The 144,179-nt window shown below is 38.9% G+C and overlaps 3 protein-coding genes across 3 annotated transcripts; 2 read left to right on the top strand and 1 right to left on the bottom strand.

Moving 5' to 3' along the window:
• Positions 1 to 29,050: 29,050 nt before the first annotated feature.
• LOC134529937 (EZH inhibitory protein-like) lies at positions 29,051 to 83,795 on the bottom strand. Its single transcript, XM_063364485.1, has 7 exons — positions 83,787 to 83,795; positions 76,042 to 76,863; positions 66,633 to 66,708; positions 65,436 to 65,601; positions 63,843 to 63,989; positions 62,152 to 62,173; positions 29,051 to 29,128 (listed from the first exon to the last, which is right to left on the bottom strand). The coding sequence occupies exons 1-7, from the start codon at positions 83,793 to 83,795 to the stop codon at positions 29,051 to 29,053; spliced, it is 1,320 nt and encodes a 439-aa protein (XP_063220555.1).
• Positions 83,796 to 105,094: 21,299 nt separating this feature from the next.
• LOC134529930 (solute carrier organic anion transporter family member 74D-like) lies at positions 105,095 to 111,372 on the top strand. Its single transcript, XM_063364483.1, has 3 exons — positions 105,095 to 105,284; positions 109,990 to 110,223; positions 110,849 to 111,372. The coding sequence occupies exons 1-3, from the start codon at positions 105,095 to 105,097 to the stop codon at positions 111,130 to 111,132; spliced, it is 708 nt and encodes a 235-aa protein (XP_063220553.1). The 3' UTR covers positions 111,133 to 111,372.
• Positions 111,373 to 119,678: 8,306 nt separating this feature from the next.
• LOC134529929 (solute carrier organic anion transporter family member 1C1-like) lies at positions 119,679 to 130,787 on the top strand. Its single transcript, XM_063364482.1, has 5 exons — positions 119,679 to 119,884; positions 120,260 to 120,499; positions 122,635 to 122,799; positions 124,695 to 124,890; positions 130,625 to 130,787. The coding sequence occupies exons 1-5, from the start codon at positions 119,764 to 119,766 to the stop codon at positions 130,785 to 130,787; spliced, it is 885 nt and encodes a 294-aa protein (XP_063220552.1). The 5' UTR covers positions 119,679 to 119,763.
• The last annotated feature ends 13,392 nt before the right edge of the window (positions 130,788 to 144,179 follow it).

Raw genomic sequence — 144,179 nt, 5'->3', positions numbered from 1 at the left:
TGGCTTCTGGGGTCTAGCCTCGTTGAAGGCAAAAATTTCATCGACGTTTCCGTTCGACCTTGAAGTCGCCATCATCAGGGCTACTGAGTTTCTTGGAAGTTTAAATACTTTCGCCTGCCCACAGCTGCTGCCAATCAGGAAGCACTCCCCTCTCATGCGAGAGTATTTAAACGTCGGAGAGTTTCCAAGAACCACAGATGGCCTTGAAGATGGTGACTGCAAGGCCGACCGAAACGTCGCATAAATCTTCTCCTTCGACGCGGCTAGAACCCAGAAGCAAAGCAACGCAACCTCTTCGCACGAGCCTAAAAATTAACCACCGACGGTAAAATACATGCGATTTGAAATCACGAGACAAAAAAATAAAGCGGTATAAAAATGTAGGAAACAACATGAATCATCGAAATCAAATGTTATCGAAAAAAAATGTAGGGGCATGCAGATTTCGCGAAAAGATTTCGAGACTAGATGAACGTTAAAACACCAGAGCATCGTCTGTGTTTCGTGATTGGGAGAGTTTCTCTCAGGTACATATCGATTGTAACAACACCAATCACAGTGATTCAGCGCGGAAGTAAACGCGTCCTGAGTGGCTCGGTCAAATAAGGCAACGACTTCTCTTGCAGACGGCAGACAATCACAGGGAAGAAACCACAGGTGCGGGTATACCTTGTTGCAATCGAATAAGTGTTCAGATCTTTTCGCGAAAAATGCCTGCCCCTACGGTATTACGGAAGTGAGGATGGAAGTGATTTCGCCATCTCAGGCCCAGTAACACTAGGACCGATGCATTACAATTCCGTACAGTAGGTTTCATTGACGACCACTCTGGCGCACAGAAACCTCGGTGGTGTATCGCTAGAGTCACTGGCCTCCTGGCAAAGCGATCCGAGTTCGAACCCCGGCGGCGGAAAACCATATCACCTCGCGATTGGAAAACTTGGCGGACTTTTCTGTGAGCGACTGGGTTTTCGCACACTACTCCAGTTTTCCACCACACGTGCATTCCGTCTGAATCTCTCTCTCTCTCTCTCTCTCTCTCTCTCTCTCTCTCTCTCTCTCTAATGCCAACGATGTCGAACCGACGGAAAACCAGATTCGATCTTTTCGGCTCATCGCTGGCGACATTGCTCCGACAATGTGGGGCAGAGTGATTGCACAGCGACGTCACTTGTTTGCGGACAATAGAGTGACCTGAAGCGAACCTCGAATCACTCACGTCCACCACTTCTTCGGAGACCAAGCTACTAGTCCACTCTTACTGTCAGAGCGGGTAATCATTGAACACTCTTGCCACGACGCATGCCTTTGAGGATTGCTTTTACTTAAATCCATGAGCTTAGTTGCTTTAAATCCACAGGATGTGTATGGAAGGCACCAAACGAAGGCTATGGTAATTTTAAGGCCAGCAATGCAGTTCAAAATTGTTTTTGCAACAAATAAAATAGAGCTCTAACACTGGCCAAAAAAAACTAAAATGTATCTCAAAACGGTTATTTTAGTAAAAAAAAAATATATATATATATATATATATATATATATACACACAATAAAAGATTCCATTCTACACAAATAAAACATTATTTGTAAATTGACGTATTTGCTGTGAATCTGATTCAACAAATTTCTAAGCAAAAAATATATATGCCCTTAAGATGGGGTCTTACACACCGCGTTTATTTTTTATTTTCTCGTCATTACTAATAGTTAAGGGCTATTTCTCTCAATCTAACACCATACTTTTTGTTTTGTCACATACAGATAATTAACTAATGTTGTACAATGGATGTGAAAATATCGTGCAGGTTTTTGTAACTGTTATAACATGCGCGACCTTTTTAACAGCAAAAAAACACACGTCAGTAAATACATGTTGAAAGTATTTGTAACCCAACAACAAATGCAAGAGCCAGGGGGGGGGAAGGTGCTAAATTCACATAAACAGCCCTCGGCTGACAGCAGTGACGAGAACACTATCCCACGTTAAGGCCCCTGCCTACCCGGGCACACACACGGCGCGCAGAGCTTCAGGAAAAACAACGTGATTTCAAAACTGCACAAGATATCCGAGTGGGGTCTGCTCACGAAAAGCATTTAAGAATTCGCTGAGAGCCGGAAAGTACATTTGATTTTGGATTAAGTTTTTAAACTGTATTTTCAGAAGAGTTAAAATGGCTAAAACGCATGTTTTCAGAGTAATTTTAGGCGTAAAACAACCCGTACATATTATTGAAAGCACTTAAGGGACCTGCATTACACCTTTATCTACATTTCTCGGCCATATATTGTTACGGTCACCGCTCAAGTTTCACAGTTGTCCTGTGACGACGAGAAGACTGCGCGCCAGTCCAGAGGAGACACCGCGCTAGAAGCACCAGCGAGCGTCGCGCTTATCATCCCGCCTCGCCGACACACATACACCCCTGACGAGGCGGACCCTTCAGGCCGCGCAACTTAACGTGTGTTGCGTCTCGCAGACGGAACGTAAGAGCGCGTGGCGAGAGCGGCGCTCTTGCGCTTGTGTCTTACGTCGGCTACGTGTGCCACGTATCATCCGGAGCCTTCCGGCGCCTCTTACGTCGGCGGAGACCTTCACGCGCGCTGCAGCAAGTCACGAAGTGAACCACGTAGCTGCGCCCGTCCCACCAAAACAGGTCAGGTTCTTACACCCGGCGAGCACGTGGGAAGTGAAAACACTCTCAAGAACACAAAAATATATCTGCACCTACTCCTACATTACACTTACCGACAAGAAAAGGAATCCCGGAACCCAAGTATGCTGGTAAGTGCTTGAAAAGTTCATAACTAAAAAAAGGGGGTTGTGTGTAAAGTCGGTTTACGAACGATAATTTTACGTGATAACTAGGAACACCTGTATTTCGCGAATTCATTTCGTTGCAAGGTATGTCACAAAACACTGTAGCTTTTTCTTAGAGTAATGGCGAATCGTGTGCGTGCAGCAGTACGGTATCCACATTCCCATTGGCCCCGTCAAGTGCGGGAAAACACCTCTCGCCGACCACAGCCAATAACTACAAGAAAAAAACTATGGTGTTTTGCGATGTACCTAGACACGAAATGGATTCGCGAAATACAGGTGTCCCTAGTGATAACGTCATGTAGGGGCATGCATATTTCGCGAATAGATTTCGAGACTAGCTGAAAGTCAAAACAATGTAGAATCGTCTGTGTTCCGTGATTGGGTGAGTTTCTTTCAGGTACATGTCGATTGTAACAACACCAATCACATGAAGTCAGTGCGGAAGTAAACGCGTCCTGAGTGGCTCGGTAAAACAAGGCGACGACTTCTCTCGCAGGCGGCCGCCAATCACAAGGAAGAAACCACTGGTGCGGGTAAACCTTGTTGCAGTCTAGTAGACGTTCAGGTTTTTTCGCGAGAAATACTTGCCCCTAGTCATAAGAAAACATTGATGAAAAATTGCATACTTTTTAATTTTCAAATATTATCTACAGTTTTTGCAAATTCAATTTAGATAAATAGTTTAAAAATAATCACGAACAATTCGTTCAAAAGCCCGGCTTAACCTGTTTGATATTATAGAAGATTTTCTCGCACGGTGGTTTGCCGGTTCTTGCACGCTCGGCTCAGGCGGAACGTGACAAATTTTCGTGAGTGCAGCCGGCGTTCATCGATTTATAAGACGCTATCACGTCAAAAATAAACACCAGCGAAAACAATAACGTAAATCACAGACTTCTTAATGTCTAGAAACAATCTGTATTGGATTGTAAACCGTTATTTCTATTAGATGGGCGTAGTCCGAGATCCCCTATTTGAGTTTTTTTTTTTAACTTCTTTACTGGAATTTGTCTTTAAATGTCTTCGAGACTAGGTGAATCTTCGAACACGCTCGAACGATATTCTTAATTATCTTTCGTTTTAGTTTCAGTGCAAATTCGGATATCTGGATGCATTAAAATGGAGATAGCCGAAACAAAATATTTTAATTCTTTGTGATATGGATGTTAACTTAAAAAATCAGAAACAACAATCACAAATTTTCAATATTCTTAATACATTATACATACATAATTTTCAAACTATCGATGTAAAAGACTTTCATTTTTAATGCAGTAATGTTGCAGAAATAACATAGTATATTTAATACTACAAATAATTATGTCAAAATAAATAATTAATTATAATCAATCATATTCAGTTTATTAAAATTCAATTTACAATTTCACAAAAGTTTCCCTTTATTCAGGTACTCAACTTATTTTATCACCTTTTGTTAGAAGAACAATTATATCAATTTAATTTTCTGGTATCAATAAGAGATTGTTTCCAACATGTCGCAATTTTCTCAAAGGCGATATATTGATAACCGGATGATTATTTTACATTTAAAACGCAAATCTGTGCCAGCCAACTCGTTTTTTTTTTTTGTTTTGAGGTTCTAACAAAAGCTCCGCTATCTCGAATTCATTTCTAGAGCAGAATTCCAAGGTCATGACGTCAAACGAATTCTAGAGCTATTTAAACAGCCTCGTCTGTGGAAAGCCACAAAATAAAAAAAGAATGTTTCAAAGAATCTTTTCTCAGAGAAACAAACAAAAAAATCTCAGAAAATGTCTCCACGGAACGCAATGACCAGGGCTGTAAACAATATATCGATTGGATTGGATATGTATGAACAGATCATAAATTTACTTATTCCCCTTTTGCATGAAACAACTCTACGGAGCACTTATTTTTTTTTTTTTTAATGTTTATGAACTGTAGCTATTATTCTTGAATAAAACTAAAACTAAAATGTATCATTCTATCGCTGGATAAGTAAACTTGTGATGAGATTTAACTTATATTTATTTAGAAGGCAAGCGTCTTCTCCAGCTGGGGACAGGACCACTCCCAAGGTCGTCTGGCTAACAACCTCAAAGGTGACTAGGGTGCTGGAAAACTGTTTATTGTTCTATGTCATCGAGAGAAGCGGCGCATGGTGCTGCAGAGGAAGAGCCGAACCACGGCGCCGCAACAGCCCGTCGAGTAGGGACATAAGTTGAGCGACGTCATTGCAAGCGAAAACAGCCGCAACGTAACCTTCGCAGCGGGTGCCCGGAAAACTACGACACTGACGTATGATCAGTCCCTTAACTAAAAACAAAGACAGACGATTCATAGGCTAGTAGGGATATTATTTTCACGCAAGAAAAGAGAGGGTTACCAAAGTAATACATAACATTGTTGCTATCTTGCATATGGCACTAAAGAATAATTTTTACTCCCTTTGTTTGTCACTCTGTTGTTATTTTAAAATGTTAAATCGTCCGAGATTAATTATTCACTCTTGGATGAATTTAGTTAAGCCACGTAGCGGGCATATGAGTTTTGCTAAATAAAAATGATAACTACTCATCTTCAAGTAATTAATGTTATATATTAAAATATAAAGATTAAAAAAATTTGGCTCTCCCAACGGATAGGGTATGAACAAGCATTCTCGTTCATAGTTAAATTATTAACCACCCACTCCTTAACTTCCTTCCTCCATGGATCTTACGATTGCAAAAATAGGAAACACCAATGTTTTGCCTACTCTGCGAGCAGAATCAACTCCACGAGTTGAAAAAACTCTGCTGATGCCTGATTTGTTCGCTGGGCAGCCACTGTCTGGAAACTTCCAGAAACTTCCAGAACCGCAAGCAATAGGGCCGGAGTCTCTGTATAGAACCCCTAGTTATCGACTGCATCATTACTCCAATAAAAAATTGGTTGTCTGTAAAGTCGGTTTACGGACGATAGTTTAACGTGACGTCATAACAAAACATTGATGAAATGATTGATCCAGCGATGCTAACCGCACGGTCACGAGGCCATATTGGAAACAATTGTTTCAGATGTTTATATATATATTTATAAAAATTTTGTTTTGTGTTTTGGAAGTTTTAAAAACGTATGTAATCCGCCATGTTTATTTCTTATAGAGGTAGGCGGGAAATTAATAACCGTACCGATTGTACTGAAATTCTGTGGACGATAGTTAAATTACATAATATTAATAATTCAAACGAAGAAAATATGATTGAAAAGTCAAATCGATGGTTGTTCCAATCGAGTGGAAGAGAGATGCCACGCATGCGTACAATGACCATAAGAGGACACATCCGTAGTGGGACATCCGTATAGTGGGGCAATGTGCGTTACGGGACACTTTTTCGTGCGTGCAGCCGGCGTTCATCGATTTATTAAACGTTGTCACGTCAAAAATGCGGTACAATTAATCCGTTCCAGATAACTTGTTATTCGTGGAAACTTCATTGAACTACGACTTCCCTGTTGTGTGTTACGTTGTTGATGGTTGAAAAGGCACGTGAAATAAAGAAGAGCAGTTTTGTTGCGGAATTAGAAGGTTTTTCAATGTTTTGTTAATACACCAAGATGATTCACTGTGAGTTATTGTTTATAAGTACAAGGTGCTAGTTAATTTAGGAACATCGCTGGATAATTGTTAACTGGTAGTTACTTTTCATTAATTAAAAGTTCACATTTCCAATGTTGTAGCAGCTGACCTTTAAGTCTATGCCTCACACGCCATGTAAAAATTTTCAATTTTTCTTCATTACTTTTTTTTTCAAGGCAGTTACCAACATTTGAACTTAATACTTCCCTTGAATGTTTTGTTCTGCCACTGAAATATTTCAACATATATACACTTAGTATAATATCATGGGTGAAAAAGGCCGCTCATGTGATGATAATTACATACGAGGATTTGCGCGCCATTTTACTTACATGATATTACACTCATTGAATACCTGTTTAAAATATTTGAGGCAGGAAAACTAATGCAAAGGAGGCATTGAGCTGATATTTGAGAAAAAGCATTTAAATAAAAGTAATGACGGAACGAAAACGAAAAAAAAAAAATCAGCATGGCATCTAAGGCCGTACCCTAAAGCGCAGTTGATTGAGGTGCTGCACGGGTTGCGAGTGTATCTGGGTTCGAATCCTTGGTAATGCGTGTGCTTTTAAACGAAACATCATGTTAAACTTATTTTTAAGCTACTCCTGGCTAGCCTAATGGCATAAAAACCGAAGTGTTTGTAAGTTCGATGAAATAAAAGCAGTGTAACTGGGTAGTCTGTGCATGTCTAATTTCGCAGTAAATAGCCACCGGCGAAAACGTTAAATCACTTTAAAAAATTACTCATTCCAACAAGAGAGTCGAATCCAATAAATAAAATGAGTCGGTCACACGGAAAACAAAAGTATATATTTACTGATTTCTGGCCGCAACAAAAAATATTTTCGTGGGTGTGTGGATACTTACATAGCCGATGTGTTGCGTTGAGAAATAGATTTTTTCTAAGGAATTTTAAAAAAAAACTTATTTATTCGTAATAGCATTATTTCGTGGTCACAAAAAGAAACGCAAAAGAAACGCAGTTAATATTTAGGAGAATGAATACCAGGCTGCAGGGTTCTCGTTAGTGCGCAGAACAATTAAACAAACTCTTAATTATTAACACACCCAATCAGAAGGTATTCCTTTATTTATTCTATTATTCTACAACTAAATATATTTGTCACAGGTTAACCCGTGATATTTATTATCACTTGCCTGTTTATTCGTTATACCTCTGGCATAAAATTAACAACTTTGCGCCGAATATTAATTCAACATATCCCAATACATCTATAAGGAGCAGGACACAATGCAGAATGTGTATGTCGCAATACAGGCGTTGCTTAGTTGTGAGAGATTGTGACAACCTTTGTATGATTGCAATCATCAAAGAGAATGAGAGGCACTACACCTACACCTGAGAGAGACAAAAAAAGCGAATACCTGAGCTCACATTGAACTAGTGCCGAATAGAACAATGGATTTTTCTTTAATCACATTAAGTAGACACCTACGTCAGAAGCGATGTATTGTCCTTCAAAACCACATTCGTGATAAAACATTACATTCCCTGTAAGATAACAGTCCTCAATCCCACGTCGTATAAGACTGAGCTAAAACTCATCAATACAGACTGGAAAAATTCGCGCTTTGGATTACCTCTAGGATAGACTCCACAATCCCCTACACACTCAGGCAAATGCCACCTGCTCATTGGCTATTGACTCGTGACACCTGTCAAATGGGACGCTTGTGTTACGATACTTTTTTGGTTGAAGGTTTTCATTGGCTCAAAGTCCTTCAGATAAACTGTGAGCCAATCAGAGAAGCAATATTAAGGTACAGTTGTTTGGATTATAGCATATCGTGAAATGAATCCGCGAATTTTTCCGGTCTCTACTCATCAATAATGTTAATATATATTCATGCAGTGGGAAATGCATGGTTTGAATGGATAGCCATATTAGTTAAGTCCATGTCTATTTATTCCCTAATACTCAAACAAATTATTCTGTCACAAACATATAATATCGGTCTACAAAAGTATTATAACCTGATTCTTGCTCGTCTCTTGGTGGTACGCGTCCACACAACATGGTCCCGGAACACTTGTGTTCCACTACTCACACGAAAGACGACGTCCGAGGCCTCCCTTGTATGGCCGGTCGACAGGACTGCCTCTGGCACACACGTGTAGTGGGCGCTACGGCAGGGGAAGCCGTCATTTCACAGACGAGAGAGCCACACCAGAAGTTCCCCGAAGTTCATGCTCGCTCTTTTTTCCCGTTATATCTCATTGTATAAACCGGTGTGGCATTAAATTTTGAGGTCGATTAGGATAGGTTAGCTATATTATAAATACTTTAAAACGTTGTGGATGGTTGGTTATATTAGGTAAGTATAGCTACATTAAAAATACTGTTAAATCATTTTATGGTTGCTTAACAAATAACTTTTTAATATGTAGCTATCCAGGTCTAGGAAACCGTTTACATGATTTCACAGTATCTTTAATGTAGATATCCTAACTAAATCAACAGTCCACAATGTTTTAAAGTATTTATAAAGTAGCTAACCTAACCTAATCGACCATTAGTTATCATGAGTTGTCCAAAATAAACATTCACGGAATATGGGGCGTATCGAGAATATTTGTGGAAAACAAAGACTTCCTAGGTTTTATACGGTATGAAAAATATACAAATCCACGAAGTACGTTTCTTCAATTAGGTATTTTCCTCTAAAAACAATTACAAATAAATACCGTTGCCTTGTTTATGGTCTTTCCTTTTATCAACACCGCCACATTTTATTTACAATGAACAAAAAAAAACCGAAGATGCACGATCGGGCGTTTGGCTCTCTCGTCTATGAAAAGAAGGCTTCCCCTACGGGAGTATCTAGTAGCGCTCCTATCGCCAGGCGCCAAGAGGTCGTTGACACGTCATAACGACGCCCGGAAGCTACAAGAGACGTCCGGCGACGCAGTGGCAACTCGCCTTGACAGGTGACGGGGTCAGCCGCATCCCAGCCCTGGCGCTTATTCTCGCAACCGCACAGACCAAGTCTGGATCCTATTGGAAAAAAAAGCTTAAAACATCTATAATGCGTATGGCTTATAGCTAGGGACCGGAAAAATTCGCGGGTTCAATGACCTCCAGGATGAACTCCATAGTTCTACGTACACTCGGTCAAATGTCACCCACTCATTGGCTGCTGTCTTGTGAGACGTCCCATCGTAGCAGCCAGTGATTCGATAAAGCTTTGGTCGGGTGTTTCTCATTGGCCCAGAGTCATCCAGGTGAGTTGTGAGCCAATAGCAGAGGCAGCACTGAGGTATAACTATTTGTATTTTAGCCTATCGCGAAATGAATTCGCGAATTTTTCCGGTCTCTACTTATGGGACTACGGCTTGATGACTTGATAGGATAGCTTGTTGACTTGCCAATCGTGAGGATTAGAATATTTTCGGGGGTGTACGCTGCTCGTTGACTATGTTCAGGAGGTTGGCGGCCATTTTAGATGACTCCACCTTCGCCATCTTGCAATCCATTATTTTGAAAATCTGTAATTATTAGCTAGAAATTCAAAAAAAAAAATTGTAAAAATCTTAAAAAAAATCGCTTATTAATATAATTATTAATTCGATTGATATCTGTCCTTTTTTCGATATTTAAATGCTGCAAAAAAAGGTAATTTAAGATAAAAATATATTTATTCAATAAAATAATGCAAACAATCCTAATAACTCTTCTTAAATTCATCATCCACCAGCCGTCAGTAAGCTTCTGGTACCATCTTGGCCGCCATCTTGGAAATTCGTAATTATTAACATAGAAAATTGGGAAAATTCCCAAACTCATCAAAAAAAATCAAATGTTAAAATATTGATTAATTTGATCGATATCCGCCCTTGTTTGGATGCTAAATTGATGCAAAAAAAGATAATTCAAAATTACTATAAAAAAATTGACAGGTTCAAAAATAAAACAAAATTACAAATAAAATTTTACTGTGTAATTTCTACAGGAACAACAAAATAAACAAGCATGGGCGGGTTGGATAAAAAAATCAATTAATTAAAAACTGGACATCGGAAACAATCTTGACTTAATGGTGGGGAACGAGAGCTATTGTCGCCCTTATAGCGTGAATGCACCACGAGCACCACGAACCACGCCGGCCTAAAGGCATGTGCTCTACAATGTGCTCCGCGCCTAACTCCCTATCGCAGGGACGATCACTGTAGCTCTCCTAGTGAAAGGGCCCCCCAGATGTTTCCAACACGGATGCATAGAGGCAGGCATTTTTCGCGAAAAGATCGGAACACTTATTAGTAGGGACACCTGTTTTTCGCGATTTCATTCCATGTCAAGGTATTTCACAAAACACTGTATCTTTTTCAAAGAGCCATGGCAAATTGCGAGGGTGCAGCAGTACGGTGACCACATTCTCATTGGCCCCGTCAAGAGCGGGACGACACCTCTCACCGACCTCAGCCAATAACCACAGGAGAAAAGCTACAGCATTTTGTGAAATACCTTGACACGAAATGTATTCGCGAAATACAGGTGTCACTACTTATTAGACTGCAACAAGGCATACCCGCACCAGCGGTTCCTTCCTTGTGATTGGCGGTCGTCTGCGAGAGAGGTCGTCGCCTTGTTTCACCGAGCCGCTCAGGACGCGTTTACTTCCGCACTGGATCATCGTGATCGGTGTTGTTACAATCGATATGTACCTGGGAGAAATTCAACCGATATCACGAAACACAGATGGTGAAACAGTGTCTTTAAACTTTCAGCTAGTCTCGGAATCTTTTCGCGAAATATGCGTGCCCTTACGGATGCATAAGAACAAGGCGTCTCGCGACCTCGCACACGGTACACACGCCGCCGAGGCTGAAACGCGTGCAGCCTTCGATAACATCCCCCCCCCCTCCTCAAACCCGACCAGGGGCAGTGACGCGCGCTCTCCGGCGCGTAAACGCGAGTAAAGTGATTTAATGGGAGCGCGTCGCTTGTCAACACGTCGCGAGTTAAGTATCCTCTAGCTCGGTCCTCGGAGGATCGCTGCGAGCAGGCGGCAGGCGCGACGTGCCCACGACAAGCCACGCGCTCTCTCCACGCCCAGAGCGTCATCTTACAACCTCCCCGTTCACATTCAGGCCTTCCGATGGTTCCATTCGACCAGTTATATCCTCTACACACTCGGGCAAATGCCAACTGCTCATTGGCTGCTGACTTGTGAGTCGTCTCGACTGGGTGGCCTGTGATTCGACACTTCTACGAGTGAGGGTCTCTAATTGACCCTCAGTCCTCCAGATTAACAGTGAACCAATGGCAGAAGCAGCACTAAGGTATAATTATTTGAATTGTAACATGTCACGAATTGAATCCGCGAATTTTTCCGGTCTCTAGTGATTGTAGCCTCGTGCACAGGAGCTTGGAAATTGACGATACGTAGAGACCGGAAAAATTCGCGAATTCATTTCGCGATAGGCTAAAATACAAATAGTTATACCTCAGTGCCGTCTCTGCTATTGGCTCACAACTCACCTGGATTACTCTGGGCCAATGAGAAACACCCAACCAAAGCTTTATCGAATCACAGTCTGCTACGTTGGGACGTCTCACAAGACAGCAGCCAATGAGTGGGTGACATTTGACCGAGTGTACGTAGAACTATGGAGTTCATCCTGCAGGTCATTGAACCCGCGAATTTTTCCGGTCCCTAGCGATACGTTGTCGTGAGTGACGAGCTGCGGTCGAACTCCCGCCTGTGGCTGGTCGTTGGTGTTTGAGAACTCCACTACGAGACACACAGGCGGGGGAACATGTCATTGCTAATGCCGAAACTAAGTCGTCAACATGGCTGACCCACATGGTGCAGCAATAACTTATATATATTCCAATTCGTGAAAATGGGGGGACGCAACAATCGTATTAGTGTGCCAAAATGTTTATTAGTAGAGTCCCGGAAATTTCGCGGATTCCTCTGGCCTCAGGATAGAATTCAAAGTTATAGGTGTGCTCGACCCATGTTTACTTTCCCATTGGTTAATTTCTTAGCGAGAACATTTTTATCCTTGTTATTTGGCACTACCTGATTCGCTTACTTCTCTCCTAGCTGGACATCGTTGGCTCACGGTCGTAGAGGGGCGTGTCCAGCTAACTGCGATCCAATCATGAACAAAGTGCGACAGTGTGGAGGTTTGCATCCTAGCTTGTGACTAAATGAATGCGCGAAAATTCCGTGGCTCTATTTATTAGCAAAACTATTCTAGAATACAAATTTGAAACTTACATGGTCATCGCAAGGAGTAAAAACAACTTAATGTTAAAACTATCTTCAAATTATGAAGACATCGCTGCTGAAGTGTGCACTGCAACATTTCATTAATTGATGTACCACGCATAGAGCTTCACACGGATAGACACAGCTGCTCTCGTCGGTTCGAGAAGCGATGCCACAGTACTTGAGCAGCGACGCCGGCCTCCACGGGAGATCCGCGACGAGTTCCCAGAGTTCCGAGAGTTCAGAGAGTTCCGTGAGCGAAGGGAAGTGCGACATCGGCGAAGAGAGTGAGAAACCTCCCCCTCCCCCTCCCCCCCCCCCCAGAGAGTGGCGCGACGCGGAGCGACGGGATCGAGAGAGTGCGACTGAGTGGCGCGAGACTGTGAGTGTGGACAGGCGCGAGGTGAGGGGCGAACCACTGTAGAGCCCAGCTCCAGTGAGGAGTGTGTACTGTGGAACTGGACAGACATTGAGTGACTTGAAAATAAACATGTTTATATGCCAGTAATTTGTGATGGGAAATAATCAAGGCAATTATCTATTACAAATGTAAATTTTAGTAATTAATAAAACTGTGAAAAAACCTAATAATAATACTATGTTAAAATGCCTAGCAATTCAGGTTGAAATCCCACTCGGATCCGTTTTTTTAAAATAATAAATAAAAAGGGACTCCAGTATTTGTTATTATGATGATTTATTTATTAAACCATTATTACATTATAAGTATATAATAAAATAATTCAATGCGACTAAAATACAAAAAAAAAAAAACATAATAAATCTACAATCTCAACGCTCGGTATTCGATCCTAATTTCTAAAGCTTGGCAGTCTTATACGCTATAAGCAACGCTACGCAACCCATTTACACCTAAGCATTTTAGTAAGTTCATATAAGGTAGTCGTAAACCACGCCTCTACAAATGACAATGCATTCTGTCGAATATTTAAGGGAGAAGGGATAAAAGGTCACGATCACATGGAAAATTATTATGTACGCAGTTGGCAATTATATAAATGTTGGATTCTATCTTACTGGCTATAATATATATATATATATATATATATATACTGATTTTATTTTCTTGTTTTATTTTTCGGAAGATTATTGTAAACATTTATTTTGAAATTAAGAAAATAGAAATTCTTGATTTCTATTTTATCGGGCGAGCGCTTCAGAAGATTTAATACTGATTTTCTCAGCTCTCTATACCTCGATTTCTATAAATATCAGTATGATGTCAGCATGATATAATTTGTCCTTACATCATTTTTTGGTCACAACAGATGTCAGTGGTATGTCAAAATTCATTACCTAGCTATGACTTACCAGTGATGTCAGACCTAGGTCATGTATTCACGTGGTCAATTTAACTTCACTCACTGCTACTACAGCATGCCGGTGACGCGAACAGACAAGATTTTACCCATCCAAAAAAAGAGTCCGACACGCACACGATACAGTCGAGTATATACAATGTATTAGTGTGTATATGCGTATACATGTACACAGGCCGCTGCGATTCGCCAGTCTGGCGCAACACGTCACTAGCATGTCGGTGACGCGAACCCATGATTTTTGCCCCTACCGAAAATCTCTTAAACGCGGCTGAAGAAGTTTTCACTTCCAAAATACCTTAAAACCATGCGATTAATACATTTCAGAAAAATTCCTCAATCGATTCTTGTGTCTGTTCAGCTCAGAGGTCACTGACCTCTTTAGCGTAGCTGGCTGCTCGCCGACCCTCAGCGCGACAGCTCTGGGTTCGAGACCCGGTTAAAGCATAGGTTGTAGATTAATAGTTGTCCATACTGGTAACAGGTCTCCAAATTAAGTTACTATCAGAAAGTCCCCAAGAAGTCATAAAGGGAGGAATGGTTGGCTTGTTGGTGGATTAAATCCACCAACATGCAAAACGTTTATTTGAAAATATTGATTAAATACTTCTTTAGAATCTTGATGTCCTCACTTTCGAAACCTTTTACTAATAATACATTTATGTATACTTTTATACAATTTATTTATGTATTTTGTACACTATAATTTAAGAAAATTAGATTATTACTTTTAACTTGTTTAAACAATTGTTATAATTACTTTTAAAAAGTAATCAGTCCGTTTGTTTGGTTATTTTTCAATAGGGAGGTAAAAATAAACTTTATTTTTTACTTATAACAAAAATATATCTAAATCTAAAGTTTATTCCAAACATGATAAAATTTTGCATGCTTGGCTTTAAAATCATCTGGAATGTCACAGCATTCCAACTATTTCGAAGGAAAAAAAAAACTTATCCATTCCTATTTCCCACCCCTTAAAGTGGAATTGTGGTACTTCTTGATGAACGTTTACTCACTTGACATTCAAAAGAAGACGAAAAATACTATTTAATTTTTTTATAAATAATATACCCGTCCTTCATACCCCAGTAATTTAAATTTTAGAAAAATAATTCTATTTTTGTATTTGAATTACACTCTTAAAAAAAGTATCTCTTTACACTGAGTAAAGCCCGGGAAATACCGGGATATATATGTATGTATATGTATATATAGAACTTTTTATTCGTTATGCTGTAAACTATTTTTCTCTTAAAAATGTTATCTAAACAATATTTTATATTCTTGTGACTGTTAATTTAAATTAGTTTATTGTATTAAATCAAAATGTGTATTACTTCCAACGCTCCTACATAAATACGCGCAAAATATTTTCTATTGTCTCAACCTACTGGGATATCCCAGACTAGTTGTAAAATTATATTTGTAAATTATTATTTGTTTAGTGTCCAAACTCTGTACTTAGTAGTTAGGTTAACTAACTGCCGACTCAACTGTTTTAGGTTCGATTCCTGACCAAGTTTGAGATTGTTGGAAACAGTCCATGGACTTAGTGTTGTGTTACAACCCCATCTCACACAGGATAATGCAAAGACAAACCTCTTGATGATTGCGCGACTTATTTTATTATTCAGTGCTGAAAACTGCATTGTTTCAAAAGCCTTTGTTCTCCTGCAAAATGCAGTCAATGTCGCACGAACGTTATGCTGTTTAGCGTTACACACACAGAAGCGTAAATGGCCACATAACACGTTTATAAAGACGATAAGTCAGGATAATGTCTGTTCTACGGATGAATGAATGATAGCATTGTACCGGGCAGTACGGCGAAGTTACGGGCAAGAAATTTTGAAGTGACATCATCTCACCCCAGGAAGGAATTTGTGGATAATTTTGTTTGTAAATGGCTGAAAACCACAAAATTTGCAACTATTTAATATTTTTTTTTTTTACTTTCTGTAGTTTACGTCTGTATGAATTACAGAACTCTTGACCTGTGAAGCTGATCATGCTGAAAAAAGAAACAGTTCTGTGTCATAAATGTAAATAATTTAGTTGTTGACTTCACCATACAAAAACAGCACGTGTTTACAATGGAGACAGGAAACTAACAGCCTAATTCAACATTTCCCCTATAAAGGCAACGGAGTAAAAATATATAACTTATAATTTATTTGAAATCTTTATAAGTATTCGTCAACAAATTGCTAAACATTTTCTTCTACAGTCTACCATATTTGGCTATCAAGAAAACTTAATTTTAGTGATAAAATAATACGATAAGATAAAAAAATTGTAGTTTATTGAGGGACTAAAGAGCAGTTGGTTGCACATACTGTTGACGCCAGTGAATGTTGCTAGGGTACACCCCACGCGCTAGCTTCACACTAGTAGATTTGCGGAGTCAACACTGAACAACTTACTTCCCAATATAACTGCCAAGAAATGTGTGAACTTGGACGCAGGCTGCTGGCTGTTGAAGTTATAAAACTTAATTTTCTCTGAAGATGCTCACTGCAACTGTTTACCAACTATCATAATTTTTGATTTGGCACACCAGTACGTATGTATGATATGTCACCTAATTTTTTTAAGAAAGTGACTAGATGTGGATTTATTTTCATACACGTGGGTCCGCCATTTTACTGGGTAAATTTCGTTGCATGGTGCACGCATATCGTTAAAATTCACTCTCATCATTTTTCCATAACGCGCCAACGGTAACATAACTTCAAAAAGTCTAGTGGGCCGAATTCAACCTGTATTTAACCTATATGCGATGCCATTTTGGTATGTGATGTGTAGAGACCGGAAAAATTCGCGAATTCATTTCTCTATAGGCTAAAATACAAATAGTTATACCTCAGTGCCGCCTCTGCTATTGGCTCACAACTCACCTGGATGACTCTAGGCCAATGAGAAACACCTGACCAAAGCTTTATCGAATCACATGCTGCTACGATGGGACGTCTCACAAGACAGCAGCCAATGAGTGGGTGACATTTGACCGAGTGTACGTAGAACTATGGGGTTCATCCTAAAGGTCATTGAAACTGCGAATTTTTCCGGTCCCTAGTGATTTGACATAACTACAAGAATCTGAGCATTGTATTAGTCAAATTAAGAGCTTTCGTTTCAAACAGTTGAAATTATGATACGTTTAACTTGCTTGTCAGCCGAGTAGTGATGTCCTTTTTTTGTGACGGGCGGAGCAAGTTCCTTGGGCCGTGGGCTGGCCGTGACTAGTCTATACATCATCATTACTCTATGGGATACAGCGAGTGGCCATGAATGCGTCACTACACCGATAATACCTGATGCCAATTTTTATGCCGGTGTAAAATTCGTCACTCGTTACTGGACGTACCACACGCGCATTCCACCATAGACGTGCTCTTGTGTGCCGATAGTTAATTAATCTTATACACGAAAGTTTTAAGATTTCCTTGGATTCTGTTAAAAAAAGCCAATAATTGGGACTGTCAACAGAAGTGTAAACTCAAAACTTTGTTTTTAAATGTGTAATATGACATCATTTCTACGTCAAATGTACATAAGTAAATGATTTTGGTATTATATCAGTACGATGTCAGCATGATATCATTTATCCTTACATCATTTTTTAGTCACAAAAGATGTCAGTGGAATGTCAAAATTACGTATAATTTCATTACCTGGCTATGACTTACCAGTGATGTCAGACCTATGTCATGTATTCACGCGGTCAAATTGCATGTCGGTGATGCGAACTCACAAGATTTTACACATCCAAAAAAAAAAGAGTCCAACACGCACATGATACAGTCGAGTATATACAATGCATTAGTGTATATATGCGTATACATGTACACAGGCCGCTGCGATTCGCTAGTCTGGCGCAACACGTCACTAGCATGTCGGTGACGCGAACCCGTAAGTTGTGCCCCTACCAAAAATCGCTCAACGCGGCTAATGAATTTTTCACTTCAAAAAAGTATCTTGACGTATACTTAACTTCTAAAATAGTACGAAACGAAATTATGTATAATTTTTTGTCCATTTTTCGTTGTTTGGTAAAGGCCTATCGTTTGGAATGTTCAACTGATTTTGTTGCAACCGTTCACCACACTCGAGTTCTGAAAGACGACAGAATGGACAGCTGCTGCATCGGCGCCAATGTCCACGTAGAACTGTTCCGTTATGAAGCCCGCCGTGAGTATCGCACGCTTTCGCGCGCATTGTGTGGAGTTGCTGGTCTTCTGGCGCGCAGCCGCGCGGACGGTGAAGGTTTCACCGGACGGGCATTCACTCTCTCTTTCCAGCGCACGATACCTGCTATTAGCACTCTCCCTGTTCCAGGCTGCTTTATTGCCAGGTATGCCCAAACAGCACGACCGTGTTACACAACTTTATTATAAAGTAATACATTTAATATGTTCAACCTTTTATTTTTTAAAGAAAAAAAATGTAATGACAATTTCGGAAATACATTGTTAGAGATACGAAAAATTCGCGGGTTCATTTCGTGTTTTGCTAAAATTCAAATAATTATACCATAGTGTTACTTCTGCAATTTGTTTACTGTTAATATGGAGGACTGAGGGCCAATTAGAGACGCTCCACTCATAGAAGTGTCGAATCACAGGCCACCCAGTCGAGACGACTCACAAGTCAGCAGCCAATGAACAGTTGGCATTTTCCCGAGTGTCTAGAGGATATTGGAGTCTATCCTGGAGGTCATTGAACCCGCGAATTTTTCCGGTCTCTATACATTGTCATCTTGTTGTGTTTTATCAAAATCATATTCCGATAATATTCAATTATTACTTCTGAGGAAACGTAACTGAAACACGCCAACTTGGTTTCAATCCTTTTTGTCGTAATCATTTCTGTGTGTCATTAAGTTTTAACCATTTTGGCTGTGTTTGGACATATGACACAGTTAATGGAACGCCTTGTTAATAATTGTGAAAGGCTACTAGATTCTCCTGTGAAATAATAATTAGTGTTCAATATTTATACGTTTCCTTCAGAATGTATAGAACATTTATAATAATATCGAAAGAATTTGTTTTATGGTCTTTTAAAAATCAAAAAATAACATTGAACATATACAAAAAGATGATTTAATAAAATTTATTGGACATACGCCATTGCAGTTTTATACTGTTTTAATGGGAAAAATTCATAAATGCAAAATAAGAAATAAAAATTACAACATAAACCCACAAAAACAAGCCTAAATCAGCTGATGTCAAACAGACAAACCCAACGATGAAACTAAACATGTAGTATGGACAACACAAAGACGACAGTACAGAGCAACACATTCAATCTTAATATATAGACAGCGCAAAAATTCCGCGGCATACAACTGTTTTGTCACAGGAAGGCTGCTGTGTTCATCGGTGTTGTCGTCGTTGTTTTGTCCACAGTAAATGTTTATCTTCATCGTTGTGTTCGTATATTTGCTGCGTTGTCCAGGTTTTGTTGTCCGTCTGCATTTACTGTTATTGTTGAAATTGTCTCGTCGTTGTTAGTCCCCTGTGTTCGTCTGTGCTGTCATAATTTTTTTCGTGACTAAATTCCTTCAACGGAATCCGTGTGCTGCCTGTTATTTAAGCCTGAATGTGTTCTTCTGTGCTGTGGTCGTTGTTTTTTACATAATACCTGATTAAGATCATCGTTTGGTTTATCTGTTTGACATCAGCTGATTTATGCTTGTTTTCTATGGGGTTGTATTTAATTTTGACTTATTATTTTGCGTTTATGAATTTTTCACATGACAAACAGTGCAAAACTGCAAATGGCTTATGTTAAAGAAATTGTATTGAATCATAATTACACATTGCACGCATCATTCAAAGAACGTGACAAGGTTAATGGAATGCCTTGTTATTAATTGTGAACTACTGCTAGATTTTCCTTTGAAATTATAATTGGTTGTTAAAATTTATACTTTTTTCCAGACTATAAACAACTAAAATAATAATATAAAGAGACAATATCTTATGGTATTAAAAAAATAATATTAAACAAAACAATCCTGTCTTTGCACCCCTTCCCACCCACCCATGAAAAAGGCACCCGGGTCTGGAACGGGACGTTAAGCAACAATGAGTTGTTATTGAAAGCTAATGAGGGGTGCTGTGGTTTTCCGGGAGGACAACAGCAGACATGTAGGCGGTCGCTAATGCGCTCATAAATTTTAGCTGCGCTCAAACCACCGATGGTCTGGGCATCATGACTAGAGCCACGGAATTTTCGCGCATTCATTTAGTCGTAAGCTAGAATGCAAACCATCACACTCTCGCACTGTGTTCATGATTGGCACGCAGTTACTTGGACACGCCCCTCTACGACCGTGAGCCAACGATGTCCAGCTAAGAGAGAAGTAAGCGAATCAGCTAGTGCCAAATAACAAGGATAAAAATTGTCTCGCTAAGAAATCAACCAATGGGAAAGTAAACATGGGTCGAGCACACCTATAACTTTGAATTCTATCCTGAGGCCAGAGTAATCCGCGAAATTTCCGGAACTCTAATCATGACGTATGAAAATGGCATCTTGGTTAAAAAAAAAAAGGGTTGTCTGTAAAGTCGGTATACGGACGATAATTTTACGTGATAACGTCATAAGAAAACATTGATGAAAAATTGCATACTTTTTAATTTTCAAATATTATTTACAGTTTTTGCAAATTCAATTTAAATAATTTGTTTAAATATAATCAAGAACAATTAGTTAAAAAGCCCGCCTTAACTTGTCTGATATTATAGAAGATTTTCTCGCACGGTGGTTGGCCGGTTCTTGCACGCTCGACTCAGGAGGAACGTGACAATGAGTCATGCTTTTTCGTGCGTGCAGCCGGTGTTCATCGATTTGTAAGACGTTATCACGTCAAAACCAACCACCATTGAGTTCGCTGGTTGTAAAGATGAGGTTATATTTTAGAAGTAAATATCATAACAATGTATTTTTGAAATGAAACTTCTTTGCTGAAGGGGGATTCAAAATTCTCGAGCGTTACGAAAATTCCGATCGCACGAGGGGAACAGTCAGGTACGTGGTGGGGGAACCGATAGGCGAGGATTCGGCAGGGGAGAGGCAGAAATGAAGAATCATTCTTAAACACTTACACTCTTTCACACTTGCACACTCGCATGAGTGCACGCTCGCAAACTTGCATACTAGCGTAATAGCATCATTTAGCGCTCGAATACTTGTATAGGGCCTACAAATATATATTTTTGACATGATAACGCCTTATAAATTAATGAACGCCGGCTTCACGCACGAAAAAGTGTCACGTTCCGCCTGAGCGCGAGCGCGCAAGAACCGGCCAACCACCGTGCGAGAAAATCTTCTATAGGTAATATCAAACGGGTTAAGGCGGGCTTTTTAACTAATTGTTCGTGATTATATGCAAACAATTTATTTAAATTAAATTTGCAAAAACTGTAAAGAAATATTTGAAAATTAAAAAGTATGCAATTTTTCATCAATGTTAACTTATGACGTTATCACGTTAAATTATCGTCCGTAAACCGACTTTACAGACAACCCCCGTTGTTTTTTTTTTTACCTGCGACCTCAGCCAAAGAGAATCATGCTTCCTGTACCTAATAATATTTGTAATAAGCAAGAAGTTTAACTTCTGTCGCACGTGGACCCCACGCACACACTTGTGTTCCTCGCGAATGACAGTTATTAGTAGAGACCGGAAAAATTCGCGAATTCATTTCGCGATAGGCTAAAATTCAAATAGTTATACTCTCAGTGCCACCTCTGCTATTGGCTCACAACTCACCTGGATGACTCTGGGCCAATGCGAAAAACCCAACCACCAAAGCTGTATTGAATCACAGGCTGCTACGTTGGGACGTCTCGCAAGACAGCAACCAATGTGTGGGTGGCATTTGACCGAGTGTACGTAGAACTATGGAGTTCATCCTGCAAGTTATTGATAGAGACCCGTGAATTTCGCGGATTCATTTCGTGTTATGCTAAAATTCAAATAATTATACCTTAGCGCTGCTTATACCTCTGGTTCACTGTTAATCTGGAGGACTGAGGGCCAATTAGAGACCCTCACTCATAGAAGTGTCGAATCACAGGCCACCCAGTCGAGACGACTCACAAGTCAACAGCCAATGAACAGTTGGCATTTGCCCGAGTGTGTAGAGGATATTGGAGTCTATCCGGGAAGTCATTGAATCCGCGAAATTCACGGGTCTTTAGTCATTGAACTCGCGAATTTTTCCGGTCCCTATATATTAGTTATAGTTAGAGTCACGATTATATGGTAATGCGCGATAAAACGAAATAACACCGAAAACCGCTTGAAAACACGAAATAAAACGAAATTGTGCGAAATCCGCGATATGTCACGAAATATCGTCTATCCTGATTATTTACGTTTTTTTTTTTTTCCATTCTGTAAGGACAATTCACTATCTTCAGCACAATCAAATATTTCTGACAGTAACTAGCAGCCATATGTATTATATGCGACGGTGATTTATTATAGATTTTAAAATGAATTCTCGGAATTAACGTAATATTTTCTTTAAACGGTAATCTTGTGTGCCATAATAATGTAAGATGTTGATAACTATGATACAATGGCCGCCGTTCACTTTCTGTAAATAAAAAAATAACAAACGTCCAAAATATGATTATCTAAGATTACGTTTTTAATCATTAAAATATTACACACTAAAGCGCATTGCTTTTACTGTTTATTTAAAATAAAGTACGTAGGGTACGAAAATAAAATTAATCCTGCTTAACGTAACGATTGTAAATAATAAATAGTACATGTTTATGTCGGTATTAATTTTCACGTGCGTATGTTGGTACTCGGTATGCGTTTGTATTCGCATCTATTCTCCATTGTTTTGATCTTTCCAGCACGGCAAGTTTTTGCGTATTAAGAGGTTAAATTCTTTCTATGTGATTAAAAATTTTTGATAATGCCTAAAACGAAGGTTTTTTGCCAGTGACCGATCGAAAGAATTTTCCAGCGAAGGATTTTATTTCAGTGATAAAATTTTAATGTGCAAATTCTGTAACTGCAGGCTAGACTACGAGAGACGCGATACGCTTGTGAAACATGTCGCGAGTGAGAAACATAAGCGTTTGATGTTAAGCGTTAAACGACATCCTTGTCTAAGAGTCTTTAATGCCATTAATTTGCTGTTCAACCCAAGAAATGTGAGTAGGGTTAGCATAGAAGATGCAAACCTACAGAAGTCTCTGCATAACTTGCCTTCTGTTTCCCATCTTCCCATTGATACATTCATACATGGCTATGTTGCTTTCAAAAAAATAATTGAGGATGAACTTTCATTGCCAGAAACAAGCCAAATTGATGTTGCAAAGGTACTTTGCTCCCTTAAAGGGGACTACAGTGAATTTGCTCAAGCCAGTTTAAGGGCAATCTGGTTCCCAACATCAAATGTTGATGCAGAACGTTCATTTTCCAGGTACTCACTGGTAGTTACTAACAGAAGACAACGTCTCACTCCAGAAAATGCGGAAAATTTAACTATGATAGCATTTCAATAAAACAGTCTTAATAGTTACTTTGGAAGTGCTTAATTTTGTAGTGTATGTGATTGTAATTAAGTCGTGAAATTTTTAGTAGTTATTTAAAAGTTTGAATTTATGAATTTGCAAATGAACTTAATTATCTATGAATTTGCAAATGAACTTAATTATCTATGAATTTGCAAATGAACTTAATTGTTATTAGATCATGAGGTTTTAGTGTTTACTAATATTTGTTTTAATAAATTTGCATGTCGTACAGAAAAGCAAGAAAATTTTGCCGTGGGTATTTTTTAGCAAAAAAATAAAACCGTATAACACCGAAATCTTTATTTCTTTACACCGAAATTTGTCTTAAAATAACACCACAAAATCTTGACTCTAGTTATAGTTATAGTTCTCTGTGGTGTACGAGAGAAGAGTGTGGTGTCAGGCTGCGAGCTCACCGTCACCGCCGGCTCCGGCGCTGCTCGACGCTGGACGGCCCATCGCCGACTGGCGACCCCAGCTCCCTGCAAGCCCCCACCAGCCCCCCTCCAAGCCCCCTCCCTCTCCCCCTCCCTATCCGACCCCCCAAACTAGCTTCCCAGGACACCGCTGCTTCTGGCTTTCCTTCCGCTCCACCGTGCGTTCAAGTCTCCCGCGCCGCTGTCAGCTCGGCGCTGCAGTCCAGCGAACAAGGAGGGAAATAAACAAGTGCAACTCTTACAGTGGAAACTGAAACCATGTTTCACGCGACATGTGTCGCTATCTGTCGGGCGGGCCCATAACTACCAGCAAATAAGAAATCGGAATAGAGGTTCTCATACAAAGTTTGTTTTAGTTAATACGTTTTTTTTTAATATATTAAGTTATCTCCTTGGCGGTGCAAAACTAATTTAATCGATGCGAAAATACTTCATTTTGTTTTGTAATAAACCGTCATGAAATAAATAAAGGAGTAGGAGGTGCAAATACCCATTGTATTACACACCACAAAATTAGTGGCTACCTAAATAGAGTGAATTTTCACTGGTTTCTTTGCCTGATAATAGCTTATACATTACTTCTCCTAATAAATTAATGTAGATATGTCAGCAAATATATTACGAAAACTACTATCTAGCGGGCGGGCCCATAACTACTTCCAAAATCTAGGTCTCAGTCTCGCTAATTAGAGTTTCTCCCCCATGGACTAGCCTGCGCTTACGTGTGTCATTACAGCTGGGAAGACTGCTTTGAAAGAATATCTATTTCACTAAAAAAATTTGTATGGTTCAGTTATCAAGTGAATTTGAATATATTAAAAATATAGAATCCATCAAATTAATGCTATAAAAATGTGTTTTTGAAGTGAAAACTTCTTCAGCCGCGTTGAGCGATTTTTGGTAGGGGCAAAACTTATGGGCTCGCGTCACCGACATGCTAGTGACGTGTTGCGCCAGACTGGCGAATCGCACCGGCCTTTGTACATGTATACGCATATACACACTAATACATTGTATATACTCGACTGTATCATGTGCGTGTTGGACTCTTTTTTGGATGTGTAAAATCTTGTGAGTTCGCATCACCGACATGCTGTGGTAGCAGTAAGTGAAGTTAATTTGACCACGTGAATACATGACCTAGGTCTGACATCACTGGTAAGTCATAGCTAGGCAATGAATTTTAACGTAATTTTTACATACCACTGACATCTGTTGTGACTAAAAAATGATGTAAGGATAAATTATATCATACTGACATCGTACTGATATAATACCAAAATCATTTTCTTACGTACATTTGACGTAGAAATGATGTCATAGTACACATTTAAAAACAAAGTTTTAAGTTTTCACTTCTGTTGACAGTCCCCATGACTGGCATTTTTTATCGCAAAACTGGAACAACCATTATTAATAGTTTTTTTTACAGGTTTTTGGCGAACTTAGCAAATTGTGTGATGGCTAAATAGAAAATTAAAGAAAATTTAAATATCCACAGTGAAGGCGGGATTGTGGAAATTAACAGTGTTAATTTGACATGAGATTTAGAAACTTTGAGGGATATCAGTATAAATAGAAACGATGGGACTGTGGAAAAAAATAAGGGCATTAGTAATGTGCGAGTGTATGTGAACAGCGCAAAAAAAAATGATACCAGACATGGGAATTTCATTTCAGTCTGTACCTGGAGGAACAAATATAACTAAACCCCTTCTCAGAAGTGACTTTCATCCCTTCGACTTTAGAACATGCGGTATTTGTTGTGGGGAGACATTTGATAATGAAGCTTACAAGAAGCACCCACACGGCACCCCAAAAATATGCCAAACGGTAACTGTCCCACAAATTTCAAGTGTTCGGGATATGCATGCAAAACGTTGCGACATTTGGTAGAAAATATTTGTAAATCGAGTTGATAGCAACATTTACCTGTTTGCGGCCGTTGCGCTTTATCAAAGACTATGTTTCGAAAAGTCAGAAGTGATGTCCTTGACCTTCGTCATATTCAACTTTCTAACCCCACCTCAATGGAAACCTGTCTTCGCTTCACGGCTGAAGAATGCAGGAAGCGGCAACAAAATTGTATTGTGACTTTTGATCAGCCGCTTTTCGTTGAAGTCATCGATATACTGACTCAGGCGGACAAAACTGATGAATTGTGCAAGGTAACCGTGAGTTTAGCTGAATTTAATCTGTTCATGAATTACATGAGTGCTGTGAGAAAAATCATGGGTGGCAGTGGTATGAAAGAAGAAATGTGGAGTGAGGTATTTGCCAAAAATCTCTTATCAACATGCTTATGCAAGAGCACTTAGAGCTCATTCACTTTCTCAGGCCGCTATCACGCGTTTGATTTTTGAGAGTGGTGAGATACTTTGGAACTCTCAGAGGAATTTACGACGAGGTGATAAACTTTTCTCCCTCCGAATAATCTTTTCTATCATACGTCAAAACCTTTAAAACACCTAGACAAAAGAAGCTGCACAGCTAAATTATGGCTGCACTGTTTCAAGCCCATTTCTGTCCATGACTTTCAAGTGCATGACTTCGTAAGAGCGGAAAGAACAGGAAACTTTCTCTCTTATCTGTCCAATGCATGTTAGTTCACCTTCATTCAGCTGGGCATATTCCTTGCGCTAAATCTGCCCATCTCTACCTCCTGAATACGTATAAGCGTAAGACTACTTTTTCGGATCAAGAGTTTGAACATTTCTTCAGTCAGGATTATTTACAGTTCAGTGATCTGATAAGTTTTGGTGCGATGTTTGGACAGACATGACCATACAGCCACTCCTAATGGGATCTATGATGAATCATCTTTGAGAATAAAAAAAGGTTTTGAAGTTCCTTAGTAAATAATTTAAGAAAGCAGATCTGTCTGTTTTCCAGGCCCATAGTGAAGCGGATGTTTTGGTTGTTGAAACGGCAAAAACATAAGCGCAGACAGGAAAATCCGCCGTTGTATATGGCGTCGACTCTGATGTACACATTGCTGCAATGATGCAACCCCAGTGTACCATGTACATTTTAGTTCTGGAACATTCTGCCACCGTTAGAAAAGTTTACTGCAACAGAGATTTGCACGAAGCGCTTTGGTAATATGACTGAACATCTACTTTTCATTCACAAAGTTATGGGATGCAGCACAACCTCTGCTTTGTACAGAATAGGTCCAAATTTAGGCTTCAACAAGCAAACAAACACTTCGTCTTGTCTCTCGATGGCCAATGTTTTGGGGCGAGAGGAGAATTTCGGCGCGGACCCCGCAGATTGTTTTGTCTCTGCGGCAGGCGGACCGAGGGGTCATGCGGTGTTATGCACGCGCGTGATTGGTCGGTCATTAAGGTGGTTATTGTTGGTGCTCGGTTAGTTAAGGTCACGTGACACCGATTGCCGTGTAGTTATCTCTGCCAGTGACTGCCTTTATCTCAAGGGAAGCCTTCTATTCACAGACGAGAGAGCCACACCTGTAGTTCCCCGAAGTTCATGCTCGCTTTTTGACGTGACGTCTAATAAATCGATGAACGCCGGCTGCACGCACGAAAGTGTCCCGTTACGCACATTGTTCCGTTACGCTGTGTTCCGTTACGCTCCTTGTCCCGTTACGCTGTGTCCCGTTACGTTCATTGTACGCTTGCGCCGCATCTATCTCTCTTCCACTCGATTGGCCTATGCGTCCGAGGAGAAGAAAGACAGCGGCAGCTCACAACTTATGTACATCTACACGTGAACTGTTTCGTCGACTGTTTATAAAGTGAAGTGAAAAGTTAATGTGGTTTTCATTGCTTATTACAACAACAATTTCGCCAATAAAGGTTAATTATTCTTGCGTTTTAAAAATCTGATTACTAGTATAATTTCAAGTATTTATTCTTTTATTATTAAAATAAAAATGATTCAATTTTACTCAATAAAGTATGCAATCATTTCATCAATGTTTTGTTATGACGTTGTCACGTTAAACTATCGTCCGTAAACCGACTTTACAGACAAACATTTTGTTTTTGTTTACATGATTTCACAGTATCTTTAATGTAGCTATCCTAACCAAATCAACCGTCCACCATGTATTAAAGTATTTATAATGTAGCTAACCTAACCTAATTGACCATTAGTTATCATGAGTTACAATGAACCAAAAAAAAAAACCGAAGATATAAGATCGGGCGTTTGGCTCTCTGGTCTGTGAAAAGAGGGCTTCCCATATTTCAATCTTGTTTGCTGTGTGTAGGCTACACCTAGTGCGATGTCGGGTGCAAATTAGGAGAACAGGTTCGCGTCTTTAAATCAGTGACTATGGAACATGTTTGCAGAGATCTGTTTTTGCAATGTCCACAAACACCACCTTCGCCCACCGGAGCTACTTTTATTCTCAACTTTTAACACAACATTATGCTAGAACAAAACCTTGTTTAAAAAAAAAGGGGGGGGGGGGTTTGTCTGTAAAGTCGGTTTACGGACGAAAATTTTACGTGATAACGTCATATCAAATTTTTTTAAATTGCTGCTTTTAAAAAGCCCGCCCTAACCTGTTTGATATTATAGAAGATTTTCTCGCACGGTGGTTGGCCGGTTCTTGCACGCTCCGCTCAGGCGGAACGTGACAATGAGTCATGCATTTTCGTGCGTGCAGCCGTCGTTCATCTATTTAGAAGACGTTATCACGTCAAAAATGCCTTAGAAAAAATTTTAATGACTTGAGAACCATCGCCGAGAGAAAGATGTAGCTATGAACGGAGTGAGGTACCTTTTACCTCAAAATGTTACACTTCAGGTATTAAAATGGATTTTAGTTTTCATAATTGCTGCTAATTTTTTAATTCCCCCCCTTTTTTTTGGTTACTTGTACAATTATTGTTCTTTTATTTAGTTGAGTTTATTGGACATGTTTTGTTTGTGCCTAAAAACTTTTATCTTGGGTATCCTTCAACTATCCCTGATTTGTATGTATTTTATAGATCTTACTTTGCTTGCATTGCCTGTTATAACAGTAAAGGGTTGTTTTGCAAGTCCCTGTTGTTGTTGTTCGGGGCGGCCGCTAGCAGCGCTGGGAGCAGTGGCTGGGAGAAGGAAGAGGGAACTCGGACACGGGCGGGCGACCGTGAAGACGGTGCGGCTGGAACGAGAGATAGCACCACGGTGCCAGGAGCCAGGAGCCAGGATGGCGAGGCGAACGCGGTGATAAGCTGGTTTTACGACCGTCACAGCTGGGGAAAATCTGCGCAACAAGCAGTACGTCCTTCCATCCAGCTTGGCATGGGTGGAAAAAGGCCCAGGAATTATTATCAACAGTACTTAACCCTTCCGCAAAAGGGGGTGCCTCCTATTTAAGGTCAAGATGTTATATTTACAGTAATTACAGATAAACTTGTAGACTCTTTCAATTGTTTAACTTTCACGACATGAAAAATATATACGGCGCATATTTTTTTCATAATTAGCTGCCAAAGTTACATTTTTAAAATTTTTGGGTTGTTCAAATAAGGAGAATTTAATTTATTGCAAAACTGAAACTTTTTAGGTTTAACTGCAATGCCACTGGCTACTTCATGATATGGTTTGCATTTCTATCACAAAAACTCATTTAATGTTTCTTGGCTGTCAAAATCGTAACAAATTTGAGAATTTTGAAATGCCAGGTAAAATTAATTAATATTTTCTGAAATAAATTCAAACCATTTCTTGAAGTAGCCTGTGGAATTTCAGTTAAACCTAAAAAGTTTCAGGTCTGCAATAAATTAAATTCTCCTTATTTTTACAACCCAAAAAAGGTTAAAAATTTAACTTTGGCAGCTAATTATGCAAAAAGTACGCGCTTTATATATATTTCATGTCGTGAAAGTTAAACATTTGAAAAAGTCTACAAGTTGATCAGTGATCAATCTTAATATATATAAATCTCGTGTCACAATGTTTGTCCTCAATGGACTCCTAAACCACTTAACCGATTATAATAAAATTCGCACACCATGTGCAGTTCGATCCAACTTGAGAGATAGGATAGTTTAAATCTCAAATTATAGTCGCAATTTTAATTTATTGCGATTTATAAAAGCGAAATACCACTCACTGACTCACTCATCACGAGATCTCTAAAACTATAAACCCAATTGACTTGAAATTTAGCATAATTATTCATTTTGTGATGTAGACGCTCACTAAGAACGGATTCTGCGGAAATCCGATCCCAAGGGGAGTTTCGGAGGCAGGAAGGGGGGGGGGGGGTAATATATCAAAATTTCCATTTTTTGGTAGGAAATCACCATGGCAATGGCTGTTGCTTTGTTGATGCTTCATTCGTCTCTATGACAACGACTATTTCATTGTTAGTGCAGTCCTCATCACCGTTGAAATTTAGCTGGTATCTAAATATAAAAAATTACCCTTTTTTTTCAAGTATTTATATTTTACAGACTTGAAACTTCACAGTAATGTTCCTTATGTTACGCAGGATGACATTTTCCGAAAATTAGATCCCATGGGTGGTTAAAACAAGGCAACAGGATTTTGCATTGTTCATGCCTTCTGCGTCTCCATGGCAACGGGCATCGCGCGGCAGTGGCGTACCCACAAGGAGGGGCATGTATAATGAGCGGCGCAAGCGTGATCTGCCTGTAGACTGCCGTAGCGAAGTACGGGTACATCAGTTGTACGTTGCGTGCACGAGTCGGGAAACCATCGGTGCTATTCATTTTCTCTCCGGTACATTATACAGCATTGTAATAAATTTTCACTGATTTTTTTATTATTTACCATTACTGTAAATGGGTGATGTGGCTTAATTTTTTTCCATTAGTATAGCCGTGCGAAGCCGGGTCGGGCAGCTAGTACAAATATAAAATCATGACCTGAAATGGGAGGCACCCCCATAACGACAGAAAAACGTGTATGCGCAGTAAATGATGATCTCGATTCCCACGTGGTATGGGGGATATTACCGGAGAAATTACCTCGCAGTAACTGCGCTGACCTATTTGACTTTGTGGGAGTTTGAGGTTAAACTGGGGAAGATAGTGAAGAAGAGATTGGGCACGACTCTGGTTGCTGGTGACTTGCGTTGGTTTTTTTTTTTTTTTTTTTTAGAACTGTTTAGATAGTTGTTCTGGGAACGAACAGTTAACCGCTCAGTACATATTAACTGGAGTGATAACAGTTTTTAACGATGTTTGACGATGCAAACTACTTTCGTCTTCATTAACTTCCCTCGGTACTAGGGCGCTAATCGACGCGGCCGATTAGAGAAAAATAATCACCGACGATGAAATTGTTACTGAGTGTAGCCAAATAATTTTGGTTTATAGTAAGCAACGAAGGACAGTGTTTTTTTTAATATTTGGGTGGGCTTGCTATTTTCATGAAATGAACTACAACATATCAGTAAAGGCTAAAGAAACATACACATAGGTTACGAAATATGATGCAACCTTTTGTAATTAAAATTTTGTTTTGTAAACTATGGGGTTCTAAGCTTCTACACAAGTTAATGTTAATCAATCATCTTTATAATATAGGAATGAAACGTAATTTAATTAGTGAATTTTTCAGCTTTGCATTCATCTGGGCATTAACTAATTACATGATTCCAAGATGGCGCCCAAATTTCAAGATGGCGGGCACCTCAGTAATAATAAAAATAAAAATAAATAAACTGGAAGCACAATAAACGAAGAGGTAGCAGTATTACGAGATCTCGGCCTTAGTTTGAATTCAGTATACATGAAATAAAACATACTTTTTAAAAATCTAAATAATTCATTTATTTTTTAATAGTACACACATGACAGGTAAACAAATGATTGTTGTATGTAGCCAGCTTTCCGCAGTTCTTTAAGTATGGACGATACTTTCTCGATATGCGAGTAGTTTCCTCTACGAACAGATGCCACCAACAGTCTCAGGCGATCAACTAATATGTTAGGAACTTCACATGACATATAATCAATCTCTTCTACCACCATCTTCCTTGCATGTTGATAACAAATATTATTATCTTTGGTGTCTTCCGTTTTAACACCAACCTCAAGGTAACTTTCGTCATCGAGCCAGTGTTCATCATTAGCTTGATCAGGATAATTTATTTTATTACGACGTTTCCATCGTTTCGGTCTCAGGACATCGTCACAGTCCTCGATCTTGTCAGCTTTAGGTGATTCATCACAGTCTTTGCCTGTGTAATCAGCCTCAGAGTCACTGTCGCCTTCTTCGTAGAAGGCATCGTCTTCACCCAGATTACTGTAAGAATTCGATATCGTTGATGTCGAAGCTTCTTCATCGTCTTCATTCTTCCTTTTTAGGAGTCCACCATTTTTACAATTTTGACTGCACTCTAGCGGGTTAGAATAAAACTAGCATGATGGTAATGCACTCTATAAGACGAGAACACACACGCGATGATGTCCTCCAGCAGACTAAAACAAGAGGGTGGCAATGTCCTCTAGCAGGTGGTAGCTACTGGTAGCATGTACTGAACACAAAATGTCGTATCTATGATGGTCGTCAATGTCAAATACAAATTTCAAGGTCAAGGTCAAATTTCAAGGTCAAGGTCGAATTAAAAGGTCAAGGTCAATTATAAGGTTAAGGTTAAAGTTCAAGGTCAAGGTCAATGTTCACGGTCAAGGTCAAAGTTATATGACAACAGTCGACGTCAAAGGTATGGTGAACAGAAAATAATACTAACATGGCATCAGCACACTCTAGCAGACGAAAACAAGATGGTGGCCTCCAGGAGACGAAGGCAAGATGGCAGACATGACATTATACCAGCTGACGATATATACCTTGTTATTGGTGGTGATAGGTCAGTCTGTAGGTTGCTGACGTGGAGGAAGGATCTGTCGTTTTTTTATTTTTTGCTCTTACTGGTTTCGAACCAAGGACGGTAATTGATCTAATCAATCAATATTCTCATAAGTTAATTATTTGATGAATTTTGAACTATTTTCATTAAAATCGGATAGTAAATAAAGATTTTCAAGATAGCATCCGTAACGATAATGTTACAGTGGTGGCATAATTCAAAATGTCGGGTGTGCCATAAGACATTTTATTACTTTTTATTGAGAATTTTTTAAATACATTTATTAATTACTGGTTTGGGAATCAAACCAAGGACCGAAATCGTTTAAATAACTAAACATTTAAAGTTGACAATTTTTAAAATTATTTTTAGAATTTTTTCGGAATTTCTAGCATTGAAATTACGGATTTCCAAGATGGCGGTCGTAACGAAAGATGCACAACGTTTTTTTTAAAGAATTTTATTAAAAAATATTTATTTTTATATTTTAAAACGTTTTTCATTAAAATCCTATTATAAATAAAGATTTCCAAGATGGCGGACATGACATCATACTAGCTGACGATATATATACCTTGACATAAGTGATGGGAGGTGTGTCTGCCGGCGGCTTCCGTGGAGGAAGGACCTGTCGCCATCTTTTTTTTAACCTCGCCAGGTTCGAACCGAGGACTCCGATCTCCATGACGTAAGTGTACATTTAATTTTTTAAAATAATTTTTGAAGTTATACTTCTTTAGGCGCGTTATGAAAAAATGATGAGAGTGAAATTTTAAGATGCGCGCGCATCACTGTATCACAAAATTAACGTTGAAGCTACCGCTAAACCGCTCATTAAGTCTCGAAAAAAAGCTACCAACAAAATAGAACTAGAACCTCTATTAGTCGCGCATGTTAGCACGCTCGTCGCCTCTGATCACTGTTTTCATATTTATAATATTTATCCACATGTTTCTAGTTTCTACATTCACAACACGTGTTTTAGTTTCATACAAGTGCGAATTATATATGTGCTAATAAATTATATTCAGTAGTGATTTAAATTGAATATTTAGATTAATATTGTTTACTATTTGTAAATATTAGTAAAAAAATTGTGCTTATATACTTTTTCAAGTGCTCCAATATAATTGAGTTTAACTATCCGCATGTATTATTTATTGATATAAATTAAAATATTATTATTAAAAATTAATTGATACTAAATGTTATTGTATTATTAATGTGAAATATTTATAAAATAATTAAAATAAATTTGATAAAACATTTAATAAAAAATTTGTGATAAAAATTAAATCGAACATTAAATTAAAATATTAATTTTTAATTTTTATTATTAAATTTAATAAATAATAAATATTTATAAAAATAAATAAACAAATTTAATGAAAACATTTTGATAAAAATGAAAAGTGAATAATAAATTAAGAAAATAATAAATATTTAAAAAATGAATAAACTTAATTAAATATTTGAATTTATTATTAAGTTTATTTATTTTCTTTTAAAATATTTAATGATCATTAATAAATATTTAAAATTAAGAATCTTATAATATTTATTACAAATTATGTTTTATATATTTATTATTATCTAAATTTTATTTATTTAATTTTTCAAATTTAAAATGAACTTTATTGACTGTTTTGACTATCTTTTTCCAGCCCTTTTGTTATTTTATTGTAATTTATTATTTGCATGCAAACAAAACTATTTTTTAATGATGCCAAAGAAGTATAACTTCTCACGCGCGTACATAAGTACACGCACCCATTTTTTATTTTAATTTTATTATTAAATTCGATTATTAAATTTTTTTTATGAATTTTTAATTTTTTTCCCGATTTTCAAGATGGTGACCTAAACGGAAATTGCAACGGTAACGTCATAATCCAAGATGGCGGTCATGGTATCCTTATTCCTCTAAATGGCTTATCGGAGGCTTTAGACATGGATGCTTAAGCCTTTTTTTAGGACATTGTGTTCTTTCTAAGACAAAAAGTATTTTGAGGTTTTTCGAAATCCTAATTTTTGAATTGTGGAATTTTTTGAAAATTTTTGGTGGGGTATTTTTTTAAAAAATATGGAAATTTGGCTAATTTTGAAGGTAAAAGTTCAAAGTCAAAGTTAAAAGTCAATGTCATCCAATATAGCCGCCGTGACGTCACAATCCAAGATGGCGGACAACACCACAACACCACACCCAGAACCCTGTCCCCGGACATACTATTCTATACTACTGACGAGATATATGGACGTGCTGACGAGGAGTGTGTAATGCCAGTCGTGCTTCAAGTGAATGCAGCGTGTTATGCCCGACAGCTCAGACATGCATCACGATCTCCGAGACAGCGTATTTCGCGAGAGCTCCGAGTGCATACAGATATCTCCAACCTTAGAACCAACCGGTACTTTGATTGAAAGACTACTATTAATGTAACTTTTAATAATAGTTATTTTATTAAGTTTTGCTATTTATGAAAATTATTAATAATTCAATTTTGCAAATATGTTAGTGATAAATATATTATTAATATACTACATAGTTTTTCAATAAACGGCTTTCCCCCTCGGAATTATCTCTTTGCGAGCCTTGAAAATAGCTTCATTTGTAGGACCGAAGTCCTCAGTCGCACACGCGTAGGAGTTTATCTCGTGAGCCAGATTCGTGCGCACCTACGGGCCGTTTGAAGTGGGGAATTCAGTGTTGGCAGAGGTTTCAAGCAGCTTATCTTCACGTAGGTGTTTCGGGTCCCGTGACAGCTAGAGCGGCACGAAAGTCTGGGTCCGCTTCTCTGCGGGACCTTACGGGGCCCGCCTCGTCAGGGGTGTATGTGTGTTAGTGAGGCGGGATGATAAGTGCGACGCTCGATGGTATTTCTAGCGCGGTATCGCCTCTAAGCGCAAGGCTCTGAATTAACGAGTAGTCTTCTCGTCGTCACAGGATAACTGCGAAATTTTAGCGGTGACCGCAACATTAGGTATATGGCCGATTAATGAATATATAGGTGTAATGCAAGCCCCTTAAGTGCTTTTAATAATCTGTACTGGTTGTTTTACGCCTAAAAATTACTCTGAAAACATGCGTTTTAGCCATTTTAACTCTTCTAGAAATACAATTTGTAAACATGATCCAAAATTAAAAGTAATTTTCGGGCCTCAGCGTACTCTTATATGTTTTCCGTAAGCAGACCCCACTCGGATATCTTGAGTAGTTTTAAAATCGCGTTGTTTTTCCTGAAGCTCTGCGCACCGTGTGTGTGACCAGGTAGGCGGAGCCCTTAACCGCGATTTCAGTCTGTGGGAAGCGTGGTGGTCGCTGCCGTGGGCTAGTGGATCTCCTCGGAGCTGCGCTGTTTCCCCCACGCATTTCTTCCCTCAGTGTTTTATCCACACCTCCTCTCCTCTCAGCGTCTAGAGTCAACTCCAAGTCACGAGACATTAAGCTCATTTGTTCATACATTTGTTACTTTGCATCATTATTCAACAACGCGAAACTGTGCTAAGCCTTTTTCAGACTTTTTTTCCCCATGACTTGATGTAAACTTTTGGACATACGCCATTGCTAAGCACATGTATGTCTGTAGAAGAAAACTACAAATAACGCAAAAGACAAAAAACACAAATTAAGCAAAAAATTGCTGTTGTCAACAGGATATAATCACCACATAATATTCCATAACATATTTTTGTGCTGTCATCATTTGTGGGTTTTTTTTCGTTCTGTTAGTCTATTTTTCTTTGTTTTTCTTTGTTTGTTGACCATATTCCTGTTATGGAATATTATGTGGTGTTTATATCCTGACAACAGCAATTTTTTGCTTAATTTGTGTTTTTTGTCTTTTGTTATTTTTGTAGTTTTCTTCTACAGACATACATGTGCTTAGCAATAGCGTATGTCCAAAAGCTTACATCAAGTCATGCACTCCCATTGCACAAATCTTTCAAAGATAGGTACTATTTTTTCCCATACACCATTTCTGGTTCAACATTATTTCCCAAAAAAAATTAATATGGACAATAAAGGTGATTATTAAAACAAAGAAAACAAGCCAATGTTTAAAAATTAACATAGAGAGCACGAAAATTTCGGGAAAGGAATTAGAAAAATATTGTCTTGGTGTAAGTTTTTGGACATACGCCATTGCTAAGAACTTTTTCTGTTGAAGAAAAACTGAAAACTAACTAACCAAAAAGTTCTTAGCATTGGCGTATGTCCAAAAACTTACACCAAGTCATGCACTCCCATTGCACAAATCGTTTAAAGATAGAAAAATATTATAGCACAGACGGACACAATGAAACAGTTGCAACAAGAAGATTAAATGAAGACAAAAAAAGACCTTCTACATCACAACAGGCAAACAGACGAACCCAGCGATGACACTGAACAGATAATGTGGACAACAAAGCGTCAACACAGAGACGCATGGCTGAACTAGCAATGTGACAAAACAGATTACAACGAAGACAGCACACACGAACACAACAGGCTTCGTAAGACAAAATAAGTAAAATAAGCGCTAAATAAATATACATATCTTAATGAACAGAACAAAAGAAAACTTATTCCAGCCCAAAAAATATAATTACTAATTATTTCGTTTAACATGATAGTAACGTCCCTTTTTACGATGGTAATTTTAGAGTAGGGGCCACTTACTAACGAGATTTAAACGAACCTATGCTTAAGGCGTACTCGAACACACGTCTCAAGGAATTGAAATTAGCTTCGCTGAACCACAGACTACTGAGACAGGTAGTAAAAAATAAAAATGACATAAAAGATTAAAACAACGGCACTGATTTTGACGTGACTACGTCTAATAAATCGATGAACGCCCTCCGCACGCACGAAAAAGTGTCCCGTTACGCACATTGTTCCGTTACGCTGTGTACCGTTACGCTCATTGTACGCTTGCGCCGCATCTATCTCTCTTCCACTCGACTGTTTATAAAGTGAAGTGAAAAGTTAATGTGGTTTTCATTGCTTATTACAACAACAATTTCAGCAATAAAGGTTAATTATTCTTGCATTTTAAAAATCTGATTACTAGTATAATTTAAAGTATTTATTCTTATATTATTGAAATAAAAATGATTTAATTTTATTCATAAAGTATGCAATCATTTCATCAATGTTTTGTTATGACGTCACGTTAAACTATCGCCCGTAAACCGACTTTACAGACAGTTTTCCGTTAGCCAAACTTGATACTACCATACAATTTTTACGTTTTACTTAATACAGTTACCGCGTCTCTGTCTAGTTTGACACCTCATCAACAACAAGATCTTTAGAGACAGAAGCGCACAACACAAATCAACGATACTGATGAGAAAATCTGAAATGGCTTAAAAATGGAAACATGTAAAATCGAAATGTGGCTGAGCGGACAGGTATATGAGCCATGTTCATTTAATGATTCATGAAGTATGAGTTATTGTTCATTACATTTTTTTGTAAATGCAACATTGCTGGTTTTCATTGTATGTGAGAGAAACCAAGAGAATGTACAAGGAAGGTGCTACACATACACTAAGAAAAGCAAGCCAAAATCCACAGGATGCCGCACGTTAAATTCACAGACAGCACAGAGGATTCCGTTTAGTCATCGGTGGGTTCGTCTTTTTGTCGCTGTGTTGGCCAAAGTTGTTGTTTGCCTGTATTTTCTGTTCTTGTTAGAACTGTGTTCGCCTCTGCCGTAATATTTTTCCGACTATCCCTTTCACGGAATGCTCTGTGCTGTATGTGGATTTAACTTGTACATCCGCGATGTTAGCGTGTTATTAGTTGTGTTTGTGTTTTAATTTTTTTAGTACTTTTTTTGTGATTTCTCCATAACTTAAAGTAAAAATCCAGCAACGGTGAATGTCCCTAAAAATGTTTTTAATTACTCGATCCCCGAATCTCAGCGATGCCAGCCAGTGACTTACACGGCTGGAAACTTTTGTGCCGTTAAGTATCGAAAAATACCAGTAAAAATCACTTCGTGTTCTTCGTTAATTTGAGGTACTGGGTTAACATAATTTAAACTCGAACTCACAAGAAAAATTCCTTAGTGACGACAAAACCTTAAATACTTTTTAAGCCCAAAACAAACACGTTTTTTTTTCTTTCCACGTGGCTGTTCAATACCTACTGAACAAAAAAAACTCAGAGGTCGGAACAAACTGTAGTTTCAACGAAGTTATACGTGTGGAGCAAAGAAGAAACCCTTCCGTTTATTTGAGTTGCGTTGATCGTTAAAACGTTCGTTCATTTACTGCAAAATTTCGCGTAGTACGTCCGGAAATGAGGTGAACTATGAATCCACCTCTGTAACAAAGGCGTCGTGGTATATTTTAATTATCGTATTGTTTTTTGAAATGTTAACTGAATTGGCATCTTTCGTGCAGAAATAACTGGCCTGGGGAGACACACCACAACGCCGAAATACCACAACGCCGAACGTACAATAACGCCGAAAACCATAACGCCGAATGCCAAATTGACTACAACGCCGACAGCTAGAAAACTGCTGTGTACCACAACGCCGAATTGCCACAACGCCGAAATACATTAACGCCGAAAAATGACATTGCAGGACTGCCACAAAGGTTAGGTTAGGTAAGGTTCGCACACAAATTCATTCAGTTGTTTTTCATTTTGCTCCTGTGCCCCCTCCCCCCTCCCCGCAGCAACATTTTTCGGCGTTACTGTATTTCGGTATTGTGGTACACAGCAGTTTTCTAGCTGTCGGCGTTGCGGTCAATTTGGCATTCGGCGTTTTGGAATTTCGGCGTTGTGGTAACGACCCCTGACCTGGCACCCGATTGTTGTACTCGCCCAAGAATGCGTTCGGCTGACACGAGGCGGTCAGCTGCGCTGCGCCTACTGCAGTTATGGAGGTATCATCACGGTTCAAGGTCGCTCCCTGAAGCGCGGTGATGCGTCTCAGGCGTGCAGGTATCACGTGACAGCCTCCCCCCCCCCCTATCACCAGTCGTGACGCGGCTGGCTAGGAAGCGCTCCATGTTTACCAACACCGCTCAGATAGTTCCCCGAGGCAACTACTGCCGGGCTAATCGCCGCCGGCACGCCCCGAACGGAAGTAGTGTACTCCCGGTTCCTTAACCAAAGGAGTAATAATATTACATCGTTACATTACTTTTCTTCCGATGGTTCAAGTTCATTACAACGATTATTGACGTGACAACGTCTAATAAATCGATGAACGCCGGCTGCACGCACGAAATAGTGTCCAGTAACGCACATTGTCCCGTTACGCTCATTGTACGCTTGCACCGCATCTATATCTCTTCCATTCGATTATCGATTTGACATTTTCGAGGCACATTAAACTTGAAACACTCCCATTCGTTTCCTACTTTTCCTATCATCGTCCTATCCTTAACAGAATAACACAGATTGGAAGAAGTTAAATAGCAAACATGTATAAAAGTTATAGTTAAAAAATCTCTTCGTTGTAGTAATAAACATATTTGAATTAATGAGTGCAAATAAAAGTAAATTTATCAATTAAATTGTAGATTTCATTTCACTCCTTCTTTGTATCCATACAAAATAGTGATAATTCAATAAAATGATTCAATTTTATTCATAGAAGTATGCAATCATTTCATCAATGTTTTGTTATGACGTTGTCACGTTAAACTATCGTCCGCAAACCAACTTTACAGACAACCAATTTTTTTTGACGTGATAACGTCTTATAAATCAATAAACGCTGGCTGCATGCACGAAAAATTGTCACGTTCCGCCTGAGCCGTGCGTGCAAGAACCGGCCAACCACCGTGCGAGAAAATAATCTATAATATCAAACAGTTAAAGGCGGGCTTTTTAACTAATTGTTCGTGATTATATTTGAACAAATAATTTAAATTAAATTTGCAAAAAAAAAACTGTAAATAATATTTGAAAATTAAAAAGTATGCAAATTTTCATCCATGTTTTCTAAAGACGTTATCACGTAAAATTATCGTCCATAAAACGATTTTACAGACAACGCCCCTATTTTTTTACTCATGCATAGTGTAACAATAGTTAATTGTTTAATGTTTTAAGTAAAAACTTATTTAGACGCGTTGAACGATTTTTGGTAGGGGCAAAACTTATGGGTTTTCGTCACCGACATGCTAGTGACGTGTTGCGCCAGACTGGCGAATCGCAGCGGCCTGTGTACATGTATACGCATATATACACTAATACATTGTATATACTCGACTGTATCATGTGCGTGTTGGACTATTTTTTGGATATGGGTAAAATCTTGTGAGTTCGCGTCACCGACATGCTGTAGTAGCAGTAAGTGAAGTTAATTTGACCACGTGAATACATGACCTAGGTCTGACATCACTGGTAAGTCATAGCTAGGTAATGAATTTTAACGTAATTTTTACATACCACTGACATCTGTTGTGACTATAAAATGATGTAAGGATAAATGATATGCTGACATCGTACTGATATAATACCAAAATCAGTTTTTATGTACATTTGACGTAGAAATGATGTCATATTACACATTTAAAAACAAAGTTTTAAGTTTTCACATCTGTTGACATCAGTCCCCATGACTGGCTATCACTTTTTGACGTGAACACGTCTTTAAAATTGCTTCCATAATGGGAGGCAATTTAAAAAAAAAAGAATGCTAACAAAATCGGGGGATAAAGTTTGGTGTTGCAGCTACATATCTATCATCTCCATCCAAAATTTAATCACACCACTGGATAGCTAAAGGATCAAAGAATTCGTTACGCTAAGTGAGGACTGTGACGCATCGCGCGCGGTGGAGGGGGAAGCGCCGCCAGTTTGAGGTCATTTCGCTGCGTTTCGAGATTTCCATTTAGTATAACTTTTGACTCGGAGAAGCTACGACGTTCGTTTGAGTTTCAATCGTCAGCTCTCGTCAAAATCTATCGATTACATGTATAAAACATTATTTTAAAAATTTTACAGTGAATATATATGGTGTTAAAATATAAAAAAGGGGTACACGTCGTTTGTCCTAAAATCGTTTGTCCTAAAGCGTTTATCCTAATTTCGTTTGTCCTAAAAATTAGGACAAACGACTTTAGGACAAACGACGTTAGGACAAACGACTTTAGGACAAACGACTTTAGGACAAACGAATTTTAGGACAAACGACGGAACAGCTTCAAAATATTTTTACTCTGAGTTTTAGGACAAACGACTTTAGGACAAACGACATTAGGACAAACGACTTTAGGACAAACGACTTTAGGACAAACGACTTTTAGGACAAACGACGGTTCCAGTATCGATAAATCCTTACTCTGAGTTTTAGGACAAACGACTTTAGGACAAACGACATTAGGACAAACGACTTTAGGACAAACGACATTAGGATAAACGACTTTAGGACAAACGACATTAGGACAAACGACTTTAGGACAAACGACATTAGGACAAACGACTTTAGGACAAACGACTTTAGGACAAACGACTTTTAGGACAAATGATTTTAGGACAAACGACATTATGAAAAACCAAGTTAGGACAAATGACTTTAGGACAAAAAACTTTGAGTCAAACTATTTTATTTAAAAACCACAGAGCATGTGAGAACTTACAGTAAAAGAAAACGTTTGAAAAAATTATGTTATATACTGGGGAAATACTTTACATTCTATGTAAAAAAAAATTCAGCGTTTACGATCGTTACAATTTTTAGACATCTAGGAATAAAGACTACGGTTTCAACGACCTAAATCTTTTTTTTTGCCATCTTGGATCCGCCATATTTAAATAGAGCGCCCCACTCATTATGATGAAATTTTCTTCATGACCGCCATATTGAATTTTTCTGTTCCACTGGAGGCCGCCATCTTGGATGCCGTCGACTTTGTTTCTGTTCTTTGTTCCTAGATAGCGCCAGCAACGCTCTTGATTTTTTTTTGTTCTTCTGTAGGCCGCCATCTTGGATACCGTTGACTTTGTTTCTGCTGTTTGTTCCTAGAGAGCGCCAGCCTAGCTCTTTATTTTTTTTTTTTTTTGTTCTTCTGGAGGTCACCATCTTGGATACCAAGGACTTTATTTCTGCTGTTTGTTCATAGAGAGCGCCAGCATCGCTCTGATTCATCACATAAGGTCGATGTTCCATTACCTACCATAGCTATTATGGTCCTTATCGACATATAAAATTTAAATTTTTTAACAAAATACATTGGAAGCGCTGTGATTCGAACCATTGCAGCTCTGATCTCTAGGTTGAACAACATACGCCTTTAACCGCACGGCCATCGAGACATTTACCAAACTGAGAATAAAATAAAGTATATATAAAAATAACATGCATAGCTATTCGTACTTGTAATTTTTTTGATTTAAAGTAATAATAACACCACCTGTATTAAGACGTAACTGTAACAATTATCGTTACGGTCACAATCTTGAATATCCGTAATTGTTTTGTTAGAAAGACGGGAAAAAATTTAAAAATCATTAAAAAATTAATCAATCGAATTAAATAATAAAAATCTTAAAAAACACCGTTGCAATTTTCGTTACGGTCGCCATCTTGAAAATTCATAATTTTAATGCTAGAGATTCGAAAAAAAAATTACTTATTAGAATACTGATTATTTAGTTCGATTCCTGTCCTTGCTTCGAAACTATTAGAGCAAGAAAAAAAACAGATCCTTCCTCCACGAAGCCACCTACAGACTGATCTCCGCCACCAATAGCAAGGTATATATATCATCATCTGGTATGACGACATGTCCGCCATCTTGTCTTCATCCGCTGGAGACCACCATCTTGTTTTCGTCTGCTAGAGTGTGCTGATACTATGTTAGTATAATATTCTGTTCACCATAACTTTGTCCTCAACTGTTGGCATTGAACTTTGACTTTGACCTTGAAATTTGACCTTGACAGTGACATTTTACTTTGACCTTGAAATATGATTTTACCTTGACGACCATCATGGATCCGCCATTTCTCGTTCAGTACATGCTACCAGGAGCTACCACCTGCTAGAGGTCATTGCCACCATCTTGTTTTCGTCTGCTGGAGGACACCATCTTGTGCGTGTACTCGTCTTATAGAGTACATTACCATCATACTTGTCTAAGTTTTACCCGCTAGAGTGCAGTAATCATTTATTATTACTGAAGTGCCTGCCATCTTGATATTTGGGTGCCATCTTGGAATCGTGTAATTATTTAGCTAGAAATTCTGGAAAAAATTCCAAAATTCAACAAAAAATTCACTTATTAAAGTAATGAGTGATTATATCAATTCCTGTTCTTGGTTCGATCCTTGGATGATTAAAAAAATAATTTTATGGAAAAAATAATAATTATAATAAATTATTATCAAAGTCATAAAAGAGACTTAAAATCATCTATTACCATCATCCTTTAAACCATTACGACCGCCATTTTAGATATTTGGATTTATTGACTTATTAGTTCGGGAAAAATTCCAAAATTCACCGAAAAAATCACACATTATTTTACATATTGAATCGAAACTTTCTTTGATCTATGAACGAAGCTGAAAATAAATTTAATTTAAATACCAGAAAATTGTCAGGTTCGAGAAATAAAACACCGCAAGTACTTTTACAAACATAATATTTATTACATAATTTCTATCCTACTAAAGGATCACTTGCGAAAGCCAGCAATCTTATAAACATTAAGCCCTGCATAGACGCGAAAAAAACTAATTCTTAGCTCCAACAGCTCCAACTCCTCCAAATGCTCTAAAGCTCCAACTGCTCCAACAGCTCCAAATGCTCCAAATGCTCCAACAGCTCCAAATGTTACAAAGGCTCCAAATGCACCAAATGCTCCAAATGCTCAAACAGCTCCAAATGCTCCAACAGCTCAAAATGCTCCATATGCTCGAAATGCTCCAACAGCTCCAAATGCTCCACATGCTCCAACAGCTTCATCATCTCCAAATGCTCCAAAGGCTCCAAATGCTCCAACAGCTCCAAATGCTTCAAATGCTCCAACAGCTAGAATGCTCCAACTGATTTCAATTACTTTTTTTTATCGAACTTGACATGATTACATGCATTACTTTATTAGTATACATTTTGGATGTCAGTGGTGACTTTTTTACACCTTTTAGTTATAAATTTATTTAGAAATGAGATTTCGAGAAATGATAAAGTACATTTTTAAAAAATCTTAGTTTTCTTCAAGTTTATACACATGCAATTAATAGAAACCATTATTTTATGTAGCTAGCTTCCCTCAGTTCTTTAAGTATGAAGGATATTTCTTTGATGCTCCAATAGTTTCCTGCACAAAGCGAACCATGTAGAAGTCTTAGCCTGTCAACCAATATGTTAGGATCTTCCCATGAGGTATAATCAATCCCTCTGCTACGTTCATCTTCCTTGTATGTTTATAATAAAAATGATTATGCCTGGTGTCTTCTGTTTCAACACCAACCACAAGGTCACTTTCGTCATCGAACCAGTGATTATCACAAGCTTGATTAGGATAATTTATTTTGTGCTGGAAAGTAGGCATTACGTCACCTTTTTTAATTTTACTAAAATTTTACATTTTTTTCTGAAAATCTTATTTTTTTTTAAATTTATCTGGTTGTTAAGGGGGTGATTTACTCTTTGTTAGCCGCTGTACACCACGTGTTTAAACTTTGTGCCAGTGGACCGAAGACCCTTTTCCCAGGGGGCCTACATGATTTTTGCTGTCAAATGTGGACGTGGGCAGCCCAGTTGAAATTTCTCTCGCCTGCAGTCACGTCCCGAGTTTGTAATTTTATTTCTCTTCATGACCAAAATTGCATAGAGTGGCTTCTGGGCTGCAAGCTGCTACTTCTTAGAGGCCTGCTGAGAATAGCAAGTCTCGTCACGAATGGGTCTCCAGTGGACCTGTGTTCCCACCTTAGTGGCTATTTCTGTCCCCCCTTCCTCTCACGTCACCTCACATTTGTTCTGAGAAATCAAGTCGGGAGCAGAGACCTGACGTGAACTTAGCCAAGACGATGGGCTAATTCAAGGACTTTCTCCCTGGTCTTACAGAGACGTCCACATCTAGAGGCAGAAAAAGTAACCGCGGGCCTGGTCGCCAGCATGTAGAGCACACTCTCGTGATACCTGGTGGCAAGTCAGCTCACCGCCTCAATTAGATCCACTTTACGCCGCTAGAAAGCAGCACCGCAGCGCCATAAGGCACTATGTTTCTTCTCGCGGCCAGTAGAAGTCGATTGTTTGTTGCCTTCTGTACTTGCCGGTAGAGAGTGCGCATGTCTGTGTTCTTGTCACGACCGCCTCGGACTCCTTCGCATGTTTTCGGCTATGAGCCGAACCTTCCCCCTCTTTTTTCCTAGGGCCGACCACCCGATTTAATTAGTAGCCTTGACCGTCATCGCCAGGACTCAGTACTCTGACCTCGGCTGCTGACCACATCTTCTCAGCGTCCTCTGCGCTAAGAGGCTTTTCGTGGGAACGGCGATTTTCGGTTGCATAAAAGATGTAGTCAGTTGCTTAAGGGGTGTGATCCCATTTGTAAAGTAGCCAGGCAGATGTAGTTTTTAGAAAAAGTCATGTGTAGTTAAAATTTTTTTTTTTTTTTTATTCTTTAAAAATTAGTTTTCCTAACGCACATCCGCGATTTCATGGTGCACGTCATCCTGATGTCGGCGCGAGACACCTCGGAGGCCCTGTTTCCACACCGTGTTTGGTGAGTAATCCGTTTTTTCCCCCTCCCCATATTCCCGTTTGTTGGCATTTCGCGCCGACTGTTTATGACTGTCTGGAAGCAGGTCTAATTCGTTTTGAATTTGACTTGTGTTTCAGACAGGGTCCAAGTGTCTGGGGAGAGAAATTGCTCCCCGCATGATCTTCGGGACTTCCAGCTGATTTCCCCTTTTACAAGAGTTTTCCTCTCGGTCCGACGTCATCCTGGGAAGACCCGGGTGATATGAGCTATATATATTTTCCGCTTGCATGGAAGGAACTAAATTCATTAAAAAGATACCAGCAAGCAGTGCTTTAAATCCTCAAGAACATGTAAAATCAAGAAAACTAATATATATGTAATCGTTGGGAGAATCAAATTTTGGTGCTATACTTGAAATTTTGTTAATGTAATAATTTGTTTGTTAAGGTGTAATATTTATTGTTTTAAATAATGTAGGGGCTCCCCCTTAACTTTGATAATTACCAAGATCTTTATTATCATGTCGAAATAATGCTAATACAAAACCTCTTAATGATAAACCAGGAAAACCTATAGACCAAATTATTTATATAGTGTATTTATTTATCATATACCTTCTTCTACATAACGATCCACGAACTCCCAAGTTACTAGAGTGCAGGGAGTGTAAATTTTGTCGTGTTCACCGCCTCGTGTCCCCTCTGGTAATTAACTTTAATTTTCTTAATATTTTGCCCAGCAGTTTCCAAGGTGTTTTTAATTAATTTAAAATAATATATTTTTTGGGCACGAGGGGCGTTACAATTTTATTACGTCATTTCCATCGTTTTGATCTCAAGCCACCATCACTGTCTTCACTCTTGACCGCTTTAGGTGCTTCAGCACAGTACTCAATTATGTCAGCATCACAAGCTTGATCAGGAAATTAATTTTATTACGTCGTTTCCATCGTTTTGGTCTCAAGCCACCATCATAGTCTTCGCTCTTGCATGATTTAGGTGCTTCAGCACAGTACTCATTCATGTCAGCCTTAGATTTGTCAGCACAGTCATCGATCATGTCAGCCTCAGATGTGTCACCACAATTTTCAATAATGTCAGCTTCAGATGTTTCATCACAGTCTACGGTCTTGTCAGCTGTGGTTCTCCATATTTCACATTTTCATGGAGACGACTAAATATTGATGTAAATATATTTTCATTTCTAATGAGGTTTCTACTTTCTTCGTTTTTTTTTTTTTTTTTGAAATTATTGTCTTGATATATATCAGTGTTTTTAGCATTAGCTTTTATACATTCTTCATAATCATTATTGTCGTTTAATATTCTGCCTTTGTTCCTCTTCCACGATGTTGAAACACAGTCTTCGTTATCTTTATTCATCTTAGTTATACAGTTCTTGCAATGTATATCCAAGTAATATCTTCAACCAAAGGATTTATGACACTGACTGCAATTATATGGTTTTTGACAAGGACCCAAATTAAACTCCTTCTCTCATGTCGTTTAGCATTCTTTCTCAAGGTAAACATCTTGCTGCAGTATCTACAGCGATGTAGTTTTGATACAGCTACAGGCAACGAACCAGGATACTTGTTAGATTCTGCGACTAATGGCAGATGCAAACTAGGAGTTTTAAATTAAAACCATTACTTAAATAGAATTTTTTAAATATTTCGTCAGCGAGAGTTAAATTATCTCATGCAAAAGTACTGGTTGTAAGTAGTTATTCTTTTCAACAACAGATTATGCCACATGTTGCTGCAGGTAAATAATATTTATTTCTTTTATGCGGGATGCGGATGTTCACTAACGATCGCAAAAGAATGACGCCCCCGTAAGCCCCAAGGGAGAGTCGCAAACCGCGAACAAGTGCCGGGAATTACCTGGTATAGTGTATCGCCATCCGACATATCAGAAAAAAATAAGGTTACGGCACACAGTTCACCAAACCTCTCAGCAATCAACACGGGTATAAAAAAAACAGGGCTTAAATTAAACAGCGAAAGAAAGGGATTTGCTTGAGAAAGCACAACTTTTGCGGCAAGTACGACAAAACATTATTTATTAATCTGAACCTCTGAAATCAAACTATTACAAGAATTAAAAGAATATAAGCATTCGCCGGTACATATTAACTAAATCGGGCCCGATGCTATATACTATATATATATATATATATTCATACCCAGCACATGATAAGGAAATATAAAAATCCCCTAAACTTAACATCAGTTACAATAGACACCTTATAGTGATTTAAAATCTCTGATAAACCAAGTTCGAGCTAGTTAACACCTTCCTTGTTACGCGACATGCTCAATTGTTCGGGGGACGGGTACCCTTAAAACGTTCAACGCGAGTCTCTACCATTTGAATTTCATCATAAGTTTCAATTATTTACTTCACGTGTCCATATCATAAAGTTGTTAAATGTGGCTGGGGAGAAACAGACCTCCGACGTAAAATAACACTCTCAGGCTTGACGTAATTATTTCTGCCACCAATCTCTTGCAGCATAACCCCGTTGCACAAGGGGAATCACAAGGGAAGTCACTCACGTATCGGCTCGTCGTCTCCGTTGGATTAGCGAATCCTCGCTAAACCCCACTGGTCCTCAGGCCAGTCGGTGCTGACGGCTATACTAGCCGGAAGGAGCCTCGTTCCACCGCGATAGTACCGCGACTATCTTCTTGACGAGCTTTACAGCTACTCTTCCACACAGATACCAACGAGTTATTCTGCTGCCCAAGCCGGCCCCACACTCGCAAAAGTCATTTTTTGCGAGGCCTCTTCCGCGGACCACCTCACACACCGGCCCGTCGTCCAGAACAGCTGATCGCCTGCCTCCCCTCCCTTCCTTCAAAGAAGGGAGGGGAAAAAGTCTGCCTCCCTCGCGCGCATGCGCGCTGTGCTCGTGATTTGTTTCATTTTACCCCGATCACCACTTGTCCAACTTTGCTATGTCGCATTAATAATTAAAATAGTTTTATACAAATATATAACTACATTATAAATATAACTAATAAACACAATTAATTAATGATATTCTCACTAACTGTTACCAGGTGCTCCCGGGCGACACTAGCGCTGAAAAACGTTACCAATATTTCAAAAATACCGCCGTACGGATAACACCAATACTCAAATAAACTATACTAAAGGAAAACTATAATATAAACTTCCTTTTAATTTCCTTGTAAAACGGTACCCCGAGAAAGGGGTACAAGAAGGATGGCTTTGCTAGACTCAAAGGAGAAGGAAGTTTGTTCATCCAGTTAGTGTTTCTCAGATTTCTCAGGGCATATTATTATTTGACTGAATAATGATTTTTTTTTTAAATTCCACCTGATAAAAATATTGCAAGTGGTGATTTAGTAGCAGAAATTCACTTATTAAATTTAACCTTGAATATAATGACATGACTCATTAAAAGTAAAACTCCTTCATGGAGAGATTGGTTTCTCATAAATAACCAGAATCCCTTTGAGAAACCACAGGAATGATCGCAAGCACACGGAAAAAACCATCACAATATTGACAAGAATAATTAGGAGCACACGGAGAACACCATCAAAATATTGACAACGATAATCGGGAGCACACAGAGAAAACCACCACACATTTTCTTTCATAAATTACAAAAAAAAATTAATAAAATTAAACAAAAATTACAAAATATACAAAAACTGATTCTGGCTTGGACTAGAACTCTATCTTTTCTCAATAATGAGAATTTCATAAGCTAGCAGAATCAGTTTTTTTATATTTTGTAATTTTTGTTTAATTTTTTTTTGTAATTTATCAAAGAAAATGTGTGGTGGTTTTCTCCGTGTGCTCCCGATTATCCATGTCAATATTATGATGGTTTTCTCCATGTGCTCCTAATTATTCTTGTCAATATTTTGATGGTTTTTTCCGTGTGCTTGCGATCATTCCTATGGTTTCTCCAAGTGCTTCTGATTATTTCTGAGAAACCGATCTATCCATGAAGGAGTTTTACTTTTAATGAGACAAGTCATTATATTCAGGGTTAAATTTAATTAGTGAATTTCTGCTACTAAATCACCACTTGCAATATTTTTATCAGTTGGAATTTAAAAAAATCATTATTCAGTCAAATAATAATATGCCCTGAGAAATCTGAGAAACACTAACTGGATGAACAAACTTCCTTCTCCTTGGAGTCTAGCAAAGCCATCCTTCTTTTGCGATCGTAAGTGAACATCCGCAACCCGCATAAAAGAAATAAATATTATTTACCTGCAGCAACACGTGGCATCATCTGTTGTTGAAAAGCATAACTATTTACAACCAGTACTTTTGCATGAGATAATTTAACTCTCGATGACGAAATATTTAAAAAATTCTATTTAAGTAATGGTTTTAATTTAAAACTCTTAGTTTGCATCTGCCATTAGTCGCAGAATCTAACATGTACCCTGATTCGTTGCCTGTAGCTGTATCAAAACGACATCACTGTAGATACTGCAGCAAGATGTTTACCTTGAGAAAGAATGCTAAACGACATGAGAGAAGGAGTTTAATTTGGGTCCTTGTCAAAAACCATATAATAGCAGTCAGTGTCATAAATCCTTTGGTTGAAGATATTACTTGGATAGACATTGCAAGAACTGTATAACTAAGATGAATAAAGATAACGAAGACTGTGCTCCAACATCGTGGAAGAGGAACGAAGGCAGAATATTAGACGACAATAATGATTATGAAGAATGTAAAAAAGCTTATGCTAAAAACACTGATATATATCAAGACAATAATTTCAAAAAAAAAAAAAAAAAACGAAGAAAGTAGAAACCTCATTAGAAATGAAAATATATTTACATCAATATTTAGTCGTCTCCATGAAAATGTGAAATATGGAGAACCACAGCTGACAAGACCGTAGACTGTGATGAAACATCTGAAGCTGACATTATTGAAGATTGTGGTGACACATCTGAGGCTGACATGATCGATGACTGTGCTGACAAATCTAAGGCTGACATGAATGAGTACTGTGCTGAAGCACCTAAATCATGCAAGAGCGAAGACTATGATGGTGGCTTGAGACCAAAACGATGGAAACGACGTAATAAAATTAATTTCCTGATCAAGCTTGTGATGCTGACATAATTGAGTACTGTGCTGAAGCACCTAAAGCGGTCAAGAGCGAAGACAGTGATGGTGGCTTGAGATCAAAACGATGGAAATGACTTAATAAAATTGAAACGCCCCTCTTGCCCGAAAAATATATTATTTTAAATTAATTAAAAACACCTTGGAAACTGCTGGGCAAAATATTAAGAAAATTAAAGTTAATTACCAGAGGGGACACGAGGCGGTGAACAAGACCAAATTTACACTCCCTGCACTCTAGTTACTTGGGAGTTCGTGGATCGTTATGTAGAAGAAGGTATATGATAAATAAATACACTATATAAATAATTTGGTCTATAGGTTTTCCTGGTTTATCATTAAGAGGTTTTGTTTTAGAATTATTTCGACATGATAATAAAGATCTTGGTAATTAACAAAGTTAAGGGGGAGCCCCTACATTATTTAAAACAATACATATTACACCTTAACAAACAAATTATTACATTAACAAAATTTCAAGTATAGCACCAAAATTTGATTCTCCCAACGATTACATATATATTAGTTTTCTTGATTTTACATGTTCTTGAGGATTTAAAGCACTGCTCGCTGGTATCTTTTTAATGAATTTAGTTCCTTCCATGCAAGCGGAAAATATATATAGCTCATATCACCCGGGTCTTCCCAGGATGACGTCGGACCGAGAGGAAAACTCTTGTAAAAGGGGAAATCAGCTGGAAGTCCCGAAGATCATGCGGGGAGCAATTTCTCTCCCCAGAAACTTGGACCCTGTCTGAAACACAAGTCAAATTCAAAACGAATTAGACCTGCTTCCAGACAGTCATACACATTCGGTGCGAAAGGCCAACAAATGGGAATATGGGGAGGGGGAAAAAACGGATTACTCACCAAACAGGGTGTAGAAACAGGGCCTCTGTGGTGTCTCGCGCAAAAATCAGGATGACGCGCACCGAGAAATCGCGGATGTGCGTTAGGAAAACTAATTTTTAAAGAATAAAAAAAATAAAAATTTTAATTACACATGACTTTTTCTAAAAACTACATCTGCCTGGCTACTGTACAAATGGGATCACATCCCTTAAGCAACTGACTACATCTTTTATACAACCGAAAATCGCAGTTCCCGCGAAAAGCCTGTTAGCGCAGAGGACGCCGAGAAGACGTGGGCAGAAGCCGAGGTCAGATTACTGAGTCCTGGCGATGACGGTCAAAGCTACTAATTAAATCGGGTGGTCGGCCCTAGGAAAAAAGAAGGGAAGGTTCGGCTCATGGCCGAAAACATGCGAAGGAGTCCGAGGCGGACGTGACAAGAACACAGACATACGCACTCTATACTGGCAAGTACAGAAGGCAACAAACAATCGACTTCTATTGGCCGCGAGAAGAAACATAGTGCCTTATGGCGCTGCGGTGCCGCTTTCTAGCGGCGTAAAGTGGAACTAATTGAGGCGGTGTGCTGACTAGCCACCAGGTGTCAAGAGGGTGTGCTATACACGCTGGCTACCAGGCACGCGATTACTTTTTCTGCCGCTAGATGTCGTGGACGTCTCTGTAAGACCAGGGAGAAATCCTTGAATTAACCCATCGTCTTGGCTAAGTTCACGTCAGGTCACTGCTCCCGACTTGATTTCTCAGAACAAATGTGAGGTGGAGTGAGAGGAAGGGAGGACAGAAATAGCCACTAAGGTGGGAACACAGGTCCACTGGAGACTCATTCGTGACGAGACTTGCTATTCTCAGCAGGCCTCTAAGAAGTAGCAGCTTGCAGCCCAGAAGCCACTCTATGCAATTTTTGTCAGGAAGAGAAATAAAATTACAAACTCGGGACGTGACTGCAGGCGAGAGAAATTTCAACTGGGCTGCCCACGTCCACATTTGACAGCAAAATATCAGATAGGCCCCCTGGGAAAGGGGTCTTCGGTCCACTGGCACAAAGTTTAAACACGTGGCGTACACCGGCCTAACAAAGAGTAAATCACCCCCTTAACAACCAGATAAATTTAAAAAAAATAAGATTTCCAAAAAAAATATTAAAATTATAGAAAAAAAAGGTGACGAAATGCCTAATTTCCGGCACCAAATAAATTATCCTAATCAAGCTTGTGATAATCACTGGTCGATGACGAAAGTGACCTTGTGGTTGGTGTTGAAACAGAAGACACCAGGGATAATCATTTTTATTATAAACATACAAGGAAGATGAACGTAGCAGAGGGATTGATTATACCTCATGGGAAGATCCTAACATATTGGTTGACAGGCTAAGACTTCTACATGGTTCGCTTTGTGCAGGAAACTATTCGAGCATCAAAGAAATATCCTTCATACTTAAAGACTGAGGGAAGCTGGCTACATAAAATAATGGTTTCCATTAATTGCATGTGTACATGAAGAAAAATTAAGATTTTTTTAAAAATGTACTTTATTATTTCTCGAAAGCTCATATCTAAATAAATTTATAACTAAAAGGTGTAAAAAAGTCACCACTGACATCCAAAATCTATATTAATAAAGTCATGCATGTAATCATGTCAAGTTCGATAAAAAAATGTACTTGAAATCAGTTGGAGCATTTGGAACTGTTGGAGCAGTTGGAGCATTTGTAGCATTTGGAGCATTTGGAGAATTTGGAGCATTTGGAGCTGTTGGAGCATTTGGAGCATGTGGAGCATTTGGAGCTGTTGGAGCATTTGGAGCATTTGGTGCATTTGGAGCCTTTGTAGCATTTGAAGCTGTTGGAGCATTTGGAGCATTTGGAGCCTCTGGAGCTGTTGGAGCTGTTAGAGCATTTGGAGCAGTTGGAGCTGTTGGAGCTAAGAATTTGTCGTTTCACGTCTATGCAGGGCTTAATGTTTATAAGATTGCTGGTTTCGCAAGTGATCCTTTAGTAGGATAGAAATAATGTAATAAAAATTATGTTTGTAAAAGAACTTGCGGTGTTTTATTTCTCGAAGCTGGCATTTTTCTGGTATTTTAATCAAATTTATTTTCAGCTTCGTTCATAGATCTAAGAAAGTTTCGATTCAATATGTAAAATAATGTGTGATTTTTTCGGTGAATTTTGGAATTTTTCCCGAACTAATAAGTCAATAAATCCAAATATCTAAAATGGCGGTCGTAATGGTTTAAAGGATGATGGTAATAGATGATTTTAAGTCTCTTTTAGTACTTTGATAATAATTTATTATAATTATAATTTTTCCATAAAATTATTTTTTTGCATCATCCAAGGATCGAACCAAGAACAGGAATTGATATAATCAATCATTACTTTAATGAGTGAATTTTTTGATGAATTTTGTAATTTTAACCAGAATTTCTAGCTAAATAATTACACGATTCCAAGATGGCGCCCAAATTTCAAGATGGCAGGCAATTCAGTAATAATAAATGATTACTGCACTCTAGCGGGTAAAACTTAGACAAGTATGGTGGTAATGTACTCTATAAGACGAGTACACGCACAAGATGGTGTCCTCCAGCAGACGAAAACAAGATGGTGGCAATGACCTCTAGCAGGTGGTAGCTCCTGGTAGCATGTACTGAACGAGAAATGGCGGATCCATGATGGTCGTCAAGGTAAAATCATATTTCAAGGTCAAAGTAAAATGTCACTGTCAAGGTCAAATTTCAAGGTCAAAGTCAAAGTTCAATGCCAACAGTTGAGGACAAAGTTATGGTGAACAGAATATTATACTAACATAGTATCAGCACACTCTAGCAGACGAAAACAAGATGGTGGTCTCCAGCGGATGAAGACAAGATGGCGGACATGTCGTCATACCAGATGATGATATATATACCTTGCTATTGGTGGCGGAGATCAGTCTGTAGGTGGCTTCGTGGAGGAAGGATCTGTTTTTTTTCTTGCTCTAATAGTTTCGAAGCAAGGACAGGAATCGAACTAAATAATCAGTATTCTAATAAGTAATTTTTTTTTTCGAATCTCTAGCATTAAAATTATGAATTTTTAAGATGGCGACCGTAACGAAAATTGCAACGGTGTTTTTTAAGATTTTTATTATTTAATTCGATTGATTAATTTTTTAATGATTTTTAAATTTTTTCCCGTCTTTCTAACAAAACAATTACGGATATTCAAGATTGTGACCGTAACGATAATTGTTACAGTTACGTCTTAATACAGGTGGTGTTATTATTACTTTAAATCAAAAAAATTACAAGTCCGAATAGCTATGCATGTTATTTTTATATATACTTTATTTTATTCTCAGTTTGGTAAATGTCTCGATGGCCGTGCGGTTAAAGGCGTATGTTGTTCAACCTAGAGATCAGAGCTGCAATGATTCGAATCACAGCGCTTCCAATGTATTTTGTTAAAAAATTTAAATTTTATATGTCGATAAGGACCATAATAGCTATGGTAAGTAATGGAACATCGACCTTATGTGATGAATCAGAGCGACGCTGGCGCTCTCTATGAACAAACAGCAGAAATAAAGTCCTTGGTATCCAAGATGGTGACCTCCAGAAGAACAAAAAAAAATAAAAATAAAGAGCTAGGCTGGCGCTCTCTAGGAACAAACAGCAGAAACAAAGTCAACGGTATCCAAGATGGCGGCCTACAGAAGATCAAAAAAAATCAAGAGCGTTGCTGGCGCTATCTAGGAACAAAGAACAGAAACAAAGTCGACGGCATCCAAGATGGCGGCCTCCAGTGGAACAGAAAAATTCAATATGGCGGTCATGAAGAAAATTTCATCATAATGAGTGGGGCGCTCTATTTAAATATGGCGGATCCAAGATGGCAAAAAAAAAAAGATTTAGGTCGTTGAAACCGTAGTCTTTATTCCTAGATGTAAAAAAATTGTAACGATCGTAAACGCTGAATTTTTTTTTACATAGAATGTAAAGTATTTCCCCAGTATATAACATTATTTTTTCAAACGTTTTCTTTTACTGTAAGTTCTCACATGCTCTGTGGTTTTTAAATAAAATAGTTTGACTCAAAGTTTTTTGTCCTACAGTCATTTGTCCTAACTTGGTTTTTCATAATGTCGTTTGTCCTAAAATCATTTGTCCTAAAAGTCGTTTGTCCTAAAGTCGTTTGTCCTAAAGTCGTTTGTCCTAATGTCGTTTGTCCTAAAGTCGTTTGTCCTAATGTCGTTTGTCCTAAAGTCGTTTATCCTAATGTCGTTTGTCCTAAAGTCGTTTGTCCTAATGTCGTTTGTCCTAAAGTCGTTTGTCCTAAAACTCAGAGTAAGGATTTATCGATACTGGAACCGTCGTTTGTCCTAAAAGTCGTTTGTCCTAAAGTCGTTTGTCCTAAAGTCGTTTGTCCTAATGTCGTTTGTCCTAAAGTCGTTTGTCCTAAAACTCAGAGTAAAAATATTTTGAAGCTGTTCCGTCGTTTGTCCTAAAATTCGTTTGTCCTAAAGTCGTTTGTCCTAAAGTCGTTTGTCCTAACGTCGTTTGTCCTAAAGTCGTTTGTCCTAATTTTTAGGACAAACGAAATTAGGATAAACGCTTTAGGACAAACGATTTTAGGACAAACGCCGCACCCCCGTTCTTTCGTGTAGACTTTATAAATAATCGGCAAGCAAGGCTGGCCCACCGAGGCGTGCATGTATTTTTATCTTGTGTGTGAGTAGGTGTTTTGGTGTGTGTGAGTATGTGTGTGTAGGTTTGTGTGTTGTGTGTGTAGGTTTGTGTGTTGTGAGTGTGTGATTGGGTGTGTATGTGGGTGCGTATGTGCGCGTGAGCGCGTGGATGCGTATGGGTGCGTGTGTATGGGTGCGTGTATGCGTGGGTGCGTGTGTGTGTATGTAGGTGTGTGTGTGTGTGTGTAGTTTGGTGTGCATGGGTGCGTGTGTGCGTGTGTGTATGTGTGTGCGCGCGTGATTGTGTGAGGGGAGGGGAGATGGTTGAGTTGTGTGAACACTGTAGCCTCTCGCCGAGGCTGTCCGAGCCCAGATCGATTCCTGTCGCGGTCAAAAACCCGGATTCACCGCAAGTTGAAAGCTTGGCAGACGTTGCCATGGGTCGGGGCCCAATCCGCCAGTCTCGTTCTCGACAAAACGCTAATGCCGGTGCTCACACTCGGGGGAAGCCTTCATTTCACAGACGAGAGAGCCACACCCGAAGTTCATGCTCGCTTTTTTTTAATTTTTGTTTTCACAGTATATTTAATGTAGCTATCCTAACCAAATCAACCGTCCACAATGTTTTAAATTATTTATAATGTAGCTAGCCTAACCTAATTGACCATTGTAGAGACCTGCAAAATTCGCGGATTCATTTCGTGAAATGCTACAATTCAAATAATTATAACTTAGCGCTACTTCTGTCCTTGGTTCACTGTTAATCTGGAGGACTGGAGGCCAATTAGAGACCCTCACTCATAGAAGTGCCGAATCACAGGCCACCCAGTCGAGACTACTCACAAGTCAGCAGCCAATGAACAGGTGGCATTTGCCCGAGTGTGTAGAGTGTAGTAGAGTCTATCCTGAAGGTCACAGAATCCGCGAATTTTGCAGATCTCTAACCATTAGTTATCATGAGTTACATTGAACAAAAAAAAAAAACCGAAGATGCACGATCGGCGGTCTGGCTCTCTCGTCTGTGAAAAAAAGGTTTCCCCATACTCGGAGTTGGTTATTTTATTTTTTGACGTTACTGTTAATTAAGGGTTTTTACCTGTCCATTTATTCCGACAGCTCTCTTGCAATTAGTTGTTGGGTAAGAAATTTTCTCATCAAACTTTGACTTAAAGTTATTTTAGATCTGGTAACTGTCAAAAAACACGAACAATTGCGGGACTTTGTAGTGATAATTCTACACATAGTTACTCTAATCACTGTATCTTTGACTCTGTAACGCCAAATAGATATGCATGTATACCTTGGAGACAAGGGAATTGTGAAGCACAAATAATAGGCTACGCCATAGAGATGTGTATAAAATATAAAATGGAAGTGAAATAATAGAGTAAAATTTTAAATACAGCTACATAAGGGGATCACGCCGTAGTTATTAAATTAAAGTGTTTGTTATATTCATAATTTTTTAATGGGCGCATAGGGCACCTTACTGATAACTATGCTTATAATTACTAAAAAGGTTTATATCTCAGAAAGTTTATCTCAAAACGAAAATCAGTGAACATGTTTCCCTTTTTTGGAAAATTAAGTTTGCGTCACTGGGAATCTCTTGATAATATTTTAAATTTTGTACGTATGCCCTTCCAAAAATATTTGTTTTTATTTTTTAAATATGCTTGTATCCTTCAAGTTTATAATTTTATTTAAAAAACCGTTGGTATGTTGGTATTTTATGTCTATATGGTCTCACAATTTCTTGCTGATAAAATTATCGGTTAATAGCACGAATTAAAATTGTTCTTATATTCATCATTTTTAAACGGGCACCTTATGTGCCTTAGAATTCCTCCAAGATAATATTGAGGAAATACCTGTTGCAAGAATGTAAGACGAAACACAAAATCCAAGAGACCTATATATTTACATTTACAGTGAAAACCCTCTGACAGTGGTAATAAGTTGGCAACAAGTTAATTTTATATCCACTGGGAGAGAATCGAACTCTTACTATCTGTGCTATGTTTAAGAGCTGATATGGTATCTTATCAAAACCAAATTGTGCAAATTTTTCAAGGTTTTCTGCGTTACTTGCACAGGGTAAAATTTCACACGGTTGAAAACGTTTCATCATAATTTATTAAATAATATATTAAATTTTGTTGTGAAGTAAAAAGAATATTCATTATCATTTCATTCTTGTCATTAAAATTAATGAATGTGGTTTGTACTTGAAAATCATCAGCCAATAGTGCGGTATCATCTGAGACAACTTAATTTGCAACGCAATTAATGCCACACAAATAAAGCTATGCTGATAACAACGCGTACACACAACTAAATAATTGTAACCTCATTATCTGATTATGAAATAATCTAAACCAAATGACGAATAAAATATGGTGGATGTAATGTCAGTGATATCACTTTAGGACTAACTAGAAATCATGGTCCCCAGAAAAGATCTAGATTCCTCCGAATTCTCAAGATAATTATGTTATGAAAACGGTCTGATCATCAATATCAGTAAAACACTAAAAACATGTCTAAAATTTCCTGCAAACTGATCCGTAAAAAATAATAGCAAACCTATGTGTTTATATGTCCACCAAATTAAAAACCAAACTTCAATAATTTTTTAAGGTAAAAAAATTTAAATCTTTGTACTAACGATTTAAGTTACACATGCAAATAACAAAATGTCACTCCGACAATAAAAACAAATCCCTCCTATTTAATGCTGCTTTTTCTTGTTATTGTATACGTGGGTAATGCTTCCAAATTAAAGTTTTCAATAAAAGTAGCAGTACGGAATTTCTCTGGCGATGAAATGCGTGTCAACGGGGTCGGCAGTGGCAGTAGCTAGCCTACTTCATAGAAGCTATCGACACTCCTCTGATAACACGTATAAGTTAGGTCGAGTGACGCCGCCAGGACAAGAAGAGTACATGCGCACACGCGGTTTCTATGCCCAACGTCACTGTCAATTTACAAGCGCTATTATGAACTAGGACCCTAAATCACCAAAGGTACAAATCGTTAGCCAGGTAAGAAACTGGATAAGATGACGATACAGTTACAAGATACAGCAGCATATCTCCAAACTGCAGCATGGTACAAAAAAAAAGAGAGATGTCTCGTCCATTAATAGCATTATACCGAGAGCTAACATATTAGTGACTCATGAGAATCATTCACTCGTAAAACCAGACGGATGTGTATTGGGGAAAAAAAATATTTAGAATATAATTGACGTATTGCCTTCATACAAATGATCCTAAGAAAGAGTTAATTTTAAATAAAAATAACTTATTTAAATGCAACATTATATATACGTTTAACGCTTAGCAGCAGGAAGACACAAGAGAGGTTTTTAAATTGTTACTACCTTTAAACCTTATCATTGTACGGTTACATTTTTAGCATTTTTTTCTAATACATATTTAATCCCTAACGAAATTCTGATAACGTAATTAATACTAACGTGCTATCCTACTTTAGGAAAAAAAGTTTGGCAAACCAACATTTCCACGAAATTCAATAAAATAAATTCAAGAGAGAGTTTTTTGCCTTCCAATGCCTTGCAGATAGGCAAACCTTTCATCACACGCATCGCAGTGCTAGTCTAACATACACCACTGTTGAACAACTACAATCCCGAGTTTTTGATGATGGGTTTCTTCTGCGATTGTTTTGTCATTTCCTTTTTCCAGGATGAAAGTGAAAACACTAATTGAAATTTAATTCCTGAACCCAAGCAGGAAAATTTCCACCAGAAAAGAATCACCACTGGTTATCTAGCTGATTTAACTTTGAAATATAATAATCACATTCTTTAAAGAGTTATTTTCAAGGCAAGTCTATCACTCCAAATGAATTTTTTTTAAATTTAAATACTAGTTATAAAATTTTCATCCGATTTGCCTTGCATTTCTTATTCTGCCACAAATCTTTTCAACGTTAAATTTATTTATGGTAATATCATGGGTGTAAAACGTTGTACAAGTCTTCGTAATTTACTATCATCACTTGCACTATTTCTTATACACATTATACTACACTACGTGAATATCTGTTGAAATTATTTATGGCATAATAACAAATCCAAGTGTGAAATTGCATAATGGTTTTATAGTTAGAATTTGAAAAAGACAAAAAAAATCATAGCGTGTGAGACAGAGCATTAAGTCATCTAACTAAAAATAGTTTGCATGCCATTTAGGGTGAACTTGTAATGACATAATGAAAAATCTGTTAATTTGGTCGTAGTTTTCATATTAATCAAACATGTCGGGTATTATGGAAAAGAAACCTGGAACATTTTTTAAGTATCTATACACAATTCAGTGTAGCTGTAGTTTTTCAACACTCGTAAATAGGCTACATATGGTATCAGTCAGATTTATATCGACAAACTGAGGTTGCAGATTAATCACAAAATAAAATTTCGAAAACATAAAAGAATCACATTCTAAAGTGATTCCCAAAGCTGGTATACGCGTTTGAAATTGGAACAGAAAAACACACACACACATATATATATTGCATATGAAAAAAAGTATTTCCGATGAGGCACTCGGTATTTGGGTAATGTTTAATCATACAAAGTTCTATAATCACCACAAAATTTGTCGCTATCGTAAAATGGTTTCGTTGAAATAATTTGAGGGTAACACCTTTATTTCCCATTTATATTTGTTGTGTGAAGATATTTATAATTAATCCAATACAATCGTTTTACGACAGCAGCACGTTTTGCGGTGTTGTAGAAGATTTTTTTTAGTTAAACATACGTTAAAAAACTCAATTATTTGCACCAAAAAAAATGGGTTCAGCTACATATTCAAAGGCTCGGAAAGCATTTTATACAGTAAGTAAGAAATATATTGTAAAGGTTATTTTTTCGCGACGGATCTGCGATCAGAGTTTATCGGTCAAAACCTGGTATACTAGGCGGGTCCTTGCCCCTTAACAGGCACACACTCACCTGCGGGGTCCAGGGCTGGAACCTGGGACGTACTCGACGGGTCCTGCTGCGGCCTCGGCGGGTCCTGCTGCGGCCTCGGCGTGTCCTGCTGCGGCCTCGGCGTGTCCTGCTGCGGCCTCGGCGGGTCCTGCTGCGGCCTCGGCGTGTCCTGCTGCGGCCTCGGCGGGTCCTGCTGCGGCCTCGGCATGTCCTGCTGCGGCCTCGGCGGGTCCTGCTGCGGCCTCGGCATGTCCTGCTGCGGCCTCGGCGTGTCCTGCTGCGGCCTCGGCGGGTCCTGCTGCGGCCTCGGCGGGTCCTGCTGCGGCCTCGGCGGGTCCTGCTGCGGCCTCGGCGGGTCCTGCTGCGGCCTCGGCGGGTCCTGCTGCGGCCTCGGCGGGTCCTGCTGCGGCCTCGGCGTGTCCTGCTGCGGCCTCGGCGGGTCCTGCTGCGGCCTCGGCGGGTCCTGCTGCGGCCTCGGCGGGTCCTGCTGCGGCCTCGGCGGGTCCTGCTGCGGCCTCGGCGGGTCCTGCTGCGGCCTCGGCGGGTCCTGCTGCGGCCTGTGCGTGTCCTGCTGCGGCCTCGGCGGGTCCTGCGGCGGCCTCGGCGGGTCCTGCTGCGGCCTCGGCGGGTCCTGCTGCGGCCTCGGCGGGTCCTGCTGCGGCCTCGGCGGATCCTGCTGCGGCCTCGGCGGGTCCTGCTGCGGCCTCGGCGTGTCCTGCTGCGGCCTCGGCGGGTCCTGCTGCGGCCTCGGCGTGTCCTGCTGCGGCCTCGGCGTGTCCTGCTGCGGCCTCGGCGTGTCATGCTGCGGCCTCGGCGTGTCCTGCTGCGGCCTCGGCGGGTCCTGCTGCGGCCTCGGCGTGTCCTGCTGCGGCCTCGGCATGTCCTGCTGCGGCCTCGGCGTGTCCTGCTGCGGCCTCGGTGGGTCCTGCTGCGGCCTCGGCATGTCCTGCTGCGGCCTCGGTGGGTCCTGCTGCGGCCTCGGCATGTCCTGCTGCGGCCTCGGCGGGTCCTGCTGCGGCCTCGGCGAGTCCTGCTGCGGCCTCGGCGTGTCCTGCTGCGGCCTCGGCGTGTCCTGCTGCGGCCTCGGCGGGTCCTGCTGCGGCCTCGGCGTGTCCTGCTGCGGCCTCGGCGGGTCCTGCTGCGGCCTCGGCGGGTCCTGCTGCGGCCTCGGCGGGTCCTGCTGCGGCCTCGGCGTGCCCTGCTGCGGCCTCGGCGGGTCCTGCTGCGGCCTCGGCGTGCCCTGCTGCGGCCTCGGCGTGTCCTGCTGCGGCCTCGGCGGGTCCTGCTGCGGCCTCGGCGTGTCCTGCTGCGGCCTCGGCGGGTCCTGCTGCGGCCTCGGCGTGTCCTGCTGCGGCCTCGGCGTGTCCTGCTGCGGCCTCGGCGGGTCCTGCTGCGGCCTCGGCGGGTTCTGCTGCGGCCTCGGCGGGTCCTGCTGCGGCCTCGGCGGGTCCTGCTGCGGCCTCGGAGGGTCCTGCTGCGGCCTCGGCGGGTCCTGCTGCGGCCTCGGCGGGTCCTGCTGCGGCCTCGGCGTGTCCTGCTGCGGCCTCGGCGGGTCCTGCTGCGGCCTCGGCGGGTCCTGCTGCGGCCTCGGCGGGTCCTGCTGCGGCTTGGGCGGGTCCTGCGGCGGCCTCGGCGGGTCCTGCTGCGGCCTCGGCGGATCCTGCTGCGGCCTCGGCGGGTCCTGCTGCGGCCTCGGCGTGTCCTGCTGCGGCCTCGGCGGGTCCTGCTGCGGCTTGGGCGGGTCCTGCGGCGGCCTCGGCGGGTCCTGCTGCGGCTTGGGCGGGTCCTGCTGCGGCCTCGGCGGGTCCTGCTGCGGCTTGGGCGGGTCCTGCGGCGGCCTCGGCGGGTCCTGCTGCGGCCTCGGCGGATCCTGCTGCGGCCTCGGCGGGTCCTGCTGCGGCCTCGGCGTGTCCTGCTGCGGCCTCGGCGGGTCCTGCTGCGGCCTCGGCGTGTCCTGCTGCGGCCTCGGCGGGTCCTGCTGCGGCCTCGGCGGGTCCTGCTGCGGCCTCGGCGGGTACTGCTGCGGCTTGGGCGGGTCCTGCGGCGGCCTCGGCGGGTCCTGCTGCGGCCTCGGCGGATCCTGCTGCGGCCTCGGCGGGTCCTGCTGCGGCCTCGGCGTGTCCTGCTGCGGCCTCGGCGTGTCCTGCTGCGGCCTCGGCGGGTCCTGCTGCGGCCTCGGCGTGTCTTGCTGCGGCCTCGGCGGGTCCTGCTGCGGCCTCGGCGTGTCCTGCTGCGGCCTCGGCGTGTCCTGCTGCGGCCTCGGCGGGTCCTGCTGCGGCCTCGGCGTGTCCTGCTGCGGCCTCGGCATGTCCTGCTGCGGCCTCGGCGTGTCCTGCTGCGGCCTCGGTGGGTCCTGCTGCGGCCTCGGCATGTCCTGCTGCGGCCTCGGTGGGTCCTGCTGCGGCCTCGGCATGTCCTGCTGCGGCCTCGGCGGGTCCTGCTGCGGCCTCGGCGAGTCCTGCTGCGGCCTCGGCGTGTCCTGCTGCGGCCTCGGCGTGTCCTGCTGCGGCCTCGGCGGGTCCTGCTGCGGCCTCGGCGTGTCCTGCTGCGGCCTCGGCGGGTCCTGCTGCGGCCTCGGCGGGTCCTGCTGCGGCCTCGGCGGGTCCTGCTGCGGCCTCGGCGTGCCCTGCTGCGGCCTCGGCGGGTCCTGCTGCGGCCTCGGCGTGCCCTGCTGCGGCCTCGGCGTGTCCTGCTGCGGCCTCGGCGGGTCCTGCTGCGGCTTCGGCGTGTCCTGCTGCGGCCTCGGCGGGTCCTGCTGCGGCCTCGGCGTGTCCTGCTGCGGCCTCGGCGTGTCCTGCTGCGGCCTCGGCGGGTCCTGCTGCGGCCTCGGCGGGTTCTGCTGCGGCCTCGGCGGGTCCTGCTGCGGCCTCGGCGGGTCCTGCTGCGGCCTCGGCGGGTCCTGCTGCGGCCTCGGCGGGTCCTGCTGCGGCCTCGGCGTGTCCTGCTGCGGCCTCGGCGGGTCCTGCTGCGGCCTCGGCGGGTCCTGCTGCGGCCTCGGCGGGTCCTGCTGCGGCTTGGGCGGGTCCTGCGGCGGCCTCGGCGGGTCCTGCTGCGGCCTCGGCGGATCCTGCTGCGGCCTCGGCGGGTCCTGCTGCGGCCTCGGCGTGTCCTGCTGCGGCCTCGGCGGGTCCTGCTGCGGCCTCGGCGTGTCCTGCTGCGGCCTCGGCGGGTCCTGCTGCGGCCTCGGCGGGTCCTGCTGCGGCCTCGGCGGGTACTGCTGCGGCTTGGGCGGGTCCTGCGGCGGCCTCGGCGAGTCCTGCTGCGGCCTCGGCGGATCCTGCTGCGGCCTGGGCGGGTGCTGCTACGGCCTCGGCGGGTCCTGCTGCGGCCTCGGCGGGTCCTGCTGCGGCCTCGGAGGGTCCTGCTGCGGCCTGGGCGGGTACTGCTGCGGCCTGGGCGGGTCCTGCGGCGGCCTCGGCGGGTCCTGCTGCGGCCTGGGCGGGTCCTGCTGCGGCCTCGGCGACGGGTGACCTGCCACCAGGAGAGACAACCCACGAGTAGCCGGCCATCATTCAGCACAACAGGCGGGTAGCTTGCCACCAGGCGGCTCAACTTGCAGCTAGCCTGCACCAAGCAGCACAAGTGGGTAGCCTGCCACCAGTCCGCCCAACAGCGGGTAGCCTGCCACCAGGCGGCACTATAGGTGAGTAGCCTGCCACCAGGCTGCCCTTCAGGCGGGTAATCTTCAATAGGTAGCACAAGAGGTGGGTAGGCTGTCACCAGGTGGCAAAACAGGCTGGTAGCCTGCCACCAGGCAGCATTTTAGGTGGGTAGCCTAACACCAGGCGACACAACAGACGGGTAGCCTGCTACCAAGAAACACAAAAGTCCGGTAGTCTGCTACCAGGCGCCACAACAGGTGGGTACCCTTCCACCAGGTGGCTCAACAGCCGGGTAGCTTACCACCAGTGGCACAAACGGCAGGTAGCCTGCCACCAGGCAACACAACAGGCGGGTAGCTGGCCATCAGGCGGCAATACAGTCAGGTAGCCAGCCACCAGGTGACACAACAGGGGGATAGCCTGCTAAGAGGCGGAAAAATAGGCGGGTAGTCTGCCACCAGGCGGCACAACATTTGAGTAACCTGCCATCAGGCAACCCAACAGGCGGGTAGCCTGCCACAGGGCGGCACAACAGGCGGGTTTGCTGACCCCTGGCGGTACACAGGCGGGTAGCCTGCCACCATGTGGCACAACATTTGTGTTGCCTACCACCAGGTGGCACAACATGCGGGTAGCCTTCCACCAGGCTGCACAACAGGCGGGTAGCCTGCCATCAGGAGGCACAACAATCATTTAGCCTGACACCAGCCGACTCAACAGGGGTGTAGCCAGCCACCAGGTGGCACAACAGGCGGGTAGCTTGCCATCAGGCGGCAAACAGGCGGGGAGTCTGCCACCAGGTGGTATATCAGGCGGGTAGCCTGCAACCAGGCGGCACAACAGGCGTGTAGACTGCTACCAGGCGGCACAACACGAGAGTAGCCTGTCACCAGGCGGCACAACAGGCGGGCAGCCTGCCATCAGGTGGCACAACAGGTGGGTAGCCGGCCACCAGGCGGCACAACAGTCGTTTAGGCTGCCATCAGGAGGCACAACAGTCGTTTAGCCTTACACAAGGCGGCCAACAGGCGGGTATCCTGCCACCAGGTGGCACAACAGGTGGGTAGCCTGCCACCAGACGGCACAACAGGTGGGTAGCTTTCTACCAGGCGGCTGAACAGGCGGGTAGCTTACCACATTGCCGCACAACAGGCGGGTAGCCTGCCACAAGGAGGCACAATAGGCTGGTAGCCTGTCACCAGGTGGCACAACAGGCGTGTAGCCTACTACCAGGCGCACAACAGGAGAGTAGTCTGTCATTAGGTGGCACAACAGTCGTTTAGCCTGCCCTCAGGAGGCACAACAGGCGAGTAGCCTGCCACAAAGAGGCATAATAGGCTGGTAGCCTGCCACCAGGTGGCAAAACAGGCGGGTAGCCTGCCACCCGTAAGCACAACAGGTGGGTAGCCTGCCACCAGACGGCACAACAGGTGGGTACCCTTCTACCAGGCGGCTGAACAGGCGGGTAGCTTACCATCTGGCCGCACAACAGGCGGGTAGCCTGCCACAAGGAGGCACAATAGGCTGGTAGCTTGCAATCAAGCGCTGGCAGTAAAAATTGCATAGCTCGAAATGGACGACACAAGTTCGCCTAATGAGCTTTAAGTATCGCAAAGTTACTGAACAAACGTCGTTCGTCCCATTGCTTGAACTCTGGTATTTTATTTTATAGTTAAGATAACCTTTCCTGAGCCTGGTCGCACAATGGCCGTGTAAAACTTTATTACTTCAGCGCGTTCTGCAAATGTTAAAGGTACTAAAGCACAGTTTCAACTCATGACCTCGATTTGCTACCGTATTTAGTATGTAGGTATTCGATAAGTACAGTTTTCTGTTTCAGAAAAACCACGTTACCAACAATCCCGTCAGCTATTTCCGAATGAAGAAAAATTGTACGATTAACGAAGAAACTTACACGGGTAAAATACTATGTAAACGCCATTTCAATGCAAGACTTAAGGAAAAATATTCAGAAATTTTCCAGTAGCAGTTGAATTTTGGAAGTCCTGATTGAATGTTCGATCTATGAGTATGACTCTTTGAAATGTTTCAACAATTTTTCTTAAGGAACTGTAGTTTGTTACAAACTGCGCAGCTAAGATTTAAAAAAAATATTGTTCAACAACGTAAGCAGAGCGCCCGATAATTTTTTTTAACTTAATACATTTGCAAAAAGAACTGTAGTTTTATAATAAATTTATGTATACACTAGTTAACACACAAATTAAAAGTTTTTATGGCAAATTTATTATTTTAGTATTTGTATACCTACGTTTGTCTGATTTATATATTTATAAGTCTATTTTACTCTAGTTGAATCTGTTTTTATAGCTTTTTCAATACGAAAACAATATTCTTTTTTATTTTACAAACAATATAGTAATACCGACTTTTTTATTTTTCTGTTGGTTCAAGTGTTAATAATGATATTTTTATTAAAAAAGATATTTTTTAGTTATTTGTGGAGAACTAAGAAAAGAAAAATTTAATCGAGAGCGTATAAAGTGCACTATACAACAAACAATAATTTAAAAAATCATTAAATTTTTCCATATCCTTTGTTTAGCACAAAAGTCACACAAAAAATTATCCTAACTAATGTGTCATTCTAAATATAAAAAACTTCCTATCTTACACAAAAACTAATGGCCAGCAATAGTTATTATTTAGCAATATGGAAAATTCTTCTAGCATAATGTTACTCCATAACTTTGCAAAATAATTAAATTAACTAGCTTAAATTAAATTTGAATTTGTTATATTTTAAAAACTAGCCGACTAAACCAACTTCAATTCAAATTTTTCATCAAGGGTGATTTAACTGAAATTTTCTCACACGATATACAGTTTATTTTAATAGTTTAATTTTTTTTTACCAACCAGACTTAAAACCCACAATGGAATCGTAAAACGAGAAATTAATTTCACGCTTGGGAAATTAAACTCATAATATTCACTGAACATAATTTAAACAATAATACGAAAAAAAATTATAAAAGTGAGATCACATTATAATATTTTCATAAAAAATGATAATAAGATGAAATATATATTGAAAATATGGGTTACAATACTTGATTACACCTCAGAACCGAAACAGAAAATTATCAAAATTAAAAAAGTTACTTCGAAATATTTGTTTCGGCGGAAAGCCTTTTTCGTCACTGACACAGTACCTGTCATAAAAACACAAGATGACGGTGAATTAATTTACAGCACTTTTTTTTTTTGTTTTACTAAAATTTAAAGGTGCTTCAGAGCCATTCTCACATATCGAGATTACAGGAAGACGTTGCAAAAAGCGTATACAGAATAATAGGATATTTATTAAAAATATGAATGATATTATTTTATTTTTTATACGTATATATGCTTTAACGTTTTCTTCGTGACTGCATAAAACACTATTTAAAATAATGTTTCTTTTAAAAATAAGTTTACGTTAAGATTTAATGTGCAAGTTTGAAAAGTATACCTTTTAACAGAAACTTGTATAAAAGTTCCGTAGAGTTTTCTTTACTTTTAAAACTGGAGAGTGAAAAAAAAATCCAACAAAGTCTCTGCTTAGTTTATTTAATATTTAAGTTAGTTGGCTGAAGCACACAACTTCGGACGGACTGGTGTAGAAGAAAAATTTTCCAAGTGGAATGTCGGAAGCGTTCAGAGCTGTCAGGTTGGCTGCACTTCCGCGCGGAACTCGCGTTGCCAATAAAAACCTTACTCCGAGTTCGCGTCACTCTTGATAAAGCGCGTGTTTTGTTTCCAGCTGCAAAGGAAGACGGTTTATGGGCGCCTGCCTCCACCTCTCCCCCTCTCGTCCCTGCGCGTGCTCTGATTGGTCGGCTGCACTGCCGGCCGCGCCAGACGCCGCGGACTGCTCAGAACACCTGACTTGTGGCTCCCGAGCGACGCTTTTCACGTGTCGACGCGTATCGGTGCGACAGAAGGTGAGACTCCACACTCTGGTCACAGTCACCGACTCATGTTTGGCTAACGGCAACCTGGAGAGCAACCCTTTTGCCGAATCTGCCAAGAATGACTATCACTCTGCTGTCGTGCGACACGTTCACAGTAAACAAATAAAAAAATTTAAAAAAAATTGGTTTGTAAAGTCGGTTTACGGACGATAGTTTAAAGTGACAACGTCATAACAAAACATTGATGAAATGATTGCATACTTTTATGAATAAAATTGAATCATTTTTATTTTAATAATAAAAGAATAAATACTTGAAATTATACTAGTAATCAGATGTTTAAAATGCAAGAATAATTAACCATTATTGCCGAAATTGTTGTTGTAATAAGCAATGAAAACCACATTAAATTTTCACTTCTTTTATAAACAGTCGAGTGGAAGAGAGATAGATGCGGCGCAAGCGTACAATGAGCGTAACGGGACACAGCGTAACGGAACAATTTTCGTAACGGGACACAGCGTAAAGGACAAAGTGCGAAACGGGAACCTTTTTCATGCGTGCAGCCGGCGTTCATCGATTTATTAGACGTTGTCACGTCAAAAATAATACTTACGTGAACATTTCGGGAACGGTAGTCACGAAATAAAAACTGGTCGTTTTTAACATTGTTTGCAAAGCAGGTGTACGGTTTCATATCACCACACGTCCTTTCCCTTCAAACTTAGTTACGCAGCGTAGATCATTCAAAAGTTTTAAGTAATTGCCTGCCTACGTTTTATAGTAACCAAGCAAGGTATAACCGTTGCTCTATTGTGCATTTGTGTCGGTCCCGCAAGTTACGTCATCTTCCATTCGAAGTACCTACACCTGCTCCGGTGACATTCTTCATATCAACATATGCATTAAAATAATTGATTACCTGCAAACCACATAGCTTAGCAAACCAATAAATTCGGTGGGGCAAATGAAGGAATTTTAACGAAATGGTACTTATCATTAAAGTAATACGTTTTGTTCTCATCTGTTTGTAAAATCACAATATTTGCAGGCACTTTCAAATACGTTTGTTTAGTATTGATGAGAGAAATTAATAAACTGACGTTTCAGTTACACATTTAAAGGCTAAAAATATTCCTTATTCTTTATATATAAAATTATATTTTACATTCTATTTTTAAGTTATTTCTATACAAACGTTTTTTGCAATCAGTGTAAACTATTACGTGAGAAATTACAGGCAAGAACATTAGTTCATCGCAGACCACCTTGTTACCGTATGTTAACATATGCTACGGTATGCTAACATAAGTTACCACATATTACCAAATGTCACACTATATTATTATGTGTTACCATACTCCTGCGGCCAGGTATCTTGCCAGCTGTCCGCGCGGGGGTGAAGGTCGAAGAGGCGATGAAGTAAGACGTGGAAAGAGGGGAAGTAGGGGAAGAAGGGGAATGAATGGCAAAGCTCTTCATGGGGAGGGAAGAGCTGCGTTACTACGCGTGTGAAGTATATTGGCAGGTAATGTGCACCGGTAATGCAGCCGGACGTATAGCGTGGGACAAGTAAAGAGGTGATTCACAGCCAAGAGAGCGAAATAATAGTAAATTAATATCAATCTGTTATCAAGTAGCTCGTGATTCATATTCACAAAGCCACGGAACGTGTTGCAAATTGTACAGACGTAAGCAAAGTTACAGTGATTCCTATTCGGGAAAAAAAAATTGTAATGCCAACGTTGAAAAAAATTGGTTGTCTGTAAAATCAGTTTACGGACGATAATTTAACGTGACGTCATAACAAAACATTGATGAAATGATTGCATACTTTTATGAATAAAATTGAATCATTTTTATTGAATTATCACTATTTTGTATGGATACAAAGAATGAGTGAAATGAAATCTACAATTTAATTGATAAATTTACTTTTATTTGCACTCATTAATTCAAATATGTTTATTACTTTAACGAAGAGATTATTTTAACTATAACTTTTATACATGTTTGCTATTTAACTTCTACCAATCTGTGTTATTATGTTAAGGACAGGACGATGATAGGAAAAGTAGGAAACGTATGGGAGTGTTTCAAGTTTAATATGCCTCGAAAAAATCAAATCGATGGTTGTTCTAATCGAGTGGAAGAGAGATAGATGTGGCGCAAGCGTACAATGAGCGTAACGGGACATAGCGTAACGGGACAATGTGCGTAACGGGACACTTTTTCTTGCGTGCAGCCGGCGTTCATCGATTTATTAGAAGTTGTCACGTCAAAAAGAGTATCATTTGTTACGTTAGGTGTACAAAACAGATCAAGGTTCTGTATGTTTATAGTAGTATATAAATGTTCCTTCGGCGCCTAGTTCCTGGTTATGGAGACAGAGCCGATGTCCACCATTTTGGATTTTGGCGTCACGGCGGTATCTTGGTGGCAAATTTCCTCTAAATTCCTCAAAAATGACTCTAAATTTCTCAAAATTCCTAGAAATTTCCCTCGTTTAAGGGGAAAATTCTAGATTCGAGGAAAAATTTCCCATTTATCTTCGAAAAAATCCACACGATTAATTTACCTCAGAGTGGGGCAGTTTTTCTCACGGAGGCATAACTTTCCTCAGAGCGGGGCAATTTTCCTCAAGAGCCCCAGCAGTGGCCGTGACCTTGACCTTGAACGTAAACTTGAAATTTTTTAATTATTGACCACAAATTTACAAAAATAATTCATGAAATATAAAAACAGTCTGATTCAATTGTTTTGTAACTTTATCCGGTTCAGTCCTCGCTTCGATTCCCAGCGAGCATATACTTGAAGTTTATTAATAAAAAATTATTTTTTTAAATTACAATTTAAATAAAATTTTAGTAAAAAACTTGCCTTCTTCACACCTGCCATGTTGGAGTCTAGAACATTAAGCTATTTTGAATAGTAACCTCACGTCCGCCATCTTTAAAATCCAAAATTTTCATACAAAAATTTGTATACATTTTATAAATTATAAAATAATTAATTTCACTACAATTTTGATAAAAGATTGGACATATGTCATAGAGTCTTCAGTTCAAACCCAGTGAAATAATTTTATTAAAACTGACGACAGATCCTTCCTACATGGAAGCCACCGGCAGACTGACCTCTCACCACTAATCCCAAGGCAGATATTTCGTTGTCAGTATGATGTCATGGCAGCCATATTGGATCTGCCATCTTGTTTTCGTCTTGTGGAGGTAGGCATCTTGTTTTTGTCTGCTAGAGAGTGCTACCGACACATTAGTTTAAATTTTACCCGCTAGAGTGAGGTATCACCATACAGTCAACTGTCGTGATATCCGCCATCTTGTCGGTCGCCTTTGCCACCATCTTGGAAATTCTTAATAATAAACCTAGAAGTTCGCGAAAAATTCTAAAATTAAGAAAAAAAAATCGCTTATTAAAAATGTTTGACTGGGTCGATTTCATCTTTGGTTCGATTCTTGACTGATACAAAAACGAAAATTTAATTAAAAATTACAACAAAAAAAAAGGTTCGAGAAAAAAAAAACAAATTACAAGCAAAAATCTATTACATAATTTATACTCTACCACAAGAACAAAAACAATGAAATTACTATAATTTCTCGATTCAAACAGTCTTCTTGGACGGCAAAGCGAGTCCCTTACATGCCTTGGCATGTGTTTCAGGGCATTTCCACATAACAGTCGATTAACCAGACACGACCAGTTGGTGGTTAGGCCCATCTATTTCAGGTCAGGCTAACATGTTTAGTTGGTGTTCAGAAGTCACAAATTAGGGTTTCCCCCCTTTTCTTTGATAACCCAGCGCTCTTAGCCGCGAGGCCCTGCCGCCCTGGGGCCCCCACGGGCGTGGATGCGGATCACGCCGCATACGCAACCAGGAAGAGCGTTAGAGCTTTGGCTATGCACAGGGACTGAGGCTACCCATCTCAGTTTATGCACCACCTCTGCCCCCTACTCCACTCAGCTAACCAGCAAGTTGGATGCTCCCTTGCCCTTTGGAGTATCACTTCTGGCGCCTACCCCGGTCTCCCGCCTCACACTGGGACTCCTCAATCACCCAGCGAACCCGCGGTCCGGTGGAGGCCTACCCAACCTCTGCCAGCTGTCCAGGCTGGTTACCGGAGCTGTCCTCGTCGCTCACTACGTCGGTACTTCAATGGGCTAGGGAACCCTGATACCTGCCCCTAAAGCACTCGGGGCACCACTCCCAAGTACGAGTCCTACCTCACCAAGAATCCTGGGCCATAAGAAAACCTCAGCGGGGAACCATTCAAACATGATGGATTCTTCCCGTACTACGACCAACTTTTGGTCTCGTCGGCAGACTGTTCGCTGGTAGTTTGACCGGATCATCACGCTTCTGGGATGAACACCGCCAACCCCAGCTGGAAAATGGCAATCACGGCGTCCGGGCAGGAAGCACCTGGGGGTTGCCTCAGTACCTCCACCGACTACAAGGCTAAAGGGGAAACCTCGCCGTGCAGTTTACAGCCCGTTTTTAGGCCCGGGTGCCTGCTCTCCAGCGCCACTGCCAGAGAGGCCAAGTCCACTCCCGCCGTCAGAAAGAACTCAGTAGTAGTAGTACTGGGGACTGGCTTCGGCTTAAAATGCAGGTGCCAGGGTTCCAGCTGTGGAGGCGACGTCCGCCATCTTGGATTGTGAGCTCACGTCGGCCATATTGGATGACCTTGGCCTTTGACCCCGACAGCCACTTTGATTTCTAGAACTTTCCGCCATTTTTAATTATTACGTCACCATTGCAATTTTCGTTTCAGTCGCCATATTGATAATCCGTAATTTTTATTCTAGAAAATCGGAAAAATTTTTAAATTTTATCAAAAAATGAAGTTTTCCAATTTTAATAAAATCTTTTTTTAAAAAAACAAAGCTGCATTTTCGTTACGGCCACCAGTTTAAAAATCAGTATTTTTTATGCTATGAATTCGGATTTTTTAAATATATAAAAAATAATAAAAATGTAAATCAAACACTCCTCCATCTTGGATTATGATGTCACGGGCGCCATCTAAAAAAATGCGTGATTAATATAAGATTTTAATGGGGAAAAAATAAAAATTTATAAAAATTTAATTAATCAAAATCTAATAAAATATTATTTTTAACACGCACTTATGTTCTTGCTATGAACCCAGTGAGGGCAAAAATAAAAAATGATGACAGATCCTACTTCCACAGAAGCTGCTGGCAGACTAACCTCCCACCACTAATGCCAAGGTATATATTGACAGCTATTATGACGTCACGTCCGCCATCTTGTTTTTGTCTGCTAGAGTGCACTATCACCAAGTTAGTTTAATTTTTGACCACTAGATCTTTGACATTTGACATTGACCATTAACCTTGGACTTTGACCTTGACCTTAACCTAAGACTTAAGTATACCTTGACATTGACATTTGACCTTGACCTTTAACCTTGACCTTAACATTCGAACTTTGACTTTTACCTTGAAATTGACATTTAACCTTGATCTTTGACTTTGATCTTTACCTTGAACTTTGACCTTGACCTCGGACTTTTACATTGACATTGAAATTAGACTTTGATATTGAACTTTAACCTTGAGTTTTGACCTTGACCTTGGTACCTCGGTGACCATCTTGTTTTCAGTACTCGCTATCAGGAGCGCTAGTTAACACACATCCCCTTTGAGAGGAAGTCGCCGCCATCTTGTTTTCAATATTTGTTCATAGGAGCACTATTGTTACGTAGTACACATGTCATCTGCTAGAGTATGTTGCCGTCATATTAGTTTAATTCTTAGCAACTAGAGTGCAGTATTATTTATTAACATACAGTTATCTCTCACGGTATCCGCCATCTTGAAATTTGGACGACATCTTGAAAATTCGTAATTATTGACCTAGAAATTCGGAAAAAAATTCCAAAATTTATCAAAAAAACACTTATTAAAATAATGATTGACGCGATAGATTTCCGTCTTTGGTTTGATTCTCGGTCAGTGATAAGGGTAATATGTCACGCATCGTCACTCTCTCCTGATGACTGAGGGTGACTCGTGGATCTTTCGGTTTCAGAAGGTAAAATAATGATTTCGTCCAGACATTAGTTTCCCTGTTTTTATTTTATTTTTGGTTATTTGTCATTATAAATTATAGATATATAAGTTGATAAACATAAAACATATAGAACATGAATTTAAGATCACATTAATAAAAGAATGGGCCGGCCCTTATTAGACAGTTGTATAAGTTGTTTAACAATATTTAATTAAAGTTCGGGACAATAACGTTTTAAATAATCGTAGTAAGCTTCTGCATTTCTGATCTGAGAAACGTCGTGGTTGGATGCTAGCCCGAAAAGGTTTTTTAAAAACTGAAAGGCTGGCACTTTGAAGATTGTTGGATGAAGTGGGACAGCTGACGAGACGTCAGAGGGCCTGAGACTGATCTGGTCCTTGGAAAGGGCCCGGTGCTTGTACCCTGGTACTCGGTCCCTGGTCCGGCACTTGGTCCCTGGTACTCGGTCCCTGGTCCGGCACTTGGACCCTGGTACTCGGTCCCTGGTCCGGCACTTGGACCCTGGTACTCGGTCCCTGGTCCGGCACTTGGACCCTGGTACTCGGTCCCTGGTCCGGCACTTGGGCCCTGGTACTCGGTCCCTGGTCCGGCACTTGGACCCTGGTACTCGGTCCCTGGTCCGGCACTTGGACCCTGGTACTCGGTCCCTGATCCGGCACTTGGACCCTGGTACTCGGTCCCTGGTCCGGCACTTGGACCCTGGTACTCGGTCCCTGGTCCGGCACTTGGACCCTGGTACTCGGTCCCTGGTCCGGCACTTGGGCCCTGGTACTCGGTCCCTGGTCCGGCACTTGGACCCTGGTACTCGGTCCCTGATCCGGCACTTGGACCCTGGTACTCGGTCCCTGGTCCGGCACTTGGACCCTGGTACTCGGTCCCTGGTCCGGCACTTGGACCCTGGTACTCGGTCCCTGGTCCGGCACTTGGTCCCTGGTACTCGGTCCCTGGTCCGGCACTTGGACCCTGGTACTCGGTCCCTGGTCCGGCACTTGGTCCCTGGTACTCGGTCCCTGGTCCGGCACTTGGACCCTGGTACTCGGTCCCTGATCCGGCACTTGGACCCTGGTACTCGGTCCCTGGTCCGGCACTTGGACCCTGGTACTCGGTCCCTGGTCCGGCACTTGGACCCTGTCTGTGAACAGATCGTTATAAATAAAGCTCAAACAAACATTTAAAACATTTAAAAATTTTTGCTTTTGTACAAAAATATTTTAATTAAGTGTGCATTAGTCAGTGAGTGGTTGTGTGTTCAACCATTTATTGGTATATATTTTCTATAAGTATTATTGACGGTTAAATTCTAGTCAGAAACCTTTGTTTTGTAGTATTTTAGCAGTTTATAGGCACATGAATTTTATTCCTAAGTGTATTATTTCTTTAAAACCACATAGTTTTCAATCAGGAATATCGTCTTTAACACACGCTTTATATATATATATATATATATATATATATATATATATATATATATGCTGCTACCAGTATGAATCCAGATGTAAATAAAACATTCTATTTATTTCAACATGAGCAAAGCCTTTGATACTTTCCAACATAATCTTATGATTAAAACATTGTCAATTTTAGGCTTCGTCAAGCAATGCGTGGTATATATGTTTTAATTATCTTACAAATAGACGCTTTGCAATCAAATTTGCAAATGCAATTTCATGGTATTAGGTGTTCCGCAAAGTAATAGTTAATCTCAACTACTCTTTAATATTAATAAATGATATTCCAACTGTAATCAGAATTGATCAAGGAAAAATGCTGATGAAAAAAATATATGATTGGGAAATATGTTTGTGAAACTATTCAGCAAGATATTTCAGCTGTCCGGATCTGATTTTCAAGTTAACAAACGTCTCTGAATTACGATAGCATTTATTGTATAACCTTTAGTCAAAAAAACTAATTTAATTAATCAGAATTATCACATAGTAAGTAATGATGTTAAACGTGGTTTCCTCTTTTAAGACCTTCGAGCTATATTGGATGCCAAGCTTTTTTTCACCAACATGTAGATAGTAATATTAGCAACACATGAAGATCTCTAGGTCTTATTAAATTTAAATCTTTCTCTGCATCAGAAGATTTTAATTAGAAAAGAATTGAAAGTATGCAGAAAAAGTTCTTAAATTAATATTTAAAAATGTCAGGCATTTAAATTATTTTGAATATGCTACATTCCTATATAACCTATTTGCATTGTCTATTTATTAGACGTTCGATCAGTGATGCACTTTTTATTATAAACATTTTATTACCATTTTTGTTGGTTCAGACATAATGACTCGGTTTGTTTTAAGAATTCCAAATTGCAATTAGAGAATTAGTGACACTTTTAAAACCATTAGTAAATATAAAATGTGTAAAAAATTATAAATCTTTTTGAATAATCTACAAACATTCATTGGTAAAACTTTTGTAATCTACATATTTATTTTGTATACACCTTTTTAGTTTCGGTTTAAGATTTTTGTGAAAACCAAAGAAACCAATTGGTTGACTGAACTTTATCAATCTTTATCTATCTGTGTGTTGTGTTGGTTCGTGTTTTGTCGCATTGATGTGTATCAGTGTATATCTGGTGTTAATGTGTTTTTGTTGTTATTTAATGTCATAATTCGTTTATAGGTGCTGTAAGGCACAAAAACTGAATTGCAATTAGATCTGACAGTTTTAATGAAGCAGGATAATATGCTACGCATAGTATTATTTTTTATTATACTTCAATTTCAGCAGAGTTTATTTTTGAAAGACTGTAAGCCTGTGCAAAGCCCATCAACATTCGAAATGTACGAGCCTATATCTCCCCTAGAGCGCCCGTGTTGCTTGCCCTGTGCGAATAAACTACACTACACAAAAATATTTCCCTTGCATTTCAGCATTTTAAAAATACATTTTGTACACTTTAAATAATTTATTATAGACATTAAAAACCTTAACATCTGAGTTTCTTGTGTTCAGTTACAGAAAACATTACATAAGAAAATCCTTAAATATTTGCGTTGGATTTGCACTCATTAAATAATGATCTACAATTACTTCAATTATTCCAGTGTGCAAAAATGTAAATTCTATGAAGCTAGTTACATTACAATTTTACGAGTAAGGACGTTTTCCTCATTCCGTAGAATGTATAAGAAATTTTGGCAGAATGGAATACTAGGTACCACATGCATTTTTTTTAATCGTCGTAATAAGAATACAGTGCTACCTATATAACATTTTTGGAAACATTTATTTATTCTCGTCCACAATCTGGATAAAATTTGTTATTGCAACTATCACCGTCTGAAGCGCTATCTGTACGCTTTAAAGTTAACCTGAGAAACAGCTAGAGGGTTGACAGCGCTACCTGCCGAGTATTCTATACACTACTTCGAGGACAATGCTGCTGCACTCATTCCATGGAGGGTGTAAGAAAATATGGCAGAATTCCGTCTCGTCCTTTGGACTTATGGCATATTTCCGTAATGGTACTTATCCGCCTTTTTCGAAGAGGCCAGGCGGAATACTTCCATTATGGTAGTCTTCCGATATGGTAGTCTTCCGTCGCCCCGGTTAAATTTCTTATAAGCATGACAGGCGTACCTAATTTTTAAAATTGTTCATGAGGTGGCAGGCCAAATGGATTCATAGAATTTAAAAATTCTTGTGGATAGTAGACTACATCCTTGACATTGCAAACTGTGTCAACCGACTTGTAGATTTTGATTTGGCAGGGAAAGTTTTGTAGAATTAGATGTTGACTTCATTGTCGTTCCTAGGCGACATTATTGCAGGGCCGAAACTAGGGGGGAGCAAGCGGGGTATACGCCCCGGGCGCAAAGCTGTGGGGGCGCCGAAATCGCTTGCATTGTAATTCCTTCCTACTACAACTGGTAACTGGTAAATGGTTTTTAACTTGCATGCCAGTAATGTATAATCTGATTTACAATATAACGTCTCAACATATTTATTTAAAATTACTCTGAGAAAAATGTTGAGTTCATCATTAACATAAAAAATTGTAAAGGGAGAAGTTAGAAAGTTTTAATGCGTCCTCTATACGAATACAGTACAATGTTGTCAGCGTGGGTGGTACCACAGGCACTGAGGAAGAGCATCCTCTATTTGCTATGAAGATATCATCAAAATCTTTGCTGCAAAAAGGTCTCGCAAGTTGAATTTGAATCTTTTAAAAAAATTATGACGACAATTTAACGAACAAGTCTAGTGATTATACGGACTACTTACTTTATGGACATAGTGGGTTCATGCATGGAAGTTACAGTAGCACAGAAACTGTTACATGTAGGTATGGAATATGCTTAAATAGCACCATTTTTCCGTGGGAGGGCCCCCGGACCCCCCGCTTAATTGGTGCGGTATGTGCAAAAAAAGAGGGCGGGGGGGCGCATGAATCCATTCATGCCCCGGGTGCCAGAGGCTCTAGTTGCGGCCCTGCATTATTGCCATTGAAATTAAAGTTCTCTATCGAGTAGTTTTTCAAGATAAGTATATACTGCATCTATAAGATACTGCAGGCTGTGAACTATTCGACCTAGTGAATCATTTAGTACGATTTAGCATAGTTAGCATTCAAGTTTGGAGAAGAAAATGCTCTCTCCAAGGTTGAGTAGTTGATGTGGGAAATCATTATCCGCGTTTCCGCTAAGTCGACCTCTCATGTTTGTTCGCAAATTCAGTCTTTGAATGGAACTCCAAAGGCGAGATGATTTTAAGCATGATTCAATTATGTCTGCACGTGTCCCTTCTGTAACGACGGTAAGTGACTGCTGAAAATCACCAGCAAACACAAAACTAACCCCACCCCTGACGGCATCAAGACGGTCAACAGCTTCAACATGGGCTCTGTGACTCATGGCACATTCGTCCCATATTGTCAATGATGTGGCCTGTAACTATATACCCAGGGGCCAACGTTCGGTGCTGGTCTCCCTAGCACGATCTTGCCTAATGTAATCTCTGTTACTCGCGAAATGTTGCGTGGTTCCAGAAGAAGACTCCGCCATTCGGCGTAACTTTGCTGGTCTCGCCAGAGATGTCATTCGTGAGAGTTGCGATTTTCTTTTTGGCATATTGTCGTTATTATCAGTTACAGTAACTATAACTTTATACAAAACTTGACACATAATTTTACACATAACATCAATAAGATAATAGTTATAACCTAATGTACTGTGTGTTCTTTTCTTTTGTTGATGGTGTGTCGTTTCGTTAAATGTGCGTAGTCAAATCTGTAGTAGCTCTGAATATTTACTAGTTTAAAACCTCTTGGTCTTGGTAAAATTTCATTTTGTAAGCGTCAAACATGTTTTGTTGGTCTAAATGCCTGTAATTGATTTTATCGCTACTTTGTCTCCCAATTTGAACACTTAGTCTTCACTGCTGGAAATATGTTGTATTAGCTATCGACGAAGTAGATTTTGTGGTTCGGAGACATCTGGTCTGTACGTCTGACATTGTACATGACCTGTTCTCGTGGTACGCAGACGCTTGGTCTATACGTATAGCATTGTACATGAACTGGTTGTAATTTATTTCATGCATCGAAAAAATAAGACATCCCTGTTAGGCATCGCGACAACGTATTTATTTCGCCGTGCAGGTATCTTGTGTAGTGTTGTTTTTTATTAGAGTAAATGATTAATAAACTATACGGGAAACAGAACTTAAAAAAACTAAGCTTTAGTTACTGTGATGCCAACTAGTATTTTTGGCACAATTTTAAATTTGAATTAAAAATAAATAATAATGTCACCAGTCATTCCTTTGCTGCAAGAACTTAAAATTGTTCCTCCTCCTGTACACTCCCATTCAACCTTTGTCAGACTTTTCTCCCCAAGTTTTCCCAGCCCTAGATCTGATTTTGTCTACCATTCAATGACCCAGCATGGCGATACTTTCATTCCCGCCTTGGCGGCCTGAGATGATTTCCCACATCAACTACTCAACCTTGGAGAAAGAGCATTTCTTCTCCAAACTTGAATGCTAACTATGCTGAAATCGTACTAAATGATTCACTAGGTCGAATAGTTCACAGCCTGCAGTATCTTATAGATGCAGTATATACTTATCTTGAAAAACTACTCGATAGAGAATTTTAATTTCAATGGCAATAATGTCGGTCACTAGATTGTATTTCATTTCATTTCTACTAGTGACCTGGAGTTAAAACATTAACTAGAATCACAATACTTTGTATGCTGCTTATTTATTCAAATTATTTTTAAGATAATAGACATAATTTACTCATGTCGTTAGAGTATTAGGACTGCATGGTCGCGTTTTAACTTATGGAAGTTATCCGTCGCCCCCAGACGGAATTCTTCGATTATGGTAGTCTTCCAGTATGGCAGTCTTCCGCCTCCCCACCTCCCCTGTCAAAACAGGAGGAAAAGTGCCATATTTTTATTTTTACAGATCGCGGCTATAAGTATACAGTGCTGCTTCCTATAACCCATTTTTGGAAACATTTGTTTCTATTAGTGCGCTATCTGTTGAGTTGATTTATGACTGGAACTACAGAAAGTAACCGTCAGAAGCGCTATCTGTAGCCTTTTAAGTTAACCTAAGAAACAGCTAGGAGGTTAACAGTGCTACCTAGCGACGTATTCTATACACTTCTTCGAGAGCAAAGCAGCTGTACTCATTCCATGAAGTGTATAAGGAAATATGGTAGAATTCCGCCTCGTCCTTTGAACTTATGGCAGATTTCCGTTATGGTACTTTACCGCCTTTTTCGAAGAGGCCAGGCGGAATACTGCCATTATGGTATATTTCCGATACGGCAGTCTTCCGCGCCCCCATTTAACCCTACCTAATATGTGCGATGGCACAAGGCTACTAATCAAAGACTTAAAAGAAAACTTAATTGTGGCGACTATTCTCACCGGCCCAGCAGCCGGCCAGTTAGCGCACATTTCGAGGATTCCAATGATCCCCACGGACTTGCCGATATGTTTCACACGGCTCCAGTTTCCAGTAAAAGCTTCAATTGTGCTGACCATTAATAACTCTCAGGGACAAACATTTTGTTTGGTTGGCACTGATTTACAAAGAGCGTGTTCCTTCCACGGGCAACTATACGTTGGTTTATCACGAGTTGGAAGTCCAGAATACCAGCACGTAGCTCTAATATAATTCGAATTTAACGCGAGTCACACCGTGGGTCTCTGCTAGTATAACATAAATTCAGTATAACATAAATACTCAGTTTTCGTTTATTTCGAAGTGTTTTATCGCATGCGTAATATCATTGTAAATCATTTAATTCAACTTAATAGTCCCACGACTTGATGTAAGTTTTTGGACATACGCCATTGCTAAGAACTTTTTCTGTTGGAGAAAAACTAATAAATAAAATAAATAAAAATACAAAAGAAAGACAAAAAACACACAAAATTAAGCAAACAATTGCTGTTGTCAACAAGAATATAAACACCACAAAATATTCCGAAACAGAAATATGATCAACAAACAAAGAAAAAACAAAGAAAAAATTACTAAGTGAACAAAAAAACACACAAATGATGACAACACAAAAATATTGAAACCAAAATAATTCAGCACAACAGTTGAAACGAGACAGAAACACGACAAAACGAAAAGACAAAAAAATACAATAGTTTTACCAAAACAGAAACAAGCGACGTTTCGGGAACTGCTATCTGCTCCCGTCCTCAGGCAGAGACGCACATGGTACGGAAACACAGGTGCAACTGAGAGTCGTGTGGTGTTTATATTCTTGTTGACAACAGCAATTGTTTGCTTAATTTTGTGTGTTTTTTGTCTTTCTTTTGTATTTTTATTTATTTTATTTATTAGTTTTTCTTCAACAGAAAAAGTTCTTAGCAATGGCGTATGTCCAAAAACTTACATCAAGTCATGCGCTCCCATTGCACAAATCTTTTAAAGTTAATAGTCCCACGACAAGAAGAAAAGTTTGGTGAAGTGTTTAGTTATTAAGAAAATAAACCTTATTGCTGCCCATAGAAGCAAGTTTAGTCACTATAGTTGTTTCAGAAGTTATCAACTTGGAATACTTGCCAAAGCCATTCTGATGGGGGTAAAAATATATCAAATGTCGAGATTATCTCTCTTGAGGGGGAATGGTGTCACTAATACTATTGTTTTTTTTTCCTAAAGTGGAAATCATGTGCGTCTGTCAACGATGCAACAATTTTTTTGTTCATTTTACAAGGGTATATTTTTGAAACATTCTAGCCGCAATAATTTATTGTAGTGCTTGAAGAAAATCAGTACAAATTTTCATTATGTTCCTTTCGTACTTAACAAAATGTTTGTTGTACCTCCGTGTTTAGCCTTTCATAGTTTGGCAGACAAGAATATTTACTTTGTCAGATAAACCATAAATTAAATCCATTTTAGGGGAAGGCAGACTGGAAGTTTTGTTTAAAAGATTTTTGACACACTGTTCACACATAGAAATTTAAAAATATATATATTACAATTTATTTTCCCGTTTAAAGTCTCAGTTATATTGGACAAGTTAATTAGCCATTCGCCTACAAAATGAATATGTCGTGCGCATGTGCGTATGTAGTCACTAGATTGGCAAGACTATGCATGGAATGCTGCTACACCATACTTCATGTAGCTGGTGAGACCTGCAGAGAGAAACGTCCCCTGCGTTGCCACATGGTGTGCTATAGGACGTATAGCAGTAACGCCGCACGTTACTGCTACCAGGTTATAAAAGTAATGCATTTAGGAAGACACTCACCAACCACTAGCAACACGACACGCATGTAAAAAAAATTGGTTGTCTTTAAAGTCGGTTTACGGTCGATAGTTTAACGTGACAACGTCATAACAAAACATTGATGAAATGATTGCATACTTTTATGAATAAAATTGAATCATTTTTATTGAATTATCACTATTTTGTATGGATACAAAGAAGGAGTGAAATGAAATATATAATTTAATTGATAAATTTACTTTTATTTGCACTCATTAATTCAAATATGTTTATTTCTTTAACGAACAGATAATTTTAACTATTACTTTTATACATGTTTGCTATTTAACTTCTTCCAATCTGTGTTATTCTGTTAAGGATAGGACGATGATATGAAAAGTAGGAAACGAATGGGAGTGTTTCAAGTTTAATGTGCCTCGAAAAAGTCAAATCGATGGTTTTTCCAATCGAGTGGAAGAGAGATAGATGCGGCGCAAGCGTACAAAAAGCGTAACGGGACACAGCCTAACGGCACAATGTGCGTAACGGGACACTTTTTCGTGCGTGCAGCCGGCGTTCATCGATTTATTAGACGTTGTCACGTCAAAAAATAACCCTTGTTTGTGACTTTAACCAATCATGTGTCAAAGGGCTGGGGTTCGGGTTTCGAGGCCTTTTAGCCTCGCCTTACAACTAACGCCAGCCAATCAGCGCATTGGATAGAGGGAACAACACACTATGCTGAACGCATGCTAATGTGATGCGAATTGTTCGCAAAATAGACAGCACAGCTCGTAGTTTGGTATTAGTGTTGCCCAGGACAGTATGTCCATAAAAGAATATCCCAGTTATACATTTTGATACAGGTAGTATCAACTGTAAGCATTGTGGAGTGTTGGTTCAAGGTCACTATTAAAGAGTAACTCACACAGTTGTAGATAATCGCATGCGCGAGTACTGCTTTGTTGTTTTCTCGCTTGCTGCGTCACCTATGTTGAAAGAATGGCTCTTTCCCCAATTAGTATAGGGTGAACCTGTTAACTTTATTTGGCAACAGGATGGAGCCCCTTCCCATTGGAATCTATTTGTACGAGTGTGGTTGAACGTCTATGTCCCTGACCGTTGGATTGGTCGTAATGGTTGCGACGACAGAGCTCTTTTTCGCTGGCCTCCACGTTCACCTGACGTAACGCCATGAGATTTTTTCCTATAGGGCTTTATAAAAGATCGTGTCTACGTTCCGCCGCTACCTAATGATTTCCCAGAGTTGAGACACTGAATTGAAGAAGCTATTGCTTCCATTACTCCCGACTTGTTAACCAAAGTGTGGGAATAATTGGACATTAGTTTGGATGTGTGCCGTATAACTAAAGTTACACATAATGAAAATTTGTAAGAAAACTAGGTTAGTTTACATTCAATTCGATTTAAAATGGGACTTTCTTTTATGGACAACATGTATGCCTAAGAAATATAATAACATGCTGTGTTTTCCAAATAAAGTCACTGCTTCATGATTAAAATTTTTAAATTTAAATTCAGTTATTATTTTATTTCTTTATAGGCCTAATATAAGTGCCACGATTGAAATAAATGTTTAAGTTACATCCACATTTGTATGCATGAATCTTAAACCAAATTTTTTGAACATTTGTCCGCTAAAAAAATAGTTATGTACACATTTATTGGGTAATTTAGAGCTATAAATTAAATTATTGATTAAAACCACGATATTACTTCTTGACGTAATAGCGTGCATATTCAAACATGTAATAAGACACAACATGACACATTTTTATGTAACAAGTTGCTTGCCATGTAAGAAAAATCATTAATATATATCATTAATATATGTTTATGTTGGTAAAAAAGTTAACCATATTATTATTGAAAAAAAAAATCTCAAATTAAAATATGATCATTTATTTACAATAAGCACCCAAATAAAAACTTTTAGAAATATTCTTACCAATGTTTAGAAGAAGTAACTTTATAATTTGTTGCAGCCTAATTCATTTTTTTTTTTTTTTCGTAAAATGGTTCGCTAATTTTTCACTTCAAATTGCTGGAATGAAACTTTTGACTTTAAAACTTTATCCTAGGAACATATGAGGTTCGATGAATCCCAATTCCATTTCTGTGTCACCACAAAGCTCATTATTGTGGTGCAATCGTGTTTTTTTAAAACTATTTTGGATCAACCCTTAAAACGAACAATAAGTTGTTTACTATAGTCCATATTAAAGTTGTTATTTTTATAAATAATACTTTAAAATAAAAGTTGTGTAATTTATTTCCTTTATTTGGTAGTCATTATTGCTTTAAAATGGTGCTGGAAATGGGTAGTCTGTAGTAGATACTGAAAAATCTCTCAATTTTAAAATGTTACGCATTTTATTTTATTAAGTGACTTACATAGTTCAAATGTAAATGTTTCGTAGCCATACATTTTTTAGACACCACATATGTAGAATTCAGAACTCTCCATAAGACTACAATACGTATTGGCAGCATTCTTAGTGACGCATTTCACTTAAGTTACTAGTAAAAAATTTATAAATAAATATTCCAGCGAATACCAAATTATAGTAAATAATATGTGAAGTTTAAATTTTGTTTCGGCTTCGCGACTATTCGACAGCGAATTCATAGAGTAGTCTAAACACGCATAGTCGGACCAATAAAACTCGAGGAGGACATGGCTATGGCATATAGTAAGGACCTAGTCCAGTGTTCACTGAAGTGATTTCGAGAAACCATGGGAAAATAGATATAATGATTGATGGAGGGGATTCGAACCCATTTCCACTTAATTTCGAGTCAAATTTTTAACAACTGTTCCACCTCGGTTAGTAATTTAAAGTTGAAACACTTTAAAGTTTTTATAATATTAACCATATATATATATTGTCGATAAACATCGTTCAAATGTTCAGTCACTAAAACATGGATATTGCTGTCCCGGTATTCAAACATGTCTACCATAACGTAAAAATGTGTCAGCTGTAACATGGTAATCAAAAGGCAATCTTGAAAATTGCCGGAAGAATGGAAATAAATAACTAAACAATATAACGTTAGCAGGACTTTACAAAAAGGTTTAACGTTATCGTAAATATACTATGATGGGACATTATCCGGGTTTAGAAATGGGATGACATTTAAACCTTTGATTAAGTGTTTAGAATAAGAATGTGTAGCAAGTAATGCGTATTGTAAAAATTTCGTTATTTTGCTTGTTTCAGAAAGAACTACTGGTATTCGACAACTAATTGGAAGCTGTGCTGCAGAGTCACTATCAATTTCACAAAACACATAATGGCCACACCATATGTGTGTGTGATATTCTTGTCTGCAACGAATGAAACTAGAGAGGATACCACAAAGCGCAGAGGAGAAATAGTATATTTAGCTTTCGTTGTTATAAACGTAGAGCAAAAAAAGGTCGTAGGATCACAAGAATATGTTTTGAAGCCACTCTTGGCAGAAACAGCTGGAAGTATTTTGCCATACCTAAAATCCAGCCACACTTCTCTCACCAACGAAATGGTGATGTCTGGCATGTCTTTGGCTGAAGCGATCTGCGAGTTCGAGAAGTACGTTCAGGACGTTTTGGAAATTCCGTTATCACCAGATTCAATAAGGCTCATTACTGACGGGCAACTGCCTTTGAGACATTTCCTTCATCCGGAAGCTTACAGCAAGGGTATTGATCTTCCGTCGATGTACAATGTGTTCAGTGACTTGCATAGTTCGTTCCATGATTTCTACAATCCAAAAATACTTTCTGTTACCATGGAAGAGATGGCTTCATATTTGGGCCTGCCACGAGAAGACACTAGTTATTTTCTTTTGAAGGAAGTTGCAACCATGGCTGACCTTACTATCAAACTTATTGACGATGGTTTTGATTTTAGTAATCCGGATGTTGTGATTCCTAATGTGACACAAGCAGTCTGCTCAATAGAAGAATACATATGCGACGATTGTGTAGTCATGTTAAAGGGCTTACCTTTCGACGTGACCGAAAAAGATATCGAAATATTTTTTAAAGGTGTAAATATTGCTGATGGAGGAATCGCCATATGTTTAAACAGTTCCAACACTCGTAATGGTGATGCAATTGTTCGCTTTGAAAGTCGAATTCAAAGAGATGTAGCTATGCTGAGACACAGGTATGACATACACCAAAGGGTTGTCGAGATAAGCGTGAGTAGCGGAAGATGTTTCAAGCGATTAGCTGCAGTAACAAACCAACATGTGAAAAATTTCTTGTCAAACGGCTGCAGGGTAATCATCAGGATGCAAGGACTTTCATTTAATTGTGATGCTGATAAAATTTTGGAATTTTTTGAAAGTGGAGATGCCTCATGCCATGTAATGAATGGTATTGAAGGAGTTTTCTTTGCAACGAAGTCGAATGGGCAATTTAATGGAGAGGCATTTGTTCTGTTCGACAAAGAAGATGATGCGCAGATAGCGCTCAGTAAGCACGGAATGGTGCTTAGCAGGCGCTGCATACATGTCTCCCGTATTTCTACAGCAGAGTTACATCAGTTGACACGTGATATGCGTTTCAGGAAATATACTGAGCAGCGTGAGCAACCTTCACGTCCACCAAAGCACATCTTAGTGTCCGTAGAAAACTGTGCAAATTTCGTCAGGGTTAGAGGACTACCATTTGGTTCTACGGTCCCACACGTTCTAGATTTCTTGTATGAGAATGAAAGAAGACATGAAGTACAAGGAGTGCACGTAGTAAATAGTTCTGGAATGCCTGATGTTTTTGTCGAAACCTATTCTAAGAGTGCTGCCTATGACATAGCTAATTGGTGCCGTGGTAGGTTCATCAATGTTGATTCTTGTCAATATCTTGTTGATGCATACCAGTGTTATGCTGAAGAATTTTATAGAGTTGTTGGCAGTTCTGCCCCCAAATTGTCGAACACATTTATGAAGGCAATCACTCCTACGTCCCAGCAATCGGCACCATTGACTCCTGGCATTCAGCAACAGACACCATTGACTCCTGGCAATCAGCAACAGACACCATTGACTCCTGGCATTCAGCAACAGACACCATTGACTCCTGGCATTCAGCAACAGATGCCTTCCCACGCCGTTCAGCCGCCAATGAAACAGCCACGAATGCACCGGCCTCGCAGCAGTGCTTCTGGGCGTTTGTAAGAACCTGAAGCTGTCTGGAGCTCTGCGCAGTTACCACTGGGGACCACTTGTCCCGCTCAAGCTAGTGATATCCGTTTCAACAACTTTAATTCTTTCACACAGCCCGAAACTCAGTTTTAAACTTCCACGCACTGGAGTCCATCAGTTCAGTATTCTCTGCCCTGAAATCGTTGCAATCTTATCTGCACACTAATCATATATATACTTATATGAACTGCTGGTTATACCTCAAGTACAGTTAGTCATTCACTCATGCATTAACAATAAAAAATAATAACTTTATACAAGTGGAATAGCTCAGCAGAACAGTATTTTTTTAATGCATGTTTATTAAATTGAAACACTTTTAACGTCTTTAAATTAAATTTAATAGAGCCCTTTATAACGCTAATAATACTACAAAATAAATAATCCCAGTGAAGGTCTAGCGAAATAAATAATCTAATTAAAGCACGAAGGTTTTATTTATTTACCGCAAGAATCATGGTTAGAATAGTTTTTAAAGAAATCAATATTTGTTTAAAATAAATAAAGGGCTTTGCTTGTTTTAACAACCTTAATCCGATAATAAACTTAAAATATGCGGATTTATTTATTAAAACTATGAAATTTCAATTAAATACATTTCAATACATTTTATTTGTGTACACAAATTTATTTGCGCTGTAAAGCTGATGACCTATCAGTATAGGCCATTAAAAATCTCAAATATTTACATTTTCATTTTAGGAAAAAATATTTGTGACATTTACCATATGATTTAAATAATTATATAATTTTCACGATACTATTTTTGCCACATTTAAATTATAATTTTATTTAAAAAAATTTTGTTTTGACCAATATTTTTTTACATTTTTCTTACATCATTACATAACTATTAAAACTTAAAAATTTACGTTAATGCTTCCTCGAACATTTAATTATGGAAATTTGTATCTATCATTTGGTCACTTATACATGATTTGGGTTAAGTTTCTTTACATTAATTTACGTCCGTTTCCTTTAAAGTAAAAAAAATGTAATTATTTGAATTAATTAAAAAATTGCACGTGACTATATTTTTCCGCATAGAATGCAAAATATCGGCATAGATGTTTGTTATTCCACTAATTATCCCCAAAAATTAATCTGGTCTTTCACCTTAATGAATATCCATAAAACTTTAAAAAAAATTTTCTACGCTGTGAGTGTTTATGGTGTGGTGAAACCAAAATAAGTTATTCAAAACCACACAGAAACAATGTTCGAACAAAAATGTAAATTATTTCAAAAATAATTGAATTTTAAATAATAATGTTTTCTTTTTTTAAATTGAAGAAGATTGGAAAAATTTTCATCTCACCACTACATATATTCAAGAAGATTTTTATTAAAATATAATTTATATTTTTACAGTAAAGTATTAAAGGCATATAAATATAACTTGAACATTCCAAAGTAACTTCTATTTTCTGCCAAGTGGTAAAAAATTTGAAATATTTAACAATTTGTGTTTTTATTTTATACACCAAATTATTACTTATACAAAAATATTTTTATATAAATACAAATGAATTATTTTTAAACAAATAATATAGGCTACATGCTTTCTTAAAATACTGCATAATAAAACAGCATAAAACTTGGTTTAAATTAATAAAAGTTTTAATTTATTCTTAAAATATTAGTTTTTTTATCCATTTGTATAAAACAAAATATATTTTTAAGTCATCGGTCTTTGTACTTGTTAGATTTTTTCTAACTTAACTCGCTGCTTGCCGTTATTGAGGACCTACATAATGCCATACATTTAGACACACCATGTAAAATTGTTATATACTGTATCGTTTTAAGAATATGTATGCATAATAAATGACATGCGTAATATTTTAAGAAAGTAAAACAAAACGTATTTGTCAATATTATCTCACGTAAAATATATGGATTGAGTTTGGTTACCAACTTAAATTTTTCAATATATATGATTGTTACCAGAATTAAAATAAAATAATTATATATATAGGAAGCACTTAAGTAACTTAAAAATAGTTTACCATAAAATACAGTTTAATTGGTTAAGGGCAAACTTATGATATGTTTGTATAATAATTCTCAACACATTAATTTGGATTAAAGTTGCAGCTATTTGTGGTTTAAGCCTTGGGGTTTTGTAGTAAGTAGTATAATTGTTTTTAATTCATTAATTAAAATCATTGTGAACTTTTGCACGTACTGACATTCATTTTTATATCCAAAATGCTGTTATTATTTAAGACTTGAAACGTTTAAGAGAAACAAAGCTAAGAAATTTATTGTAAAAATGAAAAACTAAATTTTTAATTAAAAAAAACACGTTATTTGTACTCGTGGTTGTGTACAGTTTTTGTATAATTTTTCATTTTAAGTTTAAGTCTCAGTAAAAATCTGACAGAAATATTTGTTCACACGAAACTATTTTTATACTGAATTTATTCTAGAATCAAATTTTATTCCATTTACAATTATAAAATTTTCATATAAAAACTATTTTGAAAATCATTTTCAAGACTAAAAAATATTTTTAATGTTTGTAAAGATGTACGTATGAGCATGGTTCAAGAGGTAATGTCTTTGTTTATTTTATAGCTATTGTTTTGTTAATTAATGGTTTATGTTGCTGCTGGTTAACGAAGGTTGTTTTGATGTAAAGATTTTATTGTTTTGTCTGAAGGTGCAAATAAAATATATATTATATCTAATTATTGGTAAAATAACTTTTTATATTATGCCAATTGTTATGTTACCAAGAAGAATTCCTCAGTCAACAGACATTCTTCAGTTCATGATATTGTGATTATTATTTTGGACTTTAATAAATATAAGGGAAAATTTAAGGCAAATATTATAAACAATAATGGAATGTATTTATTTATTTTAAAAAATAAATATTTTTGTGGGTAAATAACTGTGTATTTTATGTAAAATTATTGTCTTTTAAAAATTTAATTTATGTAGATGCATGTCATTTAGAGGAAGTACATTTCTAATTAATGGTATTAACGCTAATTAGACTGTTAGAGGCAGATGCTATAGATGTGCAGAACAAAAGCCAAAAACTTTTTAATTAAGAATTCACGTCTTATTAAGAATGGTATTTAAGAAACTTTTATTTTTAATAGTAGATATTACTTAGTTTGTTATAAATGTGGCTTGGAAGAGAGCTCTGCAGAAAAAAAATATTTCACATTCATCCTGTGATGTAGGATTTTGAGTCCTTGAAAACATTGAAAACTAACGAAGAAAGTAGCATCATCATTGGAAATGAAAAAAAAATTATACCCATATTTTATTCGTCCTCAAAATTGAGAACAATTTAGTACTACCTGAAGCTGAAAACTTTCAAGACTATATGATAAAACACCTAATCTCACAATATCAAAGACTTTGTTGAAGTTTTGGGACCAAAACGATGGAAACGACACGTTAAATAAATTATTATGATCAAGCTTATGGCGGTTACTGGGCAGAAGAAGATTTTTTATGACTTTGACACTGCAGACGCCATCATCAGGGATCAGTTACCTACTGGTAACCTAAAAAATGCTCCCTGATGATGGCGACTGCAACGTCGACCGAAACGTCGGTGAATTATTCTCCAAGGACGCGGCTACAACCCAGAGAGCCAAGGAACTTCAGAAAAATGGCCGTGAAAGCATGCGAACATTACTACACGTAAGTCGTCAACGTTGTAAATAACATTAAAGTTTAAGGCAGTCATTTAAATAAAGGTCGGATGACATAACGTGCGGGCAGAAAGAAAAATTTGATTTTTTTTACAACTAGTTTCATAAAGGAGTAGTGACAAAAAATAAAAATTAGTTGTCTGTAAAGTCGGTTTACGGACGATAGTTTAACGTGACAACGTCATAACAAAACATTGATGAAATGATTGCATACTTTTATGAATAATATTGAATCATTTTTTTGAATTATAGCTATTTTGTATGGATACAAAGAAGGAGTGAAATGAAATCTACAATTTAATTGATAAATTTACTTTTATTTGCACTCATTAATTCAAATATGTTTATTACTTTAACGAAGAGATTATTTTAACTATAACTTTTAAACATGTTTGCTATTGAACTTCTTCCAATCTGTGTTATTCTGTTAAGGATAGGACGATGATAGGAAAAGTAGGAAACGAATGGGAGTGTTTCAAGTTTAATGTGCCTCGAAAAAGTCAAATCGATGGTTGTTCCAATCGATTGGAAGAGAGATATATGCGGCGCAAGCGTACAATGAGCGCAACGGGACACAGCGTAACGGGACAATGTGCGTGACGGGACACCTTTTCGTGCGTGCAGCCGGCGTTCATCGATTTATTAGACGTTGCCACGTCAAAAGGAAAGTGACGCTATCCTAAGAGTTGTGTTAACTTCTATGCTGAACACAAACGCCCGTAAAAAGGTTATTTACGAGGATCAGTGGAAGAGTGTGCAGTCGCGAGTTGGCTCGCCATACAGAAGATCGTCCAGCGAGTGGTCAGCCGAAGTCCTAACGAGTGCCTGGGAGGTTTCCGTGGGGCGGACATTAGCGGCGAGCAGAGACTAGAGAAAGTTACAGATGGAGCATAACGCATAAGCTCTGAGCACTGTGGCCAGTTCGTTCACCTAAGAAGATGGCGGCCATTTGTTTATACAGTATATAGAAATGTAGTTTACTACAAGAGACATGCAAAATTCGCGGATTCATTTCGCGATAGGCTAGCATCAAAACAACTATACCTTCGTACCGCTTCTGCGATTGGCCCACATTTTATCCGGGGAACTGTGAGCCAATGGGAAACACTAAACCAAGAAAGTGCCGAATTACGGACAGCCTAGTTGAGACGTCTCACGCGTCAGTAGCCAATGAACAGGTGTCATTTCCGCGAGTATTTAAAGGACTGTGGAGTCTATCCTAGAGGTCAATGAATCCGCGAATTTTGCATGTCTCTATTTACTACATACTCTTGTACACAATCATTTTTCTCGAGTCAACAGTCTTTATTTGTTTAATATTCATGCACTTTTCCACCACCATACATTCATCACTTATGAGAAAATGCGATTTTCTTCATGTCACAATATGGCGGCGACCTGCTTCCCCCTTGCGTCCCCTGGCTTCAGCAGAGATACCTACAAACTGCGAACATGTGTAACTCCATCTGTAACTTTGTCTAGTCTCTGGCGGTGAGCGGGTGCAGATAGCGAGACCGTCGCTGAGTGCGTTCAGAAGGCGACAGAGGGCTCCGTTCACTGCTGATCTCCGAGCAACTGTGACGTCATAGTGGGATTATCTTTGAAAGATTTGTGCAATGGGAGTGCATGACTTGATGTAAGCTTTTGGACATACGCCATTGCTAAGCACATGTAGGTCTGTAGAAGAAAACTACAGAAAAACACAAATGACAAAAACACAAATTAGGAAAAAAATTGCCGTTGTCAGGATATAAACACCACACAATATCCTAACAACAGAAATTTTTTGCTTAGTTTGTGTTTTTGTCATTTGTTTTTTTTTTTTGTAGTTTTCTTCTACATACATAAATGTGCTTAGCAATGGCGTATGTCCAAAAGATTACATCAAGTCATAGTGGGAGGCAATTTAAAAAAAACGAATGATAACAAAATCGGGGGATACAGTTCGGTGTTGCAGCTACATATCTATCATCTCCATACAAAATGTAATCACACCACTGGATAGCTAAAGGATCGAAGAATTCGTTACGCTAAGTGAGGACTGTGACGCATCGCGCGCGGTGGAGGGGGAAGCGCCGCCAGTTTGAGGTCATTTTGCTGCGTTTCCAGATTACCATTTAGTATAACTTTTGACTCGGAGAAGCTACGACGTTCGTTTAGGTTTCAATCGTCAGCTCTCATCCTAATCTATCGATTGCATATACAAAACCTATAAATAATAAAGTTATAACACGGTAATTATTTGTTTACTCGATTTCTTTCCTGAAGCCGACGAACGGAAATAGTTATTATCATAAACATAGCATGGAAACCGGAAGGACTTCTTAGTGTTAAAACATGATGGTAACATATATAAAATAACGTATTTTATATTTTGTATAGAAAATATCACCTGTTACGTACACGTATTCACGTACAACACACGGCCGTGACCATGACACAGCCACACGCCATGTTTTTAGACGCAGTATTTCAAGTGGACATACGCTTAAAAGCATTTATGCCATCAGAAATGTATTTATAAATTACTGATATTTTTATAAGAACTCGAGTAATAATTTTGATATTGGATCTTTCAAAAAATAAACCTATAATTTAAGGATAATTTTCACAGATGGCAAAGAAATATAATCGAGAGTCTAATTTTGTAATGTCTTTTATAAAGGGTTGATTCTGTGAGTAAATAATAACATAGCACGTGCTGTAAAATAATATGTTTAGCTGGTTATGAACTAATGTCAGCCCTAGTATTTTTAATGTTTTACTTTGTCTAAAATCCAGTTAAACTGAAATATAGTAGTGTGCGGCCTTAGTTATGTTTTCAGAATACTGTTTATAGCATTTTAAGTAAAGGCCTATTTAATTACGTATTGTAAAATCTTGGTATATCAAGTGTGTAATTACATATTAAGTATTTTATGTTCGTAGAGCGTCAGTCGTTTAAGAGAACATCTGTAGTCCATAACCAAGTTGTAGGAACCAGAGAACATGTACAATATTTATGTTTGTCAAAGAAAAATTGAAAATAAAGCAGTATCTAAGCCTAGCACTTTTCTCTCTCGTTATTAAAAACTGCCGCTTAGTGTTGCGCCTCCCGGGGAACAGCACTGGGCAAGAGTTTATAATTTATAATGAAAATAAATTATACATACGGAAACATAATTTAACAAACACTCTCATAATCCTTCCACAGACACTCCCTGCCAGCGACAATGAAAGATTACAAGCAACCTGACATCATTATACATTCGGGAACATAACCTCACTTATACAAATATATTTGAAAACACGCTTGAAAATTGTTATAAACACAAATTTTATCACTAATATTAATTATAAATATTTTTATATGGACCAGTACTTAAAAGCAATAAATAAAGTATACATATTAAAATATATATATTTGATTTATATTTAGCTTTTTTTTGTTAGTAGCCTTTTTTTTTATCCTGTGAAAAATTCGTTGCTTGGTGCGAACGCATCAAAAAAATTCAATCTTATAATTTTTTTTCATAACGCACCTAAAGCAGTATAACTTCAATAGAACTGTTGTTCAAAGATATCGCTGTTTTCCAAACGATCACACTCGAAGTACTATTGGCATAGTTACATACACCAACACATCGTTAGACCATTAAAAATCACAGTGACCAGGATATAATGCCAGATTTCTTGCCTATTTGATAGGTGCAATTATTTCCTCTTATATTTGGCACACCAATACGCTTGATACGTCCCGCGATGTTCACGAAAGCGAATACATGCGGGTCGACTTTTTGGACGACTTCGGGTCGTCGGCGCATGCGCACTATAGACGTAATCATGTTCAACTTCCGTCCTTGGTGCGCGCGCAGATTGACGTATTTCCGTTGCTAACTAAAATTTCATCCACAACGCGCCGAAGACGTATAACAACAAAAAATAAATGTATATTACTCTTAAATTACAACATTGTTGTTTCTTTGTTCATAACCGTCATTATTTAGCGTTATCAACTGTTATCGGCTTGACGTTTTTTCATGGAACACGGTGTATATGCATTTATCATTGGTAAGATAGCCAAATTTTTGAACGAATATTTTGAAACTGGTCATAAATAGCCTTATAAGTAGGGCAATTAGTAGTTCCTAACCTAAGAACTTGTTCCTTGCTAAATAACCTACCTTATTACCAGTAGTATCTCCTGGCGCTCTACTTCATGATAAGTGAATTTGGAAATGCCAGTTGCCCTTGAAGGTATAACATGGTTTGTTCGAATATATTAATTTTAAATTTACACAAACATTTCGTCACGGAATGAACAAATTGTTAAAGAGTCAAGTTTGCCAATGACGTTATCAATGAAGTCAAGATTGCACGGATTGAGAGAAAGTGGACTATTTTTTTTTAGGGGGATGGCGGAGGGATTTGTGTCCTGCGCGTGTGTCGTGTTCTCCTGACACTGCGGCGTCAGGCTTGATTCACAAGTGAAGTGTAACGGAAACAGAGACAGGTCGTGTGCACAAGATTTGACCGCCATGTTTTCGAGCCTACTGATTCACAACTGCGCATATGGCGGTCGTGCGCGTACATACGTTAGACCTGTTACGGAAGCATGGCGCAACAGCCAGTGAGAGAAGAGTATGTATGGTGCCGCCATTGCGAGAAATGGGAACTGTTTAGATTCATTAATCGTATTTTATACATATAAACAGGTAAATCCTGCTTTAAAATTTTACAAAAAAAATTATAATAACTAAAAAAAAGTCAATAACGTTAAATGTTTTAAAAAAAAACTAAAATAAAAGTTTCCGTATTTATAATTACTAGCAAAAAATTTACATAACACAAATTAATTGATATTTTTAAAAAATGTGTTCACAATCTGCTGGTCAGATGTTGGGAACACCGCAAATAATTCATTGGCTGAAATGAAAAGTAAGACTGGAGTTGTTCACAGGTCCCCCGACCCCCCCACTAAACCCCCCCCCCCCCCCCATACTCCCGTTACCCTAAATCACCGACAGCGTGTTCTCGACACAGGGATACAGGAAGAAGGATTCAGCTATGGCCGCAGTAAGGACACTTTCCAGTACATCTACTTTCATACGACTTATCTCAAATAATTTGAGAGTGACGAATGATCCTAGGGTGGATTTCGGCCAACCGAGGGAAACCAGATCAGGACGGCCGGTAACCTAATTCCAGCCTGGGGTCCTCTGGAATGAAACTTCAATTTTTTTTAATTTTTGTCCAAAAATTCCGAAAACAATCCACAAAAATATAAAAAATTGCTTACCTATAATGTTTAGTTATCGAAACCATCTCATTCCTTGATTCGATTCCCAGCGAGAGTAATCATGTAATTTATTAATAAAATCTTTTAAAAAATTCTTAAATCAATATAAATAATAATTTTAATAAAAAAATATTTTTACGTCACACCTGCCATCTTGGATTATGTCATGTCCGCCATATTGAAAATCCGTAATTATTATGAGAAAAAATTCAGAAATTTTTAAATTCATTAAAAATGTATTGAAAAAAATTGTAATTATAAAACACACGTCATGGAGTCCTCGGTTCTAAAACGAAAATAGCAGGGGAAAAAATCACAGCTCCTTTTTCCACGGAAGCCACAGCTTCCCTCGGTTTTTTTAAAATATGGAGTATACTTCGTCGATGTGCGAATAGTTTTCTCCACGAACCGATGCCACTAAAGTAGTTTAGTAAAGTGGCTTCAGCAGCAGGATTCAAGGCTATGGTGTGAGGTGGCGGCTTAAGCCTTGGAACCTACATCTCGAATGACGTCACGGGGGCCATCTTGGATAACCTTGACCTTCATAATTCCTCAAAATCAACTCGAAATTCCTTTAAAAAAATCCTTATTTCGAGGGTAGATTTCAGGTTTTTAGGGTACTTTTCCCGTTTTACTTATTCCTCAAAAATTCAAAAATTCAAAATTCAAATTTTGCCTTTAACAGAACCACAATTCCTAAAAGCTGCTTAAGACTCCTAAAAGCAAGCCACTTTAAGACGACGAGATCACGACCTTGAATTTGACTGTAAACACGAAATCTTAAATTCTAAAAATATAAAAAAATTGATTAGTTCAAATGTTTAGTTACCTAATTCAATTCCCGGCGAGAGTAAGCATGTAATTTATGTACAAAAAATTCTTATTTAAAATTTAAATAAAACATTAATATAAAAAATGTCTAAATCACACCCGCCATTTTTTATTTTAGAAACTTTGCACTTTTCGTTACGCCTGCAATGTTGGATGTGTATGACATCATCGCTACACATTTCGTTACGGCCGTTATCTTGGATTCTAGAACATTTTAATTTTCGTTACGGCCACCACCTTGAAAATCCATAATTACTATGGGAAACAATTTTTATTTTATAAAAATTAATTAATTTTAATAAATAGTATTTGCACCATGGAGTCCTCGGTTAGAATCGGACGAGGACATTTGATTAAAAATGGGAATGAATTCACCTCCACGGAAGACACCGGCAGGCTGACAGATATAACGCCAGCCAGTTTGGCGTCATGGGGGCCATCTTGGGTCCGCCATCTTGTTGTCGTCTGGTGGAGGTCACCATCTCATTTTCGTCTGCTAGAGGGCGCTGTCGCTATATTAAATTAATTTTTTCCCGCTAGAATGCAGGAATCATTTATAACCTTGGCGTCCGCCATCTTCTCAGCCGTCTTGGTCACCATCTGTAAACTCTGTAATATTTAAACTAGAAATTCGGAAAAAAATCACCTTTTAAAATAATGATTGATTGTATCGTATCAGTTATGTCCTTGTTTGATGCAATAAAATATAATTAATTTTAAAAAAATCCATTAGAGTGACAGGTTCGAGAAATAACCAACAAAATTACAAATAAATATTTATTACAGAACTTCTACAAGTACAAAAAACAAAGTTCTGACGTTCTCGATTGCTACAGTCTTTTTAGAAGGCGAAACAAGACCTCTGCATGTCTTGACATGTGTTTCCAGTACATTCCCACATGCAAGTCGATTGACCAGCCACATACAGTTAATAGCCAGATGCATACAGTAGTAAGTGGTAAAAAACATCCAGTCAGTAGCCCATAGGTATTTTTCGTCGATATTATCCGAGTGTTTCTGGTTATTCCTGAGAAAACAATCGCTGCGCGTAATTCTTTGTAATGAGACAAGCAATTTTATTCAGAGTCTCGTTTGGTTAGTGAATGTCAGTTACTAAATCAACGCTTACAATATAGCTACCATCATGCAAGACGAACTTCCTTCACCTTGATGTCTAGTGAAGACTGCAGCCTGCTACCCCGTGCTGGGGCGAGCAGCCCACGTCCTTCCCTACCAAGACAGCCAGTTACCATCATTCTGTTTGAACCCAGCTGACTTTAGACATCTAAAACTAAAATTAAACACTTGATTAGGTGTTGAGTAGATTATTGCAGGGTTCATACTAATTACTTCGTAAGCAAACATTTAAATTTTTTCTGACACATAAAAGAAAGGGGATAAATAACAATACACATAATACTGACAAGTGGCATTTTAGACATAAAAAATACAATCCTTACGTGATGCCCGGCCGTAGCGATCACGTTACCTACAACACCAAGGCCTTGCCTTCGCATAAGTCTAAGTCCGTACTTGAAAAACGCGGGGGGGAGGGGGAATCCACACCAAAGCTTGCCTACCGTCCCAAACCAACTTCTTCTTCCACCAATAACAAATTAAAGTTTTACTTACAATACTTCTCGCCGTGTAGTAGAAATTTACCAAAACTGTAGCGCACGCGGCGCCTCCGGGTACCCGGGCTGTAGACTCGGCGTAGGTGACGCATGTAGCACAGTCAAATGGCAGAGGTCTTCGCACTTCGGGGCGAGTTCCATTAACACTTGCAACTCACAAGAAGTTTAAGATCGCTTACGGTAAATACGTTGCCGTTCCTTCCAAATTATAAAAAATATATATAAACCAGCTGATGCGGGCCGCGGCAACGATGGCTCCGCGTAGCAGTCTCCAGGGTTCAGGAACTACCAGCTGTTCCGTCGTCGGTCAACGCCCGCAAGCCACTGTCTCCCCCAGAGCCCAAACAGCCTCTCCCCTGCATACGTCACACACCCGTGACGTCATCCACCTCCCTCCGCTAATTCCCCTCTTTCATACGTGGATAAGTCCGTTCAACAGAGGTAAATGGCCGCACGGAAAACCTAAGTCTTTGATTTATTTTAACTGAGACTTTTGAAGACGTAAATAAAAATAAATATGAAAGCATTAACTAAAAAAATTACGATAACATTAAAATTAAACATAATTAAACATTAAACATAATAATATGATACACCAGAAGTGTCTCAACCACACACAAAAGGAAATTTAAAAAAATCACCCCCTTGAGTTATCTAACTATTAGGTCCGCGTAAAGTAAGTAACACTAGAAGCAACATGTAGAAGACGAAGTAAGAAAAACTCAAAAGAGCCAGGAAAGAGAAAAACACAAAACTAAGACACAGATAGCAAACTCGAAATAGCACTATTCACTAACTGTAATGCGCGACCCATAGCTAAACTCTCAAAAGGTTTTACAAAGAAAATTAAACTATACTAAAATAACTGAATCCTGGATGTAAAATTAACCATTTCAAAAAAAAAATATACAGCGGCCATGAAACTTTCTTTCCAAAACATTTTTTCCAAAAATGGCTATAGGTAACTTAGATAAACGTCTAATACATCCTAAATTTATTTTAAATTTATTTTAAAGACGTATTCACGTAAAAAAAAAAAAAGCCAGTTCCGATTGGAGCTCATGCGATCATTGGCTGTAACAGGATAAACACACAAAGTGTGTTCGATAAGAAACAAACTGGCAAGTGTTCGTGGCCGATATAATAACAGGTATTTATCGTCCTCGTAACGACTTTACTCTACTCCTGACAGTCATTCGCTTTCTGGTTTATGGTGAGTAAGGACTCGTAAGATATTTTGCTACCGATTATCATTTCTGTAGTTTTTTTATGTCATTTTTAATTTTGAATTTAATATACCTAAACATTCAAGAAAGGCATTTTATACACCATGTCGTAATTAATGGCTGTTGAAAATGATCCGAGGAATTCCTATAAAATAATTTTACCAAATTTTTTTTAACACTTGCAATACATTTTTTGCTATTTTGTTGCGAATGCTCTGTATTCAGTTATTATGTGGTTTTTTCCCCACTAGTTATGCCTAGGCTACTCGTGTTGCCCAATTAATTAGTAATAACAAATATTTTATTTTGATATATTTGAAATTATTAAAGTAGCCTAAAAACCAATATCAAAATATATTGTTCAACATTTTTAAGTAAATGTAATCTTTTCTAGAAATTATTTTTATTTTTTATTTTCTTGGTGGGTTTTTAGCAATTTCTCGTTTGCATTAAAAAATATAGTTATTTTATATTTTTAAAAATTTAATATTTTAATAATAACGTGGATATGTATTTGATAAACTTACTATAAGAGAATAATGAGCCATTAAATAATAAAATAAGGTTTTATATATCATCAGTAGATTTAAGGACATTGGTTTAAATAATACTGTTAAGACGTATGTGGGGAGAACTGGGTTCGTAAGGGATAGCCCAATTAAGTTTTATTACAGTTTTATTAATTACTAATACGTACATTAATAATAAATAATTGTACTTAAAAATATCCGATCATAAATCACTGGCACTTAAAAATGTTTATTTTCAAGTCACTCAATGTCTATCAAGTTCCACAGTACACACTCCTCACTGGAGCTGGGCTCTACAGTGGTTCGCTCCTTACCTCGCGCCTGTCCACACACACAGTCTAGCGCCACTCAGTCGCACTCTCTCGATCCCGTCGCTCCGCGTCGCGCCACTCTCGAGGGGGTCTCTCACCCTCTTCGCCGATGTCGCACTTCCCTTCACTCGCGGAACTCTCCGAACTCTCGGAACTCAGGAACTGTTGCGCGACTCGCTCGCAACTCGCTCGGAACTCGGCACTCCCCACGGAAGCCGGCGTCGCTGCTTAATTATGTACTGGTGGGTTGTCTTTCCAGAACCGACGAGAGCGGCTGTGCCGAGTCGCGTCATTCCGAGCCGACCCGACGCCCGAACAGTCCATAAAGGTTGCCATAATTCGCACCATTCCGCATGCGTGGCCCGTGGAATTCCCAAGGCCGCTCAGCGTTAAATAACAGCGCCGTGGCAGAACGGTGCGCGTGGTTGGGAGGGGGAGGGGGTAGCGATGACCCTTGTAATCAGTCCAGGCATGCGTGGCATGTCTTACACAGTGGCCGTGCAGAGCCGCCAGCCAGCTCCGAACCAGGCATCGGAGTCTGGTCTCTCGTGCTCGTAACAATATTATTTGTAGGATATATATGAATCGCTTCGTGACAGCCTCACACATATAATTTAATTACATGTGTAAATTTGCAGTGGCCTGTTGTATATTAATATCCAGGAATTTTTAAACTTTGATGTCCTGAAAATAATATTTTTAATTGTGCATGCAACAATGTATCATTGAAGGGTGTCCATGTTATTCCATGCCTATGTGTGTTCGCACACTCCCAAACTGATTGCCGTTTATTATAATCCTATAAACATTTAGCAGTGCGAGCGGTTTCTCTCAGCCATTGCGCTACTCTTTAGTGCTGAAAATGTCCCTAAGTGGAGAATAGGTTGCTGATAATGTTCCGTGCTTGTTCTGTCAATGATCTGGGAAAATAAAACTTTTTGATTTAACTCTTCCACGGTATAATCCAAACCCAAATCTTTGAGTGGCGTCTCAAATTTACATCGCTGTATTTTGTTAAGAAAAGTGGTCTAACAACGATACAGGAACAACTTAAAACTTGGATGGATTTCATACTAAACATTTTATATTTCTTTTGATATTATTTACGAAGTGAAATTTTCTTGACTTCTGGGTTCTAGCCGCGTCGAATACGAAGATTTCAACAACGCCATCTTCAGTTCATTGTAGCAATTCCCTACTACTTTAAATTCACCTTCTGAATAATCACTTGCCTGCACTAACAAGTAGTCTACTTTAGTTTTCATAAATTAATCTTCAATTTTCACTATCTCCATTAAAATACTTCGAATAAATTATTGTAAAGGCTCAATTGCACACAAATCATCACAGACGCTTCACTTGCATAGCAATATACACACTTTTTTGACGTGATAACGTCTTATAAATCAATGAACGCCGCGCTGGCTGCACGCACGAAAAATTGTTACGTTCCACCTGAGCCGAGCGTGCAAAAACCGGCCAACCACCGTGCGAGAAAATCTTCTATAATATCAAACAGGTTAAGGCGATCTTTTTAACTAATTGTTCGTGATTATATTTTAAAAAAAATATTTAAATTAAATTTGCAAAAACTGTAAATAATATTTGAAAATTAAAAAGTATGCAATTTTTTCATCAATGTTTTCTTATGACGTTATCACGTAAATTTATCGTCCGTAAACCGACTTTACCGACAACCCCGTTTTCTTCACTTTTCAGTATTTCTTAAAAACAAAAATTTTATTCCAGGGCTTAAGTCATCCTTGAATGTTAAAGCGATCAACGTAACTTACTTTAGATTATGTTTCAATTGTTTCTATTCCCGCCTGGGTCATGAGAGATTTGGAACAAGTTCGTTTGTACGGGGTGAAAGACGTGACAAAAACCTCAGCATTATAAATGATGTGTGTTTGTGTTTTAGAGTGAACACTTGTGCGGTCTGCTCGGTTTCCATGGCGACTGCGGACCAGTCCTGCGGTATCGGCCGGTGCCAGCCGCCTCGGCTGCAGAAGCTGGCCACTGCCAGATGTTTCCTGGTCGTCTACAGCTTGATGGGGATCGTCCAGGGCATCAGCAGCAGCTACAGCTCAGCCACGCTGTCCAGCCTGGAGAAGCGGTTCAAAATCCCCACCCAAACCATTGGTAACACTCAGTGGCGTAGCCAGGATTTGTGTATGGGGGGGTCCAACCCCGGAATTTTTTTTTGGATTTTAAAGTGTAAAATAGTGCTATTTTAGCAGTTTTCAGTACTTAACTTTAAATATTGTAATTGTAAAAATATTATTAATTTTTTAATAAAAAAATTGTTTGAGTGATGAAGTAAGAAATTAATTAAAGATATTTTAATCAATACAAGCGCCTTGTCCACGTCCACTCAAAATCATAATTCATGCTCGAAGCTCGACAATACAAAATAAAAAGGAATAAAAATGGTTGGGTTTCGGCAGAACTGGCCTATTCCTGGAAACAATTAGCTTCAGCTTGAAGAGTTACCCAGTCACCTCCTGCTTATAATTACCGCGCTGGTTAAATACAGTAGGTGTAAGATATTTGAAAACTTGGGACCCGTCACGGCGTCACAACCTTATAGCTTCTGCTCGCGACAGGGGTAGGGGAAGGGAAGGAGAATCGGTAGGGCTCGCTTACTCTTCCCCTCCAGTGCAGTGGCCGGTGATAGCAGTAAGACACCCAGGCTTTTAGCTAACCTGCTTTCAGATAAGAATAAATAATTGGAGCTAAGGGGGGGGGGGGGTTAGAACCCCTACACCCCCCCCCCCCCGGCTAAACCCCTGGTAACACTGCTGCCGCGAGCACAGCCAACGCAAACGAAGGTCACTGACAAACAAAAACCACTTTTGAGAGCTCGCATGCGTACATTGGCCAAACCCTCGAGATTAAATTTTCATACTAAAGAAATGTTATTTTTAATTTAAGTTACAATAGAGATTGAAAAACATATTACATGTATTTTTTTAAATAATTCATTTAGTAAACATAAATATATAAACGACAAACAAATAAAGACAATTAAGTTCAATTAAAAAAAATATAAAGATGGTGTGTAAAATATATGTCAATACACAATCAAAATGATAACATATATCAACAGCCTTTGTATACTTTTTGCTAATACGGACTAAAATTTTATATGTTTTATCCAAAGTTTTGTTAATTTATTAGAAATGTTTTATTTATATAAAATTTTTGTCCCCTTTTTCCATAAGAAGAAAGCATAACCTTATAAAAGATTATTTTAAAAAATACTAAACGAAAAATTTGGAAATATTTTTAAGTAATAAAAGGAAAGATTAACTTATATTCGATATTTCAGCATGATTTTCCTTTGTTTTATTTTCTAGATTCAAAGAACAGATAAGCAAATAATTCATGATACAGAAAATATAAACTATATAAAAACCTTTATGTTATTTATTATTTAATAACTTAAATATAATATAATTTATATAATCTAAATTTGTTTAAAAAATAACAATTTTCCAATATTAATACTTCGTTCGAAATAATTAACTTTAATTTACGAAAACAAAAATATTTTTGAAATATTACACCATTTAAACAATCTAAAGTAAAATAATGCTGTTATCTACATTAAAAATTACAAACTTACAAACTTAGTGTAAAAATCTCAATGTGTAAGGACTTTAAAATAATTTTAATTTAATTTAATTTCTTAAAATAATTTTTGGATTGGGCATGATTGATTTTAAACTTTTTTTACATACGCCATTGCTGGTTTATATTGTAAAGCATAGACTAAAATATGAATGTATAAAATTTTCATTTTACTGAGCTGAAATAAAAATTCCAGTTAAATACAATGTGAAATGTTGATATTTGACCACCAAGCCAACATTTAAAAAAAAAATCAAAACATATAAATATTTACAGTATTAGGTTTTTCTTGCACATTCTGTACAAAAATTCTACTTTTTATTTAATTCCGTAATTTCGAAAGTAAAATATTTGGTTACTTAATTTTTTGTAGATGTATATCCAAATGGAAATGGTAATTCCAATAAAATTCTTATTTTATAATTATGTTTGGATCGTTAATTAAGCATATCTTAAAGTAAACTAAGTATACCAGGTGGACTTGTCAACATTACAAAAAAATAATTACATCACGAGAATTTTCATTAAATAAAGAAAAATATGTTATGCATTTAATGATTAATTCTAATTTAATACTCCAATAAGGAATGTAATTTTTTTAAAATATATATGCTTACATTGCACCTTTTCACTGTTCCGCAACTGTAGGAAAAAACGTTGTTTAAATTAACACATGCTGCATAGTGCAAAATCTTGGTAAAAAACGCAACAATCTTTGTTAACTGGCTCTATGTTTTGCACTGTGTGTTCTTTGTTCACATACACGAGAAGTCTATTGCGCGAAATATTTTGCGCTGTAGACCAAAGACTTGCAGGTTCGCGGGATGCTGATGACGATGAGTTGACGTGGAAATTCTTGGCACGGATCTCTGCTGCATATTAACAACTCTCTCTTCGCTGACGGATAGTGTACAAAGCAACGACCACTCTGGACAACTTGGTGGCCACGAATATTCCTCCCCGACATTTCGCCGCACTGCGATCTCCGACTTTGTTTCCGTGGAACTAAAAAAAAAAAAAAAAAACAGTGCACTTTCTCCTGCAAGGACTATGAGCATGGGTCTCGTGAAACTACAAAACACAACGCACTTTCTCCTGCGAGGACTGTGAACATGGGTTTCGTGGAACTCCAAAACACAATGCATTTTCTCCTGCAAGGACTATGATACTATGAACATGGGTCCGGAAATACAATTTTTTTATCGCTATAGTCGTTACCGTTTATAGTAACGTATATTGGATCCCTGTTAAAGTAAGTGGATTTTCCATGGTGTTTGGCTCGTTTCTGTATTATTTTTTTATGGGTTGGGTGTGTCTACTGAATGTCTGCTAAACGATATTTTAAGTCCCTTCGCCTAAGTTTCTTTGTCTTGTGGGTTTTGTATTATTTTGTTATTTATCTGTCGTTTATTTTTTATGTAAGGCAATGGAAAAGTTATTTAGAATTCAAGTAACACCATTTAGATTTTAAAACTTCAATCACAATATATTGTTAACGATATACCTATGCTTTAAGAATATGTATATCAAGTTGTCTTTAATACATTTTTTTTAGATTAGTGGCTGCGAATTTTTTCCGATTCACATTTATTAATGTTTTATAAACTTTACAATTGTCTATCTCCGTAATTTTTTTTTTTTTTTTTGTATTTTACCAGTTTTTGGTTGCAAAATTTTTGAATTCAATTTTCATTTAAAGAATATTTAAAAATTTTATATAAGTGGCATTTGAAGCTATGCATACTGTCTAAAGTAATTTCAGTGATTCAAGAATCATCCCAACTTGCCTACTACAGTGATGCCTTTGTTTTATGTCCCATGAATCCATAAAACCTAAATTTCCCTGCCGACGTTTGAACCATCCAACTGATGTGGAAGTCAATAAATAAATATAATTTAGTTTGTGATCTGCAGAGTATTTTGACACATGGAAACCTACTTAATCTTGACATGTTGTCTTTTATTTTCAAAGTATTTCCTTTGGCTATTATTTCTTAGTAGGAAGCTGCTTATTTAATAAATTCCTTGAAACCAACCTGTCTGGAAGCAGGGTTGGAAAATATCATGACGTCATGGAATAAACAAGACACGGCTCTGTCTGTGATCGAAAAAGCTTAATAGGGTGACTGAACCAACTCACCTCTAGGCGAGGACTGCTGATGCATGATGTTAATGTGAGTGTTTATAGCAGCCGATACTGCACCACGGGCCAAGTTTCGGTTGTGATTGTCACGTCTACCATTTTATATTCCTGTGATCTTGTTTCTAAAATGGCCCAAAAAAATCATAAACATTCCGTAAATATAACTCAAAATGTCCCATTTTCGAAGAAAATTATGTCTAAGAGGGCATTATTCTTAGAAAAGAGGAAACTTGAATAATGTTGGGAAATTCTGGGGCATTTTTAGGGAATTTTGGGGGAAATTTGTAGGTCAAGGTTACCGGTACCCTTGACCTTATGGCAAGGCCGGCTATTATGTACTTCTTATGTGTTATATATGTTGAATAAGTCATGATTAGAGACCCGTGAATTTCGCGAAATCAATGACCTCCAGGATAGACTCCAATATGCTCTACACACTCGGGCAAATGCCAACTGTTGATTGGCTGTTGACTTATAAGTCGTCTCGACTGGGTGGCCTGTGATTCGACATTTCTATGAGTGAGGGTCTCTAATTGGCCCTCAGTCCTCCAGATTTACAGAGAACCAATGACAGAAGCAGCACTAAGGTATAATTATTTGAATTTTAGCATAACACGAAATGATTCCGCGAAATTCACGGGTCTCTAGTCATGATATATATCTGATGTTACGGTCACCAAAACGGTGATCAATGACTAGAGGAGAAGCCTAAGATGTACATCAAGCTGTGTCCCTGCCCGAACACGCCCGAGTATTAACCTTCGGCCAACCTCGGGATTTGTTTTATTTTTGCGCAGGAAAAATTAATTCAAATATTAAAAGTGGTCGGTTAGGTTAGCTACATTAAAACACTTTAAAACACTATGGACGGTTAGTTGGGTTAGTATAGCTACATTAAAATAAACAGAGAAATATAAATATATATAAATAAACCCGAGGTTGGCCGAAGGTGAATATTCGGGCGTGTTCGGGCAGGGACAGAACTTGATGTACATCTTAGGCTTCCCTGACTAGAGGGACACTTTCATTAACGAGGTCGGGAGCGACTACCGCAGTTAAATGGTTTCTCAGGTGTTCTGAAGACCGGCAACGAGATCAGCCAGATGCTGCTGTGCCTGGCGGTGGGGTACCTGGGCGGTCGAGGCAGCAGACCTCGGTGGTTGGCCTGGGGGGTCGTGGCCTCCGCCGCCTCGTCCTACCTGCTGGGGCTTCTGCACGTGCTCTACGGGCCCGGCCGAGAGGCGCTGGCGCTCACGGAAGAACATTTCGACATCAGCGTCTTCAACGCCTCTCTGCCTTCTCAGCGTAAGCCACTCCAACACATCTCCGTAGTTCCTATCGCTAGAGACCGGAAAAATTCCCGAATTCATTTCGCGATAGGCTAAAATACAAATAGTTATACCTCAGTGCCGCCTCTGCTATTGGCACACAACTCACCTGGATGACGCCGGGTCAATGAGAAACACCTGACCAAAGCTTTATCGAAACACAGGCTGCTACGATGTGACGTCTCGCAAGACAGCAGCCAATGAGTGGGTGACATTTGACCAAATGTACATAGAACTATGGAGTTCATCCCAGAGGTCATTGAACCCGCGAATTTTTCCGGTCCCTACCTATCGCCTTTTGAGCAGTGGTAACAATTGTGGAGCCGGCCTTTCTCAACCCCCGACACAAGGTATTTTCTGTCACACGCAGTTAGCAGGACAGTCGCTTTAACATACACGACTGAATAACGTATTATTTACTTGCTGCAGTTAAGAAAAAAAAATTAAAATGGAAACATTTCAAGGAAAAGTCTACGTACATGGACATATTTGTGTCTACTAACAAAGGTTACTATGAGCCCGTGGATGTTTTGACTGGTATTCTAAAATGTCAGCATGCTCGTATAATCAGTAGAGATGTGTGTAAATAATTTTTCTTCCAGGGGAGGTGCCTCTGCTCTGTCAGGCGAACAGGACATCATCGGAAGTTTGTCGGCATGATGACGCCACCAGCGGAGAGTACTCGCTGACTCCTCTCGTCCTGATCTTCCTGTCGGAGATGATTTACGGCGTGGGCTACACCACGAGCAACATGCTTGGCCAGACCTACATGGATGACCACGTCAAAAAGAATAACTCCCCGTTTATGCTCGGTGACTTTTCCTCGCCAGAGATGAGGGAAATGCAGAGATGGAGCATAAGGTCCGATTCTGGGCGAGGGGTGTAAAGCCAAAACGGGAGCGGGATTACAGTGTACTACATGTACCAATATGGCATCCGATTGTTTACAATTGAATCAGCTCTACCTGTATTGGAGGTCAAATCGGAGAAAAATTTCAACTCATATCATAACATTATTTGTATTATGAAGATTCGTTTTGGACTTTTAATATATTGTTGTGATTTACCGGGTTCGTAAAGGATAGCCCAATTAATAGATTTTATTACCACTACACAGTTTTATTGACGGCTACAACTTATGTCACTTACAAATAATCTTCTAAAATGGCAAATAATCAATTGCACTTAAAAATAATATTGCTTCCCCAGTCACTCGTTTTCACACACCGCACACCTCGCTGGGCCACACTTCTGGCGCAACTCTCGCCGCAGCACCCCTCGCGGATCACCGTCGCAGGACTCCGTCGCTGCACTTCGCCGCCGCCGTCGCAGCTCTTACTCGACGCCTCGCTCGAAAGTTCGTTCGGAACTCCACCGCGCCCGCGACACTATCGCCCGGAACTGAACTCTTCACCCTGGAACCTTCGTCCAGGGACTTCGCCGCTTTATCACCCGGAAACTCCGCCACGGAAAAACTACCGACTCCACTGAACTCCTGCCCTGGAACCTTTCTCCAAGGACTTCGCCACTCTGCCGCACCCGCGGCACTATCACCCCGGAAACTCCGCCGCGGAAAAGCTCCCGCCTGAACTCTCTGACTCCTCCGAGGCTGGCGTCCTCGTCTTATGTATTAGCCCAGGCGCCTTCCATAAATCACGAGCGTGGCTAGGGCCAGCCCCGTCATTCCGCGCCGACCCGATGGTAGAAATCTCTCGAAACACATGTCGGCAGCTGACAGGTGGCGCGCGGGACTCCGCAGCTGTTGGGGTTTCAGGTGTCTAGCTATGTGTGAAATGCAGGGTGTCGCACGGGGAGCGGAGGGAAGGAGGGGGGAAAGCGACAATCCTTGTAATCTTCCAGGCGCGCGCGGTGCATCTCATGTTACGGCGGCCGCCAACAGCTCTGCACCTGCACGTGTCACGGCCTTGCTCACGTTCGTAACAATATATTGTTACGAACGTGATAAAGGCCGCATCACGCGCAGCTGCATGCCGTAACATGAGATGTGCCGTGCGCACCTGGGTCGCCACTTCCCCTTCCTCCAGCCCTCCACTCCCCCGCACGGCACTGTTAGTTTGATATCCGAAACCTCACAGCTGTGGAGTTACGCGAGCCGCCGACACGTGTTTCGAGAGATTTCGGCCGTCGGGATGGCGCGAAATAGACGCGACTGGCCCCGGCCCCTCTCGTGTGTTCTGGAATTGCGCCGGGGCCTATATATGCCCGAGGACGCCGGGAGTGAGTCATTGGAGTTCAGAGTGAAGTCGGGAGTTTTCCCGCGGCAGAGTTTCCGGGCGATAGAGTGGCGAAGTCCCTGGACGAAGGTTCCAGGGCGAAGAGTTCAGTTCCTGATGGTAGTTTCGCGGGCGCGGCGGAGTTCCGAGCGAAGTTCCGAGCGAGGCGTCGAGTGAGAACTTGGCGAAGGGGAAGTACGACGGCAGCGGCGGAGTGCAACGACGAAGTCCTGCGACGGAGGTGCGGCCCAGCGAGGCGTGTGGATTGTGAGAAACGAGTTACTGGAGGAAGCAACATTTTTTTAAGTACAATTGATTAATTGGCATTTTTAGATTATTAGCTAGTAATGTAAATAGTGGCAACAAATAAAACTGTGTGTGATAAAAATCTTTAATTGGGCTATCCTTTACGAACCCGCAGTAAAATCATAACACTTTGGTGTCAGAAGTGGGATAGCCCTGATTTAAATAATTGAAGATTAGTTTATAGTGAATTAAAATTTATTTAGATTTTCGATATTGCAACAAGTGTTAGGAACTGTAGTTAGTTTTAAGTGTAATAGTTGGAAATTAGTGTTAGGATTTAGTAGGGGTTTTGGTTAGATCGTTGAAGAAATTACAGTGTCGTCATAACACTTTAGTGTTAGGCTTGTAGTATATGTGGACAAGAAAGATGGCTGCCGATGAGCTTAAGAATGTCCTGGCACTCTTGGCCGAACTGAAGAGTGGCCAGAAGAAAATGGAAAATAGGCTGGACAAAATTGATACCAGCCAGGAAGAAGTGAATAATAAAATTGATAACAGCCAGGAAGAAATGAAGAATAAAATTGATAACAGCCAGGAAGAAATGAAGAATAAAATTGATAACAACCAGGAAGAAATGAAGAATAAATTTGATAACTGCCAAGAGGAGATGAAGAATGCTATTAAGACAGAGATAGAGGACATCAAGAAAAACCAAGAACAGATGTGAAACGAAATAGTTGCTGCACAAGAAAAAATGAAAAAGAAATCGATGAAACCAGCAACCAGTTGGAAGGGAAAGTACAGTGTTTGGAGCAACATGTAGCAGAACATGAAGAACTAGTAGCGCAACAGCTGGCCCAACTCGATCACACCGCAGAACAGCGAATGGTGCAGCAGTTAGTTCAAATCAAGCAGGCCACTGAACAGCGGGTATCGGCGGTAACCAAAGAGTGGTGTCGGATGCTCAAGGAAGCTACATCTGCTACGAAATGGAGTAGTTATTCTGGAGACATGAAGGTGGAAGGGGCAACTGGTCTCCCGAAATTCAAACCACCCACCTTTGATGGCCAATCGTCGTGAGCTGTCTACAGGCGACAGTTTGAGGCAGCTGCTGAAGTAAATGGGTGGAACGATGAAGAAAAGGCTATGGCACTCGTCTTGGCCCTGCGAGGATCTCCACTAGAGCTGCTGCCGACCATATCAGTTACAGACCAGAAATAATATGGCGTATTAGTAGATGCCCTTGAGCTGAGGTATGGTGACCGACACATGGGTGAGGAGTACAGAACAGCCCTGAAGACACATCAACAGAGATCTTCGGAAACCCTCCAAGAGTTCGAAGCCAACATCGAGTAACTCATGCACCTCACCTACCCAGAAGCACCAACAGAGTTCCGCTAGCAGCTAGCCACTAGTGCTTTTATAAACGGGCTCCGAGATGTGGAGGTTCAGCAAACTCTTCGTTTGGCCCGAAACAAGAAGAGCTGTGAGGCCTTGATTCATGCCCTGGAAATTGAGGCAGCACGTAGCGCCTCAAGAAACACAAGCATCAGGACAAGGAGAGCTGGACTGGAGCCATTCAATGCAGCAAATGCTAGAAACACCACTAATGAAGTAGATATTCTAAGGGCATTGAAGAAGCTGCTGAATGATACTCCAGGTAACCAGATCAAAAGAGCAGGAGGACGCCCGCGGTGCTTCATCTGCAATGAACTAGGACACATCAAGTGGGACTGTCTGACATGCATGAAGACAACACAACAGGAAGAAAAACAAGATCAACAGGGAAACGAGCAATAGCTGGTATATAAAGGGGCGCATGCCAGCTCTACAGGAAATGGTAGCCCCTAGGATTTTTCCTGTATCCGTATTTTGTAGAGGCCATGACAGTTTGCTGCTCAATGGATGGATCAATAACAGACAGTGTTTACTTACTGTTGACACAGGAGCATCGGCATCTATTATTCGCACAGATATTGTAAATAGAGAAAAACTGAAGCGAACACCCATTCAATACAGACTCAAAACAGCAACCGGCGACACCTCACCTGTGCATGGACAGTTGGATCTGGAGTTAAAGATTGAAACTTGGACATTATTGCAGACCTTTCTTGTTGCTGATATCACCGATGAGGTAATATTAGGAGTAGACATCATGAATCGATACGGATTCATTATTGACATGGAAGGACAGGTACTGTGTATTAAAGATGAAGAGGTGGCTTTGTTTACTCCCAACCAACTATAAGTTCCTGTAATGCAAGTGGTAGTTAGCGAAACTGTATCAATTCCAACAAATCATGAGAAGATAATAGCAGCTAGGATTACGGAAGACTCTAGGGGCAACATGAGCTACCTTATAGAGCCAGAAATGAAGTTAGGATTGAAGACACTCCTGGTCGCTCAAAGCATTGCAAGATGCGGCGAGGTTGTACCAGTCAGGGTGGCCAACTTCGACTCTCGAACAAAGGTCCTTAAACCAGGGGACCCAATAGCTAGCTGCGAACCAGTCTCTTGGGTAGGCCAATGCGAGTCTTCCTCACCTGTTAGACATGATGTGCAAACACTGAACCCGAATCTGGAGCAACTACTAGGGTGATGCCAAACTAATCTGACAGATGGGGAAATGGAAGAAATAGCAGCTTTTCTGGTAAACAACCGGGATGTATTTTCCTCAGGGGATACTTACCTTGGAAGAACAAGTCTGGTCTATCATTGCATCAACACAGGTGATGCAGAGCCGATCCGACAAGCACCACGATGGCTGCCTCTAGCAAAACAGGAAGAGGCTGAGAAGTTGATCGAGGGTATGATGGAAGGGGGTGTAATAGAACCATCAGCAAGTCCTTGGGTTTCCCCAGTTGTTTTAGTGGCGAAGAAGGATGGCCAACTGAGGTTTTGTGTGTATTACCGGAAGCTGAATGACATCACCAAAAAGGACAGCTACCCCCTACCACGTATCGATGACACACTTGATACACTCTCTGGCACCAGATGTTTCTCTACATTGGACCTGAAGAGTTGTTACTGGCAAGTGGAGCTACACCCAGAGGATAAGGAGAAGACTGCTTTTACGACAGGTAGTGATCTGTTCCAGTTCACTGTGTTACCATTCGGGTTATGTAATGCTCCTGCAACTTTTGAAAGATTGATGGAGCTTGTCCTGCATGGCTTGACTTGGAAAACCTGCCTAGTATATCTGGACGACATTATTGTAGTAGGTAATACAGTGAAGGAACATTTGCAAAATCTCCAAGATGTATTCGACAGTCTTCGCCATGCCGAACTTAAGTTAAGTCCTAAGAAATGCTTCTTGTTCTAGCATGAGGTAACATTCCTTGGGCATATAGTATCGCAGGATGGAGTGCGAACAGATCGTGAGAAGATCCGTTCTGTTATGGAGAGGCCTCAACCTAAAAACAAGCATGAAGCAAGAAGTTTTCTGGGACTTTGTACTTACTACAGACGGTTTGTGCCCGGATTCTCGACAATCGCAAAACTACTGCATCAGCTGACTGAGGAGAAGAGACAATTTATTTGGACCTCATCATGCGAGACTGCATTTCAAGACCTAAAGAAATCCTTGTGTTCTAACCCCATACTTGCCTACCCCCATCTACATGGAGAGTATATCCTCGACACAGATGCAAGCGGAGGTGGTTTAGGCGCTGTCCTGTCCCAGGTTCAGGGTGTAAATGAACGAGTAATAACATACTACAGCAAAGTTTTGTCTAAGCCTGAACACAGATATTGTGTCACAAAACGAGAACTCTTGGCTGTAGTAAAGTATTTGCAACATTTCCACAAATATTTATATGGGAGAAAATTTCTTTACGCACTGACCATGCCGCACTTAAGTGGCTACTACAGTTCAAGAATCCAGAGGGACAACTTGCTAGGTGGATTGAACAGATACAGCAATATGATTGTCGGATATAACCCAGGAAAGGCCGAATTCACAGCAATGCTGATGCCCTCTCCCGAAGGCCTTGCAAGGTAGACTGTAACCATTGCAACAGGGCAGAGAAAAATGAGGGGATCGAAGATATTCGGCTAACAACGATAATTAATGGGCAAGAAAAATGGGATAGAGCCAGCTTGAAGGCAGGGCAGCGGCAAGATCCTGACCTGGCACCTATCATAAGCTGGTTAGAGAGTGGTGCTGGACGTCCAAAATGGCATGAAATCTCCAGTGACCGAAGGGCGGTGAAAGCTTTCTGGGCACAGTAGGATTCTTTGAGTATTGTGGATGGGAAACTAATGAGGGCATGGGAGAGTCCGAATGGAAAAGTAGTTACCATGCAACTACTCCTTCCAAAGAGTCTAGTGTCAGAGGTGTTGAAGGAAATGCATGATGATACCTTTGGTGGTCATTTAGGGGTGAACAAAACTCTAGCCAAGACCCGTCAACGCTTCTTTTGGTTGAGGTGTCGCCAGGATGTGGAGGCTTGGTGTAGACAATGCGAAGCATGCTCGGCTAAAAATGGACCACAACACCGGAGTCATGGGAAAATTAGGGCATACAATGTAGGGGCCCCCTTTGAGAGGATAGCCATCGACATCACTGGACCATTTCCCAAGACTAAAGATGGTAACCGGTATATTCTGGTAGCACATCCAGTTGTTCCTAATGGCATATAGATCTTCCATCCATGACTTCACTGGGCAGACCCCTGCAAATATTGTGTTCGGACAGGAGTTGAGGCTGCCCTGTGATGTCAAGTTCGGTCGTCCGCGCAAGGAGCCGACCAGCACCACTGAATATGTAAATCCTCTAGAGGAGCGAATGTCACTTGTACACGAGGAGGCCCACAGGAATCTTCGATTAGCGATGAATCGAATGAAGACTAGGTATGACCTGAAAGCCAATTCATCTGTATTCCAGAAGGGTGATTTAGTGTGGTTGTATAACCCGCACCGAAGAAAGAGGTGCCCTAAACTTCAAGCATCATGGGAAGGCCCCTATGAGGTCTTAAAGCGCCTAAATGATGTGGTTTACAGGATCCAGAGAGGAAAGAGGGGACGTATGAAAGTGGTACATTTGGACCGCTTGAGGGAATATACGGGATGGGATGCATTACCTGTTCGGGACGAACAGGTTTAAGGAGGGGGCAATGTTACGAACGTGAGAAAGGCCACGTCATGCGCAGCTGCACGCCGTAACATGAGATGTGCCATGCGCACCTGGGTCGCCGCTTTATCTCCCTCCAGCCCTCCGCTCCCCCGCGCGGCGCTGTTAGTTTGATATCCGAAACCTCACAGCCACGGAGTTACGCGAGCCGCCGACACGTGTTTCGAGAGATTTCGGCTGTCGGGATGGCGCGAAATAGACGCGACTGGCCCCGGCCCCTCTCGTGTGATCTGGAATTGCACCGGGGCCTATATATATGCCCGAGGACGCCGGGAGTGAGTCAGTGGAGTTCAGAGTGAAGTCGGGAGTTTTCCCGCAGCGGAGTTTCCGGACGATAGAGTGGCGAAGTCCCTGGACGAAGGTTCCAGGTTCAGTTCCGGGTGATAGTTTCGTGGGCGCGGCGGAGTTTCGAGCGAAGTTCCAAACGAGGCATCGAGTGAGATCTCGGCGAAGGGGAAGTGCGACGGCAGCGGCGGAGTGCAACGACGGAGTCCTGCGACGGAGGTGCGGCCCAGCGAGGCGTGTGGATTGTGAGAAACGAGTGACTGGAGGAAGCAACATTTTTTAAAGTACAATTGATTAATTGGCATTTTTAGATTATTAGCTAGTAATGTAAATAGTGGCAACAATTAAAACTGTGTGTGATAAAAATCTTTAATTGGGCTATCCTTTACGAACCCGCAGTAAAATCGTAACAATTTAAACATATTAACAAGTATTATTTTGATAAAATTTTCTGGCCGAACATCTTAACTACTGTCATTACTAAAAGTGGCTATAACAGCTGATACAAGTATAAACAAACGTCCACTATTTTGGTATGTGAAAATCAGGGAGGAAAAATGTGAAATAAACGGCTTCACGTCTGACGGCTAATGCCCCATCTGTATCCTTTCCTAATCTCTAGTTCTAATTCGTTCACGATACGCAGGCTTTTTTCGTGTTGGCTGTACCTTATACGTGTTAAACCAAGCAGGTTATGGGCTGACGTCACGATCTTCGTGAAATCGTCGCAGTGCATTACAGCCACAGCCACCGGGTGCCTAACAAATAGCGGTTCTTAGGTGACTTGTATCACGGAGCTGGGGTTTGGGCAAATGCTATATACAGACATACTCGGGATTCAGTGGTGGACTTAGGAATTTATTTCGAGAGGAGATTTAAAAGAAAATATTAAAACGTAGGGAAACCACAAGAGACATGAAAAGTTACACTATCATTCTCAACATGCATCAGTACCTTTGTGGTTTTTGAATGCGGGTGTTGTATCTTGTAACAGCTCACCTTGCATCATCCAATATAACAGAGTGCCTTCACCGAGATGTCGCATATTGTTTAATATTTTCAGGAGAGGATATAACGTTTTTACGCCCCCCCCCCCCCCTTTTCCACACATTTGGTGGCACTGTCGGGATTCCTCTAGCAAAATGAGTTGTTGGTGCCACTTCTTCATAGCACCATTAGAATAATGACTTGCTTCTCGCTGGTAACGAGAGAAATCAATCGATATAAATAAATAATATATTATGTGAGTACACTAATGATAAGGTGAAGTACACACATTTTACCGATAGGCACCTTCTTCCAAATACTTATATGGATTGAGACCTGTTGCGAATTAGTAACGGACTGTTTTTGTGAGTAATTAGTGAAACCAAGGAGTCTTACATACAAAAATATGGATCATCAGGAGTAAAAAAAAATTAAGAGACCGGCATGCTAATTAAAATTTTCATTGATAAGACAAAATCTAGGGTTCTAGGAGTAGCTCTTATGCATATAAAATGTAGTTTACAACGGGTCTCTTGTAATAACTTACTTCCCGCGACGCAGTTGATTAAAGGTTCACGTGAACTTACTAAAAAGTGTTTTTTTTTTCCCTTCAGCTGTGATCTTCTCTACGAACATGTTCGGACCCGCATTTGGTTTTTCGTTCTCGTGGTACTGCCTGAGCCTGTACATTGACCCCACTCTGACGCCTGTCATTCAGCGCGAAGACCCCAGATGGATCGGCGCGTGGTGGATGGGTGAGTTCATAAACACTCGCTACACAACCATTATTGAAGTTTTCCTTTTAAGTATTGAATTTTTCATTTTATCGTCTTTCCAATTACGTAAAGACTAAAACTGAAAATTTACCACGACACATCCCTTGCATTTGTTGTTCTGTTACAGATTTTTCCAACAGACATTCACTAAGTGAAATATAATGTGTGTCAAAATTCGTCATGATTATCACTTGCACGACATTTTACACCCGTCGCACTACAATCAGTTAATTTCTGTTAAAGATGCTTGTTTCAGGACAACAAATGCATGGATGGTGTGATGTTAGAAGACAAGACCGTCGGGCTTTCCGGCAATGTTGTTGAGAAGTGGTGCATAGACTGTTGTGCGCGCAGGGTGGATGGTTCTGGGCTCGGTGAAGCTGTTGATGGCGCTGCTGGTGGCGTTCTTCCCCAGAGAGCTCCCTCGCCGTGAGAAGCGCCCTGAAGACGCCGATGGACTCGGAGAAGAACAAGCGCTGAAGCGACTTGAAGACACGCAGCCACAGGACTCGCCCGAGCGACGACCTCTGACTCCTTCAGCTTCAGCCGCCGACCTCGCCGTGCTGAAGCGCCGAAGCCAGCTCCACGAAGACAGTGAGTTGCAAAGCGAACATCATTTTTTTTTTAGGTTCGTGGTTGGTACGTTGTGAAAATCCACGTCTCCAACTTGCAAAAACACCACGTCGGGAATCGAACTCTGGTCGCCTTGGTGGGAGGCGAGTGTTCTGACCACTATTTTTTTGAATATCACCAGCCAGCAACCATCCCACCTTTCTTAACTTATTATTTATTATGGTTCGACAGTTCAGTGCGAAAGTTTTACTGACGTTGATAAACCGATGAAAAATTCAAATGTTTACAAATTCACACCCATGCCTGGGCCCTGACTCGAACCCTGAACAATTCGCACTTTAAGCCAGTGTGCAGCCGACTACGCTACGGGGGTCAGCTTCACTCATTCATCGCGCTTTTTCTGGTGAGTTGTATTGAACAATTTGGTTTCAACCAGCTGCCTGGCTAGCTCATCATACGTTCATCGTGAAGACCTCCGGGTTTTAACGCGCCATTTACAAACCACTCAACGTTTGTTGAAGTACATTTCCGTTTCGCCTACATTAACCACGTTCAGCTTTTTAAAACCTTCTGAATGTCATTGCCTTAAATCGATCGATTGATCCAGTGTCTAGGTTCTTGGTTTCAACAAGGTTGGTTCTATTCCTAGCCGGATCGGTTATTAATAACTTCCGGAATTTTTTCCCCCTGGATCCCTTAATAGAAGTTGGGTTGATTTAATACAATTTCTTGGCCAAATGCCATTGCAGTTTTGCACTGTTTGTCATTAGACTGTTTGTGCCTGATGACGAAACGTTGCAACTGTTATTAGAAACATAACTTGTTCGTCGGTGTTGTCGTTTTGTTACCCATAATATCTGTTTTATCTTCATGGTTTTATACGTATTTTTGCAACGTTGTGCAGTTTTTGTTGTCTTCCTGCATTCACTGTTATTGTTGAAACTGTCTCGTCGTTAGTAGTCTGCTGTGTTCGTCTGTGCTGTTATTATTTTTTCGCATGAGTAAATTCCATCCACGGAATTCTTGTGCTGTCTGATATTTAAGTTTGAATGTGTTCGTCTGTGCTGTGGTCGCTGTGTTGTCCATAATACTTGTTTAGATTCATCGTTGGGTTTATCTGTTTGAAATATCTGATTTTGGACTTGTTCTCTGTGTGTTTATGTTTTCATTTTTATTTCTTAATTTACGGGTTCTGGAATTTTTCCCATGACAAACAGTGCAAAATTTCAAAATGGCGTATGTCCAAGAAATTGTATTGAATCAAAATTCTCCATTGCATGAATAATTTAAAGTACGTGGATGTTGTATTGTCTTGTCAATTCTCAGCTGTGGCCTGCGATTGTATAAAATTGTCCTGATCGCACAATCGCTCTCCAGTCAGCGATTACTGGGAATCAGACTGAAGCCGTCGAACCGAGCTGTTCATCATTGGTAATGATTAGAGCCGCGGAAATTTCGCGCATTCATTTAGTCGCAAGCTAGAATGCAAACCTCCACACTGTCGCACTGTGTTCGTGATTGGACCGCAGTTATCTGGACACGCCCCTCTACGACCGTGAGCCAACGATGTCCAGCTAGGAGAGAAGTAAGCGAATCAGGTAGTGCCAAATAACAAGGATAAAAATTGTCTCGCTAAGAAATCAACCAATGGGAAAGTAAACATGGGTCGAGCACACCTATAATTTTGAATTCTATCCTGAGGACAGAGGAATTTGCGAGATTTCCGGGACTCTAGTAATGATTGGTCAAGAGCGATTGTACGAAACGATTATCAGCCCCTTTGGGCATGTCTTATGCTGGTTTTTTATCCTCTCGTTTAACTAAAAGTGTGAGTGAATCGTTACTCTTCCTCGTCTTGAATAACCCTCTTCGTACCACTCACAATCACACCGTAAGCTATACACTGGAACAATTTAGATAACTGTAGTCTGTATGAGAACTTCTGTTCCACTTTGGCCAGTTTTTAGACCCAAAATAATACAAATATGTGTTTAATTAGAGGATGTGTCATTTGTTTTCACAAATGGTGTATTGAAATATATAATTCTTAAACTCAAAAATTGAGATCTCTTTTGGCAAGCACTTGAGTAAAGTTATACATCATATCTGTGAATGGTGTGACTTTTTAAAGAATGGAACTGATTTGTTGTTTCCAGGTTTCTTGAAATCCCTGCTACGACTTCTAAAAAACAAAGTTCTGATATACAACACTATTGCCAACAGCGCGTTCTTCATGGGTGGATATGGATATTGGCTCTACTTGGTTAAATATACGGAGACTCAGTACCACAAATCAGCGTCAGGAGCAAGTATGGTAACAGGTAATAAATTGTAGACAGTATTTATTATATTAATTAAATATTACTTTCAGAATTCAATATAAAACCTGAGTTAACTCAACAGTTTTATACGCTTCACCTATCGTACAGTGAGCGTACATGCATTCAACAACATGGAACTTATCCCCGCGGGAAAACTCACGTCTCTTATCTTCTCTTCGCTTCGCGCCAGTGGGCGCGTACCTTAAGGGCGTGCCTCCTATTTCAGGCTAAGATTTTATATTTACAGTAATTATAAATAAACTTGTAGACTTTTTCAATTGTTTAACTTTCACGACATGATAAATATATACAGCGCATACTTTTTGCATAATTAGCTGCCAAAGTTACAATTTTAACGTTTTAGGGTTTGTACAAATAAGGAGAATTTAATTTAGTGCAGAACTGAAACTTTTTAGGTTTAACTGCATTGCCACTGGCTACTTCAAGAAATAGTTGGAATTTCTTTCAGAATATATTAATTATTTTACCTGGAATTTCAAAATTCTCAAATTTGTTACGATTTTGACAGTTAAGAAACATGAAATGAGTTTTTGTGATAGAAATGCAAACCCTATGATGAAGTAGCCAGTGGCATTGCAGTTAAACCTATAAAGTTTCAGTTCTGCAGTAAATTAAATTCTCCTTATTTGTACAACCCAAAAACATTAAAAATGTAACTTTGGCAGCTAATTATGCAAAAAGTATGCGCTGTATATATTTTTAATATCGTGAAAGTTAAACAATTGATGGATCTTAAAGTTGATCAGTGATTAATATAAATATAAAATCATGACCTGAAATGGGAGGCACCCCCTTAACTGCTACCTGTTATTACATTATCGATGAATATTCACCGCAATTCCGGGTATGCCCACCTCCTACATTTGTAATATGAATACTGTTAGCTATTTACGTTTTTATCTAACTTTGAACCTTAGTTCACAGTTGTGTCGCAGTTTTTGGCGTGTCCTTATTCGCTTATAGTACATTTATGTCACAAAAACCATTATATAATGTCCACTAGAACCATGAACGAAAAAATGACTATGCCATACTCATTACCAATAGCTAAAGACCTGCAAAATTCGCGGTTTCAGTGGCCTTCAGGATAGACTGCACATACCCCTGTACACTCGGGCCAATAACGCAAGTTCATTGGCTGTTGACTTGTAAGTCGTCTCAGCTGGTTTGTCTGTGATTCGATCCTTCTTTGGTTGAGGGTATAACTGGTTGAGATCCGTCCAGATGAACATTAAGCCAATAGAAAAATGATCTAAGAGGTATATGTGTTTGAATTCGAGCCTATCACCGAATGAATCCGCGAATTTCGCAGGTCTCTACCAATAGCTTAGCAACAACCAGCAATCCGATTGTAACTGTTACAATAATTTATCTTTGTCCATCTGCATTTCTGTACTAATTATTTCTCCACTTCCTTTGATCTATCTACTAACCAATTACCAGTGACTCTTTGCCTTGTTTCGTGTGAGTCCTTTATAAACAGGAAATATATTTTTTTAATGGAAAGCAGTTTGAAATTTTAAATATAGAAAATTGTTGAAATAAAATACGCTTCTAGTTTGCAAACAAATAAAACATAATGTATAAAAAAAATAGACGCTAAGCGCAATAAAACGTTGGTGTTGAATTTTTCAGTACAACATTCGCATACACTGACATAAATATTTGTTTAAATGGTTTATGCTCACTTAGTAAGATCATTTCTTACCAAAATAGTGTACATGAAAGTAACATATATTTAATTTAAAAAAATATTTAATTATCACAAAATGAGTTTACATTAATATTTAATATAAAATTACCTTGATATGAAAAAGCTGTATCCGTCATAATGTTATAGTCAAGAATGCCGTCGTACTTTTACTGTGTTGCAGGCGTGACATTCATAGCAGCAATATCCTTGGGAATGATGTGCTCTGGACTGGTTATGGGGAAATTCAGGCCAGGGGCAAAAGTCGTCCTCAGCTGGAATGTTTTCATTGGCTTATTGCACGTTGCTGGAAGTCTAAGCTTTATTTTCTTAGGCTGTAAAGACAATGGAGTTTATGGTATCGATATCTTCAGAGGCACGTGAGTATAAAAAAAATTCGTGGTCTTTTGATTCTACACGAAGAAAAAATTAAACATCATTATTTACCTAAAAAGAATCAGTCACGCATATTACCTCATATTGTCTTTTTTTTAAATAAAGTATATTTTAATAACAATCATTGATGGGTACAGAGCAAATCACACCATAATTTAATTCGATAAGTAAATTATAAAATAAAAATTTGTTATGCACCACTATGTTTATATGTGATTTCGCATAAAGATCGTTGTAAATTTATTGACGTTATACTTCTTTAGGCGCGTTATGAAAAAATGATGAGAGTGAAATTTTAAGATGCGCGCGCATCACTGAAACACAAAATTAAAAGGTTTAAGTTGCCCGCTAAACCGCACATTAAGTCTCGAAAAAAAGCTACCAACAAAATTGAAATAGAACCTCTATTAGTCACGCATGTTGGCACGCTCGTCGCCTCTGATCACTGTTTTCATATTTATAATATTTATTCACATGTTTCTAGTTTTTACATTCACAACACGTGTTTTAGTTTCATACAAGTGCGAATTATATATGTGCTAATAAATTATATTCAGTAGTGATTTAAATTTAATATTTTGATTAATATTATTTACTATTCGTAAATATTAGTAAAAAAAATTGTGCTTATATACTTTTTCAAGTGCTCCAATATAATTGAGGTTAACTATCCGTATGTATTATTTATTTATATAAATTAAAATATTATTATTTAATATAATTAATACTAAATATTATTAAATTATTAATGTTAAATATTTATTATTGGTTATTTCGCAAAATTAAATGTTTGGTTTATCTTAAAACTTTCAATTATTTTGAGATTTATTTTTTTAATTTAAGCTTAAGTTTTAACAACGTAAGACGTAAAACATTTTGGTGTACAATTATACAACAAATTAAAATATATTAATATATATAGATATAATAGCAATTGAATAATATTAAAATAATTTTTTAAAAAATTGTTTAAGTGAGAAATATAAGCATTTAATCAATTTGTCAGTGTTTGTGTATTAGTTAGATTTTTTTCATAGATTCCGAATAAAACGATGTGAAATTTCACTTTCATTATTTTACACAGAAATTCACTATGATGCCAGAAGCAATTAAGGAGAAGAATGGAAAAATAAAGTTGTGTTTCATATTAACGACAACAATAGGATTTCACTCTATTATATAATTTTCCATAGATATATCTCAGTATTACTATGTACATACAGAAAAATAATAGAAGATTTTATTATTGAGATTCATCTTAGTTGGTTCACCTTATATCGCAATAGTCAAGTATTAATATGAAAAATTAAAAACTATGCTCCAAGCGTTAACAAATAAAAAACTCTACTGTGGTGCATATTCACATTTCAATGAACTACCAAATAAAAAATAGTACTACTTATTTCCTGAAGGGATTTCTTGACAATTAGATTTAAAAGTTGATATAAACACATTTTGGTGAAAAATAAGCAACCGACTCTTGGATAGTGTGTTGTTTAAAAAAAACTTAGTAAATTATATGAAATATTGTTTATATTAATATTATATTTAGAAAGTTTTAAAATTTCACTTTCCAAAATAATTTTTTCAGACCGTTTCTATTTATTTTTATCTTTTTTTAAATGTTTACCATAAAAATACTAAAGGAAAATTCGCAAACATTTTCACTCCGGAATAATAATTGTAGGTTTTACGTATTACAACCAGAGTGGACTTTTAGTAATTTTTCACAAGATGGACAACTGATAACAATATAACCGTAGGATTTCTAATTATATGTAGTAATATATTATGTTAACGTTAGGCATTTAAATGAAATAATGACACAAAAATGAAGTAAACGTTTGTACGTTTCCTAATGAAAAAAAGCCTTTCTAGCTCATTAGTTTTGCTGGTAATATTAAGGCGTGCGCCATTAAACAGAACCAATATTTTTTTTGTGTAAAAAATTTTTTTATACAAAGAGTTTGTCATCTCCAGACCAATGGAATGTATTTCGGAAAGGTAATATTTGTTGACTAATTAGTTTTTCTGAAACTTTGGCCTAATAGTCACAGAAAGATAAGAAATAAATAGTTAATGAGTAATCACCGCAATGACTGGGAAGAAATGAGTGCCTCTGAAAGTTGGAGGGAAATAGAAAGACTTTGTATATAGGGTAGGGTGGGGCTATTTGAATCATTTCAACTTTTGACTCAAATTGCAAAAATTCTATCAAATTATTTTTAGTTATGCACTGAAATTATAGTGCTTCTATGTGTTCTAAACAAGAAAATACAATATAAGATTTTAAAAATGCCATATAACTTTAAACACACCACAAAACAGATTGCCGCGTAAATAATGCACTTTTCTGAAAAGGAGGGGTAAATCGGATCAGGAAGTGGGGCTAATTGGATCAGAATTTTCCCCCTAAAAACTTATATAATATTAAAATATAAATGGTTACAGAAATTTAAAATGAAATTTAAATATTTGCACAACTGTCAAAATGGATTTAAACACTCATGATCATACAATTATCAATTTTTTATGTGTACTTTAATCACATTTTCCACAGTTAAATTGTTTTTGTCCACTAGCTCCTACGCAGTGTTCATGATACCAAATGTTGCACTCTTGACATTGTACCCACTCTCCCTTCTTCTGAGATTTGGTGTCATAATACCGGACTCCACAGAAACCACAGTGTGTGGTTTCTTCGTCTTCTGAAAATGGGACATCACTTGAGTCACTGGAATCATTACAGATTTTCCTCACATATTTTTTAACTTTTTCTTGGCATGTCGCTGGTGCTTCTGATGTTCGTGATTTTCTTTTATTTATTTTTTCTTCCAACAACAGTTTTCTCTTTGCTCCTTCCTTCCTTACCTTCATATTTTCGGGTGATGTTAGATGAAGTGAAGTATTCTTTTTGTTGTTAATTTTTCTCTTCTTTGGCGCCATTTTAACTGGAGATGGCAAAACTTATGAAATTTTGATTTCAGAGCAAGTCAATTGGTGAGATTGTACGTTTGCACTGGAAGGAATGGGTGTTTTTTTGAAGGGCCTGCTGTTGTGTGGAATGGTCCTGGATTGGAGGATGAAGGAGTTTCATTTTGTTCAGGGCCAAAAGTTTCTGAAGGTAGGAACTTGTGGTCGGGTATTCGGTTAGGATTGTAAGGATACAGTCCAGTGCACTCAAATCCTTTAACTGCATAGCCTACAGTGGCAACCTTCCTCCAGGCATTATTAAAAATACAACGAAAAACAAATTTGGTAATCGATGCTGTGGGATTGGTGTGAATGAAGGAAGTAGCTTCTTGGTGATAAAATGTCTTCAAAGGCTTGAAGAAAGTTCTGTCGAGTGGTTGTAGTATAGGAGTGGTGTGAGGTGGTAGTCAAAGAAGCTCAATTTGATGTTCTGTGCAAAACTTTAGACACCCGATTGAATGGTGGGAGATGAGGCCATCTATAATAAGCAAACATTTTCCTTTGACACGATTGTTTTCAAAATGTTCAAGCCAGGCGATGAACAGATCTTAATTGATGTACCCTGATTCAGACATAGTAACCTGGGTACCTGGTGGAGAGCCTTGTTTGTATTCTTCACGCATCCTTTGTCCTTTAAAGATTACAAACGGAGGAATGAAAGCCCCGCTGGCACTACAGCATGCAAAAACAGTAACATTCTCGCCTCTTTCCAAACTTGACAGTGAAGTTACTTCTCTTTTTCCCTTTTCACTGATTATTTTGGATGGTTTGTTGTTCATAGGGAAACCACTTTCATCAATATTATAAATTGATTGAGGCTGGGCCTGAAACCCATTACTGGTTTGAACTTCTTTCAACAATTCATAAAAATTTACAACTGCCTGCTTATTCATTCCCATTGCTCGTGCTTTTGATAGACCTTCAGGTTTTCTTAGTGCAATGATATCTTTGTGACGATTCATGAATCCCATAAACTAGTCTTTACCGGCCATTTTCACTTCGTCACTCCAAGGAACAGTAATGTTATTAATTTTTGAAAATTGGAAAACTGCTTTGCGCACATATATTGGGGTGAGGCCAAAACCACGATTACTCAAAGATTTCAATCTCTCTACAAGATCCCTCTCTTGTGCATCTGAAATAACTGTTGGATGTCCAATAGCCTTGGGTCTGATGTGGGTAAATTCTTCGCCCCTGGCAGCTTTGTCCTTACCCTGTGAAACTCGTCGCTGAAGTGTGGTGAATGGAACATTGAAATGTTCAGATGCTGCACGTAAACTCAGATGTCCTTGTAGTGTGCTTGCTACGGCCTGATTCATATCTTCTTCTTTCTACTTCAAATACCTACACATCCTTCGATTTATATTTTCTCACCATCTGAAAAAAATTTGGAAAACAAACCATTTTTTTCCAGCTTTTGGTAATATTATGTTACAGGTCAGCATACAGTCTTAGAAAAGCATGTCTGGACACTATTGGCACTTAGGGTTATTACCAGAAACTAAATCATTTTATAAGGAGGCAAATTCGACAGCGTTTGTAGGTAGGGTCAATGCGAGTATCCATACCAGTTCTAGTAAAGCCATGCTTGCAAGTTAAAACTGGAAGAACAAATTTGCATTTTTTAAAAAAGTTTTTAATTAATCACTTTAATCTTTGATAAAAGGTCTGAATATTGTTTTTCAAATGCTATCAACGAGTCCAAAAGTATCGCACATTAAATTATAGCATGGTAAAAGCAAACAAAACAAATTTAATGACTTGCACGCACGTATAAACTAAACCCATTTTAAAATTAAAAACATTTTTCCCCACCTTCATTTTTTACAAATAGCTCTGAATTTTGTTAGAATTATTTTAACCTAAATATGCGTATCCGGATATTAAAAACATACAAAAATTTATTCACGTAATCCTAGATCAAAACAGCATCATTAAAAACACAAAACAATGATAGACACACTTCACTCAGCGCAGTTCGCGATGTAGGTAATGTTTTCGAAGAAATGTATAAAATTTGTAGAGCCACAGTGGCTACCTGTAAACTGCTTAAACTCATTCTTCCACGAAAAATAACAAACTGCAGCGCAAACTCGATAAATATGTCGTGCCATGTCCGAAAAACGCTGATCCAAATAGCCCCTCTCAAAATGATTCAAATAGCCCCTTGTGATTACTCTTCGAAAAGGGCTAGTAGTTCCTCCAAAAATCAACTGATCGCGCAAGTTGTATCATAAGCATGCGTAGAAAGAATGGCGCTGTAACCACTGAAGAGAGAAACTTTGAGGAAATACTTATTTTTACGTCAGACCTTATATTCTGCATAGAGAAAATTACATGAGTATAAAACAAGGTAAAGGACCACTTACCTGTACAGATTCAAATGCAGTTTAGAAGGCTTCTAAATAGCGCCATCAAAATAATTCCTCAGAACATATTTCAACATATTCCTTCTAAAACGCAAGCTTGAATGTGACGTTGCTGGTGCATCAGGATCTAGGCCCAGCAGGCCATAAGCTTATTTTGATCCGAATAGCCCCTTGATTCAAATAACCCCACCCTACCCTAGGTATTTCATGATTTATTTACTAATATTTAAGTACCAATAACTAATTACATATATATTAATTTTAAGAAACATCTATCTTTACATTTTTACTTTACCTTAAGGTATGTTTTTTAATTAATTTATAATAATTCATAGTTATCAATTTACATAAACATGTATAATTAAAAACATTTCAGGACTAATTTTCAGAACGAGTGCAATGACATGTGTGATTGCCGAAATGTGAAATACCAGCCTGTTTGCTATGCTGAGAAGAGTATCACATTTTTCTCCCCTTGTCATATCGGATGCAAGTCTAACTACCTTGATACTAATGGATCAATTGTGGTAAGTGATTAGGCCTGACTAGCTTTATAGCAATAGCTTCTGGCGTGTATTCGGCTTATATGAACACCTAATACAGCATTGTGAAATACATGGCATTTTTGAGAATACGAATATCAATAATGAGTACTGTATTGACAAATGTATGTACGTCGCTATTTCGTGAATTATAATATCTACCAGCTTTTACTTTAACTATGTTACAGTAACATTATAATACTTCGCTGATGAGACGGAAAGCATATTATCTATATTCTAAACACTAGCAAATTAAAACTATGTAGGACTAGAGTGGTCGTGATTGTACTTCCGTTTTTCGTATTTGAGTTTTCAGATAAATCTCGCATATATTTGTTGGTAAAACTTTATTTAAAAAATACACTAGTTCCATAGTTACATATTCAACTGTGCCCTAAATACTGAAAAAAAATAGTAATAAACCTATGCATCTCGTTTTTAAACTCTGAAATTGTTTCCTGTGAATAATTATTTTAAAAAAAATTCATTTAACTTTCCTACTGTTTTACGTGTAAATATTCTCAGAAATTTGGAAATATTTTTTCCCCCTCCACAATATTTCACCAACTGCACTTGCATACCTGACATGTGGTTCAACAAGAGCTCACCAAATAGGGCTGGGGAACATTCTGCCTCAGCAACGGGGTCCTACCTGGACGAAGCAAGCGTCACTATAGCCAATGGACCATGTCCAGTTGACTGCTCCGCTGTGCTGCACACGTTTCTCGGCATATTGTTTGTCATCGAGCTACTGCTTGGCTCTGGTCGTGTGGCGAACGTCGTTCTGAATTTCAGGTACGTATACTTCACTCTGAAAGTGGCATTCACCATTGGGCGGTATGCAGTGCAATGCAAATATAACTACGTTAGTAAAAACATTTATCATTTTGACGTGACAACGTCTAATAAATCGATGAACGCCGGCTGCACGCACGAAAAAGTGTCCCGTTACGCTCATTGTACGCTTGCGCCGCATCTATCTCTCTTACACTCGATTGGAACAACCATCGATTTGACTTTTTCGAGGCAAATTAAACTAGAAACACTCCCATTCGTTTCCTAATTTTCCTTTCATCGTCCTATCCTTAACAGAATAACACAGATTGGAAGAAGTTAAATAGCAAACATGTATAAAAGTTATAGTTAAGATAATCTCTTCGTTAAAGTAATAAACATATTTGAATTAATGAGTGCAAATAAAAGTAAATTCATCAATTAAATTGTAGATTTAATTTCACTCCTTTTTTTTGTATCCATACAAAATAGTGATAATTCAATAAAAATGATTCAATTTTATTCAAAAAAGTATGCAATCATTTCATCAATGTTTTGTTATGACGTTGTCACGTTAAACTATCGTCCGTAAACCGACTTTACCGACAACCAATTTTTTAAATAACATGATTGGTGTCAGCTTTCGCTCTCAGTTCAAATTAGGTAAATAACCAGGTAACGCAATTTATATGGATAAGAACAAACGATAAACAGACAATGATTAGTTGTCTGTGTAACAAGACTGAAAGGTAGAAACCTTCAAATGTCGAAGGAAAGAATCAAGAATTCGAAAGTGTAAGGATGAAGTAATGATGGTAATTTAGACTTGGTTATTGGTTAAATTGAAATTATGTCTGGTTCAATGTAATGTGTGAAAAGTAAAAAAAAAAACGGTTTGTATAGTGTACTATAAAAGCGAGACAGATAATGGGACTTCTTTAATCGTAAAAATGTTGTGTTAAACGATATTTTTATTTATGAAAAGGGTGGGAGTTAAAAATCAAACTTTCTCAGAGTAAACATCTTTATTCAAGAGAACACGTATATATTTCATTGGGCATATTTAAAACAAAATTATTTTGCAACATCTTTCTTGAAGCTTAAAAATTTGTAGTTTTTTTCCCATTTTTCATAACAAAAAAACATATAAGTAATTCTGCATACATTTATGAGAAAAAACCTACTTGTGTACAATTAAAAAAAATTTTTTGCTTAGGTTTGCGTCCGTCACTTTTTCGTCCGTCGCCACCACGCATCTAGACAAGTGACATACGACTTCCCTTTACCCGTGCGTCACAATATTTTCACAATGGATTGCCAAAAATCCATGGTTTCTTTCTCAGAGATTTAGTTCGACGTTGCTTGTTATTTAAACCGTGTTCCTGCACGTCTTGTGTTAGCAAACCCTCGGAGAAATTTAGAATAATAGTTTAATTGTTCGAACGTAACATTTAGCAGCCGTTGTGTTACCATTCAAAATACCTAACCGAATAAATACATTCTCTACTGGCGTGAATTCTGGCGCCAGTTTACCGGCGCAACCAAGCCATTTACATAATCCATTCGTCCGTCTGGCATGAGTTTTACTAACTTTTGACGGACGGGTGGATTGAGTTTTTCTTGCACTCTGATAGGCTGCAGGTCATGTCCGATTGACGGACAGACGAGACGGGCTATTGTAATCTCAGCTCCGAGCAAGAATGTCAAAATGTTTGCAGGTTGTAATACTTTGGTTAAGGTTAATTCTACTATAGGTTAGGAAGAAAACGGGTTTTCTTATGGACGAGTTTGGCACAGCGAAAAATTATGCTACGAGTATGCGCTGTGCTGCAACCAGGTAGAAAATGGCCGACGAACGTATTTTAAATGTAGCTAACTATAGTCCTTTGTGATTCAAAAACCAAAATTTTGGAATATTTAACACAAATTTAATAATTTAATTTAAAATTCGCAATAATCTGCATAAATAAATAAAATGCATTTAAAAGCATTAAAACAAATGAATGTGTTCACCCCGTCGAACCTCACTGTTATCTAGCGGGGAAACAATTTAGTGTGCCAAACTTAAAACATCGATCTTCCTAACCTGTAGTAGAATTAACCTTACTTTGGTATTTTAAGAAATCCTGTACTAACGCCTTGTGGTTTCAGATGTGTCGATGAAAAGGATAAGACCCTGGCTCAAGGACTCAGCCTGTTAGTTATCAGTGTCTTCGGATTTTTACCCACGCCGATTATTTATGGAGCTTTGATGGGTGAGTTTTCTTGCAGTGACTTAATTCGTGAAAATAATACCATATTAACCTAAACTTTTGGGGATAGTAGGTATACGGGATGTTCGCTGATTGAAGGGCATAAATGTAATGGGTGGCAGGGATGCCCTAACAAGCAACTTCTGTCAAGAAACATATTTCCCGGAAACGGAACCTTGATGCGAACAGTAGCGCGCACATTTGAATTTGGCGGGCTTCAGACACCACTCCACTGGCTGACGGGACGTTCTAATGCGCCGCGGGAAGGGATTCCTAATGCATAGAGACCTGCAAAATTCGCGATTTCAAATCCCTAAAGGATAGACTCCATGATCCTCTATGCACTCGTGCAAATTACATCTGCTGATTGGTTACCGACTCGTAACACCTGTTGACTGGAATGATCGTGATTCGCTAAGTCTTCTGTTGAAGATTTTTCATTGGCCCAGAGTCCTTCAGATAAACTGTGGCCCAATCACTGAAGCAAAATCATGTCAAAAGTATTTGCACTCTATCCTATCGCGAAATGAATCCGCGAACTTTACAGGTCTCTACTAATGCAGCGTCTAACATAGCACGGCTGACGCACAGAGGTTGGTTCCTATGCAGCGTCAGTCTCCGTCAAGGCCTGGTACTGAAAGTATGAGTGAGGTCGGTAGGCAAAGTAAAGTTGCTGAGACATGACTTGCCTGACTCAGAAAGCGGCCCTAGAGTTAGCCACACGTAGCAGCGACCAGCATGAAGGTGTACAGCATTATGTCAGCCCCTGTGAAATGAATTCCGGACAATACCCTCGATTTTGTCTCGCAGTATGTTGTGCATCGCCCTTCACGGTGTGAAACTCTCCGCTTCAGACAGTTGCTGGTTAAGGGGGTGCCTCCCATTTCAGGTCAAGGTTTTATATTTACAGTAATTACAAATAAACTTGTAGACTTTTTCAATTGTTTATCTTTCACGAAATGAAAAATATATACAGTGCATACTTGTTTCATAATTAGCTGCCAAAGTTACATTTTTCACATTTTTGGGTTGTTCAAACAAGGAGAATTTAATTTATTGCAAAACAAACTTTTTAGGTTTAACTGCAATGCCACAAGCTACTTCAAGAAATGGTTTGAATTTCTTTCAAAAAATATTAATTAATTTTACCTGGCATTTCAAAATTCTCAAATTTGTTACGATTTTGACAGCGAAGAAACAGGAAATGAGTTTTTGTGATAAAAATTCAAACCCTATCATGAAGTAGCCAGTGGAATTGCAGTTAAACCTAAAAAGTTTCAATTTGGCAATAAATTTAATTCTCCTTATTTGTACAGCCCAAAAACGTTAAAAATGTAACTTTGGCAGCTAATTATGCAAAAAAGTATGAGCTGCATATATTTTTCATTTCGTGAAAATTAAACAATGGAAAAAGTCTTAAAGTTGATCAGTGATTAAAATAAATATAAAATCATGACCTGAAATGGAAGGCAACCCCTTAAGCCTCTACAAGGTCCTTCTATTCTGTACACGTTTGTTGTGAAAGCTCTTTTGTCAAATGCGCACTGCTGCTGCTGGTCGTGGTATGTGTACATGCTTGAGTTTGAGCGATTAGCGCAGTTTGGACCGTTAGTGTGCACGGTGCTGCGATTACAAACTTTACAAACAGCAATAGCACGGAAGACTTATCATTCGCAGAAATGGCAAAATATTGACGGCATTCGATCAGGAGAAAATAATTCTGAACCCTGGTGCAGGAAATACTTTTAAATACTACTCTTATTGAATGTTTTTTATGAACTAAGGCCATTTTCATGTCAGTCCTAACATGTACTGAAAGCATGAAATCAAGTGGTATACTTTTTTTGGATTATCCATTTGCGTGTAGTATTCGTCTTAAAATTCATTATTTCAAGTATATCATTCATAAATAAATTAAAATAGGTTTTTTTTCGAAACCCTGAAACACTCAGTTCTGCGGTCTTGGAAAAACTTAATTTTTATTACTTTAACCCTGAATTCTACCAATAAATCTCTCAGGTACCCGTGGTTTCAAAAAAAAACCTATTTTTAATTTATTTAAGAATGTGGTATACTAAAAATAAATAATATCAAGACGTAGGCTGCATAGAAATGGTTAATCTAAAACCGTGTACCACATTAGTTCATGCTTTCAGTACAACTTTAAGAATTTATTTAAAATCATGTGCCAAATACACCAAATACTATAAGCAATGTAATTTAGGTTTATACTCCCTGAACAGAACCATTTTTTTTATGCAGATGTAACGTGCTTGGTATGGGATTCGAGTTGCGATTCGAAAGGGAACTGTTGGCTATACGACAACGACAAGTTTCGTCTATACTTCAACCTTATGGCAGCAGGTAAGTTACTCGTGGCATGCACAGCGTACATTGACCATTTTATGTATTTATTGTAATTATGTGATGTTATAACTTTTGTTGCCAAATATCTGTTCGGTTCGATTCAAGGCTGGGTCAGGGAAATTTATTTTCTGTGTCCAGGACTGGGTGTTGTGTTGCCTTTTACGTCCATACCACGGAAGGCAATTCTAAACCAACGCATAATCCACTTTCCATGAAAACCCAGGTGCGCCACGGTTTCAACCACCCCCTACATTTCCCATGCTCAGACACGAATATCAAAGCATTCCCTTCAAAATTATCATCATCACCAAAATCATCTTCGAAATCATCATCAGAATCATATTTAAAATCACTATCATTATCAAAATGGTTTATAAACCATCATCGTTATCGGAATCATCTTTAAAATCATCATCATTATCACAATCATCTTTAAAATCATCCTCAATTAAATCTTATCACCACCAAAAATAATTACGGGCATACTTTATTTGGTAACATTTGTCTGTCGCAGAAAATTATGACTCATAAACAAGAAAAAAAAGTATACAGAAAAAAAGAGCACAAATACACTAAACAATCTAAAGTAGGTAGGGGCGTGAATTTTTCCCGAAAACATTTTGAAACAAGCTGAGTGTGAAATCGCTGTAACATCGTCTGCACTTCATGATTGGTCAGGTTTCTATCAGACATATGTCTACTGTCAGCACACGAATCACAGCAATTGTGTGCAGAAGCGAACATAATGGCTTATAATGCAGACGGCAGTCAAGTAAAAGGAGGAAAATCGCTGGCACGGGGATACCTTAAAAAAAGTCTAATGAACATTAAGATGTTTTCTCGAAAATTACCTGCCCTTTAAAATAGGCTGTTTTCGAAAAATGGGTTTCATTTCTGTAACAGACAAATGCTCTACTATTGCGTATGTCCTCGACATATCCCCTATTGCATCAATATGTAAAGCAAAATTCACACTTCCAGATTAATTACATATTATGTAGCATAAATGTTTGAAGGCAATAATTTTTTTTTCAGGAGCGATAGCAATTTCGTCCTTGTTGGATATGAAATTACTTTCTCTAGCAAAGAATCTTAACTTATATGATGCTGAGATTGAAGAAAAAGAAGAAATCGTATCGGAAAATAAACCCAGCATTTTTGTGAAAGTCAAAAACTAGCACCACTTTCACGTTTGTGCCATAATTACTCATCTCAGCATCCTAATGATGGTGGGCAAATTATTTCAGCTTTGATGAACCCTACAATAGACTAATTTATATATAATTTAAGTGTTTAATTACTTGTTAAGAATGATAATAGACAGGTAATACTTTCATTAATTTTAAATTAATATACAAATCAATTTGTATTTTAGATTTTTTCAGTCTCTCTCACACACCTTATTCCTTCAAATCTCATTTCCTTCCTACCTTCTTTCTGTGACAATTAACATCCGTTATTATGGAAAATGTTTCACCATTTACTGACAAATATGAAATGTACAACTAATTATTTTATTTACTACAAAATTGCTTGTTTCGTAATTTTCACCGAAAATAAATTTTTTCTCTTGTGGTTGGTTATTATATTTTGTTTAAAATTGTATATCTAATATTATAGTAAATATTTGTGCTAAAAGAACGATTTTATGTTAGATTTACATATATTTCAAATCATTATTTAGCAATTGTTACTACTGACATTAGATACAGTTAAATAATTGTAACCAATATTTTAACTGCAATTTCAGTACCTACCTTTTTTTTAATTTTGCTTTACTTTTTTTAATAATATGAAACACTTTTTTATACGGTGTAATTAATTTAAAATAATGTTTTTATCACTACTCTATTGCGAACAAAGAAAACTAATTATAAAACAAAATATACGGGTTTTAAAACTTAAAAAATAAAAGATATGTCTAGTTGCATTGCTTTTGTAGCCTGCAATGATAAAAATAAAATGTTATTCTTAAAAATTTTGTAGGCTGTTAATTAACCTGGTAACCTGCTATAACTCCGAACTACGTAATAATAACTTCAAGAAGTTTCGACAGATTGAGTGTTCTGAAAAAAAAAAATCGTGAAATTTTATGCTCAAAGGTTTAGTAATTTTACATTTTTGTCATGATTTATATATATTTTTTAAATTAGTACAGTTGGTGTTATCCTACGAAAATGTTTCAAGAAAATCAAATTTAGCTTCAGGCTTCGGTAAAAGCACACGAATGTTCACATTTTATTATAATAACCGAGGAGTTAAATTACACATTTGGATGCCTAGGTGAAATCACGCATACATCACGTGTTAAATTTATCAGTGTCTTTTTTATCCCGTACACTGTACTTTTAGATCAAAACAGACGTCATTGTAAAAGTACACAATATTTGTCAAAGTAAATATTTAACTGCAAAAAAATATATAAATTTTAATTTATACTGACAAACCCCCATTTAATTTACATTATGTTACGAAATATGTTCTTTATTACTTAATAGTTTCTTAATTTGCACTATGGTCGATTGGTTAAGACATTAACCTAATAACTAAAAGGTAGTGGGATACTCATCTAAGTAAAAGTTGTCAATTAATAGCAGTAAGTTCCTAAATGAAATATTTTTGTAAGTAGTATAATTAATTAACATGTTCGTTATTAATGCAAATTTACTCAACGATGCGGTAAATTTAACTGGCAGCTGTGGTAAAAAATTTGCATGCAAGCAGTAAATTTATACATCACAGGGTAAAAAAAAAACTCCAACAGCAATGACAATTTTCCAAAACATAGCAATTATTCTTTTGCACTTTCGATAGTAAGTATTTTTACTGTAGCAGAAGATTAAAAGTAAATCAACACATATATGTGAAAAAAATTACAAAAAACACTAACGTCTATGGAGACTCTGCTGCCACATAAATTAAATGCAAAATGACAGGTTTTTTTTACAATGGTGGTTATGAAATTTTGCCACTCATGTTTGTCAATGTTTATCAAACTAGCTAAATCAAGTGTAAAACTACAATTTCCGTAGGACATTCCTTTCATAATATTTTTTTTATTTTGTCTAAAATATGGAAAATTAAACCACAATAATTAATGATTTTAATTTGTGTTAATAATTCATAATATTTAGTAATGATTTTTGACATCAGCTAAAATAACAAGTTTACGATAATTTAGTTTTAATTGTAGCAAAAGTAGATATTTTTAATAACTTGTGAGCTAATTTTTGTCGATATTTATTTTTTTTCAATTAATTTAATTAATTTTAAAACTATTTTATTTTAAAAAATTGCTTTTACTACCAAAATAATATTCTCTAGTGAATCAGTAGTTTTGATATAATTTTCATTTAATGAAAATGTTCCTGACTAAAAAGAATAAAAACAATTTGGGAATTGTTATTGTTTTTCCTTCTCATCATGCATTCAAATGAATTTCCAATTCAATATATTTTCAAAAATTTATTTCGACAACAAAATTAATTTTAATACTATCGACAAGCAGAGGTTAAGACCTAAACTCATAACATTATATTTTAAGACGAAACACAACTAAATGAAAACCTTTGATTGCAATATACACTGTAGCAGACTTTAAAAATACATTGGTATAGGTATCTGCCGTGGTTTAAAAAATAATTTTCTAAAATAGACTTCTAAATTTTCCCCTTAGAAATATCTCTTGTTTTACCTTATAATAACTGGTTAGTATTTTATTGTTAATTAGTATAGCGGTAGGATCCAAGCTTTAATTATTTCCTGTGATCGTTTGCACCAGAATGTTTCCATAATGACTACAGTGACTTAAAGGTCATGGTCTGCTAAACTTCAAGGTCACCTGTAACTGCAGTGATGTTTACAATCAATGTTGCCATTCCACAGCCTATAATGGAAAGAATTAACTTTGATTCACATTTATCAGTGACAGTCTCAATGGTAAAGGTACCATCAGCATCGGTGACTTTTGTGGTGACAGTACCATCAATGGTGACGAACCCAAGATCGACTGTGCCATAAGCAAACGGCACCCTGATGTCATCAGCATGAAAGAAAACGTCGCAGTGAATGGCATGGGAGTATGTGAGAGGTGGACAGTCCCAGTCCTATCAGCAGAGACGACCTGACATCTAGTGACACTGACAAAACCACACAGTAAAAAGGTTTGGTAACATTCCTAAACATGCAATCGAAGATATTAAATCATAAAATTCTAAGGGGAATTTAACAAACAAATATGGTACATAGCCTATGCATTTAACTTTTCCCTAAACGAATGTAGGAGAGACACCAAATTTCGATTGAAAATCCACCACGAAAATGATAGTTATCTTTGAAAGATTTGTGCAATGGGAGTGCATGACTTGATGTAGGCTTTTGGAAATACAGAAGCATAGCAATGGCGTATGTCCAAAAGCCTACATCAAGAAAATGATAATAGGATAATAACTGCAATTACATGTACATGAAATGGAATGTTTTAAACACTTTTTTGAATGCAACTTTCATGGCAAACACAATGGGTGCAGTAGCATCCGATGCACTGACATTAGCTGAGGTAACGTCATCAACTCTGCCTGGTGATAAAAGAGGTCGTAGGTTGGTTTCTCTTCGGAGGAAGGACATTTTCGTTACATGCTTTATGAATACTACTTATACATAATGTTAATAAGTAAGTTATTAAGTAAGCTGTATTACTCTGATACAGCCGACATAAAAACAATGGCGACCTACATGAGCTGTAAAATTTAATGTATAATTATGAAATCATAATGACGCTACTTGTGTTGAATTGGTATAGAAATACGTATGTAAGAAAAATTTTTCACTAAGCTTGCACTTCCAAATGAGGAAGTGTTAAAATCTATAATATTGCATTGTTATGGACTACTATCCTATCTAGCTCCACAATGACTTCAAGGACACAGGAGGTGAGGTGTGAGACGGCATTACAAGTTTCCATAACATACCCGTTATTATTTATTATGTCTTTCCCTTATTGCAATGGATGGGTGGCATCAGACAATAACAGAATTCTTCTACGCAGCATCATAAAACTTTAAAAAAATTACAATTAATTATCTGATATAATTGTTACTTCTCAAACAATTGGACATAATTATTACTTCTCATACAATTGGAATCCACAATAAAAGTCATGGATCAACACAGCACAAGAATATCTGGTTAAGAGAAATAGACCTGAATGACATCCCACTCGATCCACACAAACTAATGCTTATTATCGTTACAATACTAACGAGTAGGTTACACTTAATTATTAAGTATGTCAGAGCACAAAATTTTTAACGTGACAACGTCTAATAAATCGATGAACGCCGTCTGCACGCATAAAAAAGTGTCCCGTAACGCACATTTTCCCGTTACGCTGTGTCCCGTTACGCTCACTGTACGCTTGCGTCGCATCTATCTCTCTTCCACTCGATTGGAACAACCATCGATTTGACTTTTTCGAGGCACATTAAACTTCAAACACTCCCAGAATAACACAGATTGTAAGAAGTTCAATAGCAAACATGTATAAAAGTTATAGTTAAAATAATCTCTTCGTTAAAGTAATAAACATATTTGAATTAATAGTGCAAATAAAAGTAAATTTATCAATTAAATTGTAGATTTCATTTCACTCCTTCTTTGTATCCATAAAAAATAGTGATAATTCAATAACAATGATTCAATTTTATTCATAAAAGTGTGCAATCATTTCAACTATGTTTTGTTATGACGTTGTCACGTTAAACTTTCGTCCGTAAACCGACTTTACAGTCAACCAATTTTTCAGTGATAGACATTTGTGGCTCATTAAGAACTTCTTTCTATGAGCGATTTCGAAAAGAGAATAATGAGAACTCAATTACGATGTTAAATTATGCTCTGTATAGCGCGTCTCGATGCACTGATGCTGGCTACAGAGAACTTCAACACTATGCTATGACTATAGCTGAAGAGATTTTAGTATGGGATGAACTTGACACTATGCTACGACGATGGTTGAAGTTATGCTAGTTTTCTTGACACAAGATAACTTTGATATTATTATTTACCTAAACCATTATACGCAAAAACTTTTATTTTATAAAAAAAAATATGTTTACCACAAATGAATATGCCTATTTAAAACATTAAAGGAATGTATTTTTTAAATACTGGATAACATATGCCTATAAAATACCAAACAACATATGCCTAAATGCTACCACAGTTTAACAAATAATTAAGACTTAAAAGTAAACACATTACACATAATAAGAGGTATAAAAGAAATGAACTCCTTTAATTTGTTTAATACTGTGGGTAAAAAATACTTCATATGTGAAATATTTAAAAAGAATAACTTAACTTATTTATGTTTTTAAAAAACTATATAGAAATATTACTAATTACAAAGGAATACTACACAGTAAAAAAAATATGGCAGTAAGCTAGTGCTATAAGGCTATAAGCATACTTCTAATAAAAATGCTTACAGCATTGTTATAGTGGTAGTCAGCACATATGTCAATCAATTTTAATAGCCCGTCATCACCCAGTTCTATAAAAAAGATGGTGGTTTTCCGAATTTAAACATAACTAGTACTATAAGTTTGGCATTTATTGTATTTAAACGTATCTTTCTTTAGTATTTTTTTATTGTGGCACCAATGATTATAAAAAGAATTATTTAAATTTTAAACTTAACTAGTACTATTAGTTTAAAATTGGCACGAGTAGTGAAAAAGATTGCAGCCTATGGAAGACAATATTTGTTTTAAATTTATGCGCCAGTAATAAAGCTAGCGGCAACAGCAGAAGACGTATTTTTAAAATATGCTGCTAGCAGCTAGTAGGTAGGGGAGACTGTTGTACCTTGAGCATAGTGTACCTTGGAACATTGGTGGATTTGAGGAAGTGCTACCACCTAGCGGGCTCAATCCATAACTTGGTTGTGAAGAATGACGCTAGGTGTCTCTGACGGCAGTTCTGTCTCGTTTTACTGGGAATTGTGCGATGTTGTAATAAAACAATTTTTGAAGTTTCGAAAGTAAATATTTCATGCGTAGTTCTTCTAATTTTTTAACGGAAACAAATATGTGTTTGAAATCATCATCACCTAGAATATTTTGCTGAACTTGTGGTGAGTAGATTCATACGTTCTAATCAAAGTTTTCATCTAACCACTGGTTTAGGGCGCCATGTTTGTTAATTTTCGCTACCTCTTGTACCTCGGCACACGCATCATCTTGTACCTTTGAACATGTTCCAAGGTACATTATGCTATCTTAATTTGTTACAGATCGCTATGCCAAGAAGTAGGTAAGTGTGGCATGAAGAGGGCCCCAGTTGATCCAGCTGCTACGAAAAAGGCTGTAGAAGCTGTTTTGGCACCTCCTGAAACGAAAATATCAGTTAGAGAAGCATGCAAAGTATTCAATGTTAAATTGGCTACTTTGTCAAGACAAATTTCGCAATTTCGTAATTCTGAGAGTGAAATTTTTCATTACAAAACTAACCTTGACATAAGAAAAATATTTTCTGATGCTGAAGAAAATGCTTTGCTAAATTACATTTAAAAAGCAGCAAAAATGAACTATGGTTTATCTAAAAAAGGTGTGCGAGAGTTAGCATACAAGTTTGCCTGTGCGAACGACATAAAATATCCTCAGAATTGGGATGAGCAACAACTAGCTGGAGAAGAATGGATGAGGGGATTTATGAAGCGTCACAGTGACCTATCTATTAGGACCCCGAGACCCACAAGTCTTAGCAGAGCTACAAGCTTCAACAAACATAATATTGATGCTTTTTTCGATAATGTTGAAAGCGTTCACAATCGCTTTGGGCCCATTTCACCCGACCGCATTTGGAATTGTGACGAGACAGGAATGTCTACAGTCCAAACTCCAGGGAAAATCGTAGCTCCAAAAGGAATAAGGCAGGTCGGGAGTGCAACTTCTGCAGAACGTGGTAACCTTGTCACACTCATCACGTCAAACTT

This window comes from Bacillus rossius, chromosome 2 (assembly GCF_032445375.1).
Source record: "Bacillus rossius redtenbacheri isolate Brsri chromosome 2, Brsri_v3, whole genome shotgun sequence".
NCBI lineage: Eukaryota > Metazoa > Arthropoda > Insecta > Phasmatodea > Bacillidae > Bacillus > Bacillus rossius.
The sequence above is the reverse complement of the archived record's forward strand: the minus strand, read 5'-3'. Positions and strand labels throughout refer to the sequence as shown.

Excerpts from the sequence above, each read along its gene's own strand:
- LOC134529937 (XM_063364485.1), bottom strand. Across the intron at positions 63,990-65,435 it reads CAGCAGGACCCGCCGAGGCC|GCCGCAGCAGGACCCGCCGA; the intron begins GTAGCAGCACCC and ends GGATCCGCCGAG. Across the intron at positions 29,129-62,151 it reads TCCAGCCCTGGACCCCGCAG|CCGCACCGTCTTCACGGTCG; the intron begins GTGAGTGTGTGC and ends CTCTCGTTCCAG.
- LOC134529930 (XM_063364483.1), top strand. The coding sequence starts at position 105,095 with ATGGCGACTGCGGACCAGTCCTGCGGTATCGGCCGGTGCCAGCCGCCT. Across the intron at positions 105,285-109,989 it reads AATCCCCACCCAAACCATTG|GTGTTCTGAAGACCGGCAAC; the intron begins GTAACACTCAGT and ends ATGGTTTCTCAG. Across the intron at positions 110,224-110,848 it reads CGCCTCTCTGCCTTCTCAGC|GGGAGGTGCCTCTGCTCTGT; the intron begins GTAAGCCACTCC and ends TTTTTCTTCCAG.
- LOC134529929 (XM_063364482.1), top strand. The coding sequence starts at position 119,764 with ATGTTCGGACCCGCATTTGGTTTTTCGTTCTCGTGGTACTGCCTGAGC. Across the intron at positions 119,885-120,259 it reads GATCGGCGCGTGGTGGATGG|GGTGGATGGTTCTGGGCTCG; the intron begins GTGAGTTCATAA and ends TTGTGCGCGCAG. Across the intron at positions 122,800-124,694 it reads AGGAGCAAGTATGGTAACAG|GCGTGACATTCATAGCAGCA; the intron begins GTAATAAATTGT and ends ACTGTGTTGCAG.